Here is a 109,639-nt window from a genome sequence, read left to right as displayed (position 1 = left end):
AAAATCATGGATAGCACTTGTACTCAAAAATCAGAGGTCTGAATAAGCCCTAACACTTTGCTTTACTGTCACGAGTGTGTCACGTCCTCCTGGGAGATCTGGGGTTAGGAGATCATTACGTATTGTGAATCAAAGGTATTCTATTTAGCCTGTGTGTTTCGTTTCTCATATGAAATGGACTTTGTTTCCTTTGGCACTGAAGAGGTTAACAACTCTGTATGTTGGTTTGAGACCTGCAGCTCCATCTCACAGCTGTTCCTGACCTGCTCATTTCCTCTCTCTATAAAACCTGGCCAGACCTTTTCATCCCTGCCTGTGAAAGTTTACTTCCTGGCTTGCTGGAGTTGGTGTGCTGAAGTTGGAGTTTGTAGTTGCTGCTGGAGATTGTTGTCTGTGGTTTTTGGATGTATGCTTTCTCCATTATCCTATTTCCATTTGGTTTTTACTTTCCTATCCTTCCCTATATCCCTCTCTACCCTTGAGTGTTTGTGTATGTAATTTGCTTTTTGTTATCCCTGTTTTGTCTTACCTTTTTATACACCGACATATCCATCCCAGACATCCTGGGGGTGGTTGTTGTGAACACTTGTGACCTGACTTCTGAGTTTGGACTCCCTCTGGTGGTTGCTGTGGGTAATGGAGCTGGTCGGGTTGACAGAAGTCAAGTCACCTGAAGAGGATGATTGGAGGTCAGGTGTTACAGACTGGGAAGATTTAAGTCAGCAAGCTTCCCTCAGTTGTTGCTGGTGATATGGTTTTCTTCCTGTGCATTTTGAAGTCCGCTTTTGCATTTGATCCAGTTTTTGCCTTTCTCTGCTTTCTGCTTTGCTGTGTGGGTTCTGCATTGTTTCCTGCTGGGACCAGTGGTGGCCTCCGTTCCATATGCCACAGCTTATGTCAGTCTTTTCAGTATTGCTAGTCCCCTGTTATATCAGTAGCTTTTGTTTTGCTTCCAGTTTACACCAGAATTCTGATCTACTGGGGGGAGGTCGTGTGGCCTCAGTATTTTTGCATATCAGACGTGTTATATTTTTCTTAGGGTTTTTTGCGTCATTGCAGACAGGATCTTTCCTGTCCTGTTCTATCTAGACAGTTTGGGCCCCATCATTTGCTTACTCTATTTTCTGCCTGTGTTTGTGCCTCATCTTGTCTCACCGGCAATATATGTTTGGGGGCAATCTATTCCTTTGGGGTTCTACTCCGGGGCAGTTTAGCTTTCCCCTTTCTGGCTTTAGGCTTAGTTAACTCTTTGGCTGTGCCGAGGCATATAGGGCATCGTAGGTATGTCCCATGGCTAATTCTAGTTGTGTTGTTAGTTTTAGGGGTCTGCAATCCGCTTAGTTACCAACCTTTCTGGTGACATTTTTGAGTAGGGTGTTGTGTAGACCAGTACTTGGTGATCCTTCTTGGGTGCATAATCCTTGTACTGTGACCAGTAGCTTATTTACTATGGGGCAGGAACAGGAGCTGCCACCGAGGTCCCAAGCGGCGAGCGCCATTCTCAACTACATACACTTAAACCCTGTGATGGCAAAGCAATGAACCATGGGCCACTCTCCATCTTGAAGGCCGCAGGTCGCTTTATGCCTTTAGTTTTTAGGAAGGTGGGAACATCAGCATCCCAGCGCAGCCGACCTGATGTCACCACATTACTCCAGATGCTAAAAGAAGGCAAAAACTTGCCCAGCCAGCTCATTGGTGACTGGGATGGTTATAATTTGTTTTTCTAGGCCATTATTACATTTTAAGGGTCACTATGGTGACATTATTACTTGTTAAGGGGCCCTCACTTGGAATCATTACATTTTAGAGATAATTAAGGACTATTATTGTATTTTGGGGAAATTAGGGAACATTATTACTTTTTGCTGGGCAGTCAGGACAATATAACTTGATAAGGGGGCACTTAAGGGGCATTATTACTTTTAGGGTGGGGTTTTAAGGGATCTTATTACTTTAAAGAGGCACTCACGCCATTATTTTTTATAGGATACACTCAGGGCATTATTGCTTTATAAGGTGGCACTCGGGGGGATTATAACCGTCAATGGGGAGCATATGGGTCTTTATTGTTGTCTATGGGGCACAAAAAGGTAATTACAATGACACCAATTTTTGTAAAGTACAGTATTTAGGGCACCACACAACACAGCGGGGTCAGCAATAGGCACAGAAGGATGGAGAATTTATGTAGGTTGAGAATAGGTAGAGATGGTACTAGAAATCTGAGACGTCAGATGTGTCCGAGATGAAAACTCTGCAGATGAGTCGTTGCTTGAAGATGTCTTCATGACGGTCTGGGCCAGATGGTGGCAAAATATTGAGTCACTACAAATCTGGATTGCTTTCTCTTACATGGTTTGCAGATCTGGTATCTACCGATATTTGGTCAGTGTATGGTCTTGGTCCGCGATTTTTATGCATCAACAGAATTGTCGTCTGCTTAGGTGCCCACTTTTATTAGGGTGCACTCCTACACTCCTGCTGCTAAACATGCGTTAGCTGCTTGAAGGCCGACTACGATGTGTTTTGTTGTGCTGAACGCTTAGCTTCTTACTGTAATATCACTGTGTGCATTTTTCCGTGCACTGTGACATCGACATGTGCTTTATCCTTGAACTGTAACATAACTGTGTGCATTACGCCTGTATTGTGACTTCGCCGCTTGCACACTCCTTGTCCTGTGACATCACTGTGTGCATTTTCCCAGTACTGTGACATTGCCGCGTGCCTTTTCCTTGCACCATGACACCGCCGCGTGCATTCTCCTTGCACCGTGACACCGCCACGTCCCTTCTCCTTGCATCGTGCCACCGCCGCGTGCATTCTCCTTGCACCGTGACCCTGCCGCATCCCTTGTCCTTGCACCGTGACCCCGCCGCATCCCTTGTCCTTGCACCATGACACCGACGCGTGCCTTCTCCTTGCACTGGGGCACCGACGCGTGCCTTCTCCTTACACCGTGGCGCTGATGCGTGAATTCTCCTTGCACCGTGGCACCGATGCGTGCCTTCTCTTTGCACCGTGACATCGCTGCGTGCATTCTCCTTGTACCGTGACATTACTGTGTGCACTATTATTGCTCATTCAACAGAGCAAATTAACTATAAGCCATTCATTTTCTGAACTTGCTGCTCTGTGCTCATGATTTGGTGGGGGGCCCCAGACTAGGTTTGGCTATGGCGGCTCCACGGTTACTTATTACACCCGTGATGGTGATGTACAAAGTAATCTATCCCATACAACAAATGCTGTTATTATTGATGCAGAAAGGAGCGTCAGGGTGAAGCAAGGTCTCCAGTATTTAGTGTCATGTGTCTCTTTCGGCTACAAACTCCGAACTCCAATTTCGGAGAATATGAATGAAATGTGATGCAAACTGAAGAGAAGCGTCACAGAATCCGCTGGCTGTGAGAACATTAGCATTTTTAAATCATGTAGCTGCCGGTATCCATTGCACATAAACTAAGGCGTAATGATTACATTACAGTACGGTGCGCTGCCACAAAATACTTCTAGAATTAGCCGTGCCCTTCTACCAATGCATACCCCGAATTATTACCCACGAGTTTGATCTCACATTAGCAAGGCATATAAACTTACTCATCATGAGATTCCCGCGGGATGATTTATGCCGTGTTTGACAGACAGGGAAGTGGCGGTGAATAAAAAAAAAAAAAAAATGATATCCCGAGGGCTCCTTCTGCCTCATATATTATGTACACACATCATTAAAAACTGCAGTGTGTGTAAATAGGAAATGTACTGGTCGGTTGCATCAGATTTTAGGCGCCATTGGGAAATGTTCTAGCAATACATAAATGGTCGGGTCCTGCTACATATATGGGGGGTGATGGGCCCTCACTGTAAATGAGAAGATTAGGAGTCACCAAGGAGTTCACAGATGAGATAAAGATCATGGAGCTCAAAGGTGACGTCTCTCCTATTCCATTATGTGCTATTTGCAGTGCACTCTCCGTAATCTGTCTAATGGACGGCACAGCGGCTATGTCTCCACCACAGTCAGTCATCACTTGTTGAAATATACGACCAACAGCCCGCCGCAATGGCCAAAACTTGAGAGAACTTTGTTCCTGCCGGCTTAATCTATTAGACGCTGGGGTCGCTGCTGACCGCAAACTCTTAGGGGGTTTGATAGAGACTCCTGTTTTTCAGCCGTTTGCAGCTTCCCACAGGCTTGTAGGATACCTGTCACAAGTGGATCACTTCTTCCTGGGAGATCTGGGGTTAGAAGATCACTACGTATTGTGAATCATAGTCCATTTAGCCTGTGTGTTTGTGTCCCATATTAAATGGATTTAGTTTCCTTTGGTGTTGAAGAGGTTAACAACTCTTTCTATGCTGGTCACAAACATGCAGCTCCATTTCAGCTGCTTCTGATCTGGTCATTACTTCTCCCTATCAAACCTGGCCAAGCCTTCTCTGTCTTGATAGTGAAAGCTTTGCTTCCTAGCTCCTTGGAGACACTGTGCTGAATAGGAGACCGTTCTTGCTACTGGAGATTGTTGCGTGCTGTTTTTGGGTGTATGCTTTCCTCATTGTCCTATTCCCATTTGGTTGGTACATTCCTATCCTGCCCTATCCCTCTCTTTCTTTGGTGAGTGTTTGTATGTTTGTTGCTTTCTGTTATCCCTGTTTTATCTTTGTGTCTGGTTTACCTTATATTTCTGTAGCATGCTTCATGGAGTGAGAGAGGGGACAGACCAGGGTTTAACAGGAGCATAGTAAGGTCAGACACTCGGGCCTCTCTCCCATGGAGAGTACCCGAGGGACAGGGATAGTTAGGGTTCCCCTTTCTTACCTAAGATCGTCACAGCGTGACATTACCATTGAGATAACAAGTACCGTAAATGGTCTAACACAGGTCACCCACCGGGTCCCTTTAGTTATTATATTACGCCATGCCATCCATGATGGAGTTTACAGATGACAACAAAACATTAAAAAAACAAAGCCCCTGTACAGTTTAATTGACGGGAACATTTTGCAATAAGGTATGACTGCTGGAATGTGTTGATGGATCAAAAAAAAAAAAAAAATAATTACAATGTCTTAAAGATCCAAAATGGATACGTCCATAATGGTGTTACCGCCAAGGCCGGTAATTATGCAATGATGACAGCCAAACAAAGACCAGCGGGAAGCACGAGAGTGGTGGTCAATTTATCCGGTAAGTAGAGGTTCTTTTATTACATTCTTCATGTAAATTTTTTTTCTTTGCAGAATTGGAAAAAAGAGGTTAAAGGAAACCTGTCAAGACCCCCCAATTAACATTTTAAACTGTAATCCTGCATTCCAATTATGTCCCTGATAACTCAGAGATGTGGAAAAACTTTTACCGACATCCTTGAGATTACACTGCATAGTCTTGTGGGAGTCTCTACTTGCAGAGCAGTGCGTCCTTACATACTGCAGTCATACCGCCATGGGTGTGACTTACGTCTTCCCGAATGGCCACGTCATCTCTCTAGCACAGAAACTATTGTGCATGCTCCTGCTGTTCCTTCCTACTGGGCATGTGCAGTGCTCCGTTGAGGCTGGAAAGACTACACCAGGCTTCATCACGCATGACTAGGAAGGAAGGACATGTGCAAGTTTTCCATTGCCGCCAGGCAGGAGGATGTCAGACAGTGCCGTCATATTCGCAGTAGTACCTATAGCTATTGCCAATGCTCCCTATTACAAGCTTTAAAGGGGCAGTCTGATGAAAACAAGCTATCACCTTATTGATTGGTGGGAATTCTACCGCTAGGACCGACAGAACGGGGCATCTTCATCCTGCTTAGAATGGAGCAATAGTGTGCATGCTTCACTACCACTTCTTTCATCCCCTATGGGGCAGCCAAGTACTGTGCCTGTTTTTTCCCCACAGCCCCATGGAGAATGAGTGGAGCGGTGGTCGGGCTTCTGTCTTGCCGCTGCATTTTGCGTCAGGAATAAAAATTCCCCATCACGGATAATAAATTCTTTGTTCTGCCGATCGGTGCAGGCCCCAGTGGTTGGTTTCCTGCGTATATGCGATCGCCTTTAATATATCTACTCCTTGCTATCCTCATTGTGCTCTGGAAAGCTAGCCTCCCACCATGCAAGCAAGACTTAGGGCAACACGGGGACACGCGTGACAAACCTCACAGTGACTTATTGCATTGGGGCCACGTTGCAACTTTTTACTTCCCGTGATAACTGCAAAAAAATCCATTACTGTGACTTTGACCCTATAGACTTGCAACTTTCACGCTACCCTAAGCTTGAAAACAATTGCGCAAATGTCTTGGAAACCTCTTACAAGTTGTCCTTTATCCTCCTGTTGCAGTTACACGAGTGGCCGGTACATGGTGACTCTTTACTTCTGCCAAGCTCCAGTCTTCCGCCCTCCTGTATCCGAGGTCACTCCGGTATTTGCAATGTCTTACGCCGAGGCATCAATAAATGTTCAGAGTCGCCCGTTAGGACCAGCCAAGGATCGGTATACAGAAAGACACCAGGCAAGCCAAGGATTCAGTATGTGACTTTAATGCATTTCAAGTAAAGTAGAATTCAGACATAAGACAACCAAGGCACAATTCTCCAAACAGACAGGTCGTGTAGTGCGTCGTACACATTCAATAACTGCGAGTGAATATTTAGGTAGACACATAAATAAGCGAGAAGTGCTGAAAACACGTCAAATCAATTCACACAATGAACATTTACATACAAATGGCTTCGTAGTGACAAGTGATCCCTTTCGATATATCTCTGCTCCTGAGATTCATTTGCTGGAGCTCAGTTTAGGGTTAAATATGGACTTTAACCCTTAACCCTGTACCTTAATAAAGTTTGAAGGCTTATATGACCCGAATACCAAGAATGAGCTCACCAAAAAGTAATTGCTACCTTCCAGCCTCACCCGTTTCAAAGGTCTACATGACTCAAATACCAAGTGTATACCACCAAAAAGTATCGCTAACCTTCCGAGCTTCACCGTTTCAAAGGTCTACATGACCCAAATAACAAGATTATACCTTCAAAAAGTATCGCTAACCTTCCAAGCTGCACCGTTTCGGAGGTTTATATGACCCAAATACGAAAAGTGGAACCATCAAAGCATGTTGCCACCTTCTCTGAGAATTTGGAGGTCTATATGACCCAAATACCAAGCGTGTTCCACCAAAAAGTATCGCGACCTTGCAAGCTTCAGAATTTAAAGGTTTATATGACTCAAATACCAAAAAGTGGCATCATCATTGTGATTGGTTGATGGGCGACATTTTTTTTTCCATTTGGACATTTTCATACATCTGCCATTATAAACACACAACAAACTGTGCGTTCCGATCCTTCACTCATACTTCCATCGATCTGTCCTCTGCTTCTGGCTAAGCTATCAAGTGTGTGCACGGGACAAATGGCTGAAGCTACAACATTGCGGAATTACACGATGCAGAATTATCTTGCTTTTTGTTTCCAGAGATGCACAATCTGCATACGGCTTAAAGAAATGAAACAATAGAACATTTGTTTTTTACATTAAGACCAATGGAAAACTATTGAGACCATACAGAAAATTGGTGGTGAAGGTGGACGCAGACTTAACGCTTTTTCACTACTAAACCTCCAATTTGCCATAACGGATCCAAAGTTACCCAGCTCTAAGTCTTAAAGGGAATTTACCAGTAAAATCCACCTCCCCACCCCAATCACATATATGAGCCTACAGGTCTTTGAAATGTAAATCCATCTACACCTTTATATCTTCTAACTGTAGTTCATATGCAAATGAGGCGTTAGGTGCTCTGGGCCTGACAGCACTTCTGGAGCCTTTTCCTCCCCAAGTTCTTTCCCCACTCAGCACCAGACTCTTTAGCTTTAACCACACACTTTTTGTTAAGTGCTCTGTCACTCCCAGAGCACTAAACACCTCATTTGCCTATGAACAGAAATGCTAATTTTGGGGGACTACAGCAACTGATAGAAAATATAAATGTGTAGATGGATTTACATTTCAAAGTCCTACATGCAAACATATATAGTCGGGGGTTGATCTTACTGACAGATATATACAGTTGCGGGTTATAAGGTGCCCTGATATAGGAGACTAAAATTGGTGAAAATGGACGATTTCAGCCAAAATGATTGTATCTTGGGTGGAGTTTAGCAAGGAATGATTGACTGATTACACCAAAGTAGTTGGTTAAGAATTTTTGACCAATTGTCAGATTAAAAATCTTTCCCGGTATGAGTTGTTCCATCCTTGACTAGCGTCATTGATAGTTGATCTGCAGATTGAACGATTGTAACAACCAATAGATATGAAAAGGTGTAAAGCTGAATTGGAGCAATGATCGTTCTCCAGATGATCTTTCGTTGAATGGTTCTTCATCCTTGAACCTACTTCTATCCAATGTGTGTGGCCACCTCAAGACAGAACTTTACTAGGATGTTGGGTATCATAGAGGTGATAGACTTTGAAGCCCAGGGATTTATCCTTGAAAATCCCAGGCCGTAGTTGATCATCTACAAGATGCCAGAAACCAAAGCTGTTGGTGGGTTCTTATTTCATCCCATTTTCGGACCTTGGAGGCATTTGGGCAAAGACCCAAATTACAGCCAGTACAAATGCAGCTATAACAATGGGGATGCCACATCTCATGCATCATGGCCGTAATTAGAAAGTTTTTTACTACCCTACAAAAGAAATTTCTGATGGGGAAAGTCAGGAAGGCTCCATACTTTGCAATTTATCTTTGGTCAAGTCTACCTAGGTCAACATTGATGCTTAGTAACTGATGACTATGACACATTCACATAAAAAGTGGTGAAGCACCTAAGAATGGTTCTATCCACTGTGATGAAGATAGAAGAAGATCTTTAAAGGGGGGGAGGCTGTAACACAATGTTGATGGCCACTGACCTGGGCTAGCAATGAGCCACTTATGAGAGTCAGACCATTTGGATCCCCACAGATTAACAGTTTTAGAAAAGCCGAAGTGATTCAGCGAGCATTGTGGCCACTTATCTACTCATCCAGACACAGTGACTCGTCTGCACATATTATTGTGCCTTACAATGCAGCTCAGCCCCATTTAAATGCTGTGGCAAACTTCCAGATATTTAGTATTAGCTAGGTTTTGTTATCATGTAATAACAAAATTTCTGCAATTGGTTTGGTTTAAAACCTGCTATCCGCTCTTCTTCTGCAGCTTGCATATATTTCAATACACTGCAAGCAGCTTCATTCCGCTTAGTCTTCGGCTTCTCATTCTCACTTCTCTCGAATGCTCTTCAATGAGCAAATCTATTTACAATTACTGAAATCAACTGAGATTTCAAAAAGGAGCAAAAAAGGCTTCTTTGGCCCAATAAGAGAAGACTGATACTATTAAGGACCCTTGATAGTTGGGGTCCCTCTGGAAGAACTTGCATTGGGGCACAAGAGCTTCATGGAGCCCACTACTCAAAAACTTCTCCATCACTCAAGGATCTAGCTACCAAGGGTAGAAACTGCTAAGAGTTACAGCATCTGAGGAGGCCTCCTTGTCACTCTAGCATGGCAAAAGGCAAAAACCCAAAGTAAACCTTGGTAATATGAATCCAGAACAAGGGTGTAGGAACAGGAGGAATGGGTCCCAGCACCAAAAGTAGACCATTAAGTGTCAGTGGATGGGGTAACAACGAAATGCCAAGGAAAAGACCAAGAAGATGGAGTGAACATTATATTAATTTTACTTGTTTGCTTCCACCGGTGGCCTGCCCTCCGATACAACATACCGCACCAAGCCCAAGGTGGAAATCTACATTAAGATATTTTCCCCCAAATGCCCCAATTGTATAAATATTTTGGAAATAGGAGAAAATTCCTATCAAAATTCTCTTTTGTTGCATATCAGCCCTACATAGTGGCCAACCATGCCACAACTGTGACTGGACAAGATAAGCATGGGATCCGGGGGTACACACACCAGCTTTTTAACATTTAGATAAGTATTCAATAAGTGAACTATGTCTAGGCTTAGGTGCTGTTACACCTTACGATTGGGTCAAGATATGGGCTGTGTCGGAGGACGCGTTGGGACTGGAGCTAAAGGAAACCACATTCAAAATGGACTATGGCTAATTGGCCAAAATTGGTGCAAAAAATCAACCTTTTCATCATCCGAGGAGTTCACTGATGACTATTCATTAGAAAAGAGTATGTAAATATCCATGGGCTGGAAATAATGCATATGGTGGCCCAATGTAAGAGTGTAGCAAAAGGCATCTAACAAATGGTGGTGTCGTCAATGTTACATAAAGTTTTTGGCCAATACTGACACCTGAATATGTATGGAGCAATTACTATAACCGTCACCAGTCTGTGAGATTATCGGCCATTATCGCCAACCATACCCTAATGACTAAGGACGAGCGTTACATTTAACATTCATGACTGCCAGTGCACGATACCGTGAAATACATTCAACTCGTCCAATAGACATAAAGTAAGAACATCGCGTGGAAGGTTTCCTCCCGGCAGAATCAAAAACATAGTGCAGAAGAAAGATAGTAGAGGACAGGTATCAAACTGGTTACCATTGGCACCATCATGGGTGGTGGTCCCGAGTGTTTAGGGAGCCGCCGCACCTCCCTTCCGGGAGGCCGGAGTGTTGCATCCCCTTCATCTTCAGGATCAGTGGGGGTGCCAGAGGTTGGAGTCCCACTGATAATAAAATGATGGCATGTGATGGAAAACCCCAGCTTGCTCTAAAGTATAAACATTACTAAAATATTTCATAGAAAACCGGTCCCTTTTAGAGGAGGCATCTTATACATGAGCCAATGAAGGGCATTGTGCCCACTCGACAATGACCCAAACCGCCAACAAGGAGGCCTGAAAATAGTGGTATACAAATGCTGCGTCACAACGTGAATCATCTAGAAGGTTCACATGAGGCCTCATGCTCGACTCCTGGTCCTCGACTGGCAGATTTAATTTAGCTGAATTTAAAGGGATGATGCTCCCCTTGGCTGCTGCAGTTACTTCTATTTAGTCATGTGGCCATGGTCCAAATTAAACAAATTCCATTTTTTTGTTTTTACTTTCCCCAACTAAATGGATTATCCAGGAGTAAGATATTGATAACCCAATGTCATCAATATCAGATTGGTGGCACCTCCACCGCACACTGTTGCCTTGGCCATTGGCTGTACACCATGTTCGGAGCCAGAACAGCTCCACACGCCGTGTACTGGCCGTTCTCAGGTACTGCAGCTCAGCCCTCATTGGAATGGTCACTACCCGGTATACAGAGCTGTGAACGTCCGGTAGCAGCAGCTCCAGGTATCAGCTGATCTTATATTGATGACCTATAATAAAAGGTGGATCATCAATGTCTTAATCCAATATTACCCCTTTAAATACTGGAGTAAAGTTTCACTTCAGCAACGGAGTCACCGTCACCTTTAAACATTATACAAACATTGGTCAATTTTTTTTCCCGGAAGGCAAATAATGGGGTGGAAAAAAAAAAAAAAAAAAAAGGATTGGGCATGTTGTTGCGTTTTTATGCCTGAACCTTTGTTCTCATGGGTATCATGGCACAGATAGAAGTGTCTAGCATCTACTCACCTCCCTCTCCCCATTGAGAACATGTCTGCTTGGCTTAAACCAGTATGGAGGCTCGAGAGAAATAGCACGTGGCCAAACATTCATTTGACAACTGTACAAAGTTTCTGGCCGGCTTAGGTTTTCAGTGTTGTTTCTGAATCCACTGACCAAGGCAATATGGCCGGTCGCGGTCTCCACCCCGGCGATACTCTGGTAATAACTTGATGCTTGCCAGCACCTTGTAGCCATCGGCTCAATCATATTCCTAAAAGTTGATTTTGTACCGCTGATATTCGCATTGTGATGGTTGTCAGCCATCTCATCCTATAGTAAACCCGTGTAACCAAGAAGACCACCCCGTACACACATTACCTGAACACTCCTAAAACCCCATGCAAACACTTTTTTTTACCTGTAATATCTCACTTCCGAGAAGGTGCGCCGTAATATCGCTGCCGCTAACAATCCGCCGTAGATTATTTCTATGTGGCTGATACTAACGCGGCAAGGATTTAACTAGACCAATTAAGAAATAAAGGGTTAATGTGGAGTATACAAGGCCCCTTACATAAAATAACACCCTTCTCCTCCCATTTCAGAAGGAAGGTGTCCTTGATTGCCCTTCGTAGGCGGTAGGTCTATGGAAGGGGGCGGGTCCTGTTCAAGAAGGTACCACCCACGAGGAAGCGGGATGGGGCATACCTAAGCATAGGCATGCCCTCCCCTTAGGCGGCGAATGCCTTTGTGGTATAAAATGTCAGTTCATGCTTTCAACAATACACTTGGAGCGTCATGTGTATTGCATTTCAGTCCGATAAATAGAATGCCCATGCAAAAAAAAAAAGTGCAAAGACGAAAGAGAGAAAAAAAAGAACCCTGTGAGGAGAGAACGTGTCGGAATATACCGCAGGGATCGTATTCGTTGCCAGCTGCTGAAGCGGAGGTGGGCTCTATCACTGGAGGAGGCACTGTATCATTTCCATTGCACTTGGAAGGGTTAAGCAGCAGCTTATTACATAGAAGACTCTGTCCCCCATAATAAATAAACATATATATATTTCTATAGCGCTATATGCCATTCGGAGCGTAGAATGCAGCAGTCTGTCTGCTTTTACCAGCAAGCAGTGTAAACAAGCCGAAAAAAGAAAAGAAAAGGTGAGTGCACTTGTAGACCGTGATCGGGGAGACGGCCGTCCTCGGAGGCAGGGACGTCGGCCTCTTAGACTTGGTTGGCAGCCAGGCAGCAGGACGCTTTGGAGGCACTCGTAGCCCTCTGGATTACCGCTTGACATTTCTCTCGCTTCACCAGCTTATTGTTCTCGAAGAGCCCTTCGTTTCGAGGCGCTCCGTGGGAACCGTCGGAAAATGTCAAAAGACCTGAGAGTTTGAAAAAGCGCGAAAAAAAATAAAATAAATAAATTGGAAAGTGGTTGTACATAAAAGTAAAAAATAATAATAAATTAAAGGGGTTATCCAATATTTAATTAAAAAAAAAAAAAAATGCTGTCATAAATAGCGCCGCACCTGTATTCAGGCTGTGTCTGGTACTGCAGCATCAAGGAATGGGGCCAAGCTGCAATAACCAAACACAACTACTTCTGGAAAAGGTCAGCCGCATTTTTCTAATATTCCTTGGCAACCCCTTTGATGATATATAGTATGATTAGAAGTATGTGAACCCCCTGAACACTACTTTATGATAAACCCATGGCCATTATACGGGTAGTCACCCAAGCTCGACCTCTTTAACCGCTGTTTTAGCAGATGTCTACTATAGCTTATAACGAGGGTCACTTCGACGACATCCATATGCCCTAATAGATCACATACATTGGGGTGGTCTTTGTGCCCTTTCGGGATAGGTGAGGGTCTGGATTCCAAGATTTCCCCCCAATCACTAATATAAAGGGGCCATTTGATTTTGTAAGGACAAAGCCCCCTTAGCTCCCACTAGCTTGAACAGGGACTAGATAACCTTTCTTGATTCACAAAGCTGGCCATACACATTAGACTAAGGTCTTCGGAGACATTCGGGAGATGTTTTACCCATGTGGGGGGTAAAACTGATTGGCCATGTCGAATTTCAACACGCCTGATCATTTATTCTCAAGGGAGATAAGCCGATCTGGTATCGGTTATCTTCTTTTCCAATGACACCCATGCATGCATGTGTAAAGGGGAGTGGTGGGAATAGTTGCTGGGTCAAATGGGTCGAAAGACAATGTTCTTATTTGTTAGAATTTCTAAAGATAAACGACGGTAACAGAAAACAAGATTGCATCACTTGACAGCAGTCGCCTTACCGTAGCCTTCCACGCGCCCCCCTTTAAATTCACCCTCATATTTCATGCTGTCGTATCGGGTGAATACCCCGGCTCCTTGAAATTTTCCTTGAATGAACTCCCCTTCGTACCTTGTTCGTATTCAGAACAAATAACACATTGTCAATGACAATAAACAATTAGGAATCAATTAGGGAGCACGAGATTCGCTTTATCGCTTTATCAGTGCAAGTGTGTGTTTACTTAATAATTGCAAAAAGTCTTAGAATGGAATCACTAAAATAGAGCAAAACCCCCCCCAAAAAAAAATTCCTGAAAACTGAGGAAAACAAAACAAAACCGGACCAAAATAATAAACAAACCCCCCCCCCGTAACTTCTTATCCCTTCCCAAAAAGAAACAAAACGACAAAGTAATCGAAGGTCCCTCAAAGTTAGTGCTTTCCATGATGATGAGCAAATGTTTCCCGAAAGCTGGGAAATTGCTGTCACTCACCCTGCTTCTATCACCGCCCCCTGATGACGTCTCATTTCAATTAACGAGGCGACGGGGACTGAAGTCGTGGGATGGCCGTGACAGAAGCTGGAGAAAGTGACCGCCGCGTTGCCCACCATGATGAAGCTTCATTTCAGGGTTGAAATTGAATTAGCTGAAGTGATAGCGGCCCCAGCCGCCACCCCGATGACGATCTGTTTAAGAATACCCAGAGAATTCAGGAAGACTAAAACGAATTGTTGGAAGTCAGAAAAAAAACCTATACAGTTGGCTCATTTTTTGATTTTCACTTACCTTGAGCCATCTGGAAAGGTCAGAACCCCACAGCCACTGAAAAGTCCATTCTCAAACTGCCCTACGTACATGGCTCCATCTGCAAATAATAATTGGCCCAGGCCGTGCCTCCGACCTGCGAGTAGAGAGTGATGGACATGTTAGTTCACGACTATAGAATTACAAAAACATGGCTGCCATCTATGACAATTCCACATGGACATGTGTAGCCAATCAATTGCTGCGGTGGTGAACTCAGTGGTGTTGGTTGCAGCCATTGATTGCCTGCAGCGGTCAGATGCCCGTGTTGAAACATCATCATGGCAGGAGGACATCATCGTGACGCCAGTGTGAAACCTTGAAGTGGAGGAACTGGAGTCATGGGGAATTGATAAGGCGAGTTTTGATCAAGGGCTTGGACAATCCCTTTAAGTCAGTGAAGTGGGAGCCATTTTTTGTGAATGGGATGCATAAAATAACCAATTCGGGCTGATCACAGGCCGGGCCCTTACCCTCTCTCCATTCTCCGTGATATTCCTCCCCGGTGGAATATGTAAAGGAACCTTTAATCAGCGTCATGACTCCGGGAGGTCACAGGGAAGGGTGAAAACTGTTAGGAAAAAAAAGAGAATATGTGTCAGTCCTTACTGCAGGTCAGCAATATTTAATTACTAGGGGGTCCGGTTTCCGACACTCCCACCAATCCCGCAAGTTTAAGTACGACACCACGGGTGGGCAACCAATGAGTGGTTGGGGCACAAGCTTGAGTAACATTTGGCCTTGATTTGTTGAGAGTTAGACCCTCACTGATCAAATCTCAACTTCAGGAAAGCCCCTTTAATAAAAGAGATACTTCTATCTTTTAAGATGTACTTCAGCTGCTGAGGAACCTCTTTTTGAAGAGTTTCATGTCGTGTGTGTGCAGCAGCTGATTTGTGTAATACAACGTCCTTCAAAATGTCCTCCACGTATTGTGTCCATAACAGTGCCCCCATACTGTGCCAGCCATAGTTTGTATAAACAGTGCCGTCAGTATCAAACACAATGCCCATAACAACATAATAACAGTGCCAGTGGTCACCATTGTGCCCCTTATACATGGTCATCCTTATATGCTACAACACAGTGCCCGCCACAATGCGCAAAGCCACCAAGCGAGTAATTAAAGGGGACCTATCACTTTCCATAAATCTGTATTTTTTTTACCTGGTGTAAATGCCACTCTTCTCTCGAATCCGGCGTTGTTTTTCTTTTGTTCCTACCCCTCTCTGTTCCGGAGATATGGCCTCATCTTTCCTGTACATAAATGTAATCTTGTTAACAATTGGGTGTGGTCTTAAACTCTTCTCTGTGGGCGTCTCCTTGAGGACAGCGCCTGGTTGGCTACCGATACTAGAGTTATGTCCCTGAAAGAAGGGGCCGTATCTCAGGAACAAAGAGGCGCAGGAACAAAAGAAAAACAACGTCGGATTCAGGAGAACAGCGGCATTTACACCAGGTAAAACAATTCCATATCAACAGCAAGTGACATATCCCCTTTAAATACTACACCCTTAGTACCAAGCACACAGTGGCACACTGCCAACCAGGATGGCCAACCGTCCAGAAATGACCGGACAGTCTGTAAAGATTGGTCACTTTTTTGCCCTGTCTGTAAAAAAAAGTAAGATGTTGGTGATACTTTTTGAAGCTGATGAAACTTCTGCAGATTATTGTGACTTTTTATCATTATTGTAGAGTCTGCAGTGAATGCAGCCGAGGTCTCATATCAGAACTATGGGCTTTAGACATTTATCACCCATAATCAATGCGTCGTAAAAAATATTGTCGGTCCGTGATTTTTTGGTAACCTGTGTAGAAAAAAAAAAAAGTCAAGTTGGCAACCCTGTTGTAAAAAGGCAGAAAATGATGAATTTCAACTTCTTCGCTGCCCTTCAAACCTTCATAAACATCAAATTTACCATGTAAATCACAAATATGGGATTCCAATAATATCGCTGCCATGTAAGCAATGCTACAATGCCATATGCCAGGGTCTCCCAAGTATTGCTAAAGTGATTATTCCATTTTGTGCAGTACAGTGGTGCCCCCTGGTGTATTATTAGATTTTTCATTGTATTTTTTAAATGCATATAACATTATTATTTTAAAAGAATAAAAAAATAATTTTCCTTGACAGTAAAAAACCCTAAAAACTATACAATAAATGTATAGTATAATAAATAATGTAATTAAAGAGATTTAAAAAAAAAAAATAAAAATAAAATAATCTCCTTCGAGCCGGAATCGAACCAGCGACCTAAGGATTACAGCCTTGTATTGCCACTACAGTCCTCCGCTCTACCAGCTGAGCTATCGAAGGAACCCGCTGGCCTTCCGTGCTGCTGAGGAGATAGACACACGCCACCATAGGCTGCAGTATTCATACTGCGATCCACAACAGCAGTTACAGCCATTGTCAGCGCTCACAACCAAAGCACCTTCCTCAAAACACATTCTGTGCTCACAACCAAAGCACCTCCCCAAACACATCCTGTACTAACTATACTTACTGAGGACACAATCATGGAGGAAGTCTAGTATTTCTTAAAAAAATAAAAAATAAATAAAAAAATATAATTATCACAAAGCAATAAAAACATATAGAAGTGTCAGTTATATAAAGAAAATATTTTTGCAGGAAGACAGAGAAAAAAAAAATTACTGCGTTGGCCGGGAATCGAACCCGGGTCAACTGCTTGGAAGGCAGCTATGCTCACCACTATACCACCAACGCTTTGTATTTACACATTGTGTTCCTTTCTGTCTAGTCTGATGGAACGGTCAACTGCTGCAAATACATCATAATATTCGTCTTTACTGTAACTGCAAACACTTAACCCTTAGTATATCAGTCAATTTTATTATATGACTAGTTAATACATTAGTACACCTCTTTCCCAGACGTGTTGGTAGTTTCCCCCTCCACTGCTATATTATAACATTTCACAGGGTGGATGAGAGAAACAGAAAGCAGTGAAAATAAAGTGTTTTTTTTTTTTTTTTTTTAACAATAGCAAAAATTGAGAAATCGAATTATAATTAAATGAAAGTAAAACTTAGAATCAAAATATTAAGCACGAATACACAGAAAAATAATGGAGGATGCGGGCATCGATCCCGCTACCTCTCGCATGCTAAGCGAGCGCTCTACCATTTGAGCTAATCCCCCGTTTATTTTTGCTGATTGGGGTGGTGAGGGCAGTCACATGATGTATTGCAGTAAAATGTCTAAAACAAAACAGAACCCTCAAAATATCAATTCATAATTGTTTTTTGGGTTCTGATTTTATGGGGGGGGGGCAGTGAATATGATCTGACAACACGATTCTACAGGTTGTTAACGGTTACGATGATACCGTACTTGTATATTATTTTTAAGTAATGAAAAGAATTTAATTTGTTAAAAAAAATAGTGTCGTTTTTATTGATAATATTTTAGGGCGTTTTTCCATATTTTGCTCGCTTTTTATATAATACTAGCTGAAGAGCCCGGCGCTGCCCGGGCATAGTAACTAATTATCCTCCATCCCATAGTCCTGTGCCCATATACCCATCATACATATCCACCATCCCATAGTCCCGTGCCCATATACCCATCACACATCCTCCATCCCATAGTCGAGTGCCCATATACCCATCATACATATTCGCCATCCCATAGTCGAGTGCCCATATACCCATCATACATATCCGCCATCCCATAGTCCAGTGCCCATATACCCATCACACATCCTTCATCTCATAGTCCCGTGCCCATATACCCATCCTCCATCCCATAGTCCCATGCCCATATACCTATCACACATCCTCCATCCCATAGGCCCGTGCCCATACACCCATCATACATATCCTCCATCCCATAGTGGAGTGCCCATATACCCATCACACATCCTCCATCCCATAGACCCGTGCCCATATACCCATCACACATGCTCCATCCCATAGTCCCATGCCCATATAACCATCATACATATTCGCCATCCCATAGTCCCATGCCCATATAACCATCATACATATTCGCCATCCCATAGTCGAGTGCCCATATACCCATCACTAGTGTTGAGCATTCCGATACCGCAAGTATCGGGTATCGGCCGATACTTGCTGTATCGGAATTCCGATACCGACTTCCGATATTTTTTCAATATCGGAATTCGGCATCGGAATCGGAAGTTCAGTTGATTGACGGCCTGACGTCATCATGATGCGCGGTGTGTGCGCATCATGATGCGCCGTCATTTCGGGCCTTCCGGGGGTCTCTGCCGGCCTGCCGGGGGGCTGTGCCGGCCTGCCGGGGGGCTGTGCCGGCCTGCCGGGGGGCTGTGTGGACTGCCCGGGGTCTCTGCCGGCCTGCCGGGGGGCTGTGCCGGCCTGCCGGTGGTCTGTGCACCCTGTGGGGGTCTGTACCGGCCTGCCGGGGGGCTGTGCCGGCCTGCCGGGGGGCTGTGCCGGCCTGCCGGGGGGCTGTGCTGATGTCCGGGGGTCTGTGCAAGCATCGTCCGATGGGACTACAAGTCCCATCGGGCGATGCCTGCTACCATGACAGTGATTGACACATTAGCCAATGATGGGACAGTAGTAGTCCCATCATCCGGCTAATGTGTTAAATGTTAAAAAAAAAAAAAAAAAAATACTACATACATACTACATGCATGCTACATGCTACATACATACTACATATATACTACATACATGCTACATACATACTACATGCTACATACATACTACATGCATGCTACATACATACTACATACATGCTACATACATACTACATACATACTACATGCATGCTACATACATACTACATGCTACATACATACTACATATATACTACATACATACTACATACATGCTACATACATACTGCATGCTACATACATACTACATACATACTACATACATACTACATGCATGCTACATACATACTACATGCATACTACATGCTACATACATACCATACATACTACATACTACATATATACTACATGCATGCTACATACATACTACATGCTACATACATACCACATACATACTACATATATACTACATGCATGCTACATACATACTACATGCTACATACATACCACATACATACTATATACATACTACATGCTACATACATACTACATACATACTACATGAATGCTACATACATACTACATGCTACATACATGCTACATACATACTACATGCTACATACATACCACATACATACTACATACATGCTACATATATACTACATGCATGCTACATACATACTACATATATACTACATGCATGCTACATACATGCTACATGCATGCTACATACATACTACATACATACTACATGCTACATACATACCACATATATACTACATACATACAATACATTCATACAATACATACATAGACATACAGTACATATAACATAGAGTAACATACTTACCAATACTTGTCACATTGTTCCCCGAAGCCATTGTCTTTCCGGAATAAATATTAACATAACAAACCACAAAAATACTCACCCACGATCCGAAGCAGTCCACGAGTGTGTCCCACGACGATCTTGGGTAGAGAACTGCAGCATCAGCTGTTGCTGCCGTTCTCTACGGGCTGCAGGAATCCAATGACGGAAGGTAGGTATCCTTCCGCACTGTATTCCTCCGCCACTTAAAAAAAAAAAAGTCCCTAGTCTCACTTTATGCCATTGCTGCGTGGGAATTTCCCACACAGCAATGGCATAAAGTGAGACTAGGGACTTTTTTTTTTTTTTTTAAGTGGCGGAGGAATACAGTGCGGAAGGATACCTACCTTCCGTCATTGGATTCCTGCAGCCCGTAGAGAACGGCAGCATCATCTGATGCTGCCGTTCTCTACCCAAGATCGTCGTGGGACACACTCGTGGACTGCTTCGGATCGTGGGTGAGTATTTTTGTGGTTTGTTATGTTAATATTTATTCCGGAAAGACAATGGCTTCGGGGAACAATGTGACAAGTATTGGTAAGTATGTTACTCTATGTTATATGTACTGTATGTCTATGTATGTATTGTATGTATGTAGTATATATGTGGTATGTATGTAGCATGTAGTATGTATGTAGTATGTATGTAGCATGCATGTAGCATGCAGTATGTATGTAGCATGCATGTAGTATATATGTAGTATGTATGTAGCATGTAGTATGTATGTAGCATGCATGTAGTATGTATGTAGCATGTATGTAGCATGCATGTAGTATATGTAGTATGTATGTAGCATGTAGTATGCATGTAGTATGTATGTAGCATGCATGTAGTATGTATATGGTATGTATGTAGCATGTAGTATGTATGTAGCATGCATGTAGTATATATGTGTTATGTATGTGGTATGTATGTAGCATGCATGTAGCATGCATGTAGTATGTATGTAGTATATATGTAGAATGTATGTAGCATGTAGTATGTATGTAGTATGTATGTAGTATGTATGTAGCATGCATGTAGCATGCAGTATGTATGTAGCATGCATGTAGTATATATGTAGTATGTATGTAGCATGTAGTATGTAGCATGCATGTAGTATATATGTAGTATGTAGCATGTAGTATGTATGTAGCATGCATGTAGTATATATGTGTTATGTATGTAGCATGTAGCATGCATGTAGCATGTATGTAGTATATATGTGGTATGTATGTAGCATGCAGTATGTATGTAGCATGCATGTAGTATATATGTAGTATGTATGTTGCATGTAGTATGAATGTAGCATGTATGTAGTATGTAGTATGAATGTAGCATGTATGTAGTATGCAGCATGTAATTTTTTTTTTTTTTTTTTTTACATTTAACACATTAGCCGGATGATGGGACTACTACTGTCCCATCATTGGCTAATGTGTCAATCACTGTCATGGTAGCAGGCATCGCCCGATGGGACTTGTAGTCCCATCGGACGATGCCTGCACAGACCCCCGGAGCCTGCACAGACCACCGGCAGGCCGGCACAGCCCCCCGGCAGGCCGGCACAGCCCCCCGGAGCCGGCACAGCCCCCCGGCAGGCCGGCACAGCCCCCCGGCAGGCCGGCACAGACCACCGGAGGCTGCACAGACCCCCTGGCAGGCCGGCACAGCCCCCCGAAAGGCCCGTACAGACCCCAGAGAGGCTGTACAAGGGCAGGAAAGGGTTTTTCTTATTCCGATACCGGAAGTCCCATAGACTTGAATGGGACTTCCGGTATCGGAATCGGCGATACCGATACTTTTTTTAAAGATCGGCCGATACCATCCGATACGATACTTTGAAGTATCGGACGGTATCGCTCAACTCTACCCATCACACATCCTCCATCCCATAGTCCCGTTCCCATATACCCGTCATACATCCTCCATTCCATAGTCCCGTTCCCATATACCCATCATACACATCCTCCATTCCATAGTCCCGTTCCCATATACCCATCATACATATCCTCCATCCCATAGTCCCGTTCCCATATACCCGTCATACATATCCTCCATCCCATAGTCCCTTGCCCATATACCCATCATACATATCCTCCATCCCATAGTCCCGTTCCCATATACCCATCATACATCCTCCATCCCATAGTCCCGTGCCCATATACCCATCGTACATATCCTCCATCCCATAGTCCGGTGCCCATATACTCATCATACATATCCTCCATTCCATAGTCAACCATTATGACATCATATTGAGCGGCGGCAGGGCTTGCAACGTATGATGACATCAGCGTCGCTATGGCAACTATTGTGACATCTAATGAGGGGCGGGGCTTGATACACACACACACTTTTTCCCCCAGTATGTAGATAGGGGCAAAATTGTTTGGTGAATTGGAATGCGTGGGGTTAAAATTTCGCCTCACAACATAGCCTATGACGCTCTCGGGGTCCAGACGTGTGACTGTGCCAAATTTAGTGGCTGTAGCTGCGATGGTGCGGATGCCAATCCCGGACATACACACACACACACACTTTGAGCTTTATATATTATTTAATATTTGATAGGACGAGTCGAACCCCCCCCCCCTCTTTACGGGGTTTTACGGTGAGGGTTAAATAACGTTATATTAGGACAGATCAGACTCTTACGGAGGAGTCAATGCAGCATGGGTCTACTTCTCTCTTTTTTTTTTTTTTTTTTTTACTGGAAAAAGGTTGGTGCTGCAAATGTTTATATATATAAAAATAAATAAGTAAAATATTTTACTTTATTTTTTTTCCTTCCCTAGGGAATCTAACCTGGGATCGTTGGATCCCTTGTTCTATATACAGGGAATTTAGATTGTGAGCCCCAATGGGGACAGAGATGATGAGGTCTGCACGGCGCTGCACACTTAAATGGCGCCATATAAGCAAGTGAAAAAAAACAAAACTGTATATATATATATATATATATATATATCTCAATCCTGCTGTTTTGTAATATATAGGGAAGATAATGGTCTCCTATCAAACCTAGCCTGTAACCGCGACACTACATGGAGACAGTAGCGCTACCGATGACACTTAACCATCACGTTCCAGCCTCAGTGAGAACCACATCGAGGCCAAAGTCACACGACCGTATAAAAAAAATAAAAATAAATAAATTTGGCACGATTTTCATCCAGATTCATCTCATCTGGAATCTCACCCAGAAAAAAAAAAACGGATGATTGTGATCCATAGGCAATCCATTTGTACACATTTTATTTAGTTTACTCATTTATATTGCGCCTTTAATTCCACTGCGCTTTACAGACATCATCATCGGCAATTATTAGAATTTACAAGACCAAAACACAGTTTCATAGGTTAAGGAATTGCAACGTACCCGCTAAAATAGACGGGACCCACGGACTCGTATAAGCGGCAAGTGTCATCTTAATCTCAAATACATTTTATTTATCTATTTATTTAAACGTCAGATTGTGGATCTAGTCCTAAATACACCGGACACCAGCAGCAATTTTCTTTCCTGAAGCCCTAAAAGTATCCGGCGGCCGCACGCGGGCACTCGATGTCATTCAGTCTAGAGGGCGGGTGGGATGGTGTAATCATGTAATGGACGGTGCGGCCCCCTCCTCAGGGGCGATGTCACAATTCCCAGAACACCACTTGTCTTAATAACAGTAAAGAATAAGAAGAGCCACCCAGCCCGCCCCTGTAACACAGACCGTCCCCTGCTCCGGGACGGCTCACCACGCGGCAGCGCTCTTTCTTTAGATCTCATCCACGCACGGGTCACTAAGGGCGAAAAAAACGACGCCGCGCCTTTCATCTACAAAAAACTCATCTATTTTCCAAGCAGACGATGCGTCAGGAATCAGGAATCGCTTCTTTGTAGTTTTGTAAACCAGAAGTGGGGTTTTTTTTGCCTTGTTTTGCTCTTGAATGCGTTTTGTATCTTTTAATTGGATGTTTTAAAAAAAAGCCATTAAACCGTGACAAGAGCGTTTCCTGACGTACTGAGAGTTCCTAGCAGGAGACACCAGAACAACGGCCGGGTCGATACTCTTAAAACGTTTTTCGCCTTACAAACCTGAAGTGTTTAAAATATGTTCAAAAGCCTGAGCGTGATAAAGAGGTATAAATATGTGACTCTTCAGACGTTGTATTAGTCTGTAAGCCTGAAGAAGAGACCCGAGGAGTCTCGGAAGCTTGCAATGTGTTAGGGTGCGTGCACACGTTGTGGAATCTGCTGCGGAGTTTTCCACGTGGATTTTGCAAAATCCGCAGGTCAAAAGACCCGCGCTTTATCTGCGGATTAGCCTGCGGTTTCACACCTGATTATGGAGCAGGTGTAAAACCGCTGCGGAATCCGCACAAAGAATTGACATGCTGCGGATTAGAAACCGCAGAAAAATCTGCAGCATGTGCACAGCGTTTTTGGTTTTTCATAGATTTTAATGGTACTGTAGGGCCAAATCCGCTGTGGATCCGCGTGTGCTCACACCCTTACCATCTTTTCAGTTCGCCATTAAAAGGTATCAACCACTGAGGACTCTCAATTCTGACTATTTGACTGTGACCAGCGAGTCGTTTTCACATTGGTATTAATAGCACCGCTCTTTTGATAGTTTTGTTAGCGCTTTTTCTGCCATTTTTTTGGTGGACCTGCTCATATAAATGGCAGAAAAATACGCAGTGTGAACATTCTCTTACGGCTAAGTGTAGAACCGCGGCCCATAAATACAAAACGCAGCTCTTGTGTGGACAGCGAAACAGCAGGTAAAGCAAAACCACAAAGCCCGAAATTATTCCAACAAAGTATCCCCTGGGGACGGAGCACAACATCAACAACTGCATAATATAATGAGCTGGAACGGGGTGGGGGGGGTGTGTTTTTTTCATTTGCATCTATTTATCTTAAGTCTCTTTTATGTGTTCACTTTTTATCTGTAACACAAGTTTTGTGACTTGTTAATGGAACATGCAACTTATTGTGTTAAAAAGGCAATAAGAACAAGCGCAGGCGGCCACGTCACCCCTCCCCAGAGCGAGTGCAGGCAGCCAAAGACCTGGGCAGCGGCAGCACAGACACACAGGCAGCAGCGGCACAGACACTAGGGCGGCAGCAGCGGCACAGACACTAGGGCGGCAGCACAGACACTAGGGCGGCGGCACAGACACTAGGGCGGCGGCACAGACACTAGGGCGGCGGCAGCGGCACAGACACTAGGGCGGCAGCAGCGGCACAGACACTAGGGCGGCAGCAGCGGCACAGACACTAGGGCGGCAGCAGCGGCACAGACACTAGGGCGGCAGCAGCGGCACAGACACTAGGGCGGCAGCAGCGGCACAGACACTAGGGCGGCAGCAGCGGCACAGACACTAGGGCGGCAGCACAGACACTAGGGCGGCGGCACAGACACTAGGGCGGCGGCACAGACACTAGGGCGGCGGCACAGACACTAGGGCGGCGGCACAGACACTAGGGCGGCGGCAGCGGCACAGACACTAGGGCGGCGGCAGCGGCACAGACACTAGGGCGGCGGCAGCGGCACAGACACTAGGGCGGCAGCAGCGGCACAGACACTAGGGCGGCAGCAGCGGCACAGACACTAGGGCAGCAGCAGCGGCACAGACACTAGGGCAGCAGCAGCGGCACAGACACTAGGGCAGCAGCAGCGGCACAGACACTAGGGCAGCAGCAGCGGCACAGACACTAGGGCAGCAGCAGCGGCACAGACACTAGGGCAGCAGCAGCGGCACAGACACTAGGGCAGCAGCAGCAGCGGCACAGACACTAGGGCGGCAGCAGCAGCGGCACAGACACTAGGACGGCAGCGGCACAGACACTAGGGCAGCAGCAGCGGCACAGACACTAGGGCAGCAGCAGCGGCACAGACACTAGGGCAGCAGCAGCGGCACAGACACTAGGGCAGCAGCAGCGGCACAGACACTAGGGCAGCAGCAGCGGCACAGACACTAGGGCAGCAGCAGCGGCACAGACACTAGGGCAGCGGCACAGACACTAGGGCAGCAGCAGCGGCACAGACACTAGGACGGCAGCGGCACAGACACTAGGGCAGCAGCGGCACAGACACTAGGGCAGCAGCGGCACAGACACTAGGGCAGCAGCGGCACAGACACTAGGGCAGCAGCGGCACAGACACTAGGGCAGCAGCAGCGGCACAGACACTAGGACGGCAGCGGCACAGACACTAGGGCAGCAGCAGCGGCACAGACACTAGGACGGCAGCGGCACAGACACTAGGGCAGCAGCAGCGGCACAGACACTAGGGCAGCAGCAGCGGCACAGACACTAGGGCAGCAGCAGCGGCACAGACACTAGGGCAGCAGCAGCGGCACAGACACTAGGGCGGCAGCAGCAGCGGCACAGACACTAGGGCGGCAGCAGCAGCGGCACAGACACTAGGGCGGCAGCAGCAGCGGCACAGACACTAGGGCGGCAGCAGCAGCGGCACAGACACTAGGGCGGCAGCAGCAGCGGCACAGACACTAGGGCGGCAGCAGCAGCGGCACAGACACTAGGGCGGCAGCAGCAGCGGCACAGACACTAGGGCGGCAGCAGCAGCGGCACAGACACTAGGGCGGCAGCAGCAGCGGCACAGACACTAGGGCGGCAGCAGCAGCGGCACAGACACTAGGGCGGCAGCAGCAGCGGCACAGACACTAGGGCGGCAGCAGCAGCGGCACAGACACTAGGGCGGCAGCAGCAGCGGCACAGACACTAGGGCGGCAGCAGCGGCACAGACACTAGGGCAGCGGCACAGACACTAGGGCGGCAGCAGCAGCGGCACAGACACTAGGGCGGCAGCAGCAGCGGCACAGACACTAGGGCAGCAGCAGCGGCACAGACACTAGGGCAGCGGCACAGACACTAGGGCAGCAGCAGCGGCACAGACACTAGGACGGCAGCGGCACAGACACTAGGGCAGCAGCGGCACAGACACTAGGGCAGCAGCGGCACAGACACTAGGGCAGCAGCGGCACAGACACTAGGGCAGCAGCAGCGGCACAGACACTAGGACGGCAGCGGCACAGACACTAGGGCAGCAGCAGCGGCACAGACACTAGGACGGCAGCGGCACAGACACTAGGGCAGCAGCAGCGGCACAGACACTAGGGCAGCAGCAGCGGCACAGACACTAGGGCAGCAGCAGCGGCACAGACACTAGGGCGGCAGCAGCAGCGGCACAGACACTAGGGCGGCAGCAGCAGCGGCACAGACACTAGGGCGGCAGCAGCAGCGGCACAGACACTAGGGCGGCAGCAGCAGCGGCACAGACACTAGGGCGGCAGCAGCAGCGGCACAGACACTAGGGCGGCAGCAGCAGCGGCACAGACACTAGGGCGGCAGCAGCAGCGGCACAGACACTAGGGCGGCAGCAGCAGCGGCACAGACACTAGGGCGGCAGCAGCAGCGGCACAGACACTAGGGCGGCAGCAGCAGCGGCACAGACACTAGGACGGCAGCAGCAGCGGCACAGACACTAGGGCGGCAGCAGCAGCGGCACAGACACTAGGGCGGCAGCAGCAGCGGCACAGACACTAGGGCGGCAGCAGCAGCGGCACAGACACTAGGGCGGCAGCAGCAGCGGCACAGACACTAGGGCGGCAGCAGCAGCGGCACAGACACTAGGGCGGCAGCAGCAGCGGCACAGACACTAGGGCGGCAGCAGCAGCGGCAAAGACACTAGGGCGGCAGCAGCAGCGGCACAGACACTAGGGCGGCAGCAGCAGCGGCACAGACACTAGGGCGGCAGCAGGTGACGCTCACACGTCGGTGAATCTCCCACTAGGGGCAGGCAGGGTGTTGGACACTTACAGTTCCGGCTTGTGGCCCTCGGGGCTCTCCATACACCTCGCCGCTCAGTCCTGGCTCTGCTCCTGTCTCCTTCACCCCCCTCCCCCGGTATCTGTAGGGATCCGATGGTTGTTGTCATGACAACATAGCTCATCGACGCCTGCGATTTGCTACATACTGACACAAGGAAAACCTACAGCGGCCATTTTTAAAGATGGAAAATATGGATAGAACCGTCACGTTCCAGCAAATCCTTTTCTTCATTTTGTCCCTACACATAATAAATAAACTGAAACCTGACTCGGGTTCCAATATTTAACAACTTGTTTTTAAAAATGAGAAGTGATTTCTTTTTTTTTTTTATATATATACCGACACATTTTTAGCGGCCATTTTTGAAAAGGGCAATATGATGACGTCACAACAGCGCCGAGAAACCACGCCCCGCCCCCGATCTGTAGCATTTAATTCACTCATGCTCTGAGTGGGCGGAGTCTTCTGTTTACCACGCCTCCTTACGTCCGCCATTAGTTGCGGAAGTGTCTGCCGTTGTCACAACAACGTTCATCGTCGACCACTGTGATTGGACGACCTCAGGAACTAGGAAAGACGCCATGTTTAGTGAGGGAAAACAAATGAACGTGACATTAGACATCTCTCTTATCGCTCCCGATATCCTGCAACACGTAAAGCAGACACTGAAGGTTACTGAAGTTTACAACCTCCATTAGACGATATGACAATCTGTGACAGGATGTCTCAAGGAGAAAGGTTCAGCGGACATTTTTGAAAAGGGCAAAAGCGACTTCAAACTGTAACATGCAGTGATTGGGTGGGGTTACGCTAATTTCCCCGCCCCCTGTCTGCTCCCATTGGCTGTCAGTCCCGGAAGTGTCCTGCAGCGGCTGTGAGTCAGCTGGCTGTCACCTGCTCCGCTGCTGTCCCCGGCGGTGCCCGGGCTCGTGTTTCCCTACAGGCTCCGCCCCTCTCCGGGTGTCTGTGTGCGCCATGGACGAGAGCAGCCCGCTGGTCTCTCCGGCCCGGGAGCAGCCAGACTACACTTTCCAGTCTCCGCCGCCTCCGGTGGCCCCGGCGCCACTCAGCCCCGCCGCCGCTCGCCTTCCACCCATCGTCCCGGGTGTGGTGGTCCGGATCCCGCAGGCCCCTTCTCCTCCAGGATCCCCCACAGAGCGGGAGAGGCAGCCGCTACTGGAGCGCTCCCTCCGCCGGGACAAGAACTGCTTCCCCGACGACCCGGAGTTCCGGGAGGTGGTGAGGCGGGCGGAGCGGGCGATCAGCCGCGGCATCTTCCCGGAGCGGATCTACCAGGGCTCCAGCGGCAGCTACTTCGTGAAGGACGAGCAGGAGGTGAGCGAGGCAGCTGGGCCCCCGGGGGCCCCTACACTGGATGTCCCGGCTCTGCCTGCTGGCCCCCCGGGGGCCCCTACACTGGGTGTCCCGGCCCTGCCTGCTGGCCCCCCGGGGGCCCCTACACTGGGTGTCCCGGCCCTGCCTGCTGGCCCCCCGGGGGCCCCTACACTGGGTGTCCCGGCCCTGCCTGCTGGCCCCCCGGGGGCCCCTACACTGGGTGTCCCGGCCCTGCCTGCTGGCCCCCCGGGGGCCCCTACACTGGGTGTCCCGGCCCTGCCTGCTGGCCCCCCGGGGGCCCCTACACTGGGTGTCCCGGCCCTGCCTGCTGGCCCCCCGGGGGCCCCTACACTGGGTGTCCCGGCCCTGCCTGCTGGCCCCCCGGGGGCCCCTACACTGGGTGTCCCGGCCCTGCCTGCTGGCCCCCCGGGGGCCCCTACACTGGGTGTCCCGGCCCTGCCTGCTGGCCCCCCCCGGGGGCCCCTACACTGAGTGTCCCGGCCCTGCCTGCTGGCCCCCCCCGGGGGCCCCTACACTGAGTGTCCCGGCCCTGCCTGCTGGCCCCCCCCCGGGGGCCCCTACACTGAGTGTCCCGGCCCTGCCTGCTGGCCCCCCCCGGGGGCCCCTACACTGAGTGTCCCGGCCCTGCCTGCTGGCCCCCCCCGGGGGCCCCTACACTGAGTGTCCCGGCCCTGCCTGCTGGCCCCCCCCGGGGGCCCCTACACTGAGTGTCCCGGCCCTGCCTGCTGGCCCCCCCCGGGGGCCCCTACACTGAGTGTCCCGGCCCTGCCTGCTGGCCCCCCCCGGGGGCCCCTACACTGAGTGTCCCGGCCCTGCCTGCTGGCCCCCCCCGGGGGCCCCTACACTGAGTGTCCCGGCCCTGCCTGCTGGCCCCCCCCGGGGGCCCCTACACTGAGTGTCCCGGCCCTGCCTGCTGGCCCCCCCCGGGGGCCCCTACACTGAGTGTCCCGGCCCTGCCTGCTGGCCCCCCCCGGGGGCCCCTACACTGAGTGTCCCGGCCCTGCCTGCTGGCCCCCCCCGGGGGCCCCTACACTGAGTGTCCCGGCCCTGCCTGCTGGCCCCCCCCGGGGGCCCCTACACTGAGTGTCCCGGCCCTGCCTGCTGGCCCCCCCCGGGGGCCCCTACACTGAGTGTCCCGGCCCTGCCTGCTGGCCCCCCCCGGGGGCCCCTACACTGAGTGTCCCGGCCCTGCCTGCTGGCCCCCCCCGGGGGCCCCTACACTGAGTGTCCCGGCCCTGCCTGCTGTCAGTGATTGGCCCCAGCTGCATCAGAGCAGGCGGGCTGCTCCAGTCACATCCACAAGGATCTATGGCGTCTCCAGTCACTGGCAGCAAGCAGAGAATGTGCATTAATGTAGCAAGAAGGTTAGAAAACTGCAGAAAGTGTTGCTATAGAGTGACTCCGCTATTATAGAGCGACTGTTATTACAGAGTGACCCCCCCAATGCCATTGTAGAGCGACCCCCCCCCCTGCTATTGTAGAGCGACCCCGCTGAGGACAGTCTGAGTCTTCACGCCTTGGTTGTATCATGTGTCCTGAGTCACACGATCGCCCTGTGATCCGGCTGCACATCCGCGTCTGCTGAGTCTCACACTGTGGGAAGGATGTGTCATGATTTTGCTATGAAGGGGTTAATGAAGTTCCTGTTGTCACTGCTCGGGCCCCTGGTTCCCCCTTTATACGAGCCTGTTCGATAAGGATCATCTGGATTAAGTTCATCGGGCGTCCACATACAAGACTTCTAGCGGTACAGGGGGCTCCTGGGAGTTAAATTAACTGGCAGCGCAGGGCTGATCTGCATCCTCCATTAGCTGGCGGCACTCTGGCTCCTCGGTTCCCATTTATCTGGAGGCATCTGGGGCTCCTGGATTCTCCTTGTCGCTGGCAGCACAGTGCTGGTGTGGATTCATCATTAGCTGGCGAAATGGGGGGGCTCTTAGGTTCCCATTTGCCTGGTGGTACAGGGGGCTCCTGAGTTCTCCTGTAGCTGGCGGCACACAGGACTTCTTAGTTCCCATCTATCTGGTGGCATCGGGAGCTCATGGGTTCTCCTGTTGCTGGGGGCACACAAGACTCCAAGGTTCCCATCTACCTGGTGGTGCAGGAGCCTTCTGGGTTCTCCTGTAACTAGCAGCGCCGGGGGCCCTTGGGCTCCAGTCTACCCGCTGGTGCAGGGGGCTCCTGGGTTCTCCTGTAGCTGGCGGCACACAGGACTCCTTGGTTCTCCTGTAGCTGGCAGTGCTGATCAGGATTCATCATTAGCTGGCAGCACGGGGGGGAGGGTTCTGGGTTCTCTTTGTAGCTGGTGGCGCACAAGATTCCAAGGTTCCCATCTACCTGGTGGTGCAGGAGCCTTCTGGGTTCTCCTGTAACTAGCAGCGCCGGGGGCCCTTGGGCTCCAGTCTACCCGCTGGTGCAGGGGGCTCCTGGGTTCTCCTGTAGCTGGCGGCACACAGGACTCCTTGGTTCTCCTGTAGCTGGCAGTGCTGATCAGGATTCATCATTAGCTGGCAGCACAGGGGGGAGGGTTCTGGGTTCTCTTTGTAGCTGGTGGCGCACAAGATTCCAAGGTTCCCATCTACCTGGTGGTGCAGGGGCCTTCTGGGTTCTCCTGCTGCTGGTAGCACATTGCTGATCTGGATACATAATTAGCTGGCGGCACACAGGTCTCCTTGGTTCCTATTTATCTGGTGGTACAGGGGGCTCCAGGGTTCTCTTGTAGCTGGCGGCATTGGGGTCTCTTGGGTTCTCCTGTAGCTGGTGTCACAAAAACGACTACTAGGATCCCGGCTGTCTGGTGAAACACGGGCTCCTTGATTCTCCTGTATCTGTCAGTGCAGTGCCGAGTTTGATTCATCGTTGCAGCATCGGGGGCTCCTCGGTTTTCCTGTAGGTGGTGGCACACGAGAGTCTTGAGTTCATGCTCGGCAGGCAGCATACAGGGGTCCTTGCATTCCCTTTGCCTGATGGCACACAGGACTCTGGTCCCCCTTTAACTTGGTGACAAGGTGCTGATCTGGATTCATCATTAGCTGACTGCACACATGACTGCTGGGTTGCTCTTTAGCGGACAGCGCACAGAGGTCCTTAGCTCACATTTATGGTAGGTGGCAGCATAGATGGATACTTGGTTCCACATTAGTTTGGGGCATATGGACCTCCTAGATTCCCCTTTAGCTGGTGGCACAGATGATGTTTCTCCTTTAATTTCAAACCCTTCTGTTCTGGATGCCCATTACCTGATGGTGCCCACAACTCCTGGGTCTGGACCGTGCGGTCCCTTTGGCCTATATGAAAGACCAATACTATTAATGACCTGTGCTAGCTGGGGGGCCCTGTAGGAGATTGTACATCGGGGCCCATGAACTTCAGGTTCCCGCACTGCCTGAGTGTCACGTTGGATCCCTTTCTGCAGACAGATTCTGGACTGATGTCATTCTGGCTCCTCAGCCCTTTAGTGTTGATCCCGGTATCATTAGAATTACTCCATAATGAGAGAATTATCCCGATGACGTCGGCTGTGTTGGGTGCTTTTGCATGAGGCGAGCACGTCTACATGACACTGATAAATGGTATAAATGCCACCAAAACCACAGCAGCAGTACTTGTCACTGTGCATCTACGTCTCACACCGGCTTATCGCCGAGTGCTAGGAATTGTCTGAATGGTAGATTACTATACCTGGGATTTTCATAACCAGCAATTACCCAACAGCAGGATATCACTTTGCAGGTCTGTGGACAGATGGTCGTGCCGAACGCCGACTGGGGATTTGAAGTCCTACGGCTGGATCTCTGCTGTTTGTGATCAGCGATCGCTAGTTTTGCCACAGTCTGATAGTATTGGAAAGTCCAATAACTGAGAGAGGTGCTGGTTTTCTGCAGAGATTCAATGGAAAACTGCTGGAGAAAGCCAAGTACAGTGCAGCAACCGTCCCATGGGGAATGAATGGCGCGGTGGTTGTGCGTCTATATTGCGACAAACACTACTAATTTGGTTGAAAGTACGCTGTTCTGGTAAGGTGTCGATAGGTGATAACTGTGGCTGAGTGGACCCATGGAAGTTTGGGTTCTTGTACCCCACCCAAACTTTATTCCAAAGTTTGGTTTGGGCACCAGAACTTTTACCCGAACTTTTGAGCTGTAAAATTTTTTCTTTTTTTATTCCTCCTTTTTTTTTTTTTTTTTGTCCTCCCTTTTTTTTCCTCCTCCTTTTCTTTGGTCCATTTTTTGGCCTCTTTCAAATCAAATAGGCTTTATTGGCAGGACTAAAATATAATTGTCACCAAAGCAACACTTTCTCTCTCTTTTGCTCTCTTTCACTGTCACTTCCCCGGAGCTCCGAACATTGCAATGGACTTCTGGGAGATATCTGTGTTCAGCTTTTACCCTAGACACTAACCATCCGGTTCGCTCATCTCTAGTGATAACTAATTTCAACCAGAATACCCCTTTAAGTCTACAGGAGCTGTGCCCTGGCATAGATTTATGCTAACATTTGGAGCCAATCTCCTAAGGCCACAGTTACATGAGGGCAGAGATACCAACATCTGTATGTGCTACTTGGGCCGGTCGTAAAAGATCCAGGTGGGAGTTGGCTGCATAGGAGCCGGGGTCCTTAATGGTAATTGATGACAGATCATGCATCCATCCTTTGCGTCATCTCCTTGCAATGCACTTGACGTGAGTGTGTGCGCAGTGAGTGCGGAGACCCAGTCGCCTCATGCCTGTTTGACATTCCCAGGATTTTTGCACATACCTTCATGCTTGCTCCCCGTCTGTCATTGACGGATCGGTCGCTCCAATGTCTCATTCTCAATTATTCAAGGCTGCAAGTGAACTAGGACAGAGGGGAAAGTCAGGACTTTCCATAGACAGTAGGGTGCGTGGTCCCAAGCTCCCTGGTCATCCAGAACTGCCTGTTACATGGCCCCCGGTATCGTCAGATGAATAGCTCCCTATATTTTTAAGACTTGTGACTTTTAGTTTACGGAGCAGTAATAGGAGCCGTCTGGCTGAGAGGTTGCGGATTCTTGCATTTTTATTCCCTCATTGTAATGTGCAAACATGGCTGCAAAAATCATGTGACTTTCACATTTTAGTCCACTCTTTCATGTCCGTGTGCCAGACCAACATAGGATCCCCTCACCATTTATAGGAGTGCTGTACATTGCCAAAAGGGTGTCTACAAAAACCCCTGGTAACCACGGGTCCCTTCTGTAAAATATCTAGAAGAGCTTGGTAATGATCTCATTAGTTGGTTGTGCCTTGACTAGTAGAGATGAGCAAAACATTTTGTGTCCTCTTCGAAATTCTGTGGCAGTCAAATTTGGGCAGTGTGGACCCCCTCAGCCATCCTGAGCGCTTGTGATAACTAGGCCCCCATGTTATCAGGACATATTGTGAAGTCATGACATTGCGGGAGCCAACTAATAACAAGGTGGTCAGGATGCCGGTATTCTAGTGTCAGCCGAGGAAGGTCGCATTACCCTGGTCCAGATGCCACGGAGAACCAAAGTGGCATGTTTTATGGAGGAGAGCGTGTCAAGCGCCTGCCGTTCATTTGCAAGTTTCTGGCAGCTCAGATGATAGACTCTAATTGAGGGTCTTAAACCCCTTAGATGAAAACCTCTGTAAAAACATCCAACAGCCCCCAACTAGTAAGGGTGATGCTGAAGGTTGGGCAACCCAATTGTTACCATGCTGGTCTAGCAGACCCTTAGATAAAAATGTTTATGTGAAGACCCTCTTGTGACAGCTCATTGTGAAGTCCTGGAACAGTCTCTTAAAGGCCTTAGCGTAAAATCCTACCAGCCTCTTAGATGAAAGTTTTTAAGGGTGGGTCTAAAGCTGTGAGTGATGGGTGGCCAGCTCCTTAGATGTAATTCTTCTAATCAGGTTCTGCTACTAGAACTTTTTTTTTGAAGGCCCTTAACTGAAGATCTGCCAGTGACTTCGAGCAAAGCTATCAAGTGAAGATCTGCAAACTCTCATTTTCCAGACCTATAGATGACATCCCTAAAAGAGTATCTGTCAGAAGGATGAACCCTCTTAAGCCATTTATATGGGAACATAGGTCATAGAAAGTTTAGTAAAATTATACTTGATATCTGTGATGCGATGTCTTATTATAGGGAATTAAGCTGACACCTGTTTAAGAAGACAACTGCAAATGTGCTTTTTGTATTTGTAATAAGGCAAGGTTCACCTCTGGTGTGCTGTGTTAGTTATAATCATGCACAGCTCTGCAACAGAACTGCCAGCACTAAGAGGACAAGTGCTGCCATAAATGTTTATAATGAGACAAAGTTCACTTCTGCTGTGCCCTGCAGAACTGTGTGTGATTATGAGAACAGACTGTCAGTCATTACATGTCTCACACTAGTAAAGTCCCCCTTTATTTAAAATAAGCTTTGCGGGCAGATTCTCAGGGAGATCTATGTCCAGCCCATAGATCTTAACAGCTCATTTACATGTTAAGAATAATGTGGATTGTTCTGGAATAAAACATGGGATCACAGGCACCAAGGTGTCACTTTGTTCAGCTTCCTATGACCTACATGCCTTAGGAGGGTTGATCCTACTGATTCCCTTTAATTTTGCCATCCCCTCAGTGGTAGGGGTGTTAGTTTGGGGGTTCTTTTTTCACATCAGGCTTGATATAGAAAAGCTACTCTTTTAGAAAGCATATTCCTGCATTATCGCCCCACCGCCTCAGGACTTCCGATAGACATTAGATTGTTGGTGGAGCTCGCTGATGGTTTCAGGATCCGGCTCCATTATTCCTGGTGAAGTATAATTTCTGATCTGGCATTTTACTCGCAGATGTCCCTTCTTCTCGCGTCTTTTGTATGTCGAGCTGCGGAGCCGTTTTGTTTGCGCCGCACCATGAAACCAGAGCAGCCGAGCGACTTTCCCTTTCTGTCTCGCTTTGGTGGCTTCAAATTGCGGAGTGAAAGTGTCGAGTGTCTCGGCTTTCTATCGCCCGCTTTCTCACCTTACCCAAGCTCCCGTTTCGCCTTTCCTTGGTTATCGCCCCGTGTAATGTTGTTGGTTGCCTGCGTCGCTGCGTTATCACTGTTCTGGATCTGCTGAGCTCCTATTTTCCTTTCTTTTATGCGGCCCTTCGGTCACTGGTTATTGATTTTTGGATCGGCGCCCATCGCCTCAGTCGGAATCGATCCTCCGCTATCTACAGCTCTTATTTAGAATAACAAAACAGCCGTTCATGTTTAAGTAAAGGAAACTCTGAATTTGGAAGTGGAGCCGCTGTTTCTGCACTTTACTGATGCCGTCGGGTTAGATTTCATTCCATGTTCTTTCCATTCACTCGATCTTTATTTTTGAGATGACAGGTGACAACCATATTTTATGTGCCAGTTTGATAATGATTTCACACATTGATGAACATGTGGCCTACAATGATTCGAGACGTCCACCCTTTGGAGATAGACCTCTCGATCTCCAGGAGCCATTTGCCAGGTGATGGGCGCATTAACCTTGATTCTCTTGGGTGTGTTCCTCTCCTCTATGGCCCACTGGATGTTGCGTTTTCACTCTTTGTGCTCTGATCTTTTTGATCATCAGAAGATTTTGGCATTTTCTCTGTTCTCCAAGATCTGAGATGACCACATCCTACATAATTGCTTGGTGCAAGGGAGTATTGTGCTTAAAGGCAAAGTGGTCTCTCGGGCTCCGATTGGAATAAGTTGCAGCTTTCTACATAGTCCGAGAGGGACAGTGGTGCATGTGTAAAATGGCAGGTCCTAGACCTACCATTCAGGATACCCATGGGAGCATTTATGGCCTCCTAATCTACATCCATAGACATTAATATGGAGTCGCCCCTCTGCAGATATAAAGGCTCCTGCTCTTCTGGGAAGGATTTCTAGAAGATTTTGGAGGCGTCTGGGAATTTTTGCCCCTTCATCCAGGAGAGCATTTGTGAGGACAGACCTTGATGTTGGGTGGTCCGGGCTCACAATCTCAATTATTGTTGTTGGATGGGGCTGAGGTCCGGGCTCTGTGCGGCCGGTCATTCCCCCCCCCCCCCCTCCATGTCTGTATGGACCTTGTGCACTGGGCACAGTCATGGGGAACAGAAAAAGGCGAACCCCAAACTGTTCCCACAAAGCTGAAGCCACAATTGTCCACAATATCTTGTAATGAAAAATTAATATTTGCCTTCACTGGAACTAAGGAACTGAGGCCGCCCCCTGATAACAGCCCATAGCATTATCATCATCCTCCACCATCTGTACAGGGGACACAATGCAGACAGGGGGTAACGTTCTTCTGGAAGCACCAAACCCAGACTCCTCCATCAGACACAGATGGAGAAGTGTGATCTGTCACTGCACAGGACACGTCTCCTCCAGAGTCCAGGCTTTACACCACTCCATCCGACGCTCAACATTGTGCTTGGTGATGTACGGCTGCATGCAGCTGCTCGGCCATGAAGCTCCCGGTGAGGGCACAGTGTTTGTGCTGGTGTTATACCAGAGGAGGTCTGGACTCTGCAATTATGGGGTCTGCAAAGCATTGGTGACTCTTCTGCCCTTTGCTCCTCAGTACTAACCCCTCTCTGTTACGGTAAGGGGTCTCCACTCCGTGGCTGAGTTACTGCGATAACTTCCACTTCTAAATAATATCACTTCCAGGTGATGGGGGGGGGAAGAAATGTCTTGAACGGACTTGTTCCCCTGGTGTCCCCGATTACAGGACCGTGCTGGTATCAGGGAGCTCTGCCCCACCAGCCGTTCTGTCACATATTAGTAAAGGCAAACGGCATGGCGGGGGGCCGGATGTTACACACTGGGGGCGAGGGGGCCGGAGGTTACACACTGGGGGCGAGGGGGCCGGAGGTTACACACTGGGGGCAAGTGACTGCAGATTATATACCAAGGGGCAGCGGTTATACAACGGGGGGCGATGGGGCTGAATGATAAACCAGAATTCCTTGGTGGCGTGTCCTAGTACTTTTGTCCATATTATGCATTATGTCGCACTGACTAATCCATCACGGGTCCGGCTGCTCATTCTTCAGCTGAGAGTCTCGCGCTGCCTCCGTGCACAATAGGAAGCTTGTCTCAGGGATTTATTACATGTTATACTTTAATTTTTCTTGTAAAATTTTGTGTAAAATGCGCGGAATGCAATCAGCGAGGATTTTCAAGTAGAGGACGGCACGCTGGGGTATAGAGCATGACTCCATGTCCTAAATATTTTTTACTTGTAATAAAACCTCCATACCAACCTAGCCATCTAGTCCTGTAAGTCATAAGCTGTGGCCTCCATGGATCAGACTTGTTTCCTGTGGTCACGCACTTGGTCTGCACGGTGTTGGACAGATGGTACGTGTCACATCCACATGATGCCAGGACCTGAGGTTTCCAGCAGAACATGTCCCCATCACACTGCCTCCTACAGTTCATCCTAGGGCCATCTTCTCTCCAGGTCGGTGACGCAGCCGGTCGTGTAAAACATGATTCCTGAGACCAAGCTGCCTTCTTCCATTGCTCCGTGGTCCAGCTCTGGTGTTCATATTGCAATTGTAGACACTTTTGCAGTGGACAGGGGTCAACATGGGCCCTCTCTGACCGGTCTGATGCCCCATAGCCAGCAAACTGTGACAAACTCGCACATGGAAATCCCATTACTACTTTTGGTCCAGATTGTGCAGGTTCAGCTTCTTGAGTAATATTGTATTTTGGATCCAAAGCTCCGACGCTTTTACCCCCAAGAAACCGGCATTCACTTAATAATAAATCCTTTGTGTTATTAGTTTGCTTGGTTGATTTTCTGAGCCCCCTATAATTCTTCATGTAATCTTAATATTGTGAATGGGAATATTGGAAGTCGCATTTTCCGGGTGGATTTCATCACCTACCTCGGAGGCTTATGAGAAATCTCGCACGTGTTAAGCGTTGACTATGAGTATTTAGTAAGTTGCTAACGTGTAAGGACAGAGCACACTCTACGTGTCGGCTTTTGCTTTTTTCAGGATTTATGGGATTTTTGGTGACGAGAATATGCCCAGTGTTACTCCTCTTACCAAAAATCGCAGAACCTTGTCAGACCCAGCGTAAATCTATGTGATTGAATTTTTGGATACGGTGCAGAGCCAAGCAGCAGCATAGAATCATAGAATCGTAGAGTTGGAAGGGACCTCCTGGGCCATCTGGTCCAACCCCCTGCTCAAAGCAGAATTCACTAAATCATCCCAGACTGATGTCTGTCCAGCCTCTGTCTGAAGACTTCCATGGAAGGAGAACTCACCACCTCTCGTGGCAGCCTGTTCCACTCATTGATCACTCTGTAAAAAAAGTTTTTTCTAATATCTAATCTGTGTCTCCTCCCATTCAGTTTCATCCCATTGCTTCTAGTCTTTCCTTGTGCAAATGAGAATAAAGTTGATCCTTCTACAATGTGACAGCCCTTGAGATATTTGTAGACAGCTATTAAGTCTCCTCTCAGTCTTCTCTTCTGCAAGCTAAACATTCCCAAATCCTGCAACCTTTCCTCATAAGACAGGGTTTGCAGACCGGTCACCATTCTGGTCGCTCTTTTCTGAACTTGCTGCAGTTTGTTGATGTGTTTTTTTAAAATGTGGTGCCCAAAACTGGACACAATATTCCAGATGAGGTCTGACCAAAGAGGAATAGAGGGCAATAATGACTTCACATGATCGAGACTGTATGCTTCCGTTAATACATCCTAGAATTGTATTTGTCTTTTTTGCTGCTGCATCACACTGTTGACTCATGTTCAGTTTATGATATATTAGTATGCCCAAGTCTTTTTAACATGTGCTGTTGCTTAGCCCTATTCCTCCCACTTTCATTGTATGGGCGGGTACGGTGTAGAGCCAAGCAGCAGGACTATCATTGTTCTGGTGGGTATGGTGTAGAGCCGAGCAACAGGACATTCATTGTTTGGGTGGGTACGGTGTAGAGCCTAGCAGCAGGACTTTCATTGTATGCGTGGGTACAATGTAGAGCTGAGCAGCAGGACTTTCATTGTTCGGGCGGGTACGGTGTAGAGCCAAGCAGGAGGAGTTTTATTGTTTGGGTGGGTGCGGTGTAGAGCCGAGCAGCAGGGTTTTCATTATGTGGGTGGGCACGGTGTAGAACCAAGCAGCAGGACTTTCATTGTTCGGGTGAGTACAGTGTAGATCCGAGCAGCGGGACTTTCATTGTTCAGGTGGGTACGGTGTAGATCCGAGCAGCAGGACTTTCATTGTTTGGGTGGGTATGGTGTAGAGCCGAGCAGCAGGACTTTCATTGTGTGGGCGGGTACGGTGTAGAGCCGAGCAGCAGGACTTTCATTGTTCTGGTGGGTACGGTGTAGATCCGAGCAGCGGGACTTTCATTGTTCGGGTGAGTACAGTGTAGATCCGAGCAGCGGGACTTTCATTGTTTGGGTGGGTGCGGTGCAGAGCCGAGCAGCAGGACTTTCATTGTGTGGGCGGGTACGGTGTAGAGCCGAGCAGCAGGACTTTCATTGTGTGGGCGGGTATGGTGTAGAGCCGAGCAGCGGGACTTTCATTGTTCTGGTGAGTACAGTGTAGATCCGAGCAGCGGGACTTTCATTGTTTGGGTGGGTGCGGTGCAGAGCCGAGCAGCAGGACTTTCATTGTGTGGGCGGGTACGGTGTAGAGCCGAGCAGCAGGACTTTCATTGTGTGGGCGGGTACGGTGTAGAGCCGAGCAGCAGGACTTTCATTGTTCTGGTGGGTACGGTGTAGAGCCGAGCAGCAGGACTTTCATTGTTCTGGTGGGTACGGTGTAGATCCGAGCAGCGGGACTTTCATTGTTTGGGTGGGTGCGGTGCAGAGCCGAGCAGCAGGACTTTCATTGTTTGGGTGGGTATGGTGTAGAGCCGAGCAGCAGGACTTTCATTGTGTGGGCGGGTACGGTGTAGAGCCGAGCAGCAGGACTTTCATTGTTCTGGTGGGTACGGTGTAGATCCGAGCAGCGGGACTTTCATTGTTCTGGTGGGTACGGTGTAGATCCGAGCAGCGGGACTTTCATTGTTTGGGTGGGTGCGGTGCAGAGCCGAGCAGCAGGACTTTCATTGTGTGGGCGGGTACGGTGTAGAGCCGAGCAGCAGGACTTTCATTGCTCGATCATCCTGATGGAAGTGCTCATCACATACCCTCTAATATGTGAAATGATTGCTCATCCATGGGTAGAAAATTATAAAGGCCCAAATCTCCCATGCAGACGACATCACCCCCCTCATGTCTCCGTGGTCCAATACTTTTTGATTGTAAGCACTTTTTTACAGGGCACTAATACATATTTTCTACTTCTCTTTTAATGTATATGTTTTCAGAATCTGCTGAGCCTCACGGAAGATGATGGTGCCACATAAATACGTAGTGATATAAGGGGTAATATGATTGACATTGTCCTTTTATCTTCCAGGAAATAATTGCAGTCTTCAAACCGAAAACGGAGGAGCCGTACGGTCAGCTGAACCCCAAGTGGACAAAGTGGCTGCAGAAACTGTGCTGCCCGTGCTGCTTCGGCAGGGACTGTCTCGTTCTGAACCAGGGGTATCTGTCCGAGGCCGGAGCCAGCCTAGTAGACCAAAAACTGGAGCTCAATATTGTTCCTCGGACAAGGGTAAAGTCACTTTTTCCTTTTTCAGGTGCTAATCGAGGTCTGCAGCTGCTCAGTTATTCAGAAAGTTCCATGTTACAACAGTCTGCACGTGGCTTCAATGTTTTTTTTCTGGGAAGAAAAATTGCATTTTGGTCACCTGCATGAGCCCCTCTTGCCACTTTATGGTGGCCTCTTTTTGGTGGGTGCAGTACAATCTTGTCATCCGATGCTGCTGCAAAAACGCCTGTGCTCCCAAGCTAAGCCCACCTTTGCTCGCTCATATCACGTAGGAATGGGCTAAGCGTTTGGACGCCAGGAAAATGCCCAAGCAGCAGAAAATTATTGTCTGTCAGATGTAACCTTAATGGGGTTTGGAAAACCTCCTTTCATGTAAAGGTTCACATGGCACCCAGCTGTAATCTGTGGGGAAACCCGGGCACATGTTTAATATTTCCCTGCAGCGCCACCACAGGGAAAATGAAGTATTACACAGGTGTGCATTAAATCAGTAGTGTCATGGTTTTGTAAATGTTGAAGGTAGACTTAAGTCCAACAAATTCAACCTATAACCTAACATGTTGATCCAGAAGAAGGCGTAATCTGTTATGAATGGGTCACCGAGGAGGATAGCAGGACCAGACTACGCCACCAGAAAACCAGAGAGGTTGGTAACGAAGTTGGTAACTGATCCTGTCCACACAACTAGCAGTAGCCGTGGAGTGTACCTACGATGCCCTAGACGCCTCGGCACAGCCGGAGAACTAACTCAGCCTAAAGCAAGAAAGGTGAAAACTAATCTGCCCCGCAGCAGACCCCAAAGGAATAGATAGCCCCCAAACATATATTGTCGGTGAGACAAGATGAAAAGCCAAACACAGGCAGAAAAATAGACTGAGCAAATGATGGGGCCCAAACTGACTAGACAGGAAAGGAAAGACACTGTCTGCAATCATGCAAAAACCCTGAAAAAACCAACATGTCTGATGCACAAAAAACACTGAAGTCACATGACTTCGCCCCCCCACTATATCAGCACTCTGGTATATACTGAAAGCAAAGCAAAAAGAGACCAATAAAAAGGGGACAGAACAAACTGACACAAGCAGTAACATATGGGCGGTGATCCAGCACAGCCCCAGCAGGAGCAAGCTGACCCGCACAAAGCAGAGATAGACAAAACCAGATCAAATGCAAAAAGATTAGCAAATGAACACTTAGCTGAACCATGCAGGAACAGAGCAGGAGACATCAGACCTCAGAAGGCACAGGAAGAAAATCACCAGCAGGGATTGAAGGAAGTCAGCTGTCTTAAATACACCAGTCAGAAACCCCAGATGTCCAATCGTCATCATCATTATCAGGTGGCAAGCCTCTGTCAATCTGACCAGCTCCACTACCACCAGTAACCACCAGAGGGAGGCCAGAAAGAGAATTCACAACAGTAATCCCCATTTGGCTGACACCAAAAGCTCCATATTAGGGGAAAAAATCCTTTCTGACTCATATGGCAATCAGACCTGTTCCCTGAATCAGTAAATCCCAATCTAGTGCCCATAACCTGTAATATATTTTTAAAGAAAGGCTTCCAAGCCCTCTTTGTACATCTGTAGTGAATCACCCATTGCAAAATCATGTGACAGGGTGCCATAGTTTCACTGCTCTTACAGTAAAGAATCCATAGTCTCGCTGCTTGTACAGTAAAGAATCCATAGTCTCGCTGCTTGTACAGTAAAGAATCCATAGTCTCGCTGCTTGTACAGTAAAGAATCCATAGTCTCGCTGCTTGTATTGTACGGTAAAGAATCCATAGTCTCGCTGCTTGTACAGTAAAGAATCCATAGTCTCGCTGCTTGTACAGTAAAGAATCCATAGTCTCGCTGCTTGTACAGTAAAGAATCCATAGTCTCGCTGCTTGTACAGTAAAGAATCCATAGTCTCGCTGCTTGCACGGCACAGAATCCGTAGTCTCGCTGCTTGCACGGCACAGAATCCGTAGTCTCGCTGCTTGCACGGCACAGAATCCGTAGTCTCGCTGCTGGCACGGCACAGAATCCGTAGTCTCGCTGCTGGCACGGCACAGAATCCGTAGTCTCGCTGCTGGCACGGCACAGAATCCGTAGTCTCGCTGCTGGCACGGCACAGAATCGTTGTGTAATAAACTTTGCTCTAATACATGAGGGTCTTCAACTTTAGAGAATTCCCTAATAGAAAATAGCGGATGGCTTTTGAAAATTCAAGAGAGTATCCAAGCTAAAGTGTATCAGTGTATCCCTGCGGGGGTTGATAGTAGCAGTCGTCTGCAGACGTTCACACTTGTGTTTACTTTACAGGTTGTGTATTTATCCAGTGAAACCTTCAATTACAGCGCCATAGACCGAGTGAAGTCCAGAGGGAAGCGGCTGGCGTTGGAAAAAGTGCCAAAAGTCGGTCAGCGGTTTAATCGGATCGGATTGCCTCCTAAGGTAAGGTAGGAAAAGCGGGGACTTGTCTCGCTGCCCGGTGGGGACGGGATCGGATTAAAGGGATTCATAATTCATATCAAATTGTGGGGATCTGACCACTGAGACCCAGAGGATTCTGCGATGGAAGGGACCGGTGATCCTAGTGAGGCGCCATTATGTCTCATGATGGGAATAACAGAAGTCCTGAATCATGGAGGAAGCGCACATTCTGGTATTATGACAAGTGTCTCAACTTAAATTAATTTCTAGCATCAAGTATTCATGACCGGTGTGTACGGCTACTTTCAGACATCCGGTGTGTGGGGTCCGGCGGCGTGCGGCGAAAAGCCGAGCCGCCGGATCCGGCCTGTAGCGGTGACACCGGATGTGTATGCGGCGTCTGATACGGCTCGGACAGGATTTAAAGGAGCCGCAGGAGGAAGATACATCGGGGACGAGAGAGACAGCCGCCGAAGGGTATGGGGGGGAGGGGTGGCGGTTAGAGAGCGAGAGACACGTGGGGTTAACACTCAGTGTCCGGGCGACAGAGAGAGAGATCTCTCTTGCCGGGCACTTGTGGGGTTAACACTCAGTGTCCGGGCATGCGCTGTGTAAAAAGCTGTTCCGGCGCTGCAAAAAAAAACGTTGCAGGGAACGTTTTTTGCAGACGCCGGACAGGCATTATCAGGCGCAATGCGGCGATAATGCTAGTCTTTGGGATAAAAGCCGGATCCGGTGGCAACCGGCGCCGGATCCGGCTTTTACATTTTTCGCCGCATCGCGCCTGATGCTAAAAAACTGATGTCTGAAAATAGCCTAAAAGAAACATAATAAACACTGCAGCAGAATATTTTATTTTTAAATGAAAATTAATTCAAATATTAATGTGTAGCGACCGGGTCACTGGCACCGTTTGTGACGGGAGATATGTGTCACGAAGATTGCTTTCATCCATGATCTTAAAACCCATAAGTTTCTCTCCATCATGCTGTGTGCTGAAGGGGTTAACCAGCCATGATAAGGGACTGGTTTTTGGTGAGTAGGTAAGAGATGGATGCCATGCGTATCTCTAGGGTATGGCTGGGGAGTTAAATGTTCAGCCACGGTTTTTTTTTCCCTCTGTGTTGTGTGTTTGGAGAGGAAGGACTCCAGACGTGGCTCCAGGAGGAGCTGAGGACTTGTGTTGTCCTCTCCGGGCGAGTTCCACCAATGCAAGGACTTTGCTCTACTTTATCTTTTGTTTTGCCGTTTTGCAAGAGAGGCCATGGTTTATGCTGAGCTATAATAAACCTTCAGGTGATTTACACAAGAAGCATTCCTATGTCTACCTTTGCAAGCAGCTGAGTGAGCCAAGCCCTCACAGTGTATATATTAAAATACACAACCTTCAATTTGTCATCTGAACAATACAGAAAATTTAGATCCCGGATCAGAGTCAGACGAACGCAAAAACATTCTGGACTAATAGAGATCGAGGCTTTTCCTCCGCACCATTAGGATGCTCCCGACATTTCCTTTTCGGACATTTCTCAGGCTTCCATACTGACCACCGAAAAGTGAAAGGAAGCTTTGAGTGAATCGCTTCCATTTTTTGAATAGAGTTGAAATCATGTCCAGATCTTTGATTAATGGTTTATTGTGAGTAGAATGTCATTATGTTTCCAATTTTATATATACATGTTTTTCTTTCTTTCTGCAGGTTGGCTCCTTCCAGCTGTTTGTTAAAGGCTATAAGGACGCAGATTTTTGGCTGCGGAGGTTCGAGGCTGATCCCCTCCCTGAAAATACTAATAGACAGCTGCAGCTCCAGTTCGAGAGGCTGGTGGTATTAGACTACATCATCCGAAACACAGGTACATTTACTCAGCGACTCGTTAACAGTCTGTTCCCATTCTTAAAAGTGATCGCCTATCCACAGGATGAGTGGTGGTCTGCAAATCGGTTGAGGGTTGACCCCCCCCCCCCCCCACCTGTCCTAAAGACTTGGCTCTGAAATTCCGTGTGTGAACGTGGCTGCCCATGTGGTCCATCGCTCCATTCATTGTCTGCTAGTGCCGTAGAAGCCCCACTATACCACAAAGAGTGTACACGTGGGGGCTACCGTTCCATTTTGCTCTGACATTTCAGAGCTCTGTTCTCTGGATTGGAGATTCCTCCAATGACCTTCAGTATCTTCACTCACTGTGAGGTGACCATTCTGCATACGACTTAGCCACTACTTGTTGACTCTTATGCTAACTCAATAAAGCATAGCATTAGAATTGGTGAACGTCCATTAGAGGGGTATTCTGATCTTGTATGTTTAGAGCATACGTACGAGATATGCCATGAACGTAGAGTAGATGCAAATCCAACCAGTGGGGACCTGACGTGCGCCGATGTCAGTGGAGTGGTGGTCATTATTCCTCTTCATTTTTATGGGAATTCGGACCACTTCTCTGCTGACAGCAGTGCTTGATGCGGCTCTACTCTCAAAATCTATGCAGATGCCATTGGTGGGACCCCATATCTCCAATATATTTATGGAATACCCCTTTAATTTCAGGGTCTACGGTTAGTCCTCCAGCACCACGGTGGGCCCCTCATCTTAGCTCTCATATGGCAACGTTTCTACTTTTGACTTCAGAGATTGAGGATGGCATAAATGTCTGTTAGGTTGAGGGTCTGATCACTGACACCCGAAACCGGAGCGCCCCGTCCCTGGCAATAGATTGTGCAATCACTATTCAGTGAAGTCCAAAGGGAACACAGACACAGCCAAATCCTATCCATAGCCCCAAAAGTATCTCCAGTAAAGAAAGAGGGAGAAAAAGAACACAAATGCATAAACTGTGCGCAGACACATGGTCGGCGATGATTGCACGACTCGCTCATGTGATTGCATTTGCTTTCTCCTTAGATCGAGGTAATGACAACTGGCTGATAAAGTACGACTATCCCATGGAGAACGCAGCGGCCAGGGTCCGTACGTCAGGGGTTTGTATGGATGTTTGCAGCCATTTACTAAAGATTGGATTAGGTTTTCGTAACCATTCTCTTCTCCGTAGGATTCAGATTGGGTCTTGGTAAGAGAACCCATCATCAAGATTGCTGCCATAGACAACGGTTTGGCCTTCCCGCTCAAGCACCCTGATTCCTGGAGAGCCTGTAAGTCGGCGCCTCTAAAACCTTATAGAAAATGTTAAGTAGCTGCATAAATTTTAACACCCTAAAGTAATGGCTTTTAATCCTTTCATGGACTATTCTGGAGTGATTAATGCTGTATCGGTGGGTGTCCAAGTGCTAGGAACTCTACTGATTGCCAGGACTGGGGTGGCTCCAGTCCGTCCATCAGTGTCCTCCTACTGTGGACCGAGGCTAGATGGAGTTTGAATGGAGCAGAAGAGGATACTAGAGTCTGTTATTAAAGAAGGTCCTAGTGGTTGAACCCTCACCCGTCTAGTGTTTATCACTTATCCATCAAACCTTATATTGTATGAATCGGGCTAAGGAGGGGAGTTATACAGTCGACACCGGACTCTAACAGCAGCGATCAGCGCTAACTCCCATCGCTGCATTTCAACCACTTAAATTCTGCCGTCAGCGTCTGACTATGGTATATATAAGTAGCACAATCCCGGTGGTGGGTTTCTCGAGTTCCCATCAGCCCCCTCGCAATGTGAATGCAGAGTGCCGATAGCTCACCATTGCAGCTGGTGGCGACCCAAAAACGAGCCGTCACACAGGTCCACCAGTGAGAAAATAAAAAAGTTAGAAGCGTCAGGAAACAGTGATGCAAACCAACTTTTTTTTTTTTTTTTTTTACAATCTTCAGAATTTGTTTTAAGCCACTAAAATAATAATAAAAAAGAACAACAAAACTACACAAGCACTGACCCGGGGACTCATGTTTCTGGGTCATTTTAACGCACCATGAACTCCGTGTAAAACAAAAAGCAACAGTGGAATTGCCTTTTTTTCCACATTTTTCTGTAAAATTTATAATGTAATGTGAATGGCGTCAATGGAAACTGCAACTCGACCCGTAAAACTCAGGCTCCCATACGATGATGTCAACAGAAACGGCTGTTGGGGAAAAAAGTGGAGGAAAAAGCATAAAAGCAATAATAATAATGGGGTTCAGGTGTATTCTAGCCTATACAGAGTACTATGTACACTGTGCTGTGCAATCTTTATGTTTTATTGTGTTTTTGTTTTTTTTTCTTGTCCTCTTCCTCTTTAGATCCTTTCTACTGGGCATGGTTACCACAAGCCAAAGTACCATTTTCCCAAGAAATCAAAGAACTTATCCTCCCGAAAATCTCAGACCCCAACTTTGTCAAAGATCTGGAGGAAGATCTCTACGAGCTTTTCAAGGTTAGAGAACTGCCAAAAACTCCCCACCATTTTTTCCAATTTTTACTTTGTAAAGAATTGACAACATCACTAAAAAAAGATGAAAATAAAAGTAAACATAAAGTAGATAAAAAAAAAAAAAAGTAAAATAAAAGACTTATAAACTGTGTAAAATGAGCCCCCATACGTCAGCTTCGATGGACGTACTAGCAAGATACACAAAAAGTTACAGATCCGGAAATGCTCAGAAAAAAAAAAAAATTATATATTATTATTATTATTTCCCCCGAAAGTACTAAAATCTACAAAATTGGTATCATTGTGGTCGTAAAGTCGACATGATATTCACATGGTACGGTCTAGAATAGAAAATCACTGCTGGTAACAATGGCGGAATTGCTATTTTTTTTTTCCCCTATTTTACTAAAATAATAAAGTTTAATCAATAAATTATGTAATCCCAGAAAGTTGCAGTTCTTTGATTGCATCAAAGTAAATATTTGATGTGGTCAAAAAACAACTTAGAAGATAGTTTAGGAGAAGACGGGACCAATAGACGCGCTTGCTGACAGATTCACTGGTAACTCGTTCTGCAGTCTATGTACAGTGACACATAGAGGATGGAGAACCCAAACGCACCAACATGTATTATGAAACCTACTGCAGGAATGTAATCTCATCAGCCGCTTAGAGGAAAGCGTTTGTCCGGCCGCAGCGCACAATGCGACCCTCTGTTCCCTGCCGGTCACATTCCTTCCCACGCTTCGTACATTTCTGTAAAGTTTACAGTGAACGTTCATCTCATTTAGAGATTGCTGTTCTTCAGCAAGAAAAAAAAAAAAAGACTTTGTAGCCGAGAATCAGCACTAAAACAAATCTGTAAGACTAGATGATTCTCCCCATGGTGGGACACCACCCGGCATTCATTATGATCGAGGTCTGCGCCTCTGTTATCACCCAGCTATTCCTGGTCCCTAAATATAATTTGATTTCCTATCCTCTCTCCTACTTTACCCATGTGCCAAAGCAGATCTAGTTTCTCTGTTTATGAGCCAGGATGCTCAGGATGAACATTGGGGAATGGTCCATTCACTTGGGCAAGAAAGGCCTGTTGGGACATTTCCTCACCATTGCCACGCATTGGATACTCGCGGTTACCCCTTTATTTGGGGCACCCATTGACAATGTGATTGGCATCCTGGGAAAAGAAGAGCTGGCGGAAATCGGTAGAGACGGATCCGCCATGTTTTATACTAAACGATCAATGTACATCCGGTGTGTGGGCACAAGTCATGTGCGGAGTGGCGGATAATGCCTACCTAATATTTTGTTGGGGTGTCTGACTCTACCCCCCCCCCTGTCTAGACCCATTTTTTTGAGGGGGGGGGGGGATATTCCTCACTGTATTTATGGGTGTGACATTAACCCCTTGCTGCCATCACTGTGATATTGTAATATTAATGTCTGTTTTCTATAGAAAGATGCCGGGTTTGACCGAGGACAGTTCCACAAGCAGATCGCTGTCATGAGGGGGCAGGTGAGTGTTACTACCTTTATTTGTATGCTGTAGATTAACCCCTTAGGCGCTTCAGCCAATAGCGACCATGACCTCTAAGTGGGTTGCACAGAGGAAACATAAAATTGTTGATACCTTTCAAAAATTGTGGGTAAACAACTTTGTTTCAAGCATGTGATGCTCGTTCAACCTCACCTGTGGCAAGTAACAGGTGTGAGCAATATGAAAATCACACCTGAAGCCAGGTAAAAAGGGGAGAAGTTGGCTCAGTCTTTGCACTGTGTGTCTGTGTGTGTCACACTAAGCATGGAAAACAGAAAGAGGAGAAGTGAACTGTCTGAGGACAGGAGAACTAAAATTGTTGAAAAACATCAACAACCTCAAGGTTACAATTCCATCTCCAGAGATCTTTATGTTCCTTTGTCCACGGTTAACATAATATAAAGAGAAAAATCAGCGAGCTGTGACATGGTTTCTTCTGTGTAACCTCTTGGTAAAATATATATATTTTTTTTCATATAACAAAAATATGTATACCGTATTTTTCAGATTATAAGATGCACTTTTTTCCCCAAAATATGGGGGGGAAAATGGGAGTGTCTTATAATGCGAATATACTTTACCCCGCGCAGTGGAGCTGGGTCCCAGGGTCGCTGCTGGAGGAGGCAAGAGTGGAGCATTGTTGCTGGCCGCAGGCTGGGATGAAGGGGTGTTTGGAGGTACGACACTGCGGTGTTCGGTGGTGTGGGGGCTCCGCTGACATTTTGTGAAAGCCCGGAGCCCCAGCACTTCCATGATTTACTAGGCGGTTGACTCCAGGAAAATGGCTGCCCGGGGCGGCGCATGCGCAGATGAAGATCTCATCTCCCGAGATGTTGGTGCTGAGATCTCCATCTGTGCATGCGCCGCCCCGGCACCCATTTTTCTGGAGTCCACCGCATATTAAATCATGGAAGTACTGTGGCTCCAGGCTCTCGTAAAATGTCGGCGGAGCCCCCGCACCACCGAACACCGCAGTGTCGCACATCCGTACACCCCTTCATCCCACCCTGCGGCCTGCAACGCTCTGCTCTTGCCGCCTCCAGCAGCGACCCTGCTCCACCACGGCCCGCACCACCTAACACCCACAGCGTCGCACATCCGAACACCCTTTTCTCCCAGTTTGGGGTCCGCAGAATTGCCCCACTCCGGCTTCACTGCAGCCACCACCCCCTGTAAGCAATAAGACGCATGGATTGAAGCACTACCATTTTATTAAAAAAAAGTTTGGATTGTTTCCTATTTGTCTCCTCAAAATTTGGGGTGCATTTTATAATCCGATGCGTCTTATAAACCGCAAAATACGGTATATATTTAACATACAAATATGATTGGAAGAATAGATCATTTTCTACGAGCACATGAGGGTTTTAGGGCATTGTAAAACATGGCTGTAAAGTGGTCAATGGCTGTAACTTGCTCGAACAGGAGATAATTATGGTGGAAAAGGGCTGAATATGTCGCCCATGGCGAATACTGAAGGAATCTAGATCAAGCATGTTATAAGCTCCCTGACTGACCCGTGCACTCATCTGATTATGGTGCTGCAAAAAAAGTGCATTAGTCAGGCAGGGGGCGACACTGAGCACAGGAGTCGGCTCCCCTTCCAGTAGTAAGATGATGGGAGTCATCCCCTGATGCCTGGATTGCAGTGAGATTTTATTCCTCACTTTTTTTTTCGCCCCCAGATCCTCAACCTGACTCAGGCTCTTAAGGATGAAAAGAGTCCGCTGCAGCTGGTGCAGACCCCTCCGGTGATAGTGGAGACGGCGCGGTCCCATCAGAAGAGCAGCAGCGAGTCGTACACGCAGAGTTTCCAGAGCCGGAAACCATTCTTCTCCTGGTGGTAATCCCCGCCGGCGCTCTGTATGGGAAGGCCACAACGGTGCCAGCGTGCTGCTGTAAAGCCGCTTCTCGGATATGTCACAAGACAAAAAAAAAAAAAGAAATGTGATGGGAACTGACAAGTGGATGTTGGGGCGCTAGTATAAATGAAGTCACTGCCACGGAGTGTATAGCGGGTACATGCACCTGGCATCGGGGAGACCAGTGCGCAATCCCCACTTCCAAAACCCGGGAAAAGTTTCCCTTTAATTGTCCTAGTACCAAATCCATCCAAGAAATGCCTAAACACAGGGAACCGTCCACACTACCCGACACCGTATTACAGCCAGCACCTGGGGCCCCTTCTCTTACAACTGATTGCTGGAACTTCTAGTTCCACTGGGTGTGAAAGTCCACAGGGCACAAGTCTCTTCCATAAACTAAACTTGAAAGAACCTAGTTACGCACGCTAGCCTTGCAAGAAAATAGCTGGAAACAGCGGTGCCACATCGGTGATAATTTTAACGTGTGCATGTTCTAGAGTGCTAATCCGCGCATTGTACAGACTGCCACCTGATGGATGCCGAGCGACACGCTCATGATCCCTGCACTTATTCCAAAGTTTGTTTCTAAACCCTCAATGAGGGTTGTATTATATATATTTTTAAGCAACTGATAGGACAGTTTTTTTTTTTTTCTTTTGTTTGTTTTTAGCTTTCTCCATAAAATTTGTTCTAGTTTCTGCAAATCTTTTGTGAAAAGAAAGGAGAGAGGCTACTGCTAAAGCGATGTCCTTTTTAACATGAACCCTATGGCAGATTTAATAAATGTTAACCGGTAAAAGGTCAAGGTGTCGTGTGTTTATTGATCATGACCAATGGTGGCCAGTGTCTGTCCTTTTATTCCCGCTGCTCACGTGAATAATCCGCCATACGTGTCCAGAGATATGGGCCTTTTTTTTTTTTTAATTTAGTGTTAATTTTTTAATGGTACTTTACAAGGGGGAGTGGCTTACAAGCTAATTATGCAGGAAAATCTAAAGACCTGCCCCAGAGGATCCTGTGATCCATGCCCATAAAAAACTAGCATTATAAAGTCTTTATTTCTGGAACCGAATGTAATACTCAGGAGCAAAGGAAATACAATAAAATGAGCTACTTTTGTCCCAGTGATAGCTTCTCATTAAACGGGTTGTTCAGCTGCTAAAAAAAAAAATCTGCAAAAAAAAAAAAAAAAAATCATCCCCGATTTCTTTCCTACCTACTGTCGGGAGACAAGCCTCTTTGACATTACATTGTGTAGTTTCCATCTAAGTGACAGCGGCAGGAAAATGAGCAGCAACGGAATGGGAACCATAATGGATCGATGACGTTAGCATTGTTTTTTTTTTTTTTTTTCTACCAATTCTGGGTAATCGTTGCTAATCAGATGAACTTTTATGAAAGGGTTTGGCTTTGTCGTTGGCCATTACCATTAGTCATTTAGCAGAGTGACTTTACGTGCAATAATAATCATCAATGTAGCACGCAACATAAAGTGCGGCACGGCTTTGACCAAAAATCCAAACCGACTGTGTTCTGGTTGCAATTTGCACAACTTTCCTGTTGTGGACCGTAAGAACAATGCGACTGACTTTCTTGCAACTTCCACGCAAAAGCAAATCACTGATAACCTGTGCAGTTTTTTTTTTTTTTTTTTCCGGGCACGCTAACGATGTCTCCTTCTTGACTAATGGCCGCCAGGGGGATGACTTCTTGTCCTGGACCCTGAAAACAGGAGAGGAAGAGGACTGGAACGCTAGTGTCACCTTCTGGAAGTAGCAGTCCTGAGGGTATGTGCACATGTTGCGGATCCGCAGCATTTTCTGCTGCGTTGTACAGTACCTTTTATAGTCTATAGAAATTGAAAAACGCAGTGCACATGCTGTGGATTTTTCCACGCGGATTAGCTGCGGTTTTAAATCCACAGCATGTCAATTCTTTGTGCGGATTCCGCAGCAGTTTGACACCTGCTCTATCACCAGGTGTCAAAACGCAGGTCATTTGACCTGCGGATTTAGCAAAATCTGCAACGTGTGCATTCACCCTTAAGAGTGCCATCCCCCCCCCCCCCCCCCTTTTCATTGGTGAAAAGAACTAATGAACCACGGTTTGTTTTTCTTGAAGCGTGTTTTGCAGTTTGGTGCCTGCCCTGCCCGCTGCTCTGTGCATAAGTTTATTGGCTCCTAGGTCTCTTCTCATAAAGGAGAAATATCCAGGACAAGTTAATTACTAGGAATGCAGCCCGTCCAGTGATGGCACAAGGTACAGACATCACTAAAGAAGTGGGTGCACTGCTCCAGCTCCCAGGCACTCATCCACGTCAGGGCTTTATTCTAAGACACTTCAGCAGATGTTTGGTAGCGTAGGTTTAAATCTCTTTTTATTTCTTTTTTGTAACAATATAATATGCAGAAGTCAGCAACCCTTGGTACAGCACCTGCTGTGAAACTACAACCCCCAGCATGCCCTAACATGGCACCCCAGGGCCTGCTCATGTGCCACAGCCTGCGGACTGCTCTAAGGTTAGATGAGCTGTCCTACTGAATGTCTTTGATCTGCAGGACCAGGGATCGTCACATCCGCTTCATTGTGAGAACCCCCTTTAACTAAAAACAAAAAAATTCTAAAATCCTCCCTCATCTTTTTACTACATCTAAGCTGCCTTGTGAAGTGTTAAAGAAAAAAAAAATGCACATTTTAGGGCAAATGAGTTCTGACTCCTTTGCAATTCCAGAAAATGGATAGTTAGTTCCTTGTGTTGTAATGGGAAGAGTAAAATGGCACATAGCCAGCGTTCATACGTGCAAATTCAATATTACACAGCGCCACCCTTGTTTATGGCGGGGGCCTGGTATTGCAGTTTAGTTCCTTTAAGAGTCACCATAGAGCCCTATACATAGTGAAGGACATAAGAATTGAATGGTTTTCCATTGCGAGCGTGTTTGAAGAGCAAAGTAGGTGGTTATTGTTCATCCAAATTCAGGGGGTGACTGTACTTAACCCTTAAAGTACATATCAGACTCGCAGAGGGCAGGAGCCACAGAAGGTATGTGTCAGCCATGTCTAGTTATCACTTCTGGCCTTTGCATTTTGTATATTTGCATAAACCATTATTGCTGACCACTGTGCTTTCAAGAAGGGAAGGCCAGACTTGCTATAAATGGTTTTATTCTGCTTCTCCCATTTATATACTGTACAAACCATGCAAAGGCACTTGCTGTAAAGTGCTACTTCCCATCTTGTGGTTTTTCTTCTATCTCATGTTAAACCAGAGCTGTCACTGGGAGGTGGAGATGGATGGAAACCAGATCAGGAAGGTGCACCGAGCGTCTGTGCTTGGTTTCTACAGTCATTTTGTGATGAAAGTCTGCCATTGAAGTGAGCATGACATTTCAAACAAAATCACTGGAAAGGCATGGTATTTTTGACCTCATCCCCTACAAGAGTGCACATACCAGTCTGATGGGAAAGCTCCTGGACCCAATTCTCATGTCGTCACCCTGCTTGCTTTGTGCCGAGCTCCTGCGCAGGTGTACTGATTGGCCCTGTTGAGGGCAGAGCAAAGTACTGCAGTGCGCAGGCACTGGACCTCTCTGACCTTTCCCGACACCTGCACACTGCAGTACTCTACTCGGCCCTCAACAGGGCAGATCAGTACGCCTGCGCAGGAGCGCGGCACAAAGCAAGCATGATGACATAGCATGAAGATGGGAGGCGCCAGACCTGTGACACCCATCGGATCGGGTGTAATGCTGTAGATAAGCCCTGAAATGCAGTGTCCGCATCTCACAGCAGCAAAACGAGGTGACAGGTTCCCTTTAAGCAGGGACTGACTTTCATTTGTTGTAAATTATTCCACTAGTGATGCCAGGCCGGATGTGTCAGTTTATGCATCACAATGCGAAGATGATGACCTTCACTCATTGTTCATGAGACTAACAGAGAAAGCGGAGCAGCGTCCTTGGCTGTTTCCAGCAGTCCCATTCTTGGGATCCTTGCAGTAGTTAGATCCTTGGTGATGGATAATTTATCTCCTCCACTACTAATAAAGAGTTTAACTTACCCCCTATCGGTGTACAATGTGGATATAATGGTGGCGTCAGATGGCGCAAGATCGGAAAGCAGTGCACAGACTGGCTGGAGCCTCTCCCGCACAAAGCGCGACAGCTTCACATATTCCAATGCAGCCATCGTGTGCGGGGTGGTAGAGCCACCGGCTGGTCCGGTCTGCGGCCCAATTTCATTCAGATGTGTCTGATTGACACATTGGCTTTCTGCAAACCAACAAAACAATATGCAACGATTAAGGTGTGTTCACACGGTGCGGAGAAGTCACAGCCCAATAGATACCGCTGTAAAATAAATATTGGTGTACAATGCATGCAATGAAACGCAGAGCAAGGTTTATACCGTGCCACTGCACAGAAATAGTAAGAGCAACATCTGGTATGGGTTTTTTTTTTCTTCTTTGCAGGAAATGGCTACACAATTCCATATTGTGGACACTTAAGGGTAAAAATAAAAGTGCAATTGCGTCCTAGTCTCTTAATTTTCCAGTAGGACACTTTTCTTGCTCACATTGTGTCGATGTGGCCCAATAGATACGAATGGTTAAGGACTAAATATCTGTGCTGCAACAATATATACCCCAGAGCACTGCCTGCAAAAAGTGTAATAGAAAAATAAGAACTTTTCTGCAGCGACATGTAATTCACACACAACTGCTTTTATTGAAGATCAGATTCTCCCGACATTATTTGCATGACCTATTTCTTACACAAACGTATGTTAGGTCTCTCATGGACCCAAGATTGTTCTGCCGGGCCGGCCCTATATCTCCTCAATCACTGATGACTAAAGTCTGTTAATAGTCTAAAGGGGGTGTACATACCCCCACAGTGATATCCTTGTATCAGGGGGCTGGATACAATACTGTAGCCTGCAGCAGCCAGTCTGACTATGAACGTTATCCATGATCTCTAGTGTTTCTCTTCTACAGCGGCATGTAATAAATGGTATATCTAATGGTCAGAATGTGACATTACGCTACACACACGCAGGTTTTGGTGGGTCCCATATATGAGGATATAGTGTCGGTAGTGCACAATTTCACAAGAGGCAGCCGGGGAAAGTCGGCTGCTTTTTCTTGCATAGCAGTTTTCTGGATTGTGAATGAGCAGCAGATGATATTATACATGGTCCCGGACTTTGCACCGTTCATCGTTTTATTTGGTGCAAGTAGCTGGAGATTGACCTTTCCTGGTGCCGTCCTAGTTTATTCTTTGTTCTCTGAATACCGGATGTTTTCTTAGTCCCGCACAGTGCTGGCCGGTCTTCAGTATCAGCGATGGGCTGGGCAGGAGCCTCCTCTCCAGAAGACGCATCTTCCTTGATGCTGTCAAGAAATTAAAGAAAAATTATGGTCACAAAGAGACCCTCACATAGATGGTGAAGTACATTTATCACTAATCCACAGGATTAAATGTCTGATCCTTAGGGGTCCTACCCTTATAGATCATAAGAAATGGGGGTCCCATATTGGATGGTGTGATTGGGCTTCATGGGAGATGGTTGTTCTTTTTATTATATAATGCAATACAATACTAAAGTATTGAAGTACAGTACAAACCAAAAGTTTGGCCACACCACCTCATTCGAAGAGTTTTCTTTATTTTCATGACTATGAAAATTGTAGATTCACTCTGAAGGCATCAAAACTATGAACCAACACATGTGGAATTATATAATTAACAAAAAAGTGTGAAACAACTGAAAATGTCTTATATTCTAGGTTCATCAAAGTAGCCACCTTTTGCTTTGATTACTGCTTTGCACACTCTTGATGAGCTTCAAGAGGTAGTCACCGGAAATGGTCTTCCAACAGTCTTGAAGGAGTTCCCAGAGATGCTTAGCACTTGTTGGCCCTTTTGCCTTCACTCTGCGGTCCAGCTCACCCCAAACCATCTCGATTGGGTTCAGGTCTGGTGACTGTGATGGCCAGGTCATCTGGCGTAGCACCCCATCACTCTCCTTCTTGGTCAAATAGCCCTTACACAGCCTGGAGGTGTGTTTGGGGTCATTGTCCTGTTGAAAAATAAATGATGGTCCAACTAAACGCAAACCGGGTGGAATAGCATGCCGCTGCAAGATGCTGTGGTAGCCATGTTGGTGCAGTATGCCTTCAATTTTGAATAAATCCCCAACAGTGTCACCAGCAAAGCCCCCCCCCCCCCCCCCCCCACACACCATCACACCTCCTCCTCCATGCTTCACGGTGGGAACCAGGCATGTAGAGTCCATCTGTTCACCTTTTCTGCGTCGCACAAAGACACGGTGGTTGGAACCAAAGATCTCAAATTTGGACTCATCAGACCAAAGCACAGATTTCCCCTGGTCTAATGTCCATTCCTTGTGTTCTCTAGCCCAAACAAGTCTCTTCTGCTTGTTGCCTGTTCTTAGCAGTGGTTTCCTAGCAGCTATTTTACCATGAAGGCCTGCTGCACAAAGTCTCCTCTTAACAGTTGTTACAGAGATGTGTCTGCTGCTAGAACTCTGTGTGGCATTGACCTGGTCTCTAATCTGAGCTGCTGTTAACCTGCGATTTCTGATGCTGGTGACTCAGATGAACTTATCCTCCGCAGCAGAGGTGACTCTTGGTATTCCTTTCCTGGGGCGGTCCTCATGTGAGCCAGTTTCTTTGTAGCGCTTGATGGTTTTTGCCACTGCATTTGGGGACACTTTCAAAGTTTTCCCAATTTTTCTGACTGACAACTTCATTTCTTAAAGTAATGATGGCCACTCGTTTTTCTTTACTTAGAATTTGTATTATGGCAAGAAAAAAGCAACTAACAGTCTATTCAGTAGGACTATCAGCTGTGTATCCACCAGACTTCTGCATAACACAACTGATGGTCCCAATCCCATTTATAAGGCAAGAAATCCCACTTATTAAACCTGACAGGGCATACATGTGAAGTGAAAACCATTTCCGGTGACTACCTTCAAGAGCTCATCAAGAGAATGCCAAGAGTGTGCAAAGCAGTAATCAAAGCAAAAGGTGGTTACTTTGAAGAACCTAGAATATAAGACATTTTCAGTTGTTTCACACTTTTTTGTTAATTATATAATTCCACATGTGTTTATTTTCATGAATTAAGAAAACTCTTTGAATGAGGTGTGTCCAAACTTTTGGTCTGAGACCTAAATCATAGGTACAAGGGCTCAAAGGGGAGGCTTTTTTTTTCTAAAGTAAAAATGTAAATAAAAGTTGGAATCCCTGCCCTTTTCTCAATCCGAAATTCAAAAGAATAAAAGTGTTGATGTATTCTGTTTTACCACATTGGGGGAAAAAAAAATCTACAATATCCAAATATGAAATTAAGAACTCAGAGAGGTAAATGTATGTAAAAACAAAACAGACAGAATTGCTGTTTTTTGGCCACCACCACAACTCCCCGAGAGTGGAGAATGGCCATGACTGCCGCCATGACCTTGGTTAAGACCCTGGGGGCAGTGGCGAGTCCGAAGGGCAAGGCCACGAACTGGAAGTGTTCCTCGTGAATTGCAAAACGCAGGAACTGCTGGTGAGACGGGCAGATCAGAATGTGAAGGTAAGCGTCCTTGATGTCAATGGATGCTAGGAACTCTCCTTTTTCCATGGAAGAGACCACTGACCGGAGAGATTCCATTCGGAATCGCCGAATCGTGACAAACTGATTTAACAGTTTGAGATCCAGAATGGACGCATCGTGCCGTCCTTTGGAACCACAAAAAGGTTTGAATAAAATCCTGTGAACCTCTCGTGATGCGGGATCGGAATGATGACTCCGTCCCTTAAGAGGGCCTGAACAGCCCGAAGGAAGGCTCTTGTCATTCCCTTGGGCGGAAAGGAAGGGAAAAAGCGAGTTGGAGGGGGGAGCGAAGACCTCTATTTTGTATCCGGAGGACACCAGCTCTCTGACCCATTTGCCGTGGACGACCGCGAGCCAGGTGTGGCTGAAGGAAAGTAGGCGACCGCCTACTTTGTCGGCGTCCGCTGGATACCGCAACAAGTCATTGGATAGATCTATGAGACCTGGCTTCCTTGGAACCAGAAGCCCTAGGTCTGGGTTTCCAAGGGCGGTTAGGTCTGTACGAGACCTGGGAGCCTCGGTCTCCGCGCGGAGACGGACCTGATCCGTTAGAGAAGGTAGAGGATGACCAACCGGAGTTGTTGCGAAAGGAACGAAAGCACGTCGCCTGTTGGTTGCGAAAGGAACGAAAGCACGTCGCCTGTTGGTTGCGAAACGGCCGAGCAGCTTTTTGTTGAGGGAGGAATTTACTTTTCCCCCCGGTTGCATCAGAAATGGGCTTATCTAGTTTCTCTCCAAAAAGACGACCTGTTTGAAAGGGGAGAGAAGTCAAGGATCTTTTAGATCCGGCATCCGCCCGCCAGTCGTGGAGCCATAGGGCTCTTCTAATGGAGATCGCGTTAGCGGCAGTTTGAGCAGCGCAATTGGTGGCGTCCAAAGAGGCGTCCACTACGAAGTCCGCTGCGTGAATTATCTGCCTGGCGACCGTGGTGGCTTCCGGAGGAAGATTAGTGCCCTGGAAGGAAGTAATCAAGACCTATGCCCAAGCGGCCATTGCTTTCATGACCCAAACTGCCGCGAAAGATGGAAAAAGCGCTGCTCCTGAAGCTTCAAAAACGAAACGGGCAAGGTAGTCAATCTGACGATCGGAGGGGTTTCGGATCGAGGAACCCTCAGACATGGACAGAAGCGTTTTTGAAGCCAGACGCGATACAGGCGGTCCACCGGAGGCGACTGTAACCATTCATTAGGTCTGGATCAAAAGGGAATTTAGCCTGAGTAGACTTTTGCCCTGTGAACCGCTTATGCGGACGATCCCTATGTTGCTGGACAACTTCCTTAAAGTCTGGATGGCTGGTAAATAACCTGCGCATTCGCTTGGTTTTCTTAAGTGAAATAGGATGTGCTGGAGCAGGAACATTATCCTCATCCAACTTCAGAATCCTGTTAACTGATTCTATAAGAGAATCAAGCGACTCTTGATCAGTTGGGGGATTCTGAGGGGCAGACGTGTCAGAATCAAATTCAAAGTTGTGCTCGCTGAGAACTCCAGGAGAGGGAGAGGGAGAGACAGGAGTCGCAGATACAAAGGCGCGAACGGGGCTAGGGGGAAGCGTCATGGGTCCGCTTTCTAGAGCCCCAACCATCCCTTGAACGAGTATGGCCCCTGCTGGTGGATGGTTCCCGTTCGACGCCAGAGCCTTCCTCGGGGGGTAAGGATGCCTTCTGACTTAAAGAGCCCTCCCGGAGGAAGAATATAGCCTCGGTCAGAGACTCCACCGACCGTGACAGGGACACAGCCCACTCAGGGGTATTAAAAGCAGGAGACCCGTCAGCAGCGGTGGCGAGGGGCGATTGGGCGCAGGCCGGGTCGCAGTCAGTGCATAACGGATTAGTCTGTGCACTAGGAAGACTTGCAAGAGGTACACACGGTAAAAAACGCAGTGTGCTTTTTAGCAGCCCGTTTTGCTTCCTTAGATTGAGACATAGTGCTCCTGAAAGGGTTAACGGCAGTCTGCTGCATGTAACGTGCCGGGAAGGGGTTAAGCTTTAATCTGAGGGCAGATGCAGCTTACCCGGTCCTATGCTGTGCCCCCCGGGAGGAATGGCGGTGGCCCTGCGGTGTCACCCGGTATCTGGCAGAATGCTCCCCTCACTGCTCGTATCCAGAGCAGGCTGAGGTAAAAGGATATGGCCCCCGAGACTAGGATTGCGCGTCTCGGCAGGATGAGAGGCGCCAATAGCGCGGGCGGCGCTATTCAAATTGCCGCCAAGTAGGCTGGAAAAGCCGGGAGCTAGATTTTTGAGCCTACCCGAGGAAGGCACCGGTGGCGGGCTGGGGAGGCGCTAAATTGCGGCCTAGCAGGCCGGAAAGCCGGGGACTAAATTTTTTGGGCTACCCGTGGTAGCGCCCAGGGAGGGGGTGCACCGCCGCTGATGCTACATCAGCGCTTCTCCCGGGGGACAGGACCCGACCCCATACCTCTACTCCAGTGCTCAGCGCTGTCCAGCCATCCATGCAGGCTCTCATTCTCCAGGGCTGATGTAGCAGAGCTGGAGGAGTTCTTAAAGGGGCCATGCTCAATCGATCCTCCCTATGATAGGGGGATGGAGAGCTATGGGGCTGATTCAGGGCCTACGTAAGCGCTGTCCAATCTTCTCCGTTATGTGCGCCTGCCCTCATATTCGTGGATTACCGGACTCCGGACGCAAGCATCATCGCCAATGCTAGAGGAATCAGCCCCAAACGTCGCAGGAAAGTGTACGTGAAGGGTTACTCCACGTGCTTGCCTGTTGTTGGTTCGGGGGAGAAAGGCTGTAGAAAGAAACCGTCACCCCCTTCACTCCATTAATTAAAAAATAAAAATTTACAGAAAAACTCAAAAATAAAATAAAACCTGTGAGGTCTGAAACCGGACCCAAGTGCCTCCTACAGACACTAAGCATGAACTGGAGATATCTCATCCAGCGACGGGGTGTATACTGCAGGGGAGGAGCTAACTTTTTTTCTGGTTTGCTTAGTGCCCTCCTAGTGGCAGCAGCATAACACCCACTGTCTCTGTGTCCCCCAATGAGGCGTAGGAGAAAACAAGCCCTCACACAGGTCTATGATTGGAAAGATAAAATAAAGAAGTTGCAAGTCTCAGAAAATGGGGAAACGAAACCATTTTTTTTTTACAAAGACAATCTTGCAATTTATTTGTAATACTCATCTTGCAACTAGTGTTGAGCATTCCGATACCGCAAGTATCGGGTATCGGCCGATACTTGCTGTATCGGAATTCCGATACCGACTTCCGATATTTTTCAATAATCGGAATTCGGCATCGGAATCGGAAGTTCAAAGTTGATTGACAGACTGACGTCATCATGATGCGCGGTGTGTGCGCATCATGATGCGCCGTCATTTCGGGCCTTCCGGGGGTCTCTGCCGGCCTGCCGGGGGGCTGTGCCGGCCTGCCCGGGGTCTGTACCGGCCTGCCGGGGGGCTGTGCCGGCCTGCCGGTGGTCTGTGCACCCTGTGGGGGTCTGTACCGGCCTGCCGGGGGGCTGTGCCGGCCTGCCGGTGGTCTGTGCACCCTGTGGGGGTCTGTACCGGCCTGCCGGGGGGCTGTGCCGGCCTGCCGGTGGTCTGTGCACCCTGTGGGGGTCTGTACCGGCCTGCCGGGGGGCTGTGCTGGCCTGCCGGTGGTCTGTGCACCCTGTGGGGGTCTGTACCGGCCTGCCGGGGGGCTGTGCCGGCCTGCCGGGGGTCTGTGCAAGCATCGTCCGATGGGACTACAAGTCCCATCGGGCGATGCCTGCTACCATGACAGTGATTGACACATTAGCCAATGATGGGACAGTAGTAGTCCCATCATCCGGCTAATGTGTTAAATGTTAAAAAAAAAAAAAAAAAATACTACATACATACTACATGCATGCTACATACATACTACATGCTACATACATACTACATATATACTACATACTGCATGCTACATACATACTACATGCATGCTACATACATACTACATGCATGCTACATACATACTACATGCTACATACATACCACATACATACTACATACATACTACATATATACTACATGCATGCTACATACTACATACATACTACATACATGCTACATACATGCTACATACATACATACATACTACATACATACATACTACATGCATGCTACATACATACTACATGCCACATACATACCACATACATACTACATATATACTACATGCATGCTACATACATACTACATGCTACATACATACTACATATATACTACATGCATGCTACATACATACTGCATGCTACATGCATGCTACATGCTACATGCATACCACATATATACCACATACATACTACATGCTACATACATACCACATATATACTACATACATACAATACATTCATACAATACATACATAGACATACAGTACATATAACATAGAGTAACATACTTACCAATACTTGTCACATTGTTCCCCGAAGCCATTGTCTTTTCCGGAATAAATATTAACATAACAAACCACAAAAATACTCACCCACGATCCGAAGCAGTCCACGAGTGTGTCCCACGACGATCTTGGGTAGAGAACTGCAGCATCAGCTGTTGCTGCCGTTCTCTACGGGCTGCAGGAATCCAATGACGGAAGGTAGGTATCCTTCCGCACTGTATTCCTCCGCCACTTAAAAAAAAAAAAAGTCCCTAGTCTCACTTTATGCCATTGCTGCGTGGGAAATTCCCCGCAGGCCGGCACAGCCCCCCGGAGCCTGCACAGCCCCCCGGCAGGCCGGCACAGCCCCCCGGCAGGCCGGCACAGCCCCCCGGCAGGCCGGCACAGACCACCGGCAGGCCGGCACAGACCACCGGAGCCTGCACAGACCCCCTGGCAGGCCGGCACAGCCCCCCGAAAGGCCCGTACAGACCCCAGAGAGGCTGTACAAGGGCAGGAAAGGGTTTTTCTTATTCCGATACCGGAAGTCCCATAGACTTGAATGGGACTTCCGGTATCGGAATCGGCGATACCGATACTTTTTTTAAAGATCGGCCGATACCATCCGATACGATACTTTGAAGTATCGGACGGTATCGCTCAACTCTACTTGCAACAAATAAAGCACATGTATGGCAAAAGTATGTGAATGTAGAATGGATAAGGTTATGACTATTGAAAGAAGGGGGCAAAAAAAAGTTAAAGAATGAAAGCTGACAATGACGGGACATAGTCCTCATGACAACACTTCTCTGCCTCCAAGTCTTGCCATAAGGCCACTGTTTACAAGAACAGATTGTATTATTAGGGAGATATTGCACCCATCTATACAATATCATCCATGCAATACTGGGATAAACCGAGTCTCGTCTAAGAAATCCACACAACCTAACAAGGCTTATAGCAAGGGGGCAGATCTAGTGTGACAACCCCCCACTAGTGATGAGCGAGTATACTCGTTGCTCTGGTGAGCTCTGAGTATTTTGGCATGCTCGAAGATTTAGTTTGTGTCGACACGCAGCTGCATGATTTACGGCAGCTGGACAGTCTGAATACATGTGAGGAATGCCTGTTTGTTAAGGAATCCCCTCATGTAATTCAGGCTGTCTAGCAGCCGTAAATCATGCAGCTGCGTCAACACAAACAATCTCCAAGCACATTCAAATACTCGGGAGATCAACCGAGCATACTCGCTCATCACTACCCCCCACTAGTCCAGATAATGAATGTGTTTGGTTGCTCTTTTACGATCACACTCTCCACCATAGACTACAATGGGCAGCAATGAAGCCTTACCAAAGTTTACTGAAATTCTGCACGGACAGTCCTCCAATTCCATCCCCGCTCAATTTCAGATGCGATGAATGAAAGCACTTGCTCCTCTTCCTCCTTTGGAGCTTGATCAAAGCTTCTGCGATGCGTCTGTCTCCGGCATAGTTGTAGATGATCTGAGCCCGCTCGTCGGCACACTCGTCCCCGCCAGTGCGGAGCAGCGTCTGAATCTGCAGGAGATCAATGTCTTTAAAAATGTTGGCGGAGGCCTTTTTCCTGCTCCGTGGTTCAGGGGCCTGCCATGCCGATACAGGAGTACTGATCACAGAAGCTGGCGTGCCCATGATGGAATAGTCTGGCAGACACTGCAAGGGAGAAACAAAGAAATAAGAGGAGAGTAGCACAAAAAAAAAAAAAAGAAAAAACAAGATTTGCATCCAGATGTTGTGCAATAAATAGAAGAAAGCTGTTCTATATAATCTATCCACCGCCCACATAAAGGTTTCAATTCTATGATCTGAATAGTTCTGCTTTTGCCAAGGCCAGGTGCGTCTGATCTGACTACGGAGGATCTGCGCACCGTACACAGCTCTGCTCCAGAGTCATTCTAGTGTGGAGCATTTAATGCAACCCTGCATTAAAGGGGTCTGTACATTCTGGGGTTAACTCACTTGTTATCACACAACCATCTACAGTGTGGGCATGCTGGGAATTGTAGTTTCACCAATAGCTGGGAGACCCGTCCTTTACAATAAACATAATTAGTGATGTCCGACCAGAAAGACCCTCGCTAAACATGGATAGGCAGTGGCACTTGCCATACACAGCGCCGCTCTCATCCATGCACGGCGTCGGGTACTGCAGCTTTACACTACAATCATACCTACATTCCTGGATGCCCACGTGGGCAATGCCTGGAACATCCATAGTTCAGTGATTAAATTGTATTACTCCAAAAGTCTAGAACATCTAAGAGACTGCCAACTAGTTAGTATGGATCATAACCGGATTAACTGGTTGATCTTTAGTGTTTATGCATCCATTGTAATGGTGACACTTATCTCACTTGCGCCTGGAAGGGACAACTGACCCCAGGCCTGTGTCATAAATACCTTTCCTAAGTGCTCAATGGTTTTATTACAGGACACAGCTGTGCTGGGAATGGACAACTGGTCCCAGGATTTGTCATAGAGACCCGATTCACAGAAGGATGATGACCGTGGCTAGTAAATGACCCTTGAATCTCTAACCTAGTTTGGACCCAAGAGCGCCATCTGCAGGAGAGTGTTGACGTCAACAGGAACATGCATGTTCCTGTAATAATCATCTTTATTTTTATATAGCGCTAACATATTCCGCAGCGTTTTACAGTTTGCACACATTATCATCTCTGTCCCTATTGGGGCTCACAATCTAAATTCCCTATCAGTATGTCTTTGGAATGTGGGAGGAAACCGGAGAACGCGGAGGAAACCCACGCAAACACGGGGAGAACATACAAACTCCTTGCAGATGTTTTCCTTGGTGGGATTCGAACTCAGGACTCCAGCGCTGCAAGGCTGCAAGGCTGCAGTGCTGCCCACGGAGCTTTTCAGGAACGGGCAATCTTTACTGCTTTTTTGCATTCTATTCATTTTAATACAAATGTATTTGATATTTTTTATATATCTGGATCAGTGTTCCTTCACTTTCTCTATAAGTGTACATTATAGTCTCAATGTATGGGCTTTGCTTGAGTGTCTCGCCAATGTATGGTATGTGTACCTAGCACACAGAGCTGAGGGGCACAGACCATATCCTCTAGTCACCTTTTCTCTTTCCTTGCACCCTGTTCTTAGGTTCCCCCTACGTGCATACTTCTAAACAGGATAATATAAATCTTATAGATCCAGTATCACTTATTAATCACCACTGACTGGCACCCTGAACCGCTAAGAGGAGACCGCAATGGGAAATATAAAGGACTGACATTTCTTCCTACTGGATCCACTTTTGGCTTAGGCCCAAAATCTACATGTGTGTTACCAGTGGGTTCTTTTACACTTGCCGTGTTTTTGTGACCCCCATAGATTTCTATGGGGCCACAAAAACGGCCTGCAAAAATTCATCGGAGCGCCGTATGGCCGTTAAAAAATATCGAGCTTCCTCGATATTTTTCACGGCTTACGGACACGGCCGCAATACATTTCAATGGTGCCGCAAAATCAACAGTAGCAACAGTATTTGCGGAACGCCGTATTTTTTCCCAATTTGTCTAAACTGTGAAAACCGGCAATCCGAGAAGGTTTTTTGTGGCCCGTTTTTTGTTTTTGCAGGAGACCGTGAAAATCACGGCAATATGGAGCGCAAAAAGGGACCGCGAAAAAACACGGAAAATGTAAAAGAACCCAAGGCCGTTTTGCTGTGATTTTCACGGTATTCCGCAAAAACGGGCCGCATAAATCCTTCTCGGATCGCCATTTTTCCCTGTTATAACAAACAGCATGGAAAAATCAGCGATCCGCAAAATAAGGTGTACCGCGAAAACTTAACGTTGTTTTTGCTGTACCACTGAAGTGCATTGCGACCGCAAATACGGCCCTCACGGCCATATGGAGCACGGCCTTCCTACTAATTTTTGCAGGCCGTTTTTGCGGCCCCATAGAAATGCATTGGGGCCGCAAAAACGTCCAGCAAAACACGGCAAGTGTAAAAGAAGCCTTTGGCTGTGTGCACACGCTGCGGATTATGTGCGGATTCATCTGCGCGGATTTTGTAAAATCCGCAGGTGAAACCGCAGGTCAAAAGACCTGCGGTTTTACCTGCGGATTGCTCTGCGGTTTTGCCCTGCGGTTTTTCATCTCCTCAATGGAGGAGACATGTCAATTCTTTCTGCGGATTGAAAACCGCAGATAATCCGCGCGGAAAATTCCGCACCGTCTGCACTGCGGTTTTTGATTCCCATAGGGAATCATGGTACTGTACACCGCAGCAAAAACTGCTGCGGGTCCGCAGCGGCCAAAACCGCTGCGGAACCGCAGCAAAATCCGCAGCGTGTGCACACAGCCTTTGAGGCTGTGTGCAAACGCTGCGGATTCTGCAAAATCCGCAGGTCAAAAGACCTGCGGTTTATCTGCGGATTAGCCTGTGGTTTGACACCTCTACAATGGAGCAGGTGTAAAACCGCTGCGGATTCCGCACAAAGAAGTGACATGCTGCAGTTTTGAAACCGCAGCAAATCTGCGCGGAAAAATCCACACTGTCTGCACTGCGGTTTTTGTTTTCCATTGAAAATAAAGGTACTGTACACCGCAGCAGAACCCGCAGCGTGTGCGCACACCCTTAGGCCATGTTCACGCATTGTGCTTTTGTTGCATTTTATCCGCATGCAAAACCTGCTCTCTTGGCAGTAAAGAAGCAACGTAAATAAAGCAGTTTTTCCACATTGTTGCTGCCTTTTTTAACTGCGTTTTTGTCAGGGTATATTTGTCTTTGTGCATGCTTAAAGTTTAGTGCATAAAAAATTAAAAAAACCTGATACCTGCGTTTTCTTGCGTTACCCATTGCTTTCAATGAGTGAAAAACGCAAAAAAAAAAAAAAAAAGACTGAAAGAAGTGACATGATGCATTTTGCAAAATCCGCAGGTGAATCTGAGGAGTGCGCACCCAGCCTTAGATTGCAGCCTCATGTTAAGCTGGGTATGACAGTCCCAAACTTAAGACTTTTAGAGCTGTGAGGGGTCTGAATGTTGTGCCCACTGGCATGTGTGATCTGGTCTAAGCCCTTCCTTCACACAAACCCACTTTGCTAATAGGATTATCTACTTCATTTTTCTCCAAAATAAATCCCAGTGTGGTCTTTGAAAAAAAAAAAAAAAAAAAAATCTACATCTAGCTACTGATCCCCTGCCACTTCCCTGTAGTGTAAGCCACATGCCCACCCTGCCTGGAAGAGGAGCGGTGGGAAATCAGGAGAGTATACAGTTTTGAATTTTAATAGACCAACCTGAGTTTTAATTTAGAAAAAATATGGGGTGGACCACGACTGATTTAAGTATTGATAAATACTCGTAAATAACCCAAGTTTCAAGCATTTTTCACAACACTCATTAGTTTATACATTTAGTACATTCGAGTCCTATAGAGGAGCCAAGAGAAAAAAACAACAAGAATCACACTCACTTAGGTAACGACGTTAAAAGTAAAAGCCACCAAGAAGGGAGTGGAGGCTGATCTCTTATCTGTGGTTCCCACCAGTAGAGGATGTTCCCCGACCCACGTAATAAGAGCCGCTGCTCGGGTAGCTATGATGGTGACACACAACCGCGTTACCACGGCTGCATCGCCAGCACACGCCAAGCCGCACAAACCCCGGCTGACACTTCCTGCATTATCGGTCATTAGCTGGCATCCTGCCCTGGAGCCGCGCCAGCCCAGCTCTGCCCATGTGAGTCATGTAATGACTGCACTCTGCAGACAAACACAGCAGGAGCGGATAAGGGGGGTGGGCTCATGAAGATGACTTCTGTCTATGACCTATTGGGGTACACAGCCATCATAAATACAGGGACGCCCCTGTATGAGCCAGAACAGTTCAGGCCACTGTGTATCACATCGATGACCATTCTTCTGCATTGCTGCCATTGAACACTGTTTCGCCTGCAGCGGCCTTTCCAGGGAAAATTCTACCCCAACTAAAGCTTCCTCTGGCAAAACCAGGTGTTTGCCTGGCGCGCACCAAGGTCTGAAGACTTATGCACGGTACCGTTTCTACAGCTCGATGATACTTTCTGTATCAGAGGTTGAAATAAAATACTATTCACACCTGGAAGAGTTTGTTACACGAGTCCAGCGTAGAGGATCCGCAGCGGCAACCTCAGCCCTGTCCTGATACACTGTAACAAAGTATCAGCCTGAATTCAACTGAAGCAAAACCTCGGCTTTGACGAGTATTTGGTCTGCAGACCAGCGGATTAGCCCTAAATGGGGCTAATCCATAGATTATTCTGCAGGGATTTTCCTAAACAGAATCCAGACTGGGTGAACACTGCCTTTAACCTGTTACAATGGAGGGCTCGCTACAATGCAGGGCTCGCTACAATGCAGGGCTCGCTACAATGGAGGGCTCGCTACAATGGAGGGCTCGCTACAATGCAGGGCTCGCTACAATGGAGGGCTCGCTACAATGGAGGGCTCGCTACAATGCAGGGCTCGCTACAATGCAGGGCTCGCTACAATGGAGGGCTCGCTACAATGCAGGGCTCGCTACAATGCAGGGCTCGCTACAATGCAGGGCTCGCTACAATGCAGGGCTCGCTACAATGGAGGGCTCGCTACAATGGAGGGCTCGCTACAATGGAGGGCTCGCTACAATGGAGGGCTCGCTACAATGGAGGGCTCGCTACAATGCAGGGCTCGCTACAATTGGCCTCATCTTAGCTGAATCCATCGCAGCAGCTGTTTGCTACATTGTATCAGCGCCCATGAAATGTGTCTAATCCACTGAATAAACTGGATACAGTTGTAACAACTGCAAAAAAAGTATTAGGCCATGTGCACATGATGCAGATTTGCAGCGGATCCGCAGCGGATTTTACCGTGCAGAAACGTTGCATATCCGCATTGTGATGTACAGTAGCCTTAAAATCAATGAAAAAAAAAAAAAAAAAACGCTGTGCAGACGCTGCAGATTTTTCCGCGCGGTTTTCCTGCGGTACAAAATCCGCAACATGTTACTTCATTTGTGCGGTTTTCCATCTCCCCTGTCTCCAAATCCGCAGGGGGAAAACCGCAAGAAAACCGCGTGAAAAATGGAAGAAATCCGCATGAAAAATGCAGGTCATTTGACCTGCGGATTTCTTCCATTCTGCACGGAAAAATCCACAGGGCCAAAAAGTACGTCTGCACTCAGCCTTAAAGGGGTCTCCAATTTTGGTAAAGGAGGACACCCCTACCTACAGATCCTGCTTGTGCTCCTGCAGCATAAATCCTTAGCATAACGCATCCATCCATCGTCTGAGCTCCGACTTTTCAGATTTGTGTCAGTGAAGAATCCCATGGGGCCATAATATCCCCCGGTGACTGATGTGCGGACGTCAGCGCCACAGATAAGAGGCTGCACCTAGTTCTGCTCCATTCACTCACACGAAACGCTGCAGAAGTGTGAAAGCCATAAAGGTGAAATGCACACTACTATTATTTTTTTTTTTTCTTTTAAGGCGTTTGAGACAATCTTGAGCCATGATGACTTGATGGATGAGCGTTCTGTATGAAGATCGATCTTGTGCAGGCCTAGATAGGTCCACCAGGGTCTTCTCCGCCATTATCTTGATAGCATAAAGCCATCGGGTTGCTGGTCTTCCTCTTCGCTGTGTTGCTTCTATTCTTCCAACCATGAGGTCCTCCTCCAGTGATTGCTCTCTTCTTACGATGTGTCCACAGTAGGAGAGTCGCAGCTTGGCGATCGGCTTCCAGTAACATGTCCGGCTTGTAACCTTTCTTAAAAAGGTAACTATAAATTCAATATATTTCAGGGGCAGCTACTGATTGGTGGAGTCCAGGTCCTGAGACCGCCTACTGTTCGGTTAAAGCACCTCCTCCAGCTCCTGCCCTAACTGAGCAGAGCACGGACCCCCCTAGACTTACTATTGAGCCCGACACTGATCAGGGGGCGTTTCAGGACCCCTATAGATCGTATCATTTCATTCGAGGACGGTCCCCCTTTAGGACTTTATTCACATCACCTGTGAAATCCAGAGTAAGTCTATGACACCAAACGGCAACTTGTCAGGGAATGCTGGGGGTTGTAGTGTCACAAATGTTGAATGTATACCTGGTCTACAGGCCACTAGTGGGATCTTAAAGGGGAGTCCCTCCCCCCAGTGATCCCAAGTTTGGGGCTCTGGAATCAAAGAAGAAGCGGTAGCACATTCTCAACGTCATCTTTTATCTATGGGATTGCCGAAAAATAACGTACCCTTTAAGGGCGACCACAACTACTTGCATGCCAAACACTCGTTTTACCATCAGCCGTCCCTCCAAAACACATGCACGCTCAGTTTATCCAAGCATGCACAAGTTTTATAACATGGCGGGGATATTTCATCTCCCTCCATAAGCTTTTCGGTTCTTAAAGGGGCGTTGTCCAATGCTGACCATAAATCAGACATACCCCCATCGCTATATACTTATCTACTCCCCTGGCTTCTAGCACTGCAGCCGATGCTCCCTGCTGGTAAACAGTTAAACCCACCTAACCACTGCAGCCAGACCAGAGACCAGTGACTGGCTGCAGTGGTTACATTGAAGGGGGGGGGGGGGGGGTAGGGTCTGCAATCAATGTAAACAGTGCCCCAATAGGGAAAGTAGGAGGCGCATTGCATGCTGGGAGCTGTAGTTCTAGCTGGAGAAAGCTCTTAAGTTGGCAAAATGAACAATCCCTTTAAATGTGTTTCATGGAGCGTACGTGACACGGCCTATCGCACTATAAAGCAGCACCTACCTGTGCAGACATACGGAAACCCGCGGATCAGGAGGCCGCAGCCCGGGACACACCGTCCTGTCTCGTCCGACTCTCTCTCTCTCAGGCCCCGGCCGTGAGGGACGTAACCACGCCCCGCTCCAGGTAGTTGACGCAAACACACGGATCAGCCAATCAGCGCTCTTAGGGGCGTGGTGTAGGTAATGGCGGGAGACGTGGCTTCTGCGCGCGCCATTGACGTCATGAGGCAGAGAGCTGAGGAGATTGTGTGAGCCTGACTGGAGGACGGTCTCCCTGTTCAGTAACCGCAGGCTGTCTGTACTGTGTGCTAATCACTGCACAGAAATACCCAAGTGTCATAAAGTGTACTCACTCCCACCATCATCAGCACACAGCAATAATTACCTCAAAAATAAACATGTCTGTCAGTGATACGCTGCACCCATTTTTTTATGTCATATACGTGCTCGAGGACGAGGTAATAATAAGAAAATGACAGGACAGGACGCATCGGTGACATCACGACTACATTAGCATAACCGCTGAGCCCTGTGATTGACAGCAGCGGTCACGTGAGTCGCGATGTCACCGATGTGTCCTATCAGCAACGACCGATGAAGAAACAACGCATTTCACCTGTATGCGGATAAAAAATGTCACCCCTCACCATCACAACCAGCTTTTTGTTTTTTACCTCCCCAACTTCCATAAGAGCCATAACGTTTTGATTTTCCCGGCGTCAATGCCACACGAGGGCTTGTTTTCTGTGGTTTTGTAAGACACCATTCATTTCAACAAATAACATACAGAAAAACGGGATGAAAGTGAGGTAAAAATGGTGAAAAAGAGCACAATTTCGCCAATATGGTCCATAAAACGCGTCGATTGTCTCCTCTGTCCGGCATCTGCAAGAAATGCTATCAGTGGCAGCCGTATGTAAATGGGTGGCCTTCCCAGGGCTGCGGGGTACTCGGTACCGGGCCGGTATCTGTGGGATGTGTCACAGTGGCGGTGACCCGGATCGTGGCCCTGGGCGCCCAAGTAATAAAGAGATGTGAAAGGTAGTTAAATGAATAGTTCGTGACGCCACCTGTGGTGTTCGGCAAGGGAGGTGTTAAGCCAATGTGGCGCCCCTGAGGCTTCAGTCGCCACAAAGGTACTGCACCTTCTCCTAAGGTGTGGTACCCCACCATCCAGGTAGGGTGGAACTCCCTTTCACATTCCAACACCTGCACCCCACACACATCATAGTTCAGCGGTGACCCATCCATGCTTTATGCTGGAAAGGTCATAGGGTGCCTTTTGTGGTCCCTGGCTTCGTAACATGGGAGGTGCTGGGGAGGCAGGTGGAGTTAGCTATAAAAGAGAGGGAAGGTGTAGGATTTCAGATCAGTCTGACAGAAGGTCAGTCTGGGGTGAGTCCCAGAGAAAGGAAGTCACTCAGACAGGAGTGAGGATCCCTGGAAGAGGGATAGAGGAAGAGAAGAGAAGAAGAAAGACGTAGACTGGAGACTACAGATTCCATAAGAGAGATAGAACAGATCGGAACGAAGGAGAATAAAAGGACGGTGGGAAGCCGGTTGAAGAAAGAGAGAGAACCCTTCCAGTCCAGAGCGCAAAGGCCGGGGCCCGGTCCCCGAGGTTGATTGGATCTTTATGTCCGGCAACAGACACCGGAGGAGTAGTGAGCCGCTAACGCCTTACTCCCATCATAGACTTGGGACACAACAGCAACTGAATAGAGAGCCGGGACGCAGTGAGGAGTCCCCGAAGCAGGCTATAGCTGTCTGTCATACAAGTAGAGACTAGGAACACCTAGAGAGAGGCATTCCAGGGTAACTAAGTACTGGAGTGCTTCGCACCTAAAGGCGCATTGGAGGAGTCGTTCAGTAAGGTACATATTGGCGGAGTGTGGAGGGGAGAATCCTATTCTGCCTGGAGGTTGGCTGGGGCCCTGACCTGAAGAACACAGTGCGGAGGCAGGCAGGTGTGTGAACTGCAAACAGTCAGTAAAGCTTTGGAACTGCATACTCTGGTGTCCTCCAGTTATTCCAGCACCGCTACACCTGGGTACCAGCATCCATACCATTCTGCGCCTCTCCTCATCCATTGCACCTGCACTGCCCTGGGACTACAGCTCCACCTGTGGGGAGCTACACCATCTTTGCTGCACCACACCATCAGTCCCAGTGGATCTGCATGCAGTGTTGGCTCAACATCTCACTTGCCAAACACCATGGGTGGCGTCACGAACTATCCAAATAAACTATTACACCATTAACATCACCGCCATTGATATTGGGCGCCCAGGGCCACGGACCGGGTCACCGCTGCTGTGACACACATTCCCCCTGACACCGGCCCGGTACCGAGTACCCCACTGCCCTGGGTGTGAGGGGAGACCCAATTTTGGCGTCACGAACAAAATTAGGGGGGTCGACTTATACTCGGATCGACTTATACTCGAGTATATACGGTATATTCAGCTCACCTTTTTTATTTGTCACGTTGGAGGCAGTTCTTTGCTGAAGGTGCTAGGAAATGTCACAAGCTGACATAAATACAAGGATCCAAATATTCCAGCACATATTCTTACTTGAAAATAGAATCTTTATTGAGAAATCTTCATTAAAAATCCAAAAGCAGGATACAGGTTAAAAAACCATGGTGAAGACAGACACCATGGTTTTTTAACCTGTATCCCGCTTTTGGATTTTTAATGAAGATTTCTCAATAAAGATTCTATTTTCAAGTAAGAAGATGTGCTGGAATATTTGGATGTGTCAGACCCTGTATACACCATACACTACACTCTATATACCGCACACAATGTGTATGACCCTGTATACACCATACCCTACACTCTATATACCGCACACAATGTGTATGACCCTGTATACACCATACACTACACTCTATATACCGCACACAATGTGTATGACCCTGTATACACCATACACTCCACTCTATATACCGCACACAATGTGTATGACCCTGTATACACCATACACTACACTCTATATACCGCACACAATGTGTATGACCCTGTATACACCATACACTACACTCTATATACCGCACACAATGTGTATGACCCTGTATACACCATACACTACACTCTATATACCGCACACAATGTGTATGACCCTGTATACACCATACCCTACACTCTATATACTGCACACAATGTGTATGACCCTGTATACACCATACACTACACTCTATATACCGCACACAATGTGTATGACCCTGTATACACCATACACTACACTCTATATACCGCACACAATGTGTATGACCCTGTATACACCATACACTACACTCTATATACCGCACACAATGTGTATGACCCTGTATACACCATACACTACACTCTATATACCGCACACAATGTGTATGACCCTGTATACACCATACACTACACTCTATATACCGCACACAATGTGTATGACCCTGTATACACCATACCCTACACTCTATATACTGCACACAATGTGTATGACCCTGTATACACCATACACTACACTCTATATACCGCACACAATGTGTATGACCCTGTATACACCATACACTACACTCTATATACCGCACACAATGTGTATGACCCTGTATACACCATACACTACACTCTATATACCGCACACAATGTGTATGACCCTGTATACACCATACCCTACACTCTATATACTGCACACAATGTGTATGACCCTGTATACACCATACACTACACTCTATATACCGCACACAATGTGTATGACCCTGTATACACCATACACTACACTCTATATACCGCACACAATGTGTATGACCCTGTATACACCATACACTACACTCTATATACCGCACACAATGTGTATGACCCTGTATACACCATACACTACACTCTATATACCGCACACAATGTGTATGACCCTGTATACACCATACACTCCACTCTATATACCGCACACAATGTGTGTGACCCTGTATACACCATACTCTACACTCTATATACCGCACACAATGTGTGTGACCCTGTATACACCATACACTACACTCTATATACCGCACACAATGTGTATGACCCTGTATACACCATACACTACACTCTATATACCGCACACAATGTGTATGACCCTGTATACACCATACACTCCACTCTATATACCGCACACAATGTGTGTGACCCTGTATACACCATACTCTACACTCTATATACCGCACACAATGTGTGTGACCCTGTATACACCATACACTACACTCTATATACCGCACACAATGTGTGTGACCCTGTATACACCATACTCTACACTCTATATACCGCACACAATGTGTGTGACCCTGTATACACCATACGCTACACTCTATATACCGCACACAATGTGTATGACCCTGTATACACCATACTCTACACTCTATATACCGCACACAATGTGTATGACCCTGTATACACCATACTCTACACTCTATATACCGCACACAATGTGTATGACCCTGTATACACCATATTACACTAAATAATGTATATAACACTACACCTCCTCCTCCTAGCACAGGCTCCGTGCAAACTATGTGCCGTCCTGTTGGGGGCAGTAGTCCCAGCCCGGGCCGCACCGTCTCTGTCCAGTTCATACCACAGTTACCTTATCACAGTACCGCCCCACCAGACTGCTTCATCCGCCAGTGCGGACTGGTAACCACATCCACCTTGTCCGGGAAAGGAGCCAATCTTCACTCTCCATACAGGGCAGATAATGCGCAGCTCCACAGGCGGCCGGTGGCTACCAGGATGGGAACAAACCCGCGATCACACAGTGAACCCGGAGGGTTCAGAGGCGTCCTTACGTAGCACGCTGTACATGACACGCCTCTGAAACCTGTCTGAACCCCGGCCGGATCCAATCCCAGCACCACGCGGTCTCAACCTGCTCTGCAGTGAGTCCCGCCCCACTGTCAGCTGTGTGTGGCTCTCCACTACCGCGGCCCGGAGGTGTTCTTTCATTGTGCGCCCCTGCTTCTAGGGGTAGTGGGGGCAGCTGCCCCCCCTGCCCCACGGTGGGTACGCCCATGGCCATAAGTGATGCCTATGATATAAACATTAGCTACTACATTTGCATTGAGCCAATGAACAGAACTCAAAATGGAATTCACCAGTAATCCTGTCAATCACTTGTCTTGTCATTTTCAGCAGTAATAAGTAAAGTAGAAAATTGTGGCTTGATATCGATATAGGATGCTACTGAGAGTATGAAACATGTGGAAAGTGGACTTCATTTTCCCACCCTCCCCCCAGAGTCACTTATTAATGAAGCATGGATTCCACCAGCTATTCATTAACTCCACTTTCGGTGCACAGGATATTTGATGATATTTGCAGTGTGTTCAGTAGGGAGGAGAGAAATTAATATTCAGAAATAGAAATGTACTGTATGTATGCATTCTATGTGTATATACAGTATCTATTCTTTCGTTTGTGTTTTAACCTGTCATTGGGCTCCATTATATGTCCATTCTGCAAGCCGGCGAGAAAATCTCGGCATACAGATGCCATACGGATGCTTACATGTGCAAAAATCGCATCCTAGCCTTGCCAACCGATGACATATGGATCACTGTTCAGGGAACATTCCTGCGTATTACGACCGTAAAATACAGACCGTATATTATACGTTGTGTCTGACTCCGGCCTTAATCTGGGCATCGAAGTCTGTAATCAGATTGTGAAACACAGAGGTGTGACTCTGGCCATACCCATAGATTAGGGTTCTGAGTACCCCCCCACCGATTAAAACTTCTGTAACACTTAATCTCAATCAATATATTTATTTTGTTATATTATTATAACATGTATACAGAAAAGTTACCATGTAGCATTTTGGCTCTGTAAACACTGTAGGGAAATCTGAAGTGCATCTTCTTTAAAAAATTATGCTTATTTATACAGCGCCATTATATTCAGCAGTGGTTAAAAGACATGGTCATCACTGTCCCCATTGGGGTTCACAATCTAAATTCCCTATCAGTATGTTTTTGGAGTGTGGGAGGAAACTGGAGAATCCAAAATAAACCCACGCAAACACTGGGAGAACATAAAAACTGGTGCAGCTTAGCCACTTACCTCTACTTGATAAATTTGCATGATAGAGATTTTCAATTGTCAGCATAAATCTTTTAACCCCTTAATGACCCATGACTTATAGGTACGTCATAGGTTGCCTCCTCCTGTTTGATGCAGGCTCCAATGAAGAGCCCGCAACTTTTCCAGCATGTCAGTTGATTTCATCAGCTGACATGTGCCCCTAACATTTCATCAGCTGACATGTGCCCCTAACATTTCATCAGCTGACATGTGCCCCTAACATTTCATCAGCTGACATGTGCCCCTAACATTTCATCAGCTGACATGTGCCCCTAACATTTCATCAGCTGACATGTGCCCCTAATAGCTGCGGGTGGATGCGCAATCCACCCGCAGCTGATAACATGTTAAATGCAGCTGTCAATCTCTGACAGCAGCATTTAACATAATCGTGCTGGAAGCTCGTCATTAGCTCCGCCACATGACAGCAGTTCGCCGATGGGTTGTCATGACAATCCGGGGTCTGCAGGAGACCGCTGTGGTTGTCATAGCCGAACTGCTATCAGCGCCGCCCCGTGGACGGCACTCATAACAGATGAGGATTTTAGCTACACATAACAGGGCCGAAGCCTTGCTATGTGTAGCACAGGCGATCGGATGATCGCAGCTTCTAGTCTCCCATGGATACAATTGAAGGCAGTAAAAAGTAAAAAAAAGTTTTGAAAAATATGAACTTTTTTTTAAAATATACAAGTGCAAATCACCCCCCTTTTGCTCCATCATTCAAAATAAAACAATAAAAAAACACATATTTGGTCTCGCCGCCTTCAGAAACGCCCTCTCTATCAATATATAAAAATAATTAATCCAATCAGTAAACGACGTAAAGAGATATAAAATCAAACCGCCAGAATTACTTTTTTTTGTTGGTCAAAACGCAATAACAGGAGATCAGAACATCATATCTATCCCAAAATGGTTACAAACTTTGGGGTTTTTTTCACTACTTAAATAAAAAAAACCAAAAACCTAACTATACCTTGTTGGTATCTACAAACTCGTAATGTCCTGGAGAATCATTATGGCAGGTCAGTCTTACCTTAGAATTCAGTGAATATGGTAAATGAAAAAACAACAAACAATTGTGGAATTACACTTTTTTTTTGCAGTTTCACCGCACTTTGGATTTTTTCCTGCTTTCCAGTACACTATATGATAAAACCAATGGTGTCATTCAAAATTACAACTCGTTCTGCAAAAAAAAAACAAAAAAAAAACAAGCACTCACATGACAGTATGGACAGAAAAATAAAAAAGTTTGGGCTCTGGGAAGAAGGAAAGCAAAAAACAAAAACTCAAAAACGGAAAAACCCAAGTTGGTAAAGGGGTTAACGCTGTGGACTTTTTTTTTTTTTTACTTTGAAAGCATTTTTGCAACATGCAATCTATGACATATGTTGCCCAAACTGTTAGGGTATGTGCACACGCTGCGGAATCCGCTGCGGATTCATCCGCGCGGGTTTTGCAAAATCCGCAGATAAATCCGCAGGTCAAAAGACCTGCGGTTTATCTGCGGATTAGCCTGCGGTTTTGCCCCTGTGGTTTCACCTTCTCCACAATGGTGGAGATAGGAAACCGCTGCGGATTGACATGTCAATTCTTTCTGCGGTTTCAAAACCGCAGGAAAACCGCGCTGAAAAATCCAGCGTTTTTTTTTCCCATTCATTTGAATGGTACTGTACACCGCAGCTAAAACTGCTGCGGGTCCTCAGCGGCCAAATCCACTGCAGAACCGCAGCAGAATCCGCAGCGTGTGCACACAGCCTAGAGGTCCAATCTCTGAAATAATTGCAGCTACTCTTTAGGGGAGGCCAAAAAAAAAAAAAATCATTATTTGGTAACTTGACAGCTTTAAAGCAAAATTGTGCCTCCTGTGTAGCAGTGAATAGCACTGATTCTCATCCCACATCCGCATGGTGAGGAAAGGGTGTGTAACACTCTACAACCACTGCATCCAGATGTTGAAGTCCAGGGGAAGTTGCATGTACGGTGATGTCAGCAGAGGAAGAAGAGGCATTAGGTTACATGATGGGACTGCCCACACCCCACATCTGAACAAGCTGCACACCAGACAAGGCTCCTCTCTGGCACACACTGGGGCACTGATTCTGCATAGCTGCTCCTGGGATTAAAAAAAAAAGGCTTGTGCCCAGTCCACAGCTGCAATGTCTGCCCAGGCGACCAGGAGCTCCTTGAGTGCCAACAAGACTTTCCTGAAAAGTTTCCCTGGGGTGCTGAGAGTTCTGCAACTGGTCATGGGGGCTGCCTTGTGGATTACCATCGCCTCCAGCTCTTACAGTGGTGGGATCCACTTCGCCCTGTTTGTGGCTGTCTTCTTCTGGCTCCTCACCCTGCTCTTGTACTTCCTCACTCTGCTGGACAAGCAGGATTTAGTGGCACTCCTAGGGGGTCAACGCTGGCTGCTCACCAACCTCGTCTATGATGTCCTGGCCACAATTTTGCACATTGCTGCCACCATTGTTATGGCCAACTACACAGACCAGAATTCCTACTGCACCTTGGATGAGTACCAGCATCGATGCCCATATAACACCTATTTAACAGCCTCTATATTCGCCAGCCTGTGCAGCCTCCTGTATCTGCTCACTACAGTCTGCTTCTGCTACAAGAAGTGCAAAGGAGAGCAAAGCGTTATATAAGGGGCAAAGTCATTGGATGCAAAGAAAGTGACAGTTTTTGGATGAATCCCTTGCACCAATCACTTCTTTTGTATCGGTTCTGACCATTGTTTTGTTGTTTTGTTTCTGTGTTGTATTTTAGGTCCATGTTTGCTTTTATAGTGGGGAAATGTTACATTATTACTTGTTCCTTTGTGCTGTTGTATGCCTTACCTTTTGAATATAACAAATGCACAAACCATCCAGTAACTCTTAATTTCCTGTTTTGGTTTGAGGTTTGTTTTTTTTCCCCCTATGGGGTTGCACTGAAGGTACACTTTGTTTTAATTAAAGGGGACCTGACACTTTTTTTTCTCTTTTGGTAATATTGCAAAATTGTGAATTCCTTGTAGATTGATAGGGCTTATTTATTAGGTTGCATTCACACAACAGAGTTTTTATTTACGTTGCATGTTTTTGGAAAAAATGCAAGTCAATATTTTACTTGATGGGGGCAGAAAATCTGCAACATGAAAAGCTCATGGTGGGAACGTAGCCTTGGGGTGTAAGCCGTTGTGTTTTTGCAGGGAGGGAGAGATATGTTTTTTTTAAAGGGGATTTTTGTGCAAAGTCAAAGTAGAATCCTGCCATAAACCATCTACTATTTATTTCCGAAGGAAATTCACTGTAAATATATTTTACGCATATATTAGAAACCAGTGTCACGGGAATAAAAAGAAGACAATTCACTTATTGAAGTGGATTCTGCTCGTAAACCATGGCAGGTAACCACATGTGCATTATTCATGTGCCAACCTGATGATAATATGATGGTCAGACTTAGCTTTCTCTTGCAAATCCCTGATTTTTTTTTTTTAAACACATTTATACTTTGTGTGAATGCAGACTGATAATTCTGAGCTTCAGTCTTGAGACACTGCCAGCAGCCACTTCTTTCTTTTCTAAACATTCCCATAAAGAGACATAATACCGCCACACAGGGGAACACATACGATGGGTGCGGCATTTGCAGATACCTAGGAGAATTTTCATACCATACCTCATTAATAAAAGTGTATGAACGTTCCTTGCTCTCAAAATTACTGATGATTTCTTATTGACTAGAGTTAAGGCTCACTGTAATTACTGTCTTGCTATTGATAAGTTAGCTGTTAGATAGCAGAAAGCAAACTAGTGTACTATTATAGCACAAGGACCATCTCCTACTGTTGATATCCTCCCCTGAGGGCCCTGTACGATAGTATTCTCCGTCTCTGATTACATATTCTTGGGGTGCCATCAGACGGCTATATAAATCAGTGCAATATCGGCACACAGTGTAAGGACAGGCCAGCGGCTCTCCCGATCAGAGAGTGTTTCTGTGTGCCCTAAACCTGCAGGTTATCTGCATGCCACCAATGGCACCGAGAATAGGGCCATAATTCGGCTTGCGATGGAATCTGTGAAGAAAGAAACTCCATGTACATATTAAACATGGAGGTACGGGATAGGCCCACAGCAGGCTATGGGTGCTGCCATGTAAAGTGCCATGTAAAGTGCTGCGGAATATGTCGGCGCTATAAAAATAAAATTTATTATTATTATATTATTATTGATGTTCTATACAATATGGATCCTGACTAGAACCATCTGCATGTGATCGAAGCCTCAAATTATTTTCAAGAAACCTTTATACAAAAAGTGATTGTATTTCTCTTAGACAGTGTCGACTGGTGGAACTCCAACTACTGATTTCTAGAATAAATTATCTGCAGCATAAGGAAAGCAACACATTATTGTCACGGGTTTACTGTGACAGAGAGGAGCCAGAAGACCGCAGCGTCTGATTTCTCCTACTCCTGCACTGTTTAGAAGCTCTTCACCTTCTTATTAAACGGTGCAGGTTTCTTTTAGCAGTGCAGGCGTTAATATGCTTATTTGAGAGCTCTTGGAAGCTTTCCTGCATTAAGGCTCTCAGCTGCTCGCTGTTCGCCACTCCCATCTCCTATATATTCTGGGCCCTGGCAATCACTCATTGCCAGAGATTGCTTCATGCTGTATGGTTAGGAGATGGTGGTTTGTTGTTGTTGTTGTTTGAGAAGGTGTTTGGTGGATTTATCTAAGACTGTAACTAGGTTTTGGGTGTATGATAATTCCCCTCCTTTTCCTACTTTGGTTTTACGCCATCCTCCACTCCCCGTTGTTTACCTCTGTTGTTTGTGTAAAATTGTATGATTGTTATTTTGCTTTAGCCCTGTTTATATTACCTTGCTAGTTTGATTGGTGTTTTATAGTACAGTACTACGCCCCTCTTCCCTTGGTGGGGGAAGAGTACAGACTGAGGGTGGATTCAGGAGCTAAAGCAAGATTTCTGGCCCTGGCATCTTCACCATCAGAAGTAATTTGGGGAACATGGCGAGCTAGGGCGTCCCTAGCTTTATGGACAGGGAAGGAGCCCCTGGTCCCAAGGCACCCGACAACAGAATAGTGACAATTACATGCAGTGGCTGGGCCATGCAAATATTGGACATTCATTAAATATCCTAAAGATAAACTATAAATGTTTCCCAGTTCTTACTAGACCGGCACCATAAAAGAAGCAGTGTAGGTCTAGTGCTAGTTTTTATTTATAAAATTATCAGAGATTGACCGTCACTTCCAAATAGAACAGGTGTGTACAGGTGCATAATAAGAGTAACTATCTCCATATATAACAAATGAAAATTGGAATTGCATAACTGCTCTAGAAAATAGGAAGAAACAAAGCTAATTAGCACATAAATTGGCAAATTTATGCGTGCCCAGCAGCCATGACAAGGCGATCTTCTTTCCTGGGAGCCTAATCTAATGTGATTGCTCTCCTGTGCTGAGAGCCTACATTTATATGGGTAGGTAGGATCCCGCTGTGATTAAAACCGTCATAGGTTGATAGGTGGAGTGCTCGGTCAGAGAGCCTATGTATAAAATGATCAGAGACTGACCGTCAGTTCCAAACAGAGAAGAGGTGTGAACAGGTGCATACTAAGAGTAGCCATCTCCTTATATATAGAATCCTACCATATACATATAGGCTATCAGCCCAGGAGAGGAATCACATTAGGCTAGGTCCCGAGCAAAGAGAATCACCTTGTTGTGGCTGCTGGACCAATTTATGCGCTAAGTATCTTAATTTTTCCTATTTTCTAGAGCAGTAATGTAATTCCAATTGCATGTTTGCAGGCTATAGTATTACAGAGTGCAACTTTATTAGTGATAGTTTTTAGTTGCACAGTATTGGGATCCATTGCATATTTGCAAACTGTTGTTGATGTAAATATATTAAACAGGAGAAGATAGGTTATTGAGTGTTAGGTTATTGTAAGCAGCTGATAATACAAGGTGTTTATTGTATTTTCCTTAGTAGGTTACTCACTACGGATGTTATGCAACTTTGCAAGACATTAATCAAAAAATTTCTGCATGAGGTGCTTAATTACACATGCACCTCCCTGCAGCCAACACCATAGCGAGCCAGCGGGATACATCCAACTAAGGATCAGCTTGGGGACCAAAGGAGAAAAAAACAAATTGTACTTTGCTGTAATTGTAACGGTATAAAGCCAGTATGAGGAGACTGATTAATGGCAGATTAGTGCAACTGTAATGTGGATGCATGTCACATGCCGACAAAGGTCTAATGGCCATAGATCCCTGCGAAGCTGTTTTTGTAGACCTTGTGTCCGCAAAAAATCACGGAGACATGTCCTTTTTTTTTTGTTGTTCTTTTTGGATCAAAATTACCCACACAAGTCTATGGATCCATGCATAAACATGGACAGCCCACGAATGGCATCAGTGTACAGTCCGTGACTGACATTGCAATGAACGGGAGAAGTTTTGTGATTTATTTACTCTTTATTTATTTTTTTATAGGTGAAAATCATTGATGAAACATTGATGGTAAAAACTGACACACAGATGAAACTCGCATTCAAAACGCTGATGAAATTAGGACCATTTTTGCGTACGTGAAAAATCATGGATGTATGAATAAATCGAAAGGCTGAGTTCAGACAAGTGTTCATTTTGCAACCTGGGAAAAAAACCATACAACGTCTCCTGTTAAAACCCCATACGTATGACAAAAATTATTGTTATTTTTTTTTACATCTGCAAAAAAAAAGGCCGAGTTCTCTATCTGTTGGTTGTTCTCAAGGGCTGCAGATCATCTCCTACTGAAGTAAACAGGACCTGAGCTGTAGCACCCATCTACTGTACAGTGTATGGAGCTGTGCTCTTCCGCCTCTGTTTACTTCTCCGTGGCTGAAAAACAGCTGATTGGTGGTGGTGCAATTTAAAGAAAAAAGTGGAGTAACCATCAACCACAAGACAAGGATGTGCAAAAAATAAAAACAAGCCTTTATTATCTCACATTTAAAAGAATATCAGACATTTATAACTACACACATGAGGTAAAATAGAAAAAGTCGTCCAGATAGAAAGCGAGGGATCGCCCCTACATATAAGGTGACAAAAGGTCAAAGAACCACAAGCATGAAATAGAAATCAATGTGATCAGGTCACCCAAGTGCCCAGGACTATGTCCCCATACAGGACACAAAGGTGCTACTTATAACATAATGCCAAAACATATATACAACAGCAAAATGTGGCTCCAAAAAGTATCTCAATCAATACCGGGATCATACCCGGAGACCATAATGCCCATGTCACTTACCCATAATGGGATTGTAGAGAAGGGGAGCTGCCTCGCTCGACCCCGACGTGCGTTTCGCCTCGGCTTTCTCAAGGGGAAGAAAGCCGAGGCAAAACGCGCGTCGGAGTCGAGCGAGGTATCTCCCCTTCTCTACAATCCCATTATGGGTAAGTGACATGGGCATTATGGTCTCCGGGTATGATCCCGGTATTGATTGAGATACTTTTTGGAGCCACATTTTTCTGTTGTATATATGTTTTGGCATTATGTTATAAGTAGCACCTTTGTGTCCTATATGGAGACATAGTCCTGGGATAGTTACACAGCACACTTGGGTGACCTGATCGCTTTGATTTCTACTTCATGCATGTGGTTCTTTGACCTTTAGTTATTTTATATGTAGGGGCGATCCCTCGCTTTATATCTGGACGACTTTTTCTATTTGACCTCATGTGTGTACTTATAAGTGTCTGATATTCTTTTAAATGTGAGATAATAAAGGCTTGTTTTTATTTTTTTCACATCCTTGTCTTGTGGTTGATGGTTATTCCACTTTTTTCTTTAAATTGCATGTTGCTGGGAGTACTCCACTATTATGTGATTAGTCCTTATTATTGGTGGGGGAACTACAATGGTTGTTTAAACTGGTTCCTGGCCACGTATGATAATTATGAAGGATTTGAACTTTTTTTCAATGATTGGTGGGGGTGTCTTGTGTTTGACTCACATTGATCTGACATTGATAACTAGAGATGACCGGATGAATTTGCAGAACTCGGTGGCTAGGCAGTGTTATGATCCAGCGTGGATCTGACAGATTAAATGGATAAGTGAACTTTTTTTCCTTTGGCTAGGTGCCAAAGTGATGTGATTGCCCCCGGTCGCCATTAGAATTATTACACGTGGTGTCGTTCATTCTAAGTTGCCCCGGTGGTGGTGAGCGGTAGTGCACTTTAGTTTCTTTGGTTTAGTGCATGTAATTATAAATCAGGTGTGAGGCTTTTTAAAAGAGTTCAGGTGTGTTTGATGACTGTTGGTGATATTGTGTGTTAGTCATTCACAAGGAAGCCTGGGTGGAGGAAGGAGCTGAACATGAGTCCTGCGCAGCCCAGCCAGAGGGGATGAGTGGCAGCTAGGTGGTCTGCAAGAAGGGCTGGCATGGCGTGGTGGAGTCACAGTTTATGGTGTCGGCAGGAAGTGCTTGCATGGCTTGGTGGAGTGACGACTATGGAGAGAGTTGCACTCAGCATGCGGGACTTGGTTGCTGAGAGCTGGACTCAAGCATGCTTGACTTTTTGGGCAGGAGCTGAACTCATCTTTGGGACTCTGTTACTGGACTTCTGCAATTGGTTGTGGACTCTGCTCCAAGGCTGCACTATGGTGAAGGATCCAGTTATGGTGATGGATCCGGGTGGAGGAGAAGATGCACACAGGTGGTGGGCTCTGTTGCTAGGAGCGTACGCAACAGAGCAAAGCTAAGTGGTGTTTCCCCTGTATTGTCATTTTCCCTCATGCGTGTTTAGTGCAGTGGTGGGATTAGTTCCCACACCGACCAATTCCCTAGTGAGGGTTTAGGTTCAGGGCGAGCTAGGGTTTTTAGGTTCCTGTGCGTCGCTCGGTGCGGAACCGGCATAGGGAACGTTAGGAGTGCAGGGACACTGGCTCAGGGGAGTACAGGAGGTCTCCACTTCCCCATTCCCTATTGCAGGGCCCACCATTGTTAATGTTACCGAGGTTCCCCCTTTATTATTTAAATTCGCCTTACTGGAGGCGGGGTTTCCAGATTTACGTGTAATACCTAAATTCGCCAGTTGGAGGCGGTGTATCCAGCTGCACGTCTTATTATTTAAATTCGCCCAACTGGAGGCGATGTATCCAGGGTCACGTGTGTCATGGGTTCGCCTTGCGGTACTCGCTGCGTCCAGACACACGTGACCGTGACAGGCAGGAGGTCTGCAAATTTCTTACCTTCCGGCGTTCCTGTCACAGCTTTTGATTAGCCACGGCTGACGAGACATGATCGGTGCCAGCCCTGACAAATCAAATGCCCCTCTGGGGATGCCGTAAGGTAAGAGATTCACCGCCAGGTACCACTGACCTGGACGCTGGACCGGAGACCTGCAAATTGGCCCACTCATCTCTGTTGATAATCTATCCCTTCCATAGGTCATCAATATATTAAAGTGAACCTGTCAGAAGCATTTTACTAAATATAGTATGGTCAGGCCCAGTGCCATATTGGCGCTGTCATACTGATTAACGTTGTAGATTTTCTTTAATCATGGAAGTTTCCTTGTATTCATATATTCTTCGTGCCTCGGGGTGGGCCTGTGAGCGAGACTCTTGGTAGGGTCTTCAGCTTTGTTCCATCTTCTCTGCCTCTTCTATATTTAAAATCTCGCTCCAGCGCTGTCCTAGATGTGGATCAAAATTCATGAAGACTTCCAAGAGTTCAATCTGCGCAAGGGCCGCCTTCGGCTAGGACAACACTGGCGCAAAATAAAAAGGAAAAGACACTCAGACAAGGCGGAGGGGACGGAACAAAGACCCTACCCACAGGCCCGCCCAGATGCGCGAAGATATGAATAGAAGGAAACTTCAAACACAGATTAAAGAAAATCTACAAAATGGATTTCTTCACCGGAGGTATCATTTTAATCAGTATGACAGTGGCAATATGGCCCTGTCTGTACTTTGCCTAGTAAATGCTGCTGACAGGTTCCCTTTAAGCCTGGACAGCCCCATTTAATAAGCTGCAGTTTTCTTAGTGGATGGGATGGAGGAAAAATAATATGCCTGCAATTCCAGCTTCATATCTGCTATATAAAAACCTGAAATGTAATATTTGGCCATAGTTTAGAGGAAAAGCTACTCATCGGTCGCCGGCAGAGTCCTATATACAGCCAGGACTTTGGGCAGATGGAGGAACAACTGTTCACAAATCTGTAGAACCTCATAAAATGTAAATGGCGCAGACCATTTATTCACTCACAATTATCCCTAATGGCTGCAGTATAATCGGTCAGTTCAGCAGGTGTAATATATGGGGGTCTATAGGTCACAGAGGGAGATCAATAGGCTTTATTGTATTATAGCGAGTGGTAACGTATATTTGGACGTGTTCTTCATCACAAAGGTTGTTCTCCTTTTTACATGGGAAATTTTGTAACACCCCTAAAGATGCATGTCCACTTAACCCCTTCTTGACAGAGCCATAAGTTGTTGTTTAGAATGACACCATTGACTTTACCAGAAAAATTAAAGTGGGGTGACATGGTAAAAAAAAGAAACGCCTTTCCGACATTGATTTTTGATTTTCATTTAACTGCTGTACATTCAATGAAGAGTAAAAATTGCCTGGTAATATGATTCTCCAGGTCAGTACAATTACGCTCATACCAAACTAACAATTTTTTTTTTATTTTAGAGTTACCGGTAAGTACTTTGCAAGAAAAAATTGGTTTGTTTCGCCATTTTTGACATAAGTAACTTTTTTGTTTTTCCATCGTTTTAGGCTGCTATGTGCAGGCTTTTTATTTGGGAGCTGACATTTTTATTAATACGTTTTTGGAGCATATATGAAGCTTTGATCACTATTTACTGCATTTTTTACTGAAGGTTTGATGACGGAATAAACAATTCCGGCATTTTTTTTTTTGTGAGTTTATCATATGAGTTTTATTTCCATGGATGGGACATTGATGGATGCTGTGATAATTATGTTTGTTCTTTCTTTTTTTTTTTTAATTTGGGAAAGGGGGTTTAGAGAAGTGTTTTCATACAACACCTTGGTGTTCTATCAATGATGTTACTGATGTTTGTCTGAAAAATATTCTGCCTCGCTAAATGCTGTTATGCTAATCATCAGCTCCCTTTGCAATTGATGACCAGTGATGTCCCAGATGTGCTCGATGGGAGACTAGTTTGGAGATGCTGCAGGCCATGGTAGCACGTTTAGACCAGACAAGCTTCTTAAGGCTATGTGCACACGCTGCGGTTTTTGCTGCGGTTCCGCTGCGGTTTTGGCCCTGCGGAACCGCAGCAGTTCCGCAGACATGGTACTTTACCATGTTAGCCTATGGGTTTTCAAAACAGCAGTGCTCACGCTGCGTTTTTTTCCGCAGCATGTCAATTATTTCTGCGGATTCTGTTGCGGTTTCACACCTTTAACGTAGTAGAGGTGTGAAACCGCAGGGCAAAACTGCAGACCAAGCCGCAGGAAAACCGCAGCAAAACTGCAGGTCACTTTACCTGCGGTTTTACCTGCGGTTCCGCGGGAAAAAACCCGCAGGTGAATCTGCAGTGTGTGCACATAGCCTAACAGTAGATTGAGCAACATGTAGCCTGATGTTGTCATATTGAAACACTGCTCCTCGGTAGTGATGAGCAAACCCCCCCGATGTTCTGGATCGGTGGGTTCACCTGAGTTTTTTTGTAAAGTTCGAGTTCGGGGCCGGAGATGACGCGAACTTGCGTCCAAACCCCGAACTCGGACTTTACAGATATGGGATGGGGCGGGGGTAGCTGTAAAAAAAACAAAAAAACCCAGAAAATTAATAATAAACATTATAATTATACTTACCTGTCCAGCGACGCGTCCTCCCGTCCCGCTGTCTCCCAGCCGCCGGTATTCACTGCACTTGACGTGACCGCACGAACACTGCCGGAAAAAGCCGAAGACTGCCGGGACAGGAGGACGCATCGCTGGACAGGTAAGTATAATTATAATGTTTATTATTAATTTTCTGGTTTTTTTTTTACAGCCGAACTGGACCCGAACTGTAACACAGGTTTCCCATGAAAACCCGTGTACGGGACCGTGTGACCAAACACTATGTGTTCAGTACGGTCCCGAACTTTACAGTTGGGGTTCGCCATCATCCCTACTCCTGGGACACTTTGGAGAAATGGTGCATATATACAGAGCTCTCAGACCGAGTGCCCTCAACTGCCCTATACACATGAATGTTCAGCTCAACTGAGTGTTCATGCTTTTTCAATGGGGACAATGTAGAAAGCCGCTACCAGACACCTCTGGTGGTGGCTTATATCCTGTAGATGGAGACTAAGGGGGTGACGTTTCTCTTTGTGGAGAGTGACAAGCCAAGCCTGGCATGTCAGAATGAGGAGACTTATAAGCCATGCATGCTCCTCTGGCAAATTAAATGTGCAAATTGTCTCTTCAGAGAGGAAGTTGTCTAGAACTCTAGTGCCACCAATTGGAAACAGCGATCCTAAAAGTCAATATTAACCCCCTTGTGCCTTGCAATATGACTTGGCATAAAAGCCAATCCAGAATCTCAATTTGCAGACACAGTGTTTCAGGGTATTTCCTCTCATCAGTACAAAGTATGAGATCTGATATGGCTAGGAAAGATGCCGACTTTTATTCCCCATTGACTTGCATTGGGGTCGGGTCCGACTTTTTTTGCCCTAGTCGGACCAGTTTCATCTGAAACAAATTCTGTTTCATGTAAACCGATCCGACCAGAGTCGCTCAACTCTAGTAGCATCACCATAAAAAGATGTGATTCATTCCTAATTTAAATTTCTGAATGGTATGAATCAGTCCTGCAGCAATGTGGTGACCGGCTGGCGTAGATTATTAAATTACGAGATTGGAATCTCTTTTTAAAGCAACAGTGTATTAAGATGCTCTGTGTAATTCCAGACAAAAAGAAACTGTCTGAAAGAAATGCATTGTGGAAATTTGCAAGAGATGCCAGAGACTGAAGCAAAGCATTTAGTAATAGTTGCTAATGGAAACATGCAAAAACATAATAACAAAATAGGAGTTGTATAAAAAAGTGGAGCTTTTATAAGAACTGCTACAGTAGATCTGGAGTTTTGTGATTAAAATAGTGTTTGTGTGGGCAGGGAGGGTTTTTTTTAAACTTTTTATAAGTTATCTAATTGGAGAGAACTACAGTCTACCTCTCCAAAGCTGAAAATAGCCGCACACATAGGACAATAGAGAGTTTAATCTTAGTTTCCTGAGTAAAAGCTGACTCTTTTAAAGCCTATGGACACCTCTGACATGGATAAAATGATTTTTATATAGAATAGTTGTTACTTATAAAATCGCACTAAGTTTCAGTCTGCAATCTTCAATTGTTCATTCATTTATTTGGTACCTCTAATGTGTAATATGCAGCCTGATCTGATTTTTCTGTCGTGGGAAAGTCACTCCCAGTAATACAGGCTGGATGTGAGCTGTGTGTGTTATCAGGGTGCTGCTTTCCTTATTAGCTCATATATCAGCACAGCTTTTATCTGGCACTAATTTTCACTTTGTTTGGATTGTTATGTTCTCTGCCCTCCCTGAGACTGTAGATACTTTCTTCTGTCGCCACATTGTGAAGATCTGTATACAACCTTTCCCCTTGCTGCTGCCTTACCAAGTAAGTGTGGAAAAATGTCCTGTCCCCCAACCAGTGCCATCTGCCTGTGCCAGGAGGCATCACTGCTCCAATTCATTTGTCGGCTCTGACAACAGTAAATGGCAGTGTGAATGTCTTTGTTGGGGGTGGGTTACATTCTCCACCAACCTAATCTAGGTGAAGGCACTGCTGACCGGCCAAATGCTAGCCAATCTGTCATTGTCCTGGAATCTATAGTTCGGACCTGACACCTCTTCCCTCAAATTGTTAAACTGCCAACAGCTACTCTGTGGACACAACCATGGGGCCTCCACGAGGGCTGTGGAGTTGGGGACGTGGAGTTGGAGTCGGTGTGCATTTTGGTTGAATCGGTATAAAATGGACCAACTCCTAAAATATAGAATAAATTGGGTTCAGTGCAGGATGTGCTGTAAATGTTTTCATACGAATTTTGGAAAGTTTTGAAATGTTCTATTCCTGATCTAAGGATCTATGCTTTTAGTTGAGATGATTCTGTGCTGCACTTTACTGTATGTACATGCTCCGTAGTGACCAGGGCTGTGGAGTCGAAGATCAGGGAAATTACGGAGTCAAAGATTTGGTTTATGGCCTCTACAGCAAAAAAGAGTTCTCTTTGGACCTGCTGCGTGGAGTAGAGCTTATGCCAAGATTTTCCAGGGTAGGTAGCCTTATGACAAATTTAGGAGGATGTTAAAAAATATTGGCCATGAGAGATATAAAGATAGTACAAACTCCCTGCCGATGTAAGTCATGCATATTTTATCCGCTCACACACTTGGTTTTTGAGCGTTATCACATTATGTCACAGACAGTTTACAGGATGGAATAATGGATATATTATATCCACCCCCCACTCCCCTGAGCATCCTGTCTTAAACAATCCCTCCCTTGTGAATTCTATATGAAGCCTTGGATACCCAAAGGCTATGGAGTCATTTCTGAACTGGTTACATTATCACAGTACTTAATAATAATAATAATAATAATTTTTATTTTTATATATCGCTAACATATTCCGCAGCGCTTTACAGTTTAACCCCTTCACGACCTTTGACGCCACGTAGGCGTCATGAAAAGTCGTGCCAAAACGACCCATGACGCCTATGTGGCGTCATGACTTTAAAGCCCCCCTGCGGGTCGGGTGACCGGGGTCACTGAAAGGTCACCCGACCCGCAGATACAGGGGGCTTTGTTCTTCGCCACAGGGGGCGTGGCTTCGCCCCCACGTGGCTACGATCGCTCTGATTGGCTGTTAAAAGTGAAACAGCCAATCAGAGCGATAGTAATATTTCATCAATGAAAATTGATGAAATATTACAATCCAGCCATGGCCGATGCTGCTGTAGCATCGGACATGGCTGGAAACACCGATTCCACCCCCCCACCGGCGATCGCCCCCCCCCGCAACTGAATGACAGCGGCGATCTGCCGCTGCTGTCATCATCTGCCCCCCTCCCATTCCCTCTGCTCCCCGCCAGCTTCCGATAACCCCCTCACCCCATCTCACCTCCCCCGGCACCTTCTAAGTCCCCCTGTCGCTCCCGGTGTCCGGCGGGTCCGGTTCATGGGCGCCGCCATCTTGAAAATTCGGGCGCCCGCCCGAATCTGCCGGCTGCAGATTCCATTCTTTCATTTTGATCACTCTCACAGTGATCAAAATGAAAGAAAAAGTAAATAAACCCCCCGATTATCACCCCCATAGGTAGGCACAACTAATAAAGTAAAGAAAATATTTTTATTTTTATTTTTCCATTAGGATTAGGGTTAGGGTTGAAAAGAAGGTTAGGGTTAGGGTTGAAAAGAGGGTTAGGGTTGAAAAGAGGGTTAGGGTTAGGGTTGGAAAGAGGGTTAGGGTTGGAAAGAGGGTTAGGGTTAGGGTTGGAAAGAGGGTTAGGGTTAGGGTTGGAAAGAGGGTTAGGGTTAGGATTGGAAAGAGGGTTAGGGTTGGAAAGAGGGTTAGGGTTGGAATTAGGGTTAGGGTTGGAATTAGGGTTAGGGTTGGAATTAGGGTTAGGGTTGGAATTAGGGTTAGAATTAGGGTTAGCGTTGGAATTAGGGTTAGGCTTGTGGTTAGGGATGTGTTAGGGTTAGGGCTGTGGTTAGGGGTGTGTTGGGGTTAGGGTTGGAGTTAGAATTGAGGGGTTTCCACTGTTTAGGCACATTAGGGGGTCTCCAAACGCGACATGGTGCAACCATTGATTCCAGCTAATTTTGCGTTCAAAAAGTCAAACGGTGCACCCTCCCTTCCAAGCCCTGACATGTGCCCAAACAGTGGTTTACCCCAACATATGGGGTATCAGCGTACTCAGGAAAAATTGCACAACAACTTTTGGGGACTAATTTCCCGTGTTACCCTTGGGAAAATAAAAAATTGGGGGCTAAAAAATTATTTTTGTGGAAAAAAATTATTTTTTCATTTTCACGTCTCTGCATTATAAACTTCTGTGAAGCACTTGGGGGTTCAAAGTGCTCACAACACATCTTACATACGTTCCTTGGAAGGTCTAGTTTCCAAAATGGGGTCACTTGTGGGGGGTTTCCACTGTTTAGGCACATCAGGGGCTCTGCAAACGTAATTACGACCGCAGACTATTCCATCAAAGTCTGCATTTCAAAACGTCACTACTTCCATTCCGAGCCCTGACGTGTGCCCAAACAATGGTTCCCCCCCACATATGGGGTACCAGCATACTCAGGACAAACTGGACAACAACTTTTGGGGTCCAATTTCTCCTGTTACCCTTGTGAAAATAAAAAATTGCGAGCTAAAAAATCATTTTTTTGAGGAAAATTTTTTTTTTTATTTTCATGGCTCTGCGTTATAATCTTCTGTGAAGCACTTGGGGGTTCAGTGTGCTCACTACACATCTAGGCAACTTCCTTATGGGGTATAGTTTCCAAAATGGGGTCACTTGTGGGGGTTTTCAACAGTTTAGGTACATCAAGGGCTCTGCAAATGTAACACGATGCCCGCAGACCATGCCATCAAAGTCAGCATTTCAAAATGTCACTACTTCCCTTCCGAGCCCTGGCGTGTGCCCAAACAGTGGTTCCCCCCCACATATGGGGTATCAGCGTACTCAGGACAAATTGTCCAACAACTTTTGGGGTCCAATTCATCCTGTTACTGTTGTGAAAAAAAATTGCGGGCTAAAAATCTTTTTTTTTTTGAGGAAAAAAAATGATTTTTTATTTTCATGGCTCTGCGTTATAAACTTCTGTGAAGCACTTGGGGGTTCAAGGTGCTCACCACACATCTAGATAAGTTCCTTGGGGGGTCTAGTTTCCAAAATGAGGTCACATGCCGGGGGTTTCTACTGTTTAGGCACACAGGGGCTCTGCAAATGTAACATGACACCCTCAGATCATGCCATCAAAGTCAGCATTTCAAAATGTCACTACCTCCCTGCTGAGCCCCGACGTGTGCCCAAACAGTGGTCCCCCCCCACATATGGGGTACCATTGTACTCAGGACTAACTGTACAACAACTTTTGGGGTCCAATTTATCCTGGTACCCCTGTGAAAATAAAAAATTGCGGACTAAAAATATTTTTTTAAAGAAAAAAAAATATTTTTTATTTTCACGGCTCTGCGTTATAAACTTCTATGAAGCACCTGGGGGTTCAAAGTGCTCACTATGCATCTAGATAAGTTCCTTAGGGGGTCTAGTTTCCATACTGGGGTCATTTGTGGGGGAGCTCCAAAGTTTAGGCACACAGGGGCTCTCCAAACACGACATGGTGTCCGCTAACGATTGGAGCTAATTTTCATTTCAAAAAGTCAAATGGCACTCCTTCCCTTCTGAGCCCTGCCGTGCGCCCAAACAGTGGTTCCCCCCCACATATGGGGTACCAGCGTACTCAGGACAAACTGGACAACAACTTTTGTGGTCCAATTTCTCCTGTTACCCTTGTGAAAATAAAAAATAGCATGCTAAAAAATCTTTTTTGAGGAAAAAAAATGATTTTTTTATTTTCACTGCTCTACGTTATAAACTTTTGTGAAGCACTTGGGGGTTCAAAGTGCTCCCTACACATCTAGATAAGTTCCTTAAGGGGTCTAGTTTCCAAAATGGTGTCACTTGTGGGGGAGCTCCAATGTTTAGGTACACAGGGGCTCTCCAAACGCGACATGGTGTCCGATAACGATTGGAGCGAATTTTCCATTCAAAAAGTCAAATAGCCCTCCTTCGCTTACGGACGCTGCCGTGCACCCAAACAGTGGTTTATGACCACATATGAGGTATTGGTGTGCTCAGGAGAAATTGCCCAACACATTTTAGGATCCATTTTATCCTGTTGCCCATGTGAAAATGAAAAAACTGAGACCAAAAGAAAATTTTTGTGAAAAAAAAGTACTTTTTTTTTTTACCGATCAATTTGTGAAGCACCTGGGGGGTTCAAAGTGATCACTATGCATGTAGATAAGTTCCTTGAGGGGTCTAGTTTCCAAAATGGGGTCACTTGGGGGGAATCTCCAGTGCTTAGGCGCACAGCGACTCTCCAAACGCGACATGGCAAGCGCTAAATATTCCAGCATATTTTCCATTCAAAAAGTCAAATGTGCTCCTTCCCTTCCGAGCCCTGCCGTGCGCCCAAACAGTGGTTTATGACCACATATGAGGTATCGGTGTACTCAGGAGAAATTGCCCAACAAATTTTAGGATCCATTTTATCCTGTAGCCCATGTGAAAAAGAAAAAAATTAATGATAAAAGAAAATTTGTGGTGCAAAAAATAAAATGTCCATTTTTTCCTTCCACGTTGCTTTAGTTCCTGTGAAGCACCTGAAGGGTTAATAATCTCCTAGAATATAGTTTTGAGTAGCTTGAGGGGTGCAGTTTTTAGAATGGTGTCACTTTTGGGTATTTTCTGCCATATAGACCCCTCAAAGTGACTTCAAATGTGAGGTGGTCCCTAAAAAAATGGTTTTGTAAATATTGTTGTAAAAATGAGAAATCGCTGGTCAACTTTTAACCCTTATAACTTCCTAACAAAAAAAAAAATTGTTTCCAAAATTGTGCTGATGTAAAGTAGACATGTGGGAAATGTTATTTAGTAACTATTTTGTGTCACATCACTCTCTGGTTTAACAGAATAAAAATTCAAAATTTTAAAATTGCAAAATTTTCAAAATTTTCGCCAAATTTCTGTTTTTTTCACAAATAAACGCAAAAATTATCGACCTAAGTTTACCACTAACATGAAGCCCAATATGTCACGAAAAAACAATCTCAGAATCGCTAGGATGCGTTGAAGTGTTCCAGAGTTATTACCTCATAAAGGGACACTGGTCAGAATTGCAAAAAATGGCCAGGTCATTAAGGTCAAAATAGGCTGGGTCATGAAGGGGTTAACTTCTGTTGATATGCAGATTACACTGAGAAATCCTGCGCTCACACGCTTGTTATATACTGATACACTACGCACATTCTTTATGCAATCCTCCAAAACTCTCCTTCAGGCACATTCTCCAGTAGTATGAATGTGTCAGAAGTCTTCTGTGCAGCCTCGGCGTATATCAGTATAAGGTTATGCTTCTCATCTGATGGTTTGGGGGGCACCGGTGGGTCCTGAGTAAACGATGTCATAACATTACGAAGTCAGGAGGACCATAAGAATGGACGATAACACCAGACTTGGAAAAATATTACTGTCTCATGGCTCCTGGATCTGGAATATATAGCAACCACTTTCTGTAGATGAGCGCTCATCTAGAGGGATGGAATCTCTTATATGAACCAAATCGGTCACACGAGTGCAGATGGTTTGGTGCTGCTTGGCTGGAGGATATGGCTGTTTTTGGTGCAGTTCTGGGGGGGGCTACCTGTTCTCAGTGAAGATATACCACTCGTGTAGGTGGACTAACAGGCAATGTTTCATGTAGAAAGGATACAAGTTTGATCTCTAGAAGGACAGAAAAGCCATCTTACTTTAGGCAAAACAGACACATATGAATAGTACAATGTAATCAGGGGCAAATATTTTTTTTATATTTTTCCCAGAAAAAGATGGCGGCGAAATGCGCGTCGGGGTGAGGTGACACTGAGGCAATCATTTCCATTTGGAATATCATTGACACCTTTTAGGCTAGTTTCACACTAGCGCTTTTTGGCCCCCTGCCGCGCCTCCGTCGGTAGCTCCGCCTACCGGCGCATGACGCTGCATGCGTCCTGCATCCAATGTGCAAGATGTGTTAGGCTAGTTTCACATTAGCGCTTTTGAGCGCAGCGACGGCCTGCGCACGGCCGCTGCTAAGTCCCGCCCCCTGCCGCGCCTCCGCCGGTAGCTCCGCCTACCGGCGCATGACGCTGCATGCGTCCTGCGTCCCCTATCTTTATCACTGGGAGCGCAGGCCGTGCGCAGTATGCGTTTGGCGGCGCATGCGTCCTTTTGACAGTGCGCCGGCCTGCGCCAAACGCAACCTGCTGCAGTTTGGTTGCGCTCGGCGCACCGTCAAAAAGGCGCATGCGCCGCCAAACGCATACTGCGCACGGCCTGCGCCCCCAGTGATAAAGATAGGGGACGCAGGACACATGCAGCGTCATGCGCCGGTAGGCGGAGCTACCGGCGGAGGCACGGCAGGGGGCGGGACTTAGCGGCGGCCGTGCGCAGGCCGTCGCTGCGCTCAAAAGCGCTAATGTGAAACTAGCCTAACACATCTTGCACATTGCACTTTATGTATACTTTACTTAACCACCACTTATTACCAGCATGGCCCCTTTACCATGAATTGATATCTCCATGGATTGACTGGTTAGGCCGGCGTCACACTAGAGAGGAATACGGACCAGTGAGAGGCGTTAAAAAAACGCATTGCACACGGACCACGGATTCTCTATGGGGTATCAGCCGTATTTTTCTTGCGTATTTTCTACGGTCCGTGCCAAACACAGCATGCTGCGATTGTCAGCGTATTACGACCGTAGTACGACAATGCAAGTCTATGCGTGCGCAAAAAAAACGCATTACACACGGACCACCCGTGTGACTTGCGAGAAATACACAAGACTTCTCCTGGTGACAGGAAATGGGCCAATCCATCATCAGGAAGCTTAGACATGCAAATTAGCTCAAAAAGCGCTCCAGACATCCAGGAAGTATGCCTCCACGGAGTCCTGCAGCGTCATGTCTGGCCACATTAATGTGGAGCTCCTAATTGTATTGGTAAAGGTAAGGCCCGAACTTTTGGACCAATGGGATGCCCATTATTCTGACCGGGCCGCAAAGTGGCGGCATGGAGGCGCATCTGTGTGCACATGTTCTATGCCCAACGGCCACGTGAGGAGCAACAACACAGTAATTGTCATTTTTACCAATCAGCTTAAAGACCAGAAGTGAGATTTTTTAAATGTAGCCCCTACAATCCTATACTGTGTATGTAGGTATCCCTGTTTGCTAAAGAAAGATTTATCTATAAACCACCCCCTACTAGGCCACGTGACTACGTGAAATGTTAGGAATATTGTTTGGCACGTTTCCCAAAGGTTACAGGCCCTTTTCACTTCACATTGCAATTGAGGATGTGATGAGATGCTGGCGCAGCATCCGCGACCAGTACCGGTGGGAAAGACAGCAGAGGGCCAGGAGTGGGGCAGCAGCACCGACCAAGCGGAAATACATCTATTTTGACCGCTTGTCATTTTTGGCAACCATAATGGATCTCAGACCGTAAGTACAGACATCACACCACATGACACATATGCTTTTTAGGGTCAGAGCTACATTTGTTTTCTTGTACATTTCCTAACATAACTCAGTCCAACCTCACAGAGAGGGAGACAGGGTCGGATACTGAGCCCATTATAGACCCGGACGGGGGATGTGAAGAAGTGGCTGGTCCATCTTCTGACCAGAGCTTTTGCAACCCCCAAGCTCCACCAGCATCAGGACCAGCATCAGGTTCTGGACCTGGTCCAGACCCAGCAGAGCCACCAGCAGCCAGCAACTTAGAAGACCCTGGCAACAGCAGCAGCCCTACTGGCCATATTGAGGGGTTCCCCCAGCCTGCAGCCGTAGGCCGCAGTGGGAGACGGAGAAGGGACAACATTGCCTCTGATACCCGGAAGCATGTAGACACAGGAGTCCTAAGTTACCTGTCCAGGGCTGCCCAGGATGAGGGTGAAGAGGCATATTCCCGAAGCCTGGCCTGGTACCTCCGTCCCCTACCCTGTGAGGTGAGGCAATGTGTGCGCGGATCCATTCAGATCCTAATTGATGCATGCACACCCCCCAAAGACCCATATGAGTTGTTTGAGTATCTTGAGGGGTGGCAGCTCTCTACCCGTACCCGTCTCCGCCTTGTCTGACAACCAGCTGTGCATGCTCAATTAGGATCTGAGTGTCCGCCTGCACGTGTGCCTACACCTCCAACCATTCCCCCCCCAAACCAACCTTGGCAACAACTTGGCCAAATGGCAGCCTATAACCAACCTGCCCAATATGGCCACTTGTACAGACCTGGTGTTGGAGGCTGGCCGCAACCTGGGTTTGGACGACATGGTCATATTGGGGGGTATGATGGACGTGGCTACAATCAGCCACAGGATTATAATCGACAGTATCCTTAAGGTCTCTTTGGTGCGCAGCTGCAGGAACATGGCCACATATTCCCACAAGGCCAAGATCATCCACCCCAACAGGGTGATGTTCAAGCTGAGCACCCCAACCCCCAACAAAGAGATGAAGGCCTCCCGCCATCAACTCCGCGAAGCTACCAGCAGTTGTAAAATACATAATTGTTTTATTTTTTGTTTTTGTTAGTATTTATCATTTCTCGTTACCTATTTCTGTGTCAAAAAATGCAAATGTTATATACAGAAAAGGCTAAATGGCCTGGGCAATATCTGCCATATGAAAACAATATGGTAAACCATATTCTAAGCTATATTTGGCATTTATAAAACATTTGAAGATGCATCTTTGGCCTTCTTCATGAATTATTTTAGGCATTCGATTAAGTAAGTCAACTTTATCACATATAAACAGACAACACAAATCATAGAACACCCAAAAAAAGATTTATATACACACACATAAGAACATCGCAACATAGATACAGCCTGATCTTGCCAGGTAGTAGCACCATGAGGTGAAACAAAATACTGGGTGAACACATCACGTACTTTGAGTCCTGAGAGAGGACGCCGTAAAGGGAGCACATGTGGCTTAGGCCTATCCCCATTGTCCACCACACCTTCAGTCACATCAGATGAGGAGCAATCATGCAGTCTAGTGAAGTTATGGAGGACCACACAAGTTTTGATGACCTCATTGACGTTGGCTTCACTCAGCTGAATGGCAGACTGGAGGACACGCCATTTGGCACAAAGAATGTCGAAGGCGCACTCCACCAGTCTTCGGGCACGTGAAAGGTGTGATCATGACATGCCTGGTCAATTGGAAGGCTTCATCCCCGACTAGGACATAAGGCACCGCTTCTTGATTTGAGCCTGGCAGCTGACGTGGTGGTGGTAGGTCCAACTGGTTATTGCGCAGCCGCCGACCCATAATGGAAGAATTGATGACTCGAGTCTCCAGTTCTTCCATAAGCCCCAATGTCTACAATTATAAACCTGTAGTTACTGTCAACCAGAGCCATCAAAACTAGAGAAAAATATTGTTTATAATTATAGAATTGGGACCCTGAGTTCGGCGGCTTAGCACACGGATGTGCTTCCCATCCAGGGCTCCAATACAATTGGGGAATTGGCAATACAACTCAAATCCCCTGGCAATCCTCAACCAGTCTCCCATCTTGGGCTCTGGCATGACCAGATGATGAACTCTGGACCAGATTTCCGAACATGTAGCACGAACGATGCCGGATATTGTCGATCGCCCAATCAAAAACTCCAGATGGAGTGCTGCATAAGAAAGGCCAGTTGAGAGGAACCTACAATTAAACAAATGTAGAAAATATATACATTAAAATACATGCTCAAGGATGCACACATTACATACAGAACACCAGAACAGTGTGTAAATAAGAAGCTAGGCGAACAATACATATACACATGTCCCACGGCTATGTAATGTGGAATAACACATCAAAGTCTTCTAACTTTTAGAGCATATATTTGGTACCAATACCTAATGTTTCTTGGCCAAAAAGGGGTTACTGAGTAAGAGAATTATTTGAGAAAATAATCATCTACATACATTCTGTAGCTGAGAAATACATACCGTAACGTAAGGTGAAGGCGCTCTTCCGCAGAGTTACATTTACGTATCCGGGTGTCCTGGAAGCTGATCCCTGGGCGCACTCCAACAAAACATCAAAGGTAGAAACGGTCATCCGACAATAGAGGAAAAACTTGTCAGGATGTGTCCTTAGAGCTGCATAAAGCCTGTGAAAATGGCCTTTATTGAGGCGATGTCTCAAATGCGGATGTACCCACATTCGTCTCCTCCTCCTTGGATCCACAATCACTGGGTATGGCTGGCCAAGGCGTCGGGACAAATCCCAGTTGAACAGAACACGGTCAGTTGGGGTGAACTGAAGTGTGTCAGACGTGTTTGCTAACAACCACCAAGACACCAACACAAGCAGAGCACCAAAATGGGCAGATTGGAGGCTGCCACCTGATGTTTAGGCAATAAATAGGGTTGGTGCTGATGATTTAAATTATGTGCAGGCCTCAAAACCGTTAAATGTCCATTTTGCAAGGTTGCGAGAAAAAAACGGTATACGGATGCCATACGGATTACATACGGATGCTTACATGAGAAAAATACGCGGCCACACCCTGACAACGGATGACATACGGAGCACTATTTAGGGACCATTTATGCGTATTACGGCCGTACAATACGGTCCGTATTTTTCTACGTTGTGTGTGACTCCAGCCTTATACATTGATTCCAATTTAAGCTACCCTGCACTTGCAGTATCTCTCATCACCACTAACATTTTTTGGGTGATGTGTCACCCATCAATCCTTGTTAGATCTCTCATACTTTTAAGCCCATATGTGGATAAAATACAGGTGCCCTACTTGATACCATATTGGGTACTATTGCACATATCGTGTACTACAGCATTTCCTTTGTTACCTGCCTCAATTTTTTTTCCATTAGGGGTATAGAGAAAAACATGATGCAGTAGCGGTAGCGTAGCTAACGGGGGGCAGAGGGTGCGTCCGCCCCAGACCCCGCGCTCTGTAGGGGCCCACCCGGAGCTACACTACTTCCAACTGTATCGGTGTGCGCGGCACGCCGATGCAGTTAAACTGTACGGCAGAGCAGGAAGACACGATCTCCCTGCTCTGCCGCTATGGGGCCCATGAGCTGGGGTGGGGGTGGTTCCAGCATTGACACAGGGCCCCTCCAGCAAGTTCAACTGTATCGGCATCTGCTGAGATCTGATACAGATGAAAGCAAGTTGGAAGAGGGATCGTCAGCTGACGCTTCTTCCTCCATCATTCTTCCACAGCGTCTGATGTTTCAGCGCGATGACCATGGGGGGATGCATTATGCTGTATATACCATGTGGTAATGCATTATCCTGTGAGGACCGGGGGGAGGACTCATTATACTGTATGGACCATGGGGGGGAATCATTATACTGTATGGACCATGGGGGATGCATTATGCTGTATGGACCATGGGGGGATGCATTATGCTGTGAGGACCATGTGGTAATGCATTATCCTGTGAGGACTGGGGGAAGGACTCATTATACTGTATGGACCATGGGGGGAATCATTATACTGTATGGACCATGGGGGATGCATTATGCTGTATGGACCATGGGGGGATGCATTATGCTGTGAGGACCATGGGGGGATGCATTATGCTGTGAGGACCATGTGGTAATGCATTATCCTGTGAGGACCGGGGGGAGGACTCATTATACTGTATGGACCATGGGGGGGAATCATTATACTGTATGGACCATGGAGGGATGCATTAAGCTGTTTGGACCATGTGGGGATGTATTATGCTGCGAGGACTGGGAGGGAGGACTCATTATGCTGTATGGACCATGGGGGGGAATCATTATACTGTATGGACTTGGGGGGATGCATTATGCTGTATGCACCATGGGAGGATGCATTATGCTGTATGCACCATGGGAGGATGCATTATGCTGTGAGGACCATGTGGGGATGCATTATACTGTATGGACCATGGGGGGATGCCTTATGATGTGAGGACCATAGGGGGTTCATTATGCTGTATGGACCATGTGGTAATGCATCATTCTGCATCATTATGCTGTATGGACCATGGGGGGATGCATTATGCTGTGAGGACCATGGGGGGATGCATTATGCTGTATGGACCATGTTGCAATGCATTATCCTGTGAGGACCGGGGGGAGGACTCATTATACTGTATGGACCATGGGGGGGATCATTATACTGTATGGACCATGGGGGGATGCATTATGCTGTATGCACCATGGGGGGATGCATTATGCTGTGAGGACCATGTGGTAATGCATTATCCTGTGAGGACTGGGGGAAGGACTCATTATACTGTATGGACCATGGGGGGAATCATTATACTGTATGGACCATGGGGGATGCATTATGCTGTATGGACCATGGGGGGATGCATTATGCTGTATGGACCATGGGGGGATGCATTATGCTGTGAGGACCATGGGGGGATGCATTATGCTGTGAGGACCATGTGGTAATGCATTATCCTGTGAGGACCGGGGGGAGGACTCATTATACTGTATGGACCATGGGGGGGAATCATTATACTGTATGGACCATGGAGGGATGCATTAAGCTGTTTGGACCATGTGGGGATGTATTATGCTGCGAGGACTGGGAGGGAGGACTCATTATGCTGTATGGACCATGGGGGGGAATCATTATACTGTATGGACTTGGGGGGATGCATTATGCTGTATGCACCATGGGAGGATGCATTATGCTGTATGCACCATGGGAGGATGCATTATGCTGTGAGGACCATGTGGGGATACATTATACTGTATGGACCATGGGGGGATGCCTTATGATGTGAGGACCATAGGGGGTTCATTATGCTGTATGGACCATGTGGTAATGCATCATTCTGCATCATTATGCTGTATGGACCATGGGGGGATGCATTATGCTGTGAGGACCATGGGGGGATGCATTATGCTGTATGGACCATGTTGCAATGCATTATCCTGTGAGGACCGGGGGGAGGACTCATTATACTGTATGGACCATGGGGGGGATCATTATACTGTATGGACCATGGGGGGATGCATTATGCTGTATGCACCATGGGAGGATGCATTATGCTGTATGCACCATGGGAGGATGCATTATGCTGTATGCACCATGGGAGGATGCATTATGCTGTATGCCCCATGGGAGGATGCATTATGCTGTGAGGACCATGTGGGGATGCATTATACTGTATGGACCATGTGGGGATGTATTATGCTGTGAGGACCATGTGGGGATGCATTATACTGTATGGACCATGGGGGGATGCATTATGCTGTGAGGACCATGGGGGGATGTATTATGCTGTGAGGACCACGTGGGGATGCATTATACTGTATGGACCATGGGGGGATGCTTTATGATGTGAGGACCATGGGGGGATGCATTATGATGTGAGGACCATAGGGGGTTCATTATGCTGTAAGGACCATGTGGTAATGCATCATTCTGTGAGGACCGGGGGGGACGGCTCATTATATGGAGAGGTGCACCTTCCCACCTCCTTGTTATCAGTGTATCTCCCAGGGTTGCCAACTTGACTTTTTTAAAAAAATTTCTGGATAACATCAAAATATCACAGATAGACAATATTTTTTTATGGACACATTGTAAAACTACAATAAATCATTATCATTAACCCCTTTCTGACATTGGAAGTACACAAATGACTTTGACTGTAATTATCATCATTTTACAGTTTACAATGAATACCCACAGCTCATGTCTTCATATCAGAATTATGGACTGTAGACATGCATGACTTTTAACCCCTTTACCCCCAAGGAGAAGGCATTTTCCAAGCATGCTCGGGTGCTAACCGAGTGTCTTCAAATAATATGTTCAAGTCCCCGTGGCTGCATGTCTTGCAGCTGTTGAACAGCCACAAGAACTGCAGCAGCAGGAACGTGAATATATTTTTTGAGCATGCCGAAGACAGTCGGTTAGCACCCGAGCATGCTCAGATAACACCTTATCTGAGCACGTTCATTCATCACTAGTGCTGACACATGCAAAGCTGACACTATAAATCAAGGTGGATAGAGGTGGATATGCATAAATAACAAGGATGTGGGAAGTTGCACTGACCTCATGATCAAAAAGGCATCTAGAACTGCATGCCATGTTACCATGGATTGTTGCATTTTTAAGATGAGGTTCTTACTAGTAAAAAAATATTTAGAAGATGTAACAACCCTGCCGGCTTCACTGCATGGCCTCCCATCCCCCACCTGCCTTACACACCAACTTATCCATTACTCCAGGCCATGCTGTGGGTCTTCTGCCGGCTCCATGCTGTATGCCTCTTGCCTCCTGCCTGCTCTCTGCATGCTTCCTGGCTGTATACATAGGGGGCGGCACCAGAACTCTCTGGTTCTTATTGAGTCTGGGTGCACCTGCCTAATCTGTCCCCAGCTAATTGTCAAGAGGTCTCCAGTACTTAAGGCATCCTCGCCCATAGGAGGATGCCTGAGCAAAGCCTTTACTCAGTTAGTGTCTTACTGCTGAGTTGCCAGGTCATGTCCTGTGTTTTGCCTTCTCTGGAGGCTTGATTCCTAGTCCTGTATCTTGTACCTGTCTGTCTCCCCTCCAGGAGGCAGAATATCCTGGTCTCTGTGTCCTTGTTCCTAGCCTTGCCTTGTATCTGTCCGTCCACCCTCCAGGAGGCAGAATATCCTGGTCTCTGAGTCCTTGTTCCTAGCCTTGTCTTGTACCTGTCCGTCCGACCTCCAGGAGGCAGAATATCCTGGTCCCTGTGCTACTGCTCCTTGTCTTGTCTCGTCTTGTACCAGTCCCTGTATCTTTGTTCCTGTACCTTGTCTGGTACCATTGCCTTGTCTGAACTCAGTACTACCTCTGTCTCTCAGTCTCCTTGTCTGTGGCTCCTGTCCCTGCCGTGTCTATCCTTGTGTCGTCTCCATATGCTTGTGCTCCGCACTCTTGTGGCTCTGCCTGTGCTCCGCACTCCTGCGGTTCTGCCTGTGCTCCGCACTCTTGTGGTTCTGCCTGTGCTCCGCACTCTTGCGGTTCTGCCTGTGCTCCGCTTCTGCTGCTGCGGAACCTCTTGCTGCAAATTGCAGCTCCTCTCCGCAGTCTTGCGGTTCTTCTCCAGTGTGAACAGGTCCAAACCTGTTCCTCATACCTGTCCATATTTCCATCCTACCTGTACCATTTTCTACACCTCCTGTGTGAACAGGACCCTACCTATTCCATGCACCACTCCTTCCTGCCCGTGTCCCTGTGCCTTTCGAGATAGTCCGTGCCCGCTTGCCAGGGTCTCAGCCATGCCCGCCTGCCTGTCTCTCAGTCGTACTCATCTGCCAGTCGTTCCTGCCGCCCGCACCTATCCTAGTGTTCCGTCTCCCCGATTGGGATCAGCAGCCACAGCCAGACATCACCCTGGAGTGGCACCTGGCAGCTACCTGCCGCACAAGTCTGACCTCACCATCAGAGGCTCCAGTGAAGCCCACGGTAGCTGTCCTAGTCACGCCCCTTCCAGGGTAGTCTGGTTTGTGGCACAGTGGGGCCACAACCCCCTCGCTCACGCCAATCTGCCAAGGCGCGAGCGTAACAGTTTGCTCTTGCCATGGTCTCCGCTGAATCCCATGTCCTTCCGCTCACAGAGCATGACAAACTTTTTCTTTGCTCATATGAGCAACCGGAAGAATTTTTTCTGCCCAGGGTAGTTCAGATTGTTCATACGCCAGACCCAATCATAGTCTCCAATGCTATCTTCAATCAACTCCTGACTTAAGAGAAGCTCGACCCAGCAGATCTGCCAACGTTCTATGGGAATCCTAAGGAGTGCCAAGGGTTCCTGGAGCAGTGCTTGCGGTACATCAAGTGGAATGCAGCCTGTTTCCTCTCTGACTGGGTCAAGGTGGTATACATCATGTCCTACCTAACAGGAGATGCTTTAATATGGATCGGTCCCCTCTGGGAAGCAGGGGATCCTATCGTCACGGACCTAGAGGCCTTCCTGGTGGCCTTCCGTAAAGCCTTTGAAGTGCCTTGTCCAGCTGCTCCTCCAAAGTCTTCCCTTTCTAGGTTCGAGAGGCGGTCTAGACAGGTGAAACCCGTGAGAAAACCGCCACGTCAGACCACGACCATCTGAGACCCTCTTGTTCCTATACTCGTTAAGGCAGCTACCGTGTAAAACCCAAGAAGACTGATAAGAGGGGGCTGGCAAAGCAGCAGCCTGAAACCAGTCGTAAGAAGGGCATACGGTATTGCTGCGGTTGTGTGGAACACCTGAACGATCACTGTCCGAAGGAGCTCAAGCTCCAGAACCTTGGGTCAGTAGGAGAGGATGTCCTTGGTGAGAGTCCCTCCTCTCCACTAAACTCTGTAACTGTTCCGGTGCCTTGTGGGAGCTTTAGCCCAGCAGATGTAGAGAAACAGCCCCAAAGCATGATGTTGCCACCCCATGCTTCACTGTAGGTATGGTGTTCTTTGGATGCAACTCAGCATTCTGTCTCCTCCAAACACGACGAGTTTTGTTTCTACCAAACAGTTCTACTTTGGATTCATCAGACCATATGATATTCTCCCAGTACTCTTCTGGATAATCCAAATGCTTTCTAGCAAACTTCAGACGGGCCTGGACATGTACTTGCTTAAGCAGCACATCTGGCACTGCCGGATATGAGTTCCTGGTGGCATAGTGTGTTACTAATGGTAGCACTTATTACAGTGGTCCCAGCTCTATGCAGGT

At 46.7% G+C, this 109,639-nt stretch overlaps 4 protein-coding genes and 3 non-coding genes across 8 annotated transcripts; 2 read left to right on the top strand and 5 right to left on the bottom strand.

Annotated features, from left to right (window-relative positions):
- Positions 1 to 6,518: 6,518 nt before the first annotated feature.
- Positions 6,519 to 28,100, bottom strand: MORN4 (MORN repeat containing 4). 2 transcript variants are annotated; one of them, XM_073552853.1, is made up of 5 exons: positions 27,947 to 28,100; positions 15,150 to 15,247; positions 14,659 to 14,773; positions 13,891 to 14,000; positions 6,519 to 12,964 (listed from the first exon to the last, which is right to left on the bottom strand). In XM_073552853.1, the coding sequence occupies exons 2-5, from the start codon at positions 15,214 to 15,216 to the stop codon at positions 12,807 to 12,809; spliced, it is 450 nt and encodes a 149-aa protein (XP_073408954.1). In that variant the 5' UTR covers positions 15,217 to 15,247; positions 27,947 to 28,100; the 3' UTR covers positions 6,519 to 12,806. The 2 variants fall into 2 exon arrangements, with proteins under 2 accessions (XP_073408954.1, XP_073408955.1); XM_073552854.1 differs by lacking the exon at positions 27,947 to 28,100 and adding an exon at positions 15,844 to 15,948.
- On the bottom strand, positions 16,909 to 16,999 carry TRNAY-GUA (transfer RNA tyrosine (anticodon GUA)). The gene is given in 2 exon segments: positions 16,909 to 16,944; positions 16,963 to 16,999. It is a non-coding gene; the product is annotated as a tRNA-Tyr (tRNA).
- Positions 17,342 to 17,413, bottom strand: TRNAG-UCC (transfer RNA glycine (anticodon UCC)). Its single transcript has one exon. It is a non-coding gene; the product is annotated as a tRNA-Gly (tRNA).
- TRNAA-AGC (transfer RNA alanine (anticodon AGC)) lies at positions 17,776 to 17,848 on the bottom strand. Its single transcript has one exon. It is a non-coding gene; the product is annotated as a tRNA-Ala (tRNA).
- A 698-nt stretch (positions 28,101 to 28,798) lies between the features above and the next one.
- Positions 28,799 to 52,924, top strand: PI4K2A (phosphatidylinositol 4-kinase type 2 alpha). Its single transcript, XM_073552852.1, has 9 exons — positions 28,799 to 29,293; positions 41,741 to 41,941; positions 44,251 to 44,382; positions 46,061 to 46,214; positions 47,261 to 47,322; positions 47,409 to 47,508; positions 48,584 to 48,717; positions 50,174 to 50,233; positions 51,940 to 52,924. The coding sequence occupies exons 1-9, from the start codon at positions 28,934 to 28,936 to the stop codon at positions 52,099 to 52,101; spliced, it is 1,365 nt and encodes a 454-aa protein (XP_073408953.1). The 5' UTR covers positions 28,799 to 28,933; the 3' UTR covers positions 52,102 to 52,924.
- A 3,899-nt stretch (positions 52,925 to 56,823) lies between these two features.
- Positions 56,824 to 73,091, bottom strand: AVPI1 (arginine vasopressin induced 1). The gene is made up of 3 exons (XM_073552851.1): positions 72,936 to 73,091; positions 65,480 to 65,820; positions 56,824 to 57,511 (listed from the first exon to the last, which is right to left on the bottom strand). The coding sequence occupies exons 1-3, from the start codon at positions 72,945 to 72,947 to the stop codon at positions 57,334 to 57,336; spliced, it is 531 nt and encodes a 176-aa protein (XP_073408952.1). The 5' UTR covers positions 72,948 to 73,091; the 3' UTR covers positions 56,824 to 57,333.
- Positions 73,092 to 81,009: 7,918 nt separating this feature from the next.
- On the top strand, positions 81,010 to 82,736 carry MARVELD1 (MARVEL domain containing 1). The gene has a single exon (XM_073552850.1). It carries the CDS (start codon positions 81,198 to 81,200, stop codon positions 81,690 to 81,692), a length of 495 nt encoding a protein of 164 aa, XP_073408951.1. The 5' UTR covers positions 81,010 to 81,197; the 3' UTR covers positions 81,693 to 82,736.
- The last annotated feature ends 26,903 nt before the right edge of the window (positions 82,737 to 109,639 follow it).

Source organism: Dendrobates tinctorius, unplaced genomic scaffold (assembly GCF_039654945.1).
Source record: "Dendrobates tinctorius isolate UK_male_01 unplaced genomic scaffold, ASM3965494v1 ptg000196l, whole genome shotgun sequence".
NCBI lineage: Eukaryota > Metazoa > Chordata > Amphibia > Anura > Dendrobatidae > Dendrobates > Dendrobates tinctorius.
Note: the sequence above shows the minus strand (reverse complement) of the source record. Positions and strands in the feature narration are given on the sequence as shown.

Bases quoted from the DNA above. Each gene is read 5' to 3' on its own strand.
- MARVELD1 (XM_073552850.1), top strand. From the start codon at position 81,198: ATGTCTGCCCAGGCGACCAGGAGCTCCTTGAGTGCCAACAAGACTTTC.
- PI4K2A (XM_073552852.1), top strand. From the start codon at position 28,934: ATGGACGAGAGCAGCCCGCTGGTCTCTCCGGCCCGGGAGCAGCCAGAC. The intron at 47,323-47,408 runs GTCCGTACGTCA...TCTTCTCCGTAG, and splicing joins TGGAGAACGCAGCGGCCAGG to GATTCAGATTGGGTCTTGGT. The intron at 47,509-48,583 runs GTAAGTCGGCGC...CTTCCTCTTTAG, and splicing joins CCCTGATTCCTGGAGAGCCT to ATCCTTTCTACTGGGCATGG.
- MORN4 (XM_073552853.1), bottom strand. From the start codon at position 15,216: ATGACGCTGATTAAAGGTTCCTTTACATATTCCACCGGGGAGGAATAT. The intron at 14,001-14,658 runs GTAAGTGAAAAT...AATACGAACAAG, and splicing joins ACCTTTCCAGATGGCTCAAG to GTACGAAGGGGAGTTCATTC. The intron at 12,965-13,890 runs GTAAGGCGACTG...TCAAACTCTCAG, and splicing joins GGGGCGCGTGGAAGGCTACG to GTCTTTTGACATTTTCCGAC.
- AVPI1 (XM_073552851.1), bottom strand. The intron at 57,512-65,479 runs GTAAGGCTTCAT...ATTTCTTGACAG, and splicing joins CAGAATTTCAGTAAACTTTG to CATCAAGGAAGATGCGTCTT.